This window comes from Alosa sapidissima, chromosome 20, assembly GCF_018492685.1.
Source record: "Alosa sapidissima isolate fAloSap1 chromosome 20, fAloSap1.pri, whole genome shotgun sequence".
Taxonomy (NCBI): Eukaryota; Metazoa; Chordata; class Actinopteri; order Clupeiformes; family Clupeidae; genus Alosa; species Alosa sapidissima.
The window spans coordinates 15,209,152-15,353,330 of NC_055976.1; the positions used below are offsets into that span (position 1 = coordinate 15,209,152).

A 144,179-nucleotide genomic window follows, 5' to 3' on the forward strand; every position below is an offset into this window, starting at 1 on the left:
GACATTGCTGCTGGTCCCTGACCATGCATTCAGTAGTTGCGAGGTGGAAATCAGTATTTTTCCCACGAACAATAACGGACGCAACTCTCAACTTGGCCTGTTAAAATGTGAACAGTCTAGCGACGCATTTCATGAAGGCCCTTTTGGACATGTCAGTTATTTGTACCACTGGTTAGATGTAAAACTGCATTTCGTTTTAGACTATTGGTATTTCATTTGTGCATTGACAATACAGTTGAATATCATATGAACTAAAGATGACTAAAATCGTGCATATGTAGAAGAAGAAACATTCACAAAAATCCATGGCATGACCTCTCTTCTTGATAGCTGTTGAAAACTGCATGGAAATGACAGGGATTGTTTTGTTTGTTAATAAATAAATAACTAAATAAATGTAAAACTGATACCTTCTGCTTTCCCCAAATACAATGTAGCCTACAGGTGTACATGACCTTTCATCAGTCCAGTTGCAATGGATAAACTGTGATTAACTGCCCTACTTGTGATTGTTTAGAGATTTTAAAGGTTTTATAACAATGCTACAAATTTTTTGGCTAGTGCTACAAATCTATTCACCTTCACAGCGCCAGTAGGCTACTTGCTGTGTGGTCCGCACACACACACACACAGGCATGCCAAACAAGCATACACAAAAGTTTCAAGAGTGGGGGTTGAGTAGAAGATGGATACAAATTTATTAGTGTGATTTATGTTCGCGGAACGGATGTACAGGACTGAGCGGCGGTCATATTTTGTACCGCTATGTGGTACACCTAGTTAAACTCACTCCAGACATGGGTTGTCATTCAAAGGATGAAAAGACAACGCAATGCGTGTTTGATTGTAGGGAATTAAAGGGTGGAACGAAAATTAATGTAATCTCCACCTTAAAAAAATAAACAAAACTAGACATACAACATTGCCTTAGAGAGGCACATTAAACCATTCCCAACTGTCCTCCATTCCCAACTGTGCTCTGACATGTGGCAGAAGTTATATACTACAGATATAGATAGTTTAAGACTTAACATTATGTTTAGCACTTAGTGCTTACTTGGTAATCTTGATTTGAGACTGGGCTTCTCTGCATTCATTTGGTACTTGGTACGTAACCTCATTTAAAGGATTTTAGACTGTTGTGAATACACAGTGAATGGGATATTGATAAGATACATTAAGTTGAATCCAAATTCTAGTCCTGATTAACAATTCGGATATCAGTTGACTCTGTATCTGTCTCAGTTCTGCCTGCCCAGAGAGGCTGTTCTCTCGCTACCCCCCCCCCCCCCCCCCCCCCCAACAGCTAGTTTGTTGACTAATTCTTTGTCTACATTATATGGATTTGTGTGCAAACATCATTTGACTAATGTCTTCTCAACAACTTCTGTAAAAGTCTCACACCAAAAGCACTATCAACCACAGAGAATGTACAATAACACTCAAGTTCAATGGTATACCTGAAATAAGTGTTTTACAAATTGAAGTATTCAATACCCTATTTGAATGCAATATTAGTGTATTTATGAATAGCAATGTATGTAATGTCTCAGATATATCACAGTTAAAAGACTTAAATCCGTTTATGATAAATTCAGCTTAATAAGTTCAGGAAAAGTCCAATTCTACTCTTCAGGAAGATAAGTTATATTTAAGAAAAATATTCAGTCATCACTTACCAGATGTGTTTTAGTTGACCTTTTCTTCATGTTATTGTTATTATTGTGGTTACTAATATCCAATGTTTAGTGAAAGCACACCTGTCTAAATACCCACCCAGGCGGTTGTGGTAAAAACATTTAATGCTCTGTCAATTTCCTCTGAATAAACATAGACTAAAAATTACGAATCCTTGACTTCATATTAGTGTTGTTTTTGTTTTCTTTGCCTGATCCAGTCAGTCAAGGCAGTACAGTAAAGCTCTAGCCCTTCTGCTATGAATGAGATGGAACAGCATCCATACTAATACCTTCTCTGATCTGCAAATGCTTTGGGATGGGTGTGTGCTGATTATATAATGATAATAACCATAATAATGGCCTTAATTTGTATCTATGTAACCAATGCAACGGCATAGAGCCTGCATGCTGACAGCTGTCTTGGCTGTTCAAAACGCTGCTTAACTTTGCTGACATACAAAACTGCAATGGCAAAGGCTTAAAGGCCAAAGAATGGGAGTGCTCATATTGTCTGTGAATGCCCTTAATACAACCATGAAGAGAAGCTTGACTGAGCCTGGCCCTGGACAGGGGAACCCCAAGTGTCCAGCACAAGACTGAGCAGGCAGGAAGGCAGGCAGGAGATTAAGGTGTTGGGCGGCAAGGAAAAGGATCTGTCATTTTTGTCCACAAACACGAGGGAAGGCAGCACAGTCTGGATGAGCACAGGTGGAGAAAGCCAGGTGTCAAGTTCAACACGGCCAGACGATGATGTTAAATCTGCTTTTCTTCCTCTCTGTTATATTTCTTTCTTTCTTTCTTTCTTTCTTTCTTTCTTTCTTGATGTCCTATTCATCTTGTTCTATTTACCAACCCGTATTCTTCCCTTCTCCTCATTTCAAAATGTCTCAAATGCAGTAAATAAAACAGGTAAAAAAGGAGATTTCTTTAAAAAAAAGAAAGAAAAAAAGCCTTCCACTTTATGAATATCTTGTTCCCCACTGGGAGAGCCGTGCTGAGCGTAGGTACAGCCCGAGCCGAGTCTTTCGGCCGTTGGAGTTGAGAAGTGCTAATCCTGAATTAAACGATCTGGCACTTTACAAAATACTAGACAATTACACGGATAATTATACCAAGCCTTCTCACAGCGCCTGTGGGTCACAATTAACATAATGCAGGCTTCACACAAGGATCACTTCAGTGTTTCCCAGTGTGTCTGCTACAAGGCTCAGACCTACTGGGGAAGAGAGGGAAGTGAGTGTGTGTGTGTGTGTGTTTGTGTCTGTATCTGCCTGTATGTGTGCATGTACATGTAGGTGTGTTTGTGCGTGTATGTATAGGTGTCAAAAATGTGTGTGTGTGTAAAACGTGTCGGTAAGGTCTGCTGCCTAATACAGGATCCACAAGGGAGAGAAAATTACATATCATATGTATAACACTGGTTCAGTGGGCAAGCCATTGAGATAGCTTGAAGTAGCTAATTGACATATTCATTCTGGCCTAATAGGGGGCTTAGCGTGGTGCATGGCTGTTGCCTGCGTGTTCGCGACGGTCTCCAGTGACCATAAAAACTGTCCGCAGCCACCATCTGCACAGACAGCTTGGCTTTATTCAGCAAACCTCAGTCACCTTTGGGGACAAGCAAAAGGGCTCCGAAGTGCAAAACATCTGTCTGTACTGGACTTCATACACCGCAGAAGCTTGGCTTGATCTGTGGCTAATCATCGTCTTCTTTTGCAGAGACGAGGTGATTAAAATAGTTTTAATTATGCTAATTGGCAGTAATGAGAGTATCATCAAATGCTACTCATTATCTGGTGTTCAATTAGCCCCCTTCCAATAGGGCCTCTGATCTCTTGCCAATTTATTTACACCATAAAGATCAACATCGAATCAGGATAATTCCAGGCTGAATAGAAAACACTTGGCTCATCTCACCCTGTGACAGTATTATTTTTTTCACTTTATTCTCCCATTTATCATCACTCTCATTTTTGTTCTGTTTCTTTTTTTAACCATGACAATTGTCTCGCTTACCCCTCCCAGCTTTCTAGCACTGTCTCACTGTCAGTACTTAATAAATGCGTGTCCACACTATCCTCGACCCAACCACCAGTGCCCCCCATCCCCATCCCCCACCCGAACCCTTGATTTTCTGGCCTGGGTCCAGCCCTTCAGACCTGGTGTTGAAGAGGTGGTCAAGACCTCCATAGCCTGGGGCAATTCTGAGCATCAGCCCCCTCCAACACACACACACACACAACCCCCCCCTCCCCCCTTTGAGCTCCAGGAGGCTGAGAGGTGGGGAGTGGGGGTGCAGCATCGGCCTCTCAATAGAGATTAGGCCATGTAAAGGAAAAGGACTGTGTTCCCAGAGCGACACCTATAGAGGGCGATGCCAAAGGGACAGGCGTACTTAGCGTGATCAAGACCATTAGCGAGGGCACGGCCATGAACTGCTGTTGTTTGCCGTTGTTTAACAAGTAGCCCTGAACTCAAGTGTTTTAAAGCTGTTGTTTTAATTTTAAGTTGAAGTATTTCCTCAATCTCCAAAACAGAGTTGGTCATTAAGAGAATTTACCTGTTCTAAATGGCATACTTTTGCATGTGGAAACCATTCTGTTTAGCATGGAGGCCATTCTGTTTCTCCTGTGGTCCATGACATTCAGATGCTAACGGCTATTGGCATTGGCCAAAGGAACTGCGCTGATGGGTCTGGTGTGGCCCTGGCCCTTAATGTATGCAGGACAGCGCTGGGTTCCAGGGAGACACAGGCCTTCTGCCGGATCCCCACAACAATAACACACATTCCCTCCTCCCCAGTCCCCTCCCCTCAACACGCACACACACACACACACACACACACACACACACACACACACACACACACACACACACACACATTCCCTCCCCTCCTCTCCTCTCGTCTCCTTTTCATCCTCAAACAACTGTGACTGTTTTAATTCGGCACGCTGATTAGGCTGAATCAATTAAAAGCGGCCTGCTGAGCGAGGCCCCGGCTCAGTGTGGCGCACTTAGGAACCCATTCATCAGGAGCGGCCTCTTAATCACGTTTTAATTACAGCCCGGTCTCTCCAGAGAGGAGAGAGAGAACGCAGCCGCAGACTCAGGAGCCGGGGGCCCTCTCTCTCAGCCCTCTCTCTCTCTCCCTCCCTCCCTCTCTCTCTAAGCCCTCTCTCTCTCTCTCCCTCTCTCTCTTGCTCTCCCTCTCTCTCTCTCCCGCCTTCCTTCCTTCTCCCGTCTTCTAAAGAGAGAGAGAGAGAGGGAGAGAAAGAGGCTAAGGTGAAAAGGAAGAGGAGGGATCGGTAGCAACGAGAGGCTGGATTCAGCTCCTTTCTTTCACTTTATGAGATAAAGAGAGAAAGAGAGAGAGAGGGAATAGCAATGAAAGAAAGAGAGACAGAAAAAAGAAAACAAGGAGTTTACAAAAGAAAAAAAGAGGGGGAAATGTTGGGATTTCATTGAGGAAACTGGAGAGTTGCTTCAGTCAAGGGCAGTTTGTTCTTTTGTAATGAGAAGCCATTTGTTCCTTTGTGTTCCGATGCGGCTGCTGAGCCTCTAATTATTTTTAGTTCTAAGTATTACTGGGATTCCTGCATCTCACTGAAGTGCGGTTCTTGCACAATTTGAGAAAATTGCTATACACAGAACAAATGGATTCAAAGACCTTTTGTACACGGTCAGGTCATTTGCTCACTGAAAATATATCATTTAGGCCCATTTGATCACAACTGTAAACACTATCACCTGCTACTTAACATTTACTTTAAAGCTTTTTTTAAATTATTATTTAAGAAGATGTTTACACAGGCTAACCACAAATCCTGTCCCATGTTCAACATTTCAAAGTGATTTGAAGAACAACATCAGTTTGTCAGGAAAAATCAATAATGGACGCATTCTGTCAATTAAATCTGCTTTCCAGCAAATCCCTTGGGCATTGTGGATGTTCGGAAGAAGAATGGGGGAAGAAAAGCGAATCACTTTAATGCCATCTAATGACGTTACCCTCCGAACAGCCCCATACTGCTGGGAACGAGCTAATCCCGGCGTGCTGCTTTTCTACCGGCTGTTTTCAAACCGGCTGCCTCTCGCCTCTCATGCGGCGCCGCCACAATGCAGATCGGCGGGAGTTCCTGTCTGCTGCCGCTCTCCAAATACCCGAGTCATTTGTGCCGGTGTGACTCGGCCTGGCGGCCATTATAGCCATCAATTAGTAAAGCTCACACTGGTCATTTCCTCTGACGCTCGCCACCTCTCTCTCTCACCATCTCTCTCTCTCTCTCTCTCTCTCTCTCTCTCTCTCTCTCCCCTATCCCCTGCAACCCCTATCCCCTGCAACCCCTATCCCCCTGCGTTTGTGCGATTGTTGTCGTTGACCTCATCAGAGTAAGATATTGCTGTTAAAAGCTTCAGGAGGTCAACCCCGCTCTGCATGAGAATGAAGCGGGGTCGCTGCAACACTGTTAAGGAGATTGGTGAAAAGAAGCCATGGGGGCAAGTGAACTGTTCGTGCAGGGCTGCTTTAAGTGGACACCATACCTGTCAACATTTAGCTTTCCAAAAACGGGAGATTTTTTTTCGGGGGTGGTGGGTACAGTTGTGTATCCACCAGCTGCCTGCCTGCAGCCTACTTCCAAAACTCCAAAGCTGCTTGCTGTCAGATTTGATTCCGAGGGAACAAGTTCAGTGTATCAACAAGACTCAATAACAGTTTATGTGATGTGTTAATCAATTAAATTCCCAACAATTTCACAACAGCTAGTTCTGGAGCAGGCCATTCATCTAGCCCGCTTGCTTACGACGAGCACCCGCTTCCTTATTTGGGTTTTGGGTTGCTAGGTTTTAGCCTATGACAAAACGGTTGAAATTGAAACTAAGTGATTGTGTATGTGTAGGGTGTATTTCATACACAATCTGGCAACCTGAATGCATCAATGATTTTAAAATGAAGTTTGATGGTCATGGAAATTACGGGAGTTTTCCGGGAGAAATAACAAAACAGGAGGGTGCTGGGAGATGACCTTGAAATACGGGAGAAACCCGGGAAAAACGGGAGTGTTGACAGGTATGGTGGACACCCTGAGTAGCCTTAGGTGATGTTCAGTAATGATTAGTAGATCTGATTTCTTTTTGTCTGGACTGTACTGTATCTTGGTTAGGTTTGGTTGGGAGTGTTTGTAAAAGCTGAACAAGTTTGGAAGATGAAAGCTCTCAGCAGCTGATTGTCACCGCAGAGCTTAGAGCGATGAAACTCGACGTGCCTCAAATTTATCATGAAATTTCAGCGCTGCTTTATATAATTATGTGTTTTCAATCTTAAATGGCTTGGCCCACGCCTGAATGTCAGCCTAGTGCCTGCAAACTTTGAGCCCTGTAATGAGAACCTTAAGCCCTGTAACAGAGTGGACTTCCAGCGATGGAGACGGGATCCCAGCGGTCGCACCCTCCCCGTTTTCAACTTAAGCCCCTCGACACAGAACTCCCCCCAAAACCCCCCCACCAGCCCTCTTAAGGTCTCATTCATTGAAGGGATTGAAAAGTGAAAAGATGAAAGCTTTAATTAAGTTGTCCTCTCATTTCCTCCAAAGGTCGCACTCACCCCGTCCCCCTTAGATCCATTCTCTTGTACTTCCAAATGAGGCATGCGTTGAGGATGAAAGGAAGGAGAGAAGAAAAAAAAGGTATTCACAATGAAAAACTTTGCATCACTTCACTTCGGCATTTTTTGTTCTTTTTTCTTCTTTCTCCTCTTTCCTTCTCTTTCCTTCGTTCACCTAGAACCTTCTGGAAGGGTGTCACAAGTGGAATCACATGCCCTGGAAAATATTTACTTCATGTCATATGCTGGCATTTACCACTTATGTGTAATATTCAGAGTGGGATCCGTCTCGGATCCAAGGCACACTTGACAGATTCACACCAAAAACGAGGCCCAATGCTTATATAAACTCTTTATATGGACACTTTGGGGAGTTGGAGGAACAGTTGCCACCAAGTTGCCTTGGGAGACAATCTTGTCAGAGGAAGAGGTAAGTGTCCATGTACGCGTGCCAAGAAAAGCTCTATTGCGAGGGGGAAGAACAGGAAGACAGATGGCCGCTGCGTTTAAAAAACACTGCTTGGTGCGCTTCGAGAGACTCGGGAGTGAGTTTGCGGTTTGCGAGGAGTCAGGGGAAACAGATGCCCGGGCATATGTTTTTTTCCTCAAATGATCCCACTTTGTGGATAAGACGAACATATCAAAAGTTTTTTTCTTTCTTTCCTCCTTCTCTCTCTCTCTCTCTCTCTCTCTCCCCTGTGCCTCTTCCTCAACATCTCTTTATCATCTTCTCTTCTGTAGTCGGTGGCCCGAAGCCCAAGGGGGTCAGCCATCTTTGATTCGTAGAGGCGGCAAACAGCGGGTGCAGAAATGGTCTTTAGGCGGACGGCAATCTCAGAAACAGAGAGGACATTAAACGGGCAATTAGCGGCGAGGCTGTGGGCGTCTCGCGTCTCTGAGGAGACCGCTCATTAGTTGCTCAGTCTGTGACAGATTTCACCAGGCAGCTTCTCCGCCATCCTGACTCGCAAGCCTGCATGGCAGGGCTCTGACCAGTGGCGTTGCTGCTGAGGGTTTCGCCTCCTGACCTTTCTGAAAATGGGCAAGGGCGGCTTTTTAGATCGGACTAATGAACGCATGCGTTTTGAATAAACAGGGAGATAATACAGCCTTTGTTATGTATGTCTCTGTGTTTATAAGAAATGGCTGACTTAAAAGGGCAGGGGAGCCTTCAAAGTTTGTGTTCATTAAGGGACTTAGATTCTGCAGACTTTCTGGACTTATAGCAAGTGCCCAGTCTTACACAGGTCATTCCAACAAGTGTGTGTGTGTGTGTGTGGATGTTTTTTTCTTAACCCTCTAGAAGCCAATACCTTTTAAAAACCCTAAAAAATATTACACAGATACAATACATCCATTTGATGGTACATTTCAGGTTCTATGGTCAATTTTTATTTTGTGACCTATTATTTGTTGCTCCAGAGAAGTAATGGTATTGGAATAATGGAATAATGGAAAAGAACATGTACTCATTAATGACTGAAAATATCTCATATTACTATGGTTTATTGAATAATTAAACCATACTTTCAAATAAAACAGGGAAATATATCATAGTGTTCATAATATTCACATTACATTCATTTTGTATTCAAGTTTCATCATTTGGACATCAGCCAAGAAGGCTGTTTCCATATTTACTCACTTTTAATACATCAATATTATCCTCAATTAATCAACAACCAACATATTACCAGAAAGAAAAAAAAAAGAAAGTATTGTAAATAGAGATTTGAGAAGAAACACTCTTATCCGTCTGACACATGCTTCCCTCCGGCCGGAACAAGCCATGAAACAAGCCATGAAATGTGTCCCAGTCTCCTGACAAAGAACCAAAGTGCTCCATGTAGGATTGGGAAGGAACTATATACATGTAGCTGATCTGCACTATATTGCTTTACACAACGAAACACATATTTGGGACTCATGTGTAAGAAGCCATCGTTGCTCAGGAGCCCACATCATTGCATAAAATGCATCAATTGATGTAGACCAAAAAAGTATCTATAATAATACAAATACTGTAATACAAAATAGTATCTATATACCGTACAGCTCCTCAAAACATCAAAAACAAAACATTTACAGAAAAATGAAGGCCATTCCTAATTCATTTTTCTCCACTGATAAATATATTTTGGAGCATAAGCAAACCGTATCAATAACTTGTCAAATCATGCTCATTAGTATCTGGTAAGCTGGATGTGTTCTGGGTGCAGGGGGGTAAAAATACTTTTCTCTGCCCGGCAGAGGTGCCAAACCCTGGGGCCAGGAGGAGAGAGGGGGGAGGGGTGGAGTTGCGTGGAACTCAACAGAACCACGGAAAGGCCCAGAGCAAACAATCTGTCGTGACAACTAGACGGTACCTTAATTATCAGCTGCACACACACACATACACTCAGACACACACACACGTATGCACACATTGACTCACACGCTCATTCACACACTCTCACACTCACACACCTTCTCATCAGCAAGACTGGCTGGCAGCTGAGGTGCCAAAACGGAATGGGCCGAGCCACCGCATTGCATCCTGGGAATGGGCACTCCTCCTGCTGGTCCCTCCTGCTGTCCCAGGTGCTGCTGATCACACAATCACCCTCTGCTTCTCACATGAACACACACACACACACACACACACACACAATCACAATCACACAGACACACACACACACACACACACACGCACACAAAAACTGTTTCCCTCTTATAATCCTATATATACACACACAAGTGCAAGGATGACAGTTTATCAATCACAAAAAATCACTTAGTGCACATTTACTGATAGACTTTCCCTTGCACAAAACAATAAGAAAAACCTCATATAAAAAGATGCACACTTGTAATTATATGACACACACTTACATACACATACACACACACAAACAATGACAATGACATGATAATATATACAGACAACATAATGGTCCACTCGACATCAATTCTAAAATGCAGTGTGAACTGAGTCAGCTTGAATTAATGCTATGTTTTGAAAATCCTCCACCCTCACTTCCAACCCCCCAAAAAAGGGGGGGAAGCATTTTAGCCCACTGTCAGTCACAGGCTTGGCTTCCCTTCTCCTATTATTCAGTGCAAATCCCTTTTCCCTTTTAGACAGGGTTTAGAGATATCTGCGTGGCTAGTCTAGCTGCACTGTCCCTGGCCCAGTTTATTTACTCTTCAGCGGCCATAGAAATCTCCAGGAAGGGGGGGGGGGGGGGGGGGTTGTTATGGTTGGATAATGGCGCAGGAGTTTCTGGCCATTAAATAGGCACTTCAGGTGTCAACATTCCACATATCCTTCATTTCAATAGAGAGGAGAGAGCGAGAGAGAGAGAGAGGGTGGAAGAGGGGGAGTTGAGAGAGTGAGTAAGTGAGAGAGGAAGAGGGTGTTAGAGGTGGGTGGACGATGGGCCTGCCCCAAGGCTATGCAGGTGTGTGTACGACCGAGACACTGAGTGTTGGGGGAGCCCCTAATGAAAAAAAGGGAAAAGGAAAAATAAACATTATGCACTGCAAGACTGTCACATTTCAGAAGAGAGAGAGAGAGAGAGAGAGAGAGAGAGAGAGAGACATACACAGAGAGAGAGAGACAAAGAGAGAAAGAGAGCGAAGGTGATAAGCCAGAGTAGACAGATGTAGAGCAGAAAAAGAAACATTACGAAGAAGAGAGGCAAGGACTTAGTAACAGAAACTGGATGACATTTTAAAAGGACACCAAAAAACAAGAGTGAAAATACAGAAAAAGGATATTTGGAAGTGACAGCAGGAGATAAAGAAAGGGAGAAAATCACAGAGAGAGAGAGAGACAGAGTAAGCTAGTGAGGGGAAACGGAGAGAGAGAAAAATAACGAGAGCATTGGCACCTTTCCTCATCCACACCCTGGGCCCTTAGGTTCCAGCGTTGCTGATTCAGTGTCTTCAGTGTGAGTGGCAAATGGTTGTGTGTGTCCGTGTGTGTGTGTGTGTGTGGATGGGGGGGATTGGACTAATAGGCCTGCTGTGAGATGATTGGCCAGGCCGACAGCCAGCGGTGAGACGTGCAATTCCCCCTGGAGCAGGACTTCCAGCGGGCGGCCTAGCCTGTCCTCCAAGAGCGACTGACGAATGGCGAGACCCACTTCTGCTGCTTCTGCCGAGCCCCTGCAACACCTCCAGCAACCAGCGCCTCAGCTGGCAGCTGCACCCTTCAGAGAGAGAGAGAGGAGGTGTGTGTTTGATTGTGTGTGTGTGTGTGTTTGTGTGTGTTTTTGATTGAAAGAGACAACGAGAGATTTCGGAGATATGCCTCAAAATATTCACATTTCGGGAAACATATTTCATCTTTTCAAGTCCAACCCTGACAATAATATGAAATTCTTCAAATTGCATGATCTCATATTATGTATAAACATGTATATATTCATTGTTGTCACTGAAAAAGTCACATTAAGCAGATGAAATATGTAAAATCACATCAGAACTTTACACCTCAGACTCATTTTCCTGTGACTTGCAATACAGGGAGGCACATAGCGTATCCTCACAGTAACGATGGTGCTATGAGACGACACATTGTCCATATTGGCACTAAGCATACTGTGTCATATACAGTTTGCTTTTTTTTAGGTAAAGCTTTCTGTACCCGTAGTGAGATGCTGACAACCTGTCATCAAGTTTCCAGAATATTCTCTGCACAATTCATTTTGAACTAATTAAAGGCCAGAACGTGCTACAAGATGAACAAGGAACACTTTCTCAATATTTGACTACATGAACAATAAATTACCATAAACAATGCACTAATAAAAACACACACCACAGTGACAATGTCCCCGGGTAATTACATGCTGTCAAAACCCTGGGAAGCTAACAGGCATACGAGCACGTACAAGTGACTGCAAAAAAGAGAAAAGACCAAAAAAAAAGCAAAAACAACACATGCAAAATATTATTTATATACTCCTCAAGCTGATGGCAGATGAGAAAACATCTCATCTTGTTTCACAACTGTGTTTTTTTCCTTTCCGTCGTTCAATTATGAATCAGAGTCAGCAACGCTTGACTAAGCAGCCTCACTCCTCTGTGCAAAGTACCCAATTAAGCAACGAACATCTTCACAAATGTCAAGTTTGTTAAAAAATAAAAAAGGGGAAAATGACACCAGAACACTCATAGCCATAAATAGCAGGCCCGCCTCCAAGACTGAGGGGCTCAGTTTGAAAACAGACTGATACCCTGCGTCAGAAGTTTAAAATTCAGGATGCATTTTATGACATCATGTGACTCATATATATATTTACCCTATTACCTGAAACTTGCGTTAGATTTTTATCCTAAAGCACCGCCAGTTAGTCTAAAGCATGATCTACATTCCCATATGCCCAGAAATAAATAAAACGTAACACGATGACACACAACAACAACAACACAAAAACATTTTTAGCAATCACCCTCTCATCTTTAATAAAAGTGTAACAAAAGACTCTGACACTCTGCTTGTATCTAGATTACCATCACACAAACAACAACAACCACCAAAAAAAGACATGTACTAACATCCCCCCCATTGGAAGAGTGGGACAATGATTGTGAGGGAAAAAGACTTGTCTTTGCATGCCATCTGTCCCTGATGCTGACGCTTGGTCTAATTACCACTTCTCCCTTGGCTAATGCTCCCTCATTAGGCCTAGAGAGCATGTGCAATCGACACGAGCGCCGCGAAATTTGCACTAAAAACGCTAGCTGGAGCCATAATGGGATTGGGAAATCTGTCTGGTGCGAAAGGCAATTCACACTCGCGGGCTAAACGCTCACTTTGCTCTTTCTTCTTCTTCTTGTCTTGACATTTTTGTGCATCATCCACCCTGCCGCCACAACAACATTGTTCCAGTGTCAGATAGTTTTGCTCCAAGAAAGGAGAGTTGTACATGGATGCACCCTGCAGGCATACTGTAGCTCACACTCCAGGTGAAAGGGGGGGGGGACTGCACTTAGAAATGTGAAAGAAAGACCAAAAGAAAGAAAGAAAGAAAGAAAGAGAAAAAGAAAGAGAGAGAGAAAGAAAGAAAGAACCGGGAAGCATAGTCAGGCAAATCAAAAACGGGTTGTTCTTAAAACAATTGTTAAATTAGGCTAATAAATCACTCATTTGATACAGTCCACTGATACCAAATTTGTTTTAAAGACATTTTTAAACCACAACAGTGATAGAATCCACAGTGATAGAATCCAATGATGACAGGAAATATAGGAATCTTTCTGAGAATCGCACAATGCTGTGAATGTTTCTCGTCAGAACTACTTTGAAGAGGTCAGCAATCTGTAATTAATGTGTTATTATGTGGTTATTCTGCATACAGGGTGACTGACTACCTTCTCTCTCTCTCTCTCTCTCTCTCTCTCTCTCTCTCTCTCTCACGCACACACACACACACACACACACACACACACACACACATACACACACACACAGACAAATAAAAAATCATTATAAACTCCACAAGCACAAATGTGTAGGAGTAATTAAGATTGATCTCAACAAGTTGGTGCAAACATAGTCCTGATTGCTGTTCCAGAGACAGCAATGTACACTTGGCACTTTCTGTGGCTCAGAAAGGTGAATTCTGTCCTAAAATAGGGCTAAAAGAGTGAAACTGCCTTCTGTTCAGTGTAAGGTTAGTATGAGGCACTTGTCAAAAAAAAACAAAAACAAACATATGATTGTAAACTTAAAATTCAGTCAGTTAGTTGACAAATCACCTGTTTATTTTTCTGGCGAGTTGCCAATGTCAGCAGTGGAACACTCCATGGCACCAATGTTCTTAAGTCCTTTGTGACATCAGTGAATAATCCCTCAGAAGATGAAGCATGACAGCCTTGCTGGAATGGAGCGAGGTTAGCAGGTAGGAACAGCTACACATGAAATGTAGTGACTATGTGTTATTGTTATGATCATGTCTAATCTTCTGTTTTTCTGATCCAATATGAGGTCATGATTTTATTTTTCTTACATGTCAGTTATCAAATCTGATGTGAGATGAATAAGAGATGACAACTCTACCTTATTGTGGGTGAGGCATTTGATCATATCACTGTAAGAACTGTGAGACTAACTTGTATATCAAAAATATTTCACCTTCGTTCACACTCATGCATTTCACCATGCATTCACACTCATTAATGCCAATGAATGTACGTAACCTAACCATTTGAATGGATAAATGTACCTCGATATTAAAGTGTTAGCGATGTTGAATATACATCCATAATGTCTGCCTGCTGGGCTTACTCCAGTCCCCACAGTATTCCAGTAAGAGATGGAGATAAATGGCCGGCCTCTCACCTGACCGTCACCATCCTGCAGGCTCGTCGCCTCCGACCCAAGGACCGCCGCAGCGGCAGCAACTCCTACGTGCAGGCGCAGCTGGGCAGCCTAAGGTTCACCACACAGCCCGTATGCAACACGCTCTGCCCGGAGTGGAATGACACTGTGACCTTCGCCCTGCCCATCCCACGGGATGACGCCATGACCCTGACCCTGACGGTTATGCACAGGCGATCGCTGGCCGCTCTACCAGACAGGTTTCTGGGTCGGGCCGAGGTGCGACTGGTCGATGTGTGCCGGGATCATCAGCCAGGTAACACAAAGTAAGTGACCGACAGAGGACTCCTGCTTAGACACCCTGTTAGAAGTTACTATGCCTAAAACTGTACATCTCGACATGGTTAAACATGGTATTGTGAGTACATAACGAGCATTTTTTCAATGACAGATGGCATGTTGTATTGAATAGCCAGTCCATACCCATTATTTTTTCAATGATAGATGCAGAAAACAGAAAATTAGTGAATGACAGTTCTGTCCTGTCCAGATAAATCACCACAAGATTAAACATATGAAAACAAACCGCAGTGTGGCTTTGGATAGAAGCGTCTGCTAAAACAATAAATGTAGTATTGTGTGAGTCTGACCAGTCCTGCACAAGAATGTCTTCAGTAAAGGAGGCAGCTCTGATTACCCCATCCTCATATTATCCCACTCATCCATGCTGGTATTACACATACTGGTTTGAAAGAGTTGAGGGCTCAAGGGCTCCTTTAGGGCAAGTCTTGCCACTCGGCGGCCATCTTGGTAATGCCTCCAGGCAGTTATTTCAGACTTACAAAATCACAGCTAGCTGTGAGCTAAATGACACTAAAATGAGTGGTAGCTTGCTAGCTGTTAGCCACTTAGCTAACAACTCGCTACTACATGTACCTAGTCAGAGTAAACTACCACCAAAATCATATATTTTAATTGTTTTTACATAATAGTCAAAGTCAAAGTCAAAGTCAAAGTCAGCTTTATTGTCAATTTCTTCACATGTTCCAGACATACAAGAGATCGAAATTACGTTTCTCACTATCCCACGGTGAAGACAAGACATATTTTACCAATTTAAGTCCACAGACAAACATAACATTCAAGTAAACAAAAAAGTAAGTAAATAAGAGGGCACATATAATAATGAAGAAAATAAGAGCAGCAAAATTTGGTTGAAATTGTGCATAGACAGTCAATAAAATACTAGTGCAAAGTCAGGCCAATAAAAGGCTTGTGTAGTTCTGTTTGACCTAAGTAAGAAAGAAAGTGACATAGTGGTGCAAGTTATGTAAGAGCAGCAGATGTGTTGTGTTTTCAGGACAACAACAACAAGTTGTAAGGTGTACAAGTGTGGAAGTGTGCAAGTGGAGTAGTGCACGCGGCCATTGTGGGTCCAATGTCCAGGATGTTATGTAGCTGAGGGTGGAGGGGGGAGAGGAGGGAGAGAGTTCAGCATCCTTACAGCTTGGTGTATGAAGCTGTTGGTGAGTCTGGTAGTGCGGGAGCGCAGGCTTCTTCTACCTCTTCCCAGAGGGCAGTAGATCGAACAGATTGTGAGCGGGGTGACTTGCATCACTCACAATTTTGGTCGCCTTGCGGGTGAGGTGGGTGGTGTAAATGTCCTTCAGGGAGGGGAGTGAAGCACCAATAATCCTTCCAGCTGTGTTCACTATGCGCTGCAGGGCTTTCCTGTTGTATTCAGTGCAGCTTCCGCCCCACACAGCGATACAGCTGGAGAGGATGCTCTCAATGGTGCCTCGGTAGAATGTGGTCATGATGGCTGGTGGAGCACTTGCTCGCCTGAGTTTCCGCAGGAAGTACAGGCGGCGCTGAGCTCTCTTCGCCAGTGATGCAGTGTTGGTGGTCCACTGCATTACATTTCCCATGATTAAATATAAATCCTTGGTGGCCAGGTGCCGCACTTTCACGTTTTTGACCCATCCAATCACAGCATATTGATAGGCATCAGTAGGGGAGAGCCGGGACAGTTGAAACACTTTTTAACTAAACGTAATTTACAAACCGATCGTACCACACTGAAAGCTAATATTTGGTTACTAGTAACCTACATCTGTCCTCTGTCAAATACAAATGCATTTTCAGCTTTGAACAAAACCGTTCAGGAATTATTAGGCTACAGCAAAAGTGGGACGTGCGTGTTTCATTCGTCCCTGCTGGTCGGGATAGTTGAAACAACATTAGGGGACGAATGAAACACAGTTTAAGCGATGTAAACGTCCCACAACATTTTTACTACATATCATGAATGGTAACAATGGGGGCGGTAGTAGTGTAGTGGTTAAGGAGCTGGGCTAGCGTGCAGTAGCCTGAAAGTTGTCGGTTCAATTCCCGGCTTCCACCGCTGTGCCCTTGAGCAAGGCACTTAACCCCAAGTTGCTCCGGGGACAATGTGATCCCTTGTAATATAGCTGACATATGTAAGTCACTTTGGTCAAGAAGTGTCTGCTAAATGTAATGTAATGTTAATGCAATGTAATGAATGGTAGGCTACTCCCAATAGGTGTTATTTTAGATAGATTGTTGCAGGGCTATACGTCTTCGTGCATGTCTGATAACAACTCATTGCCATCATCGTGAAGCGTGTATGAAGCGGTTTTTGAAATATCATGCCGTGTAGATGATTCTGCTATGTTTATAGCTAGAACGGTAAACTTCAAAAATCATGTTAGGCTATATTGTTGAAAATGTCATTTCACTAGGTTTTACGTGGGTTAGGCCACAGCACATCCAAATAAGAAGGCTTAACGACCCACCGGCCGTCAGTCTCCATAGGCCGGAGTGGGGCCACTTTTCAGCCCGGGAGTTTCAGGCCCAAGACCGGCCCACTTTATTAGTGGCGGTGGAAATTTGATAAATAAGGCAACGTTTCAGCTCTTACTATCCTGTATAGTTTTTATTATAGGCTACCAATATTCCACTATTCCACAAGGATAGGTTAATAAGTTAACAAAAACAGGGGCTTTTGCAAGCCTGGGGCAGATAATAAGGGACAAAAGAAATCTGGGGGTAACAAATAAGGATTGGAGCCTAAAATTGAATTTTTCTCCACATATCTCTTTCTCTCACACACATTCAAATGTGCAGTGTGGGCGGCTATACTGGGCGAAATCGGTCGTAAATATGGTGGCATTCTATTTGATAGTGACGTAGGTGGCACCTATGAATTCAAATGGATGGGGAGGTATACATAACTGCAAATAGGGAGATCATATTCACATAAAAAGCTTACCAGGCGAATCTGTGTTTAAATCTGAATTGAACGGTATGAATATCTCCTCCTAAATAGCTAAAATGACACCGCGGGGGCGGTGGTAGTGTAGTGGTTAAGGAGCTGGGCTAGCGTGCAGTAGCCTGAAAGTTGTCGGTTCAATTCCCGGCTTCCACCGTTGTGCCCTTGAGCAAGGCACTTAACCCCAAGTTGCTCCGGGGACAATGTGATCCCTTGTAATGTAGCTGACATATGTAAGTCACTTTGGTCAAGAAGTGTCTGCTAAATGTAATGTAATGTAAAATAAGACTCAAAATATGTAATTCTTTACGCACCAACATTCGTGGCATGGCTGTTACCACAGTGATGGGGAAGTAAATAGATTCTGACAAAATGTCAATCATGCTGTTGCCAATAATGCAACTGGTTACTTCCATTACGGAGCAGGATTTCCAGTTCGGCTGAGAATTTGGCGGGGGAAGGGGTGGGATATGTGTAGACAACTGCCATCTTGGCATCACTAACTGTCCTTATATATTTCTATGGCAGATTCGGTAAGTGCTTTGTCTCCTCATTAATAAAGTCTCTGGTTCAGGCTGTTTGTGAATACAAACATCTTCAAAAAGAGGAAAACAGAAGACTGAATTAAGTTTATTTCACCAAACTGTCCAATCTGTCTTTATAGGATCGGAAGGGTTTGTTGATGCGTGAATAGTCTCACTTACCTTTCTAAACGCCTTAGGCCCATTTGGTGCTGCTGTTGTGTGGCTTTGCTGCGTGTCAAAAAATCCTCATTAGCCTTGTACACCGCCACGGCCCACTCAACCACGCTGCCTGTTGACTTTACTAATTATACAAGCACACAAAGTCAGCTGTGCCTTATAGGTGCCAAACAACTCCCACACATTCCAACATGAATATCAACAGCTGAAAATATACCCACCAGACAGATGCATATCCCTGCAGTCTCACTCACTGACTGACTTCTCTCACGCGTATGTTATCAAGCTCCTGCAGTTTTATATTTGTTCAGGTTTGAGAGAGAGAGAGATAAAGCGAGAGAGAGAGAGAGAGATGCTCTAAATATACTTTTGAATGTCATCAAACTAGTTAATCACAGTGATGGATCACTTCATGAGTCACTCTGTCCAGACTGGCAAGTGAGGTGGTTCATGCTTGCAGATGTATTTTTTTAAGGGTTTGGTTGACATTTACATGTTGTCATTTTCTGAGGTTGAGCTGTTTGTTTTTCTTTGTGGTGACGCAATATGGATCACAACTCCAATATGCCTCATAAATGAAAGAGGACAGTTATCTGTCATTGGAACAGCTATGTTTTCAGATTAACTGGTAATGCACACTATTAATGACTGACCAACAGATGAAACTTAAATACAATCCACTGGCAATGCTACAGTTGACTTAGGATTCCCCACATATGGTTTGTGTGTGTGTGTGTGTGTGTGTGTGTGTGTGTGTGTGTGTGTGTGTGTGTGTGTTGGGGGGGGGGGGGGAGGTGGAATAGATCAAATCAAAGTTGAGTGGTTGGTTATTAACCTACAGTATTTCATGTTTGTTTGCACTTTTGAATAGAACATGTTCAACTTTTCTACGGAGCCCCGGAGGTGTCATTGCCATATATTTTTTGTGTATATCCAGAAAACATGCACTCATTTTTACTAAAGTGTGTGCTCATTTTACTAAATCATGCTCTCATTTTACTAGATTGTGCTCTCAATTTATTAGATTGTGCTCTCCATTTTGTAAATCGTGTGCACATTTTACTAAATAGTGCTGCTGATTTTAGTACTTATTACAGATTTTCATCTCTTGATACAATTCAACAGTTTCAAAAAATGTTCCAGACAATTTTTAAAATGTTCTTAAAAGGGGCATGGTCTCGGACCCCTAGAATCGCTGGGTACCACCACAACTCTACTTTGGGAAACACTACTACATCTGTTAGCGGTCTGAGCTTTCATATGCATTCAGAGAGCTGAGCCTGAAAGCAACTTCTCTGTAGGTGGCTGACTCTTGAATCCAAGCCCAAGAAGAAAGTGAAGGACAGAGGGGAGATGGAGGTCTCGTTCTGCCTGGGCAACCTCCACTCCTCCTCCACTAGAGTGGACACCCAGCTCCGCTCCATCTGTGCGGCCAGCCATGGCGGCTGGGGGAGCACAGAGCTCCACCCGCCATCTTCTGTTCAGGTCAGTCCCTCTCTCCCTCTCTCCCCCTTTCTGGAGCAAAAAAATAAATCTGAAAACAGAAAACATTAATTTGACTTTTCTTGTTTCTTTCTCAATTTACCAACCATGCTCATTTCATTGCAACTGTGTTTAAGATTAACTTCATTTAAAAATAAAATACTAATTAAATTTACTAAGTGACATTGATTTAGGTTCATATACCAATCAATTATCAATTATCTCTTCTAATTATCTCTCCAGGACTATTTACAATATGACAATATCAACATGTATGTAGGTCTACTGATCATTAAAAGCAACGCAGATGTAGATGGGCAGCATTGCCAGCTATAAGGGCTGCTCCTTTGTTGCTCATGTGGTCTCTCTCTCTCTCTCTCTCTCTCTCTCTCTCTCTCTGGCCATGGCGTCTGTGTGCTGTGCAGCCGGCAGAGAAACGCGAGCCAATCCAGCCATCTTGCGCTGCAGTTCCAGTACTGGACCAGGCCCCACCATCTGTGGTCCACACCCACGAGCGAGCGGCCAGCCCGCAGTGTGTCAGCAGCAGCGGCGGCAATGGTGGTACAGCGTCTCCGTGTCCTCCATGCCTCTCACACTGACATACATTCCCTTTGAACGGACGATGCTATTTGATGTTAAGACATTAGCATAGAGCTGGTCTTTTGTCTCAGGGTTCAGACTAGTCCAGGCTTTGCTTTGCTTGAGATTCATATTTTGTTCCATTTTTAGTTTCAGTTCTCGATTGATCATTCTTATCAATCTGAGACCCTAAATGTATTTAAGAACCCTCTCCGGTTCAAACGACTAACCATGTCAGAACTCTGTTGTGAGTATTAGCAAAAGTTTGAAAAGGGAATTCATTTTTAGTAATATTTTCTGAACTATGATGATAATGGCAAAAACGTATCGCTCTAGCTAATATGAATGACAATCTCCACACCTAAATTATAACAATAACAACATGAAGACTGATATTGTCAGGGTCACTTTCAGCTGTTGTTATAGATGTCGTTCTTGGTGGAACGGCCCTTTAGGCTAAAACCTCTATCAGAGGATAATTAGCAACTTTGCCCAAAGCCAACTGCAGTGTGAAGCCAGTTCATATAAACCTCCTGTGTACTCCTGTTACAGAACGCCAAATACACTCTAAGAACAAAAAAGAGATATTTTGTAGAACATGGGACACTGAAAGGACTCTGACAGTACCTTTTGTCTTTTTGATGTGACACCATTGAACGTCTCAAAATGAGCCTCTTGTGTTTAGAAATGAGCAGAGACACACAGAATGCGTATTACACTTTTACTCAACTTGTTCACTCACTCTACATCGCATGCGCACCCCATTAACCTCACGCAGCCGTTTCTATAACAACCAACACTGCTGGACTCTTAATAATACTTCATAATAGTAGTCCCCTTACTTTTCCTAGCAGTGTGTAATTAAATTGGTTTTGTTAATTATGTGTACACAACATTTCCCCCTCCCTCCCAAGAACCTAGACTTCTGCATAACTAAGTCTTTGCCAGAACAATTGAACAGTAATACAGAGTGCACGGCCTACACTGTCACTCTGTGACAAAGTCCTTTAAGTAGGCAGGGTGGGCCCTGGCCCTTATGGGTCGGCACTCCTCGACCTCTGGCTTCGGCCCCTCTAAAGCAGCTGGGGAAGTACCCATAGCTGAACTCGTGACACGGCCCAGCCCTGGATCTGCCTGGAGGCCAGGGGAAATCAGAGGAGGTTGCAGGTCAGGCGCAGGTTGCGGTTGCTGGGGCGCTGGTGATGGTGCAGCCTGAGGAGTATGGGAAGCCTGCTGTGGCCCTATACGTGTCGGCACCAGTGGAGGTGGGGCCGATGGCAGTGGAGCCACCATTTCCTCACCTGGGTTCCGCACTTTCCTCAGTCTCTTAGCATGCCATCGTGATCCGTCACTAAGCATGAATGTGGCTGGGCCCAGCTGCCTGTGCACCTGGAAGGGCTGGCTCCAGTATGAAGCCATCTTGTTGCCCGATGAGGCCTACGAGCTCGAACCCAGTCACCAGCGGTAATACTGTAGCAGTGCTCTTGACCCTGTGTTTCCGGTCAAAATACTGCCGTTCTACTAAAATACGCCATTCTTTAGGCTCTGGTTGAACCGCTCCACACCGCCGTTTGCTTGTGGATTGTAGTATGCTGTGCAGATGTGTTTGACTCCCCTATCACTAAGGAACTGAGAGAAGTCTGCAGAGATGAACTGGGGCCCATTATCTGTTGTGATGGCGCGAGGCATGCCCCAACGCACGAACAAGGCTTCTAGGATGTCTGTGATGACCTGTGTTGTGACAGTTCCAGCTGGAACCACTTCGGGCCATTTTGAATGGAGGTCGTACAGCACCACAAGGAAACGCTGATGATGGGGAATTCCATGGCCATGGATCTCCCCACAGATGTCGAGCTGGAGATGTTCCCATCGGCCATGGAACAGGCTGCAGAGGGGTTGGCACTGGAGGTCCAGTTTACCCACTGAGGAGGCATGGCACACAGTCTTTAACCAGGGCTTCAATATCGCAATCGATGCCTGGCCACTAGATGAGATCTCGGCATCGCAGTTTGAGTTTAACGATGCCTAGGTGCCCCTCATGTGCCATGGATAGCACGCGGGCCCGCTGGCTGCAGGGCACCACGGTGCACAAGCCCGTAGACACAAACATCACCCCAACATGACAGTTCATCACGCACCCTTGCGAATGGCATGAGCTCATCACAAACTTTTGCTGGCCATCCAGAGCGCATACGCGTACGTAGCAAGGCCAGTGTGGGGTCATGCTCAGACTCGCGCTGCAACTCCTCCAACGACACAGCCGACTGCAAGGGTGTGTGGAGCATGTGAATGAATTCAGTCTCTGTGTCCTCGTCCGGGGAGACCATTGGTGTGGGAGCATCGATGGAATGAGAGAGTAGGTCGGCGACTACATTGTCCCTTCCAGGGGTAAATTTCAGTTCATAGTCATATTGCCTCAGCCTTTCCCCCCATCTGTGCAGGCGCAGGGGTTTATGACCGGATCCTGATGCTGTCAGCAATGCAGTCAGGGCCTGATGGTCAGTCCTGAGGGTGAAACGACATCCGTAGAGGTAAAGGTGCCACCTCTCTGAGGCCCACACACAGGCGAGCGCCTCACGTTCACCAACAGAGTAGCGCTGTTCTGTTGGTGTTAATGCCCTGGAGGCGAAGGCTACAGGTCTCTCCACCCCGTCCTGCACCTGTGAAAGGACTGCACCAATAGCCCGATCTGAAGCATCACAGGTGACTAGATTCGGACATTCAGGGTTAAAGTGGGCTAGGACAGGGGGTGTTGTGAGCTGGGCTTTCAGAGTTTGTACGTCCTCTGAACATGCTTTAGTCCAGTGCCATGGCTCTTCTTTTTTAAGCAGTTGGCGGAGAGGTGCGGTGGTCTGTGAGTAGTCCGGCAGAAAACGGAGGCAGTACGCAGTCATGCCTAAAAACGAGGCCACTTGAGAGGCTGAGGCTCTGAAATCCTGTGTATGGCGTCGACGTTGGACTGTAGTGGGGAAATGCCTTTGGCTGTCAGGCGGAACCCCACAAAGTCGATGGCTGGGGCAGCAAAGCAGCATTTTTCTTCGTTTAGAGTCAGGTTGTTCTGAAGGAGGGCCTGAGCCACCCTCTGGAGGCGCTTGTTGTGTGTCTCAATGTCTTGAGCATGGATAACAATGTCATCCAGGAAAACCGCTACCCCAGGGATGCCAGCCAGGATTGTGCTCATCACCTTCTGGAAGCAGCTAGGGGCGGAGCTTAATCCAAAAGCTATTCAAGTGTACCAGAACACCCCAGCGTCCGTCACGAAAGCAGTGAGGTCCCTGCTGGCTGGGTGGAGTGGTACCTGCAGGTAGCCCTGACGTGAGTCAAGCTTTGTGAAGACTGTTGAGCCATGAAAGTGTGAAGTGAGCTCTTCTGAGGTAGGCAAAGGATATCTGTCTGGAATAACTGCCTTATTCACCAAACGTAGATCAACGCATATTCTTATTCCCCCAGATTTTTTTTTGCAATGACTAAGTTTGAAATCCAGGGAGCAGCGTTGACTGGTTCAATAATTCCCATGTCCAGGAGTGTCCCAAGTTCGCGGGTGACCTCATCTCTCAAGGCGAAGGGAATCCTGCGCAGGGGCTGGATGACAGGTGACACATCAGGGTTCACCAAAGGCCTGTGTTTGAAGGCTGTGAGACCGCCTAGGCCAGCAGTCCCCAACCACTCCACTTCATTCCTAACCGGACTGTAGCCTACGACATGAGTTTAAAAAAAATGCATGCAAACTAAACTCAATTTAATTCGCAATAATGTCACGTTTTTACATGACCTAGGCCTATATGCAGTTGTTTGATTGCACGCATGTTTGCATTTTGCAAGGTCTATTTTCTTACGTCTGTCTGTCCCGCCTTCAACACTTTTACATATTGCCTTCAGCGCTACACAGCCTCAGGTCAGCTCACTTCACTTGATCAGTTCTTGGCGAACGCTAAACTGCTAGAATGAGCAACAAAAAACAAGCATCTTTAGCAGGTCACTGGCCAGAGTGTTTGAGTTGCGAGAGCCGCTGCAGAGATTTCTTACAGAAAAAAAGTCACCGTTAGCTGCACATTTTAGTGATGAGGACTGGTGTCAACACTCGCTTACCTGTGTGACATATTCGGGTTGCTTAATGACCTCAACCTGTCACTCCAGGGGAGAATGACGACTGTTATTAAACTGGCAGATAAAGTCGCTGCATTTAAAGCCAAGCTGGTGTGCGATCACGTGGTTGCGCTTTCAAATGAGTTTGAGCGTTACTTGCCATCCTCCAAAGATCCACGGCAAACCAATGAGTGGGTCCGCAACCCATTTGTCAATATCCCGAATAGTCCTAACTTGTCAGCGCAGGAGGAAGAGCAATTGATCGAAATTGCAAATGACGGTGGTCTTAAGAGTGTGTATGAGGAAACCTCTCTTGCGGGTTTTTGGATCAAAACCAAAGCAGAATATCCTGAGATAGCCGTAAAAGCGCTGAAAACGTTGCTACCATTTCCCACCACGTAGGCCTATCTATGCGAGGCCGGGTTTTCGGCAATGACTGCAACTAAGACCAAATTGCGCAATCGACTGGACATTTCAAACACACTGAGGGTCACTATCTTCCATCACCCCCAGATGGAACCTTCTTGTTGCAGGGAAACAAGCACAGGGCTCCCACTGATTATATTCGTAATGCACGTTTAGGTCCCATGTTTTGTTCCCATATTTTGTTAAGCATGTTCACACTTGATAGATGTAGCTTCAAGTTGTTCAATATTCATAGTTCATATTGTTAAATTTTCACTTCTTCAAGTTCATGTTTTTCACATGTGTAAGAGTTCGTTACCTTCACTGTTCATACATAACTGGAGCTAGTTCTTTTCAAGTAATGCATGCACAACACATATGGAACATTGAACCCCCGAACGCCCAAATCCCATCAACCCCCCCCCCCCCCCCACCAGTGCCAATTCATAAGGGCAGGGTCACTTCGGCTAACTGGACAGTACAGGGTCACAGGCACCTGACCAGCAGTCACATTTCTGATCTCCGTGTAGTTGTGCCGAGCTGGTGGAGGTCCTGTGTGTTGTGGGAGAGTGGCAGAGCCTAAATGGCACATCTTGGCAAAATGGTTTTGCTTCTGACAATTTCTACACTGTTGTCCTCTGGCAGGACAATGCTGTGCCTTAGAATTGTGTGATTTAGAACCACAGTTACCACATACCTCTGCAGTTCGCCTATTGTTCTGTCTCTGAGTGAATTGCACTGGAAAACCCTGCTCTGAACACCGGCTGTCGTCGGCGAAGTGCATGCTGGTGTGATAGGCAGGCTGAAGTTGCTGTGCAGCGCTGTCCGCGAGGGGCCGCGCGCCTGCATTCCATGGCTGTCTCAACTTGCAGCGCTATCTCCACAGCTCTGTCTAAAGTCAAATCATCCGCTTCTAGTAACAGCTTTTCTCTTGTTTTCTCACACGATGTCCCTTAAATGAACTGGTCCCGAAGTATTTGATCTCGCAGAACCCCATAGTCACACAAGCGTGCCATGTCTTTTAAGTTTGTCACGTAGCTTCAAACAGACTCACCGGGTCGTTGCAGGCGCTTTCAAAGTTTGTACCGTCGGAGTAAAATCCTTTGGCGACCCAGTGAAATGGGTCGTCAAGAGGGTAACTGCATCATCATAGTTGGCAGGCGTCCCAAGATTGCGAAAAATGCGTTGCCCCTCCACTCCAAGACAATGGCGGAGGAGAGCCATTTTCCTCTTGTCGGTAATATCCTCTAAGTCTAAGGGCTTCTACATACCTGACGCACCCGACCGGTAGCGCGACAACGTGACGTCAAAATTACGTAAATCTTGCTGGCGTGCCAGGATTGAAGCCAGGTAGCGCGAGGTAGCGCGAGGTAGCGCACCACTCATTTTTTTTTTCAGACGAGCGCGACAAGGTGGAAACAGGAAGATGGACTAGTTCGAGGTTCAAGCGAGAGTTGCAGTGTTTTGTTACAGTCGTGAATTTTTAATAGTTTGCTGGATAAGTTAACAAAGTTACCAGTGAGAGTTGTAACACATGGAACTAAGATGAAAGAATAGAAACAATTTATTTTCAAACAAAGGATATCTATTAAGGCCTGAACAAAATCTCTTTCCACTTCAGGAAATTACACAAACTCAGCCAGCTGCTAGCTAGCTAGCCAGCTAACTAAACTGTTTAAATTATTAAAATTTCCCTCGGGAAAGTATCTATATATCCATCTATCTATCTATCTATCTATCTACTTGTGCACACACCTTGGAAACTAGATGATAATGATGGTGGTAGTTGTGAATAGTAGCAACCAAAGTCTGAAGTACCATCACAGAGGCTAGCTAGGTAGCTACTAGTGTTTCTTACTGTAGCTTCTTCTGCTGTGTAACGTAGTTAGCGTTAGTCTTTTCACAACAGCGACACCTTTGTTCAGGAGAATATTGCAACTAGTGTCGCGACCACCACACGCGAGTATAAATGGTTACGGTGCTTATGTGACGTCACATTGTCGCGCTACTGGTCGGGTGCGTCGAGTATGTGGGACGTTTAAAGCGTCCAGGTAAACTGTGAAACTCTCCAGCCAGTTTGCCCATGGAACCGGAGGATGGCAAGAAAGTGTGCAGGTGGGGGTAAACCAAATTCGGCCATTCTCGTCGCCAATATTGTGTTTAGAAATGAGCAGAGACACACAGCATGCGTATTACACTTTTACTCAACTTGTTCACTCACTCTACATCGCATGCGCACCCCATTAACCTCACGTAACCGTTTCTATAACAACCAACACTGCTGGACTCTTAATAATACTTTATAATAGTAGTCCGCTTACTTTTCCTAGCAGTGTGTAATTAAATTGGTTTTGTTAAATATGAGTACACAACAGAGCCCTCTTTGAGAGATTTAGAGCATGTAGAGGAGGGCATTTTGGGAAGTACAATATGCGTGTCTCCTTTCTGCCCCAGAATTCCCTGATCCCACTGTGCCGGCTTCATCCGACCACAGCGGATTGAGCAACATGGCAGCAGCCAGGAGCGAAACAACGGCAGTCAAAATCGCTGATGGCAAAGCGGGAGATGCCACTCCAATGGAGCTGAAGGAAGACGGCAACCACGCGGCTAAGTGCAGCATCTCCACCACCGCCACCCAGATGCCCCCTCCGCCACGCTCCCAGGAGAGCTCCAGTGCCACCACTGGCCAGCCCAGCAACCTTCTCCTCCGGCTGGGCTGCATGATGAGGCGCCTGCAGTACCGCTGGGGGCTTGGGGCCAACAGGGGAGAGATGCAGCCCCTGCACGTCCCTGATGCACCCCCAGAGGCCTCAGCCAGGTCTGAGGGCATCTCCGAGTCCTCGGCTGGAGGCCTGGACGCAGGGTACAGCCACCTCTTGTCCGAGAGGCTAAGAGCACTGTGTCTGTGGGTGGACCGGTGCCTGGGGAGAATTTGAGTCGGCATGGATGTGACCTTGTGTGGCCATGAAAAATAAAACTGCAATGTAGAGCGTGGCTAAGAAGTTCACTTTGTTTTGCGAGACTGAATGTTCACTCCACCCAACGAGGAATTTAAGCTGGTGTGTGTGTGTGTGTGTGTGTGTGTTAGTATGCATATTTTGTTGTTCGGCACTCTACAAAACACTTTTGTTGTTCAGTTATTAAGGTAAGGTGACACTCACGACACACTTGCACACAAACAAGCGCACACACACACACACATACACATTGAGTGACATTTTCTCCACACCTGAGGTGACAGAGCTCTCACCTTCTGAGCAATGCCAGGTGTGAAAGCTTGAACAATAGGCTGGCATTTTTCCACCTTAAACAGATCCATGTCTAAATGATGATCACAGCTTTTTGGAGTGAAAACTGGCTTCATTAGTCCCTTGAAAAAGCCCCCACTCTCTGTCTAGAGTCAAGGACCACATTATTGGTTATGCCAACATGACTCAGAAAACTTCAGGAGAAGTGAGTCAGATCTTAGATTAGATTAGATTAGATACTATACACTATACTATATAATACTATACTATATATAATATATTTTAGAATTCATCGATCTTTCAGCATTCTTTGTCTAGTAGCTTGTAACAAACATCCAAGTAGCTTGTAAGAAACGTCCATCTGCAACTTGCACACTTTGGAATTCAGTCTATATTATCATTTTGTACCATAAGCATGCCTGTCCTCGTGTATCTACATAGACACACGTACCAATATACAGTTAACAATACATGATCTGGTGGCTCTACTTTCAACAACCAAATTTGACTTTAACATCCCAAGCCACATCCCAGAAACTTGACTATGAGCAAATGCAACCCTGTTTCAAAAAAGTTGGGATGTTGAAATGTAATTAAAAAAAAAAAAAAAAAATCATATGATTTGTATCATGCAACATTAGCTAATGAATTTCTTGACTACAATTACACATCTCGACAATATGAATATATAAACAACTTATTTTATATGAGCGAAGAAGTGACAGCACGAGGCAATCACCCCAGCATCAAAGTCGAGTCTACAGGGCACAGAACCTGCAGCTTGACTGTAATGTTAAAGAGCCAACTCACAGGTATGACGGCCAGAGCGCATGGTCAACCATAGTGACAGCACTCAGTCATAATGAGAAATATGAGTAAAATAAAAGAAGAAGGACGAACCTCCACAGTGGGAAACTCTTCATTAACGTCCTTCCCACCATGGAATGGCATTTTGGACTCTGCCGTAATGTGTCACATGTGTCTTACAATGGTCTCACCATTACGCTGCTTTGGTAATCTGATGCAGCACACTACATTCCCTCACACAATGTGATGTCAATCACATGGCTTGTGCTGCCTTTCTAAACAGGCTAATGACTATGCAGAGACAATAACACTGTGGTTATCCTGTGGCTTTCTGGGTTAGTGAGTGCACCAACCCAAGGGCTCATCTCTTATTAGGAAAGGCAGGCTCTTTACAAACATTAACAGGTATTATCTGGAATTATTATTACTGTAAAACATAGGAACTTTTTACTAGCTGAATTTAGTTTCTTTGTATCTTCACTACATCTCACCTTTCTAAGCGTGCTCTGGTGCATTCCACGTTTTCTTTCATATCCACTTCACTGGGCAATGTTTTCAAGCAATGAAACGGTGTGGTATTATTATGTTTACAGACATCACACCTGTTCATTTGCTGATGATCACACCAGCTTTGAGTTTTTGGTAAATAAAGAACTGACGCAGGGACACATCTGTAATGACTTTGTATGAGAAGTGTCTCTTCGAGGGGGGAAATGAGCACCCGCCCCAAATCCCAGGGGGAGCACCGGAGAAACGAAGGGAAAAATTAGGAGAGAAACGAATGTGAGAAAACATGAGAGAGATGGAGAGAAAAGAGGGAGAAGGGGGAATAGTCTCTCTCTCTCTCTCTCTCTCTCTGTTTGGGTGTATGTGTATGTGTTTGTGTGTGTGTGTGTGTGTGTATGAGAGAGAGAGAGAGAGAGAGAGAGACACACAAACACATGACTGCCTTGCTCTGATTGCAGAGAGAGTGTGTTGTCTCATCTCACCACAGACAGGCCCTGAAACATCAGTGAGGCTTCATGGGAACGGTGGGAAGACAGGCTGGGATGGGGGGATATTTACCTTTTCACACCTCCGTCAGCGGAAGCGCTGTCTAATTCATACTGGGAGCGGAATAATTGATTTGGACGGCTGCCATGTCAGGAACATCTGTTGGTCTGACAGTCACACCACCACACCCTCCCATGACATAACACACTACGTGCAAATCAAGGGACCTCCACTCACTCAAGTGGAGTGACACACACACCACAGAGACAGACAGACACGTAAACACACACACACATAAACACACACACATATAAACACACACACACATGAATACACACACACACACACAAGCACATATGACGTTCACACCACTACCTTTTGATGGCATAACACACAACGTGACAGTCAAGGGACAATCACTCACTTAAGTGGAGTGAAAAACCGTTAACAAACACCATTCACACAGACAGACCAACACACACACACACACACAAACATACACACACACACATACAGATAGTATGTCCAGTCTATCTCTAGTAAAACACTGCAGACAGCAGACCTAATATGAGATCATGATAAAAAATAAATAAATAAATAAATAAACATATATGTCAGACACTGACGTTAACCTGGATTGTTTAATGTACATATTCAGTAATCAGTCAAGCACCAACAGCAAAAGACAAGCCAAGAGTACAGCCTATGTAAAAAATGCTAAGTAATAAATATAGCGGATAGAGGTGTTCTGTTGTCTTAAATTAGATAAATACTCAGCTGTCCCTCTTAACATAAATATTATTTATTTATTTCTCCATATAGCACATCATATTAGACATATAATTTAATATAAAATTCATAGCCCATGTCAATTCTTGATCATCTGCAGTTAAAACCTCTCCTTTTATACTATTTTTACTTCAATCGTACCTTTCTTTGCTAAGTGATAGCGATAGGCTGAGCTTTAGTCACCGAACTGGCAGACGGGTAGCATTCTCCACCCCCCCATCCACCCACCCCCACCATCCAGCTTCATGACACTCCCATTTAAAAAGTGAGAAATTATAATTATCAGAATTATGCCTTTAATGACGCGTTAATTAGACTCCTACAGTGAGATTAGCAAGTGCTTATGAATTATTAACTGCGAAGTCTTCCAGCATCTTTACAGGCAGGATGACTACATTTCATGGTGATTAGTGTCCTCTGAAATAGCACAACAGACTGTGCTGCATATGTTTAGGATTACAACTTTTAGGTGCATTTCTTTAATTCTGTCCTTGGCTCTTTGTGGTTTCTTGCCAAGATATTTTTTGTTGTTGCAAAAGAAGCAATTATAACAGATTGGCTCGTATAATGTGTATATTCTTGTCTTTAAACAGATTTTATATTTTATTTGTGCATTTACACACCCTTAGACATTTCTGCCACTTTGGTAGAAACATTTAAAGTGTATGACTCCAGGAAGTCAATCAGCTACTAACCACTCCTGTACACAAACTGTAAAAAATTAGTTTGTGTACAACTCTCAGTCTTGCTCATTAAGACTGAATCTTGTACAAGTCATCTTTTGTTGGTTTTTCCTGAGAATGGACTGACCTCAATGCCAGCAGACATTGTTGATGAAGTCATTGTCTCAGTCTTGGCAATAGGACTGGAACTGATTGTGCGTGGGATTATTTGTCTAATTAATAGAGCAGTAATGATCTCTTGTGTGTGCTTCTACATTTGTCTGTGTTAGGCTATGTGTATGTGTATGTACAGGCATCCAAGACAAAAAAAATCTTCATTGCATTCATACTTCATTGCATACCATCACAGATATGACCAGTGCAGCACAAATGTAAGAGACGTGTTTTATGATTCATGTCATGACATGGTAAAAGAGTTTGAGCCGATATGAGTCACTTATGGCTGTAAACATTTATTCAACAAATTGGAACATGCCTGTCCCATACATTGACCAACATAAAAAGGTCTGTGTACCTTGCAGAGAGTCCCTTCATTCTTTTTTTTCTTTCAACAGCCAATTAAATGACACCCCTCCCCTCCGTGCTCAAGGAGCAATGTGTTGATTGGCTGGAGTACTGAATGGCTGTCTCACTTTGTTTCCCCCTACAGTACTTAGATGGCTTTTTGAGCGCAGAGAATGGACTAATATAGGACTATGATGAGCAATTCACTATATCTGACAAAAGTGTATCAGATTAGAATATTTTGACTTTAAATATGCATGCTGAAGTGATTGGGTAATCTATTGTCTCTCAACCCTCTGCTGTGTAGTCTTCTAAATGTCCCTTGGGATTAATAAAGTATCTATCTATCTATCTATCTATCTATCTATCTATCTATCTATCCATCCATCCATCCATCCATCCATCCATCTATCTATCTATCTAAATACATCCTCCTCTTTGAGGCGGCCCCTGTTATACGCCATCTTCTGCTGTTAAAGCTCTTGGATATAAATGGGGCTGCTAATTTGCAGGCCGTGGGCCATGGCACCTGCTCCCTATGCGTGGCTGCAGACGAGACGGTCTCACACATGCTGGGTCTGGAGCCTCTCCCAGATCGATTCCTAGACAGCCACCCCTATAGGTGCCTTCTTTAATGTATGATTTTTTTCCTACTGATAATTAGGGTATTTTGAGAATGGCCAACACATAAAAGCTAACGCAAACTGTGGTTAAGTGGCATCCTCTCGCTGATCACTGAAATGTTTATAGTGCAGGGCAGTGCTTTGTTGACATAATATACCAAATTGTGCTGACAGCAATTTTCATTTTGCCTGTGCAGCCTCCTCGTGCATTAGGTGTTGATTAGTTCACAACTGCTTTTCCGAGAAGATGAGATGAGCTGAGCTGAGCGGAGTGGGAGAGGAGAATGAGTCTTCTCAATAATGTCATTTGGACTAACAAATGCTAACAGGGGACACAAGCTCACGTGAGCATATGATCATTTTATCTGCCTGAATGAGCCAACTCGAGCAAACGAAAACAACATGCTTGGAAAGCACTGACAATCCGGCAGCCCATTAAAAGCTTTCATTGCGTGTAGACCATGTCACGCTACCAGTATTTTTCCTTGTCGGCACACACACAGTGGCCACTTCAGTTCGTCACCTCATTTGAACTGTGCTGGGGTGGAGGGGGCAGTGGAGGGGCAGTCCGAACCTGAATGTCAATTAAGGACCGATCAGCCAATGACACAGTGTCTTACTGAAGTTGTTCATCTCACACCAAAGTTCATTTTTCAGTGTAGACCCTCTATCATGCTTAGCCTATACTCATCACACTCCTGCATGCATTGGTCTTTCCTGAATGGACAGCCTATCTTTCATGCCACTATGTGCACTCATCATATTCTTTGTAAAATGACACACACACACACACATATTAATGTGGAAATTAAATCATAGTGTTCACTCAATCATAACATATATTTTACATGCTATAGTTTTCTAGGTGCTCTTCTAGTTGTTTAATATTTTCCTATTGCTCTAATCATGTGTGCAGCTTTCTTTATTTAAGACTTTTCTACCCGAGTAAAGAGATCATTTTAATGTAATGTGTACACATAAAGATAGGCCATTTAATGTTCAATTTTTAATTTAGAGGGATAATCATTGTAGGTCTCCATGATGCTTAATTTACAGTATTAGAGGTTATGGGATGATTATGAGCAATTGTCTCATTCCTCTCAGTTTCCTGGGTGAAACATAATTGGCTGCTGTCTGTTCAAATTTGACATCTCCTGCTGTATGGTTTGTCACCACAGAAGACACATGCCTGTGTGGAAAAGACCCTTGAGCATACAGATATGCCTCTAAAAACACAAACATGTCTCTCTCGCTCCCTGTCGCGTTCTCATGCCACCCCAAGCACACAAATGGCGGCCTGACACACACCATGGCGCATCCTCTCTCTTCCTTTCATTTTTTAATGTGTGTGCTTTTTCTTTGCGCAAGGTATGCAAATTAACCGACGTCAACTCCCCCTCTTGCTATAACATTAATTAACACAGTGTTACCTGATTCAATATTTGGTAACAGAGGCGCATTCTGCGGATGTAAAAATTTACAGGTTTCCAATTTTAATGAGGCAGCTAAGCACAGGTGTGCTAATGAAGAGTCGGCCTCATTTGAATGAACTGTTTAGACGAAAATTAATTAGCAACGGCGGAGTAAACGAATGACACTTCCTCCGCAAGAAAGGGTGAATTTATGCCACAATGCAAATGTGGCGCGATGGCTCAATGCCACAGCTCACACCTTACACTTTCTTTCAGTCTGTGATTGAAGTTCTGGTACACCACTTATCAAGAATACCGATATTAGTATGCTTTTAGAAGGTAAAACCACTCCAGGGACATATTATCATGGCATTCAAATGGCAGCATGTCAATATTTTTGCTTAAAGCAGGTAAGATGTATCATTTCACAGAATTACGCCCTGTGCTGCAGTTAAACTTCAAATGCTTCAGACTAATAGATAATTCAGACAGGACCCGCCTTGACTACTCCGATTTAACTTCCAGGATCATGATGTTTAAACACTCATTTTCCTCAGACGACACAAAGGTAACAGCGCATCATTAAAAGGCATGATGTGAAATTTTACAAGGCAGTCTGGGCGGAGCAGAGAGAGGAGGGGAATGCCGCCGCGCTTTCTTTCCGAGCTGTGTGGAACGCCGTTTTAACCCGAGGCCCCGTGCTGAAACATTTCCCCGGCTCAAACTCAGCAATTAGGGAGCATTGTGAGACAAGTGCTAGATACTAAAAAGTGTCTCACACGATATGTCTCAGATTATCACCTTGAATACCCACTTGAGGCGAATGCTTTTGCGATTTTCCAGGGCTATCAGATGTACACTGTTGTTGCATTCACCCCTGCTCTGTGAAGATTAAAAAAGCACTACATATTTTAAATCCTTTTATCCCAACCCGCCCCTTACCACCTATTAACATGAAACTGATACATACAGTGCTCAGTTATGTATGGTGATTCTTTAGGGAAGATTAACAATATATCACCTTTACAAATCTTCAGCCTATAAAGTACCAGCTGCAGAACTTTTGGCTTAGGCCTACTCGTTTTGAGGTAAGAATGTAGCCTAGTCGAATTACTTTCACCAGAGAGAGAGAGAGAGAGATTGAGATAGCCTACTAGGTTATATATAGAGAGATGTATACTCAGATAAACATAATTAACACATAGACCTAGATGTATTGTTTGTTGAGCTGAGTTTGTTGTGAAGTTCTCTTTGGATAAAATGCACAATCCAATCTCCAGTAACCCACAGACCTGTTTGGCCTGGACGTCGGGCTAATTGCTGCATGGCAGGTCATTTGCGCAGCCCTGTGGGTCAGGCCTTAAGCACAAGCAGGGAACACATTGGTCTTCCTTTAGTTGTAGGCTATAGTTATTGGGGGAAAAAACAAACACGTGGATGCGTGATCGCATGGAAGGAAACCTGCTGTCGAGTGTTGATTGTCGCCGTCTGGAGAGCGCCAGTGGGGATGCGAGTCAGCTTTATAAACGAGCCTGGAGGAGAGGCGTTGGCAGGCATAGGAAGCCTCTCATCAATGTTTATTAATCATCGGCGTGATATGATACTGTAACGGCGTTGATAATTTTACACCCGCCAGACAGACATGTTCAAAGTGGCTTTTGGCTACAAGCGGAGTTGACTTTAATTAGTCACAGGTCTCCGTTAGAGCCGCGCAAAACTGTTGGTAAAACTGATGGTGGCATAAACAAAGAGAGGAGGATATCGGCCCGTCAACTGTCAGTCTCAGTCGAGTGCGATAGATGCTCTGTTGTGTTGTGACTGCAAACACCATAGCGACTCTCCGAAATGCTGAATGGGCACATGGCTGCCAACTTACCTGTCCAGCTATACCATGTGACAGTACAATATTTAATCAGTTTAATTTTCATAATGGCTATGGAATTCATATGGAAGGTACAAAAGGTTGTTGTCTGTAATTGATGATGGTGTTATGAGTGGGACCACTTCTATGAAACTCATTTTGTTCTGTAGGCCTAATTACCACCTACTGCAGCCCTGTTCTGTTCGTCTGCTTTTTAAACACCAGATTCAGACTTCTCAGTGCATGTGGCCGCAATGCGCACAAACATGGCTGAGGCGGAGTCAAAAGAAATCGAAATACCTGTCACCAAAGTCATAAAATATCCATTCATCCCCATCCCAGCCATTTCAACATTTCCATTACCAGCAAAAACAACACTGACCTTATATTTATGAGCAGCAACAAGAGTTGTTTATGAAAATACTGAGCGAATTAGGCGCTTTGGTCAATGAGCGAATTTCCACATGGCGTCAACACTCTTGATTGATAAGAACTATTAGATCGTAGATGTTTTATGGCGCATGAATCAGGGAAGCTTTTCTGAATCACTGAAACCAATCAATTACAAACCTAGACTCGACGGGCAGAACCCTATAATTGGGAGGCTGCTCTCCTTTCTCTCGGCTGCCCCTCCAGCCAATCCAAAGACAGCAAACAGGTGTCAGCGGAGGAAACAAGCTTTTCCAGTCCATAAAACGGACTAACTAGCTCCTGAAACCTGCCAACCTGTAATTATCATATCATTTGTGTAGTAAATCACTCGGGGTTTTGTCATGTTATCATCAGACACACAACAATTTCACGCCACATATCCACCTTGGACATTTTAACACCACTAGAATGCAGAAAAGATTGATGCAAAGTTTGTGGGGAGAGAGCATTTGTTTTGCAGAGTGAACACACAGGAAATGTATATTTTTCTATCCTCTAGAAGCAATACACAAAGAATGGTATACAGGATTGAACCACATGGTGACCACATACCATTCTTGCTTGTGCTAAGTTTTGTTTGTAGCACCATTTTGGTTCAGATAAAAAGTCTTACTCTCAATTGTAATGTAGATATATAGTTCCCTGTGAAAAGCAAGCACATTGCCTGTCTGCCTGCCTGCCTGCCATTGCGAAACAACGTCAGACGCAGCTAGTCTGGACTTTCCCTCCCTGAAGTCCTGACACCCCCCAATTCCAGGTTCCCCTCCCACATACTCTCCTGTCAACAGCTTCCCCGGGATTTTGACATCAGCAATGATATGCTTCAATTTATGATGGAAAGTCCTTACCCAAATACATAGGCCTACAAATCCAGATAGGTGGCACACTAGAAATATATGATCTCTTGCTGCATTAATGCTATGGTGAAATTAAAATAATGAAATAATAGCCTAATCGCATGTCAACATGGGTATTAAGTAAATGAGAATAGAATTTTGTCTTTAGAAATTTGTCTTTCTTTCTTTCTTTCTTTCTTTCTTTCTTTCTTTCTTTCTTTCTTTATGTTCTGCCTGTAGCCTAGGTTTTATTTTAAACTGGTTTCTGATCTTAGTTCATAGCCACATTTTAAAGAGTTTATTATATGAAGTTTCCATGTTAATGACACATAAATAGGGCCCATTTACAGTTTTTGTAGGATAAGGAACTGTGGAGACAGATCATTTATGATGTTATTAGATGCCGGGCCAATGCAGGTTTGGAATTGCACCGTGGCACAGTTGTTCTTGAGTGTGTGTGTGTTTGTGTGTGTGTGAGAGAGAATGCGAGAGAGAAGGGAGGCTGAAATAAGAAAGTGAGAAACTGGCACTTTGTCATGATTAAGTTGACTTTTGTCTTCCTATGTCAAGTCTAAACAAAAAGAAAACTTCTCTTCTACTTCAGTCTGTGTCCAGTCAAACAACAGTCTGCAGAGCAGATCCGGCCCACAGTGGAGCCAGGCTCGTTCCAGATCCAGCATCTGTCTGGGTGGCTTGACATTGCTGATCTCTGACAGTCTATAATCAGCCAGGCAAGCGAGACTACAAGTAGCAGCAAGTAGTTGCCCCGTCTGATTGGGTGCAATTATTTAGCAAATTACATCAGTAATTATTTGGCAATGATTAACACTTCAGGCATGCCTCATAACATTCAGCTGCAGGACTGAGTCTCGTTTGATTTTTTTGTTGTATAAGCAACAAAATATTGTTTTCCTTAACTGTTTCTCCATGTTTGAACAACCACTAATGGTCTTTTAAAGGAAGAGAAAGACATGAATGGTGGTATAATGTATTCTTTTTATTCTCATCCAAACAATGGGATGACACAAGCCACAAGTGAATTGAAATGTTTTGCAATGTTTTGACAATAAAATGGGTGACAATCGAAGGCTGCTTGGTGCATTACTAAACACCTGTCAACATCAGCACAGAGAAGATAAGGAGACAAGGTAATTGCTTAGAAGATTAGGCCTACTTGGCCGTGGCACTGTTGTAAGCATGAATCAGTCTCGTCACTTAACTGTCGACATATTTTTGTGGAAAGCCTAGCAAAATGAAACTCAGGCAAGCTCGGCACACACAGTTTTTAAAAAGACGGGAAATTGGGGACTGCGTGGCACGAACTAATGCTGCTAACACCACCACTTTAATTGAGATATGAGCGATACAAAACAAAATGGCTCTGACACCTCCATGTGTCCAACCATCTGCTCTTTTGTTTACACCTCCATGTTACCATGGCAACGTCTGGGAAGCAGGTAGTGAGTAGGATTTGTGTGTGTGTGTGTGTGTGTGTGAGAGAGAGAGAGAGTTTGATCATTACTACTATAGAAATAAAATACTGGTCACTGGTTGTCACATATGATCAGTGACTGGACAAGATGTAGATCCTTTCAAAAATAAATGTAGTAATCAGAGATCTTGGATAAATTGCTCAGAAACGGAATATACGGTATACATACACAGAAATGTATATATACATTTTGAAGTGATCACTTGGTTTCATGTATGACTGGGATGTTCAAGCCTAGCAGTATTTGGCATCCTTTCTCGAGTATAGCACCCCTGGTGGTCAGTGTATGATCCTGCTCTGCTGCAATAAGAAGGGGGTTATTTCTCCTTACATTACATTACATTACATTACATTACTGAAGAAAGAGCATAAACGTCTCGGCCTTATTCATCAGTTACTGTTTGTTTATCTGGAAACTATTTCCTAAAAAAAGGGCAGTAGGTTATAGTTTTGTTCACCTTCAGTACAGAAGGCTGTTTCATGTTGTATTTTTTTAATGTTTATACTCATATATTCCTAATTTATATTCATAATGAATACATACAGGTAGCAGTGCATGTTATTCACAGTTTATATGCATATAAGTTGATAATGAGGCCGACTATTGTGGAAAGGTGTGGAAAACGATGAAAGTTTAACACGTCTCTATAGCTCAAGGCTTAAGAAATTTACAGGTGCAAATCACCAAGCATAAAGGTGGCATGTATTAATTTACTTATGTATTAATCAGAGGGCCAAGGACCCTGCTGTCCCAAAACCAAAGGTGGTGTATAGTTAAGCTGAAGCACACAAATACATCCAGAGGTGACGACCGCTTTCCAGGGGGTGATAATCACAACACTTGGGAAGACAGTTCACCAGCACACCTCTGACTGAAAAATGCGTGGAAATCGCTTATTGGTGCAGTGGATGTAAGTTAAGACATGGCTGTGCTTTAATAAATCATTTCAGAGACAACTTACATTTCCAGAGGAATCCACCATGTGTAAAAAGGAATGTGATTCTCTCTCTATCTCTCTCTCTCTCTCTCTCTCTCACACACACACACACACACACATACACACACACACTCTTTCTGTGTGTGCTTGTGCAGATGTGTGTTCTTTAGAGGTTGTTATTTAATTGCTGATTTTCCTGTAAATTATGATTCCTTACCATGAATGAGTAATTATTATGACACATGACATTGAGAAACATTGTTTATTTAATTGTAATGCTTAATATTGTGTAATAAAAAATAAGAATACATTTCCTTGCTTTTCATTCAGAAAATATGTGATAATGGTATTTGTAATATTCAATTGGTTGATTTGAGTTTCAGAATGGTTTGTGAAGTAGTTGTCTTTGAAATATTTGAATGAGCAAATGATAAATTATGAAAATAATAATATAGCCCTAACATATGAACAGATACTAGACAAGATACTTACTTACTATCTGAGGTTGACTCTTTAATGGTTCGATTTGCAACTTCTTGTTTCTTTAGAACATGGTTAAATGAAGTAATCTGCTATTAGGAGTGAGTGCAATTACTGAATTTTGCTTTAGAAACATTGACATTTACTAAAAAGGAAAAACATGCACGCTAATTGTAACAATTACAAGGTTATACATCGCAAAACCCTAAAATACGAGCTGACCCCAAAAAAGGCAAGAATTATGTACGTTTTAATTCATTTTAAAATAGATGTATTTCAAGTGGCATTTCAAAAGCTTAGAAGCTTGAAATCTCTCGCATGACCTTGGGGTATAATTCACCTATCCAAACCAATGCAGAATTTAGAAAATGAGGCCATACATTTGCCCTGTATGAAATGCCTCTGTAATATGAGTGGAGAATGTTTCACCATGCAATTACATGTTTACACCCATCAAGTTTTTTATTCTACAAAATGTTGAAATAACCTAATCAAAATCAGGTCCTGAGCACATGTACTCGATCACGACACAAGTGTGTTTGTGTGATATTTCTTAAAAGTGATTGCAACAGTAACTGTGACATGCAAATATTGCAGCCTTTGATTATTGACGCAATTAGTAAGCCCTAGGAGCACAAGAACATTAATTAAGACACACAATTCAAATGTCAAAAAGCAGAGTACTGTTGTCAACGGTGTAGCTGAGCTGCGTGACTCATATCCCCTTGACAAGTGCACACAGGAGCTTCAGGGAAATGGCCCAGCCTTCAGCAAGTGTGTAAAACAGCAACATCCTCACGAACAAACATCAGAGCTTTTCTTTTGGCTGTCCGGCTGATCATGAACATGATCAATTGATTCAGACTCCCAGATTGTTTTCTTTTTGTATTCAGTGCAGTTACATGTGCATTCATCCTAGAGATTTTGACATGTTCACATTTGACATTAATGTTTGACGTGGTAGAACTTTGGATATAGCATATAGTGACCAAATTAATAGTGTCTCTCTCTCTCTTTCTCTGTCTCTCTCTTTGTACGTGTGTGCGTGTGTGTTTGTGTGAGTGGCTGTGTCGTATTTATGGGAGGATATTTTTGCACGTCAGAATTTTCCTACAAATCCGAAATGCTAAACCTAAATATATTTGAAGGTTGTTCTAGCCATTCTTAAAGTCTTGTTTTAATAACAAACTCAGAAATCACTGGATATTTAAAATAATTTAAAATAATGTTAACACTTTAATAATCTAATATTCTGAACAGAGGGGTAAAAAACAATACAAAATAAGAGTGTCTAGGCATTTGTTAAACTGCAAAGTATGAACAGTGCATTCCAACATTATAGACAGAATCTTGCTATGAAGTGCTACAAAATGATTTCAAAGTTAGCATTGTCCCAAACCACAGCCTTGCTGTCTCTGTGTGAATCCCAAGCACATTTTCAGACACATTGGTTTCACTGTCTGATAATTACATGTAGATCATCATGAATGCCCTTTCAATAAATGACAATCTAACCCAGAAAGCAGAGGATCAACTGAGGAAATATGGAAAACATTGACTACAGGTAAGGAACACAAATGCATAGAAGTTGTTGTTGTTGTTGTTGTTGTTAATATTGCATACAAACTCTAACTTGCAAAACACCAGAACTATCTAATGTGCAAACACTGGAGAGATTTGAAATATTTTTACTGATTGGTTGTGGGGGAAAAGGCTTCCTGTTTTTTGTGTATCGAATGAAAATGGCACAGCACAGGGCTATTAAAAATATAAACAAATCGATGCCGTATATCTCACCAGAAGCACAGCAATTTCCAACTTGAAACAAGTGTCTGTTATTGAACAACATACAAAGCATGTTATACAATTAAGCAAGTGGATTCAATTATACAAACAAACAAACAAACAAACAAACAACTCAAATGATGATTAGATAGTCACGCTATCTTTAGTGAAGGTTATGCTGACACAAGACAGTGAGGTGAGACAGTTGAAGACTTCAAAGGTGATTTAAAAAATGAAACTCAAGTGGAATAGTAAATGATGTGACTGTATTTCACTGTGTGAAACACGCCGGTGAGTAAATGGCCGCCACTGGCCGCCAATCCGAAGGGCTAAAGACTTCTGAGACGTTTGTTTCAGTCAAGAAGTTCTCCCACACACTGTCTCTGTGCCGCTGGCGCTACAACTGCATAGCTGGCGATCCTCTTTTTCGGATCCGTCCCACGTTCGGGGCTGCCTGCGGGGAGCGCTCCCGGCCCTTGACCACGCCACACCATCACCAGTCACTGCTGCCACTGCTATTTGAACATATTTATTTAAAAAAATAAAAATAACGCAAACCAAACCAAAACAAAAACAAAAGCAAAATCAAACATGTTGTACTCTCTCTGTCACGGATAGTGTCTCGGAGAGGTTTGAGTCTGATTCGAGCGAGTCTGGAGGTCTCAGTCCTCGGAGATGACATCGATGTCGTCCGAACCGGACTGCTGTGTGGCCACTCGCCAGCGGCTCACGTGCTGACTGCCTTTCCTCTTCTGCTGCGACTCCGGAGACTCCTCTTCCAGCTTCTGGCGCTTGTGTTTGGTCCTTCTGTTCTGGAACCACACCTTTACCTGCCCACGGGCAGAGGGAGGGAAAGAATGAATTAAACAAGACCTTCATGAGCCACTTGACTTACTACATAGATACAGTTTGGTCATATTACAGTGCCATGCAAAAATATTTCAAAGCCAATATTTAAAGACCATCATATGAATTATATAATATATAAAGTATGATCCATTTGAATCAGGCTTCTATGAAAATGTATTTTGAATTTATTATAGTGTCTAAAGCCTTAAATACGGCAACACATACATGTAGATTTATCTATTTCAATGCAGCCAGTTTTTCTCACTGACACTGTCACTGTTGTGAAATAGTGAAGGTAGATATTTATGATGGTGTGTAAGATTACATTAAATACGGTGACACATGCTACACATTAATGTCAACACCCCAGTGTTTCTCGCCAACTGTCACTTTTGTGAATGATTACTATAGGTAGGTGTGTAGGTGCTTGTTTACGTATAAGATAGCACATTAAGCGCTTGTGCACACTGCATTCCTCTGTCATTAGTCCGACGCATCCTGTAGCCACAGAGCCGCAGAGCAACAGCAAAGCTCTTCCGGCGACAGGGGGGGTGATGAAACCGTGTTTCAGTCCCAGGCATGGTGTACCAGATAGATGACTCAAGAGCCGACGGACATGCTAGGGGCCCATCTCAGGGCAGAGGAATGCAGACTTGCCGCACCCGGCAACCCTCTTCCTCTACTCCTCTCTATCCCTCTCTCTTACTATCCTTCTCTCTCACTGTGTCTCTCTGCTCGGCATTGTGGGTCATGGCATACATTTCTGGTGATGAGTGTGTGTGAGTGTGTGTGTGTGTGTGTGTGTGTGTGTGTGTGTGTCTCGGGGTGCTCCTCCTCACCTGTGTTTCGGTAAGACAGAGGCCGTTGGCGAGCTGCTTGCGCTCTGCACCCACCACATAGTGGTTCTTCTCGAAGGCCCGCTCTAGCCTCAGCAGCTGCGAGGGAGAGAAGGCCGTGCGAATGCGCTTGGGCTTGCGGGAGAATGGTCCGTGCAGAAGCAGGTTCTCTGGACTGCTGTCATCACCTACAAAAAGAAGGATGGGGGAAGGGGGGTCCATGAGTTGATAAAAATATTGACAAAATATATAAAAATGGATAGGTCTATAGATATCATGTTGACCATTATGTTAATGCACAAAGTTAATCATAGGTGAGCATTTTGTATTTCTAAAAACAATATTTTGTTTAATGAAGCACATATCATTTAATTATTATAATTTTGGCTTAATGAAATACAATATTATGTATACAGATGCTGGTTGGTAAAGTTTTTTCTTCCTTTTAGCATTTTGTAAAAGTATTTTGCACATCCAAAATATTCTTGGCCACATTTGCAGAGGATAATATTGTTTCAGTGTGCCGGCCTGTGTAGCCAGACAGCGAGTTTAAGATTGATATCGTGGCCACTGATTTATGTTCATATGTCATCACATTAACAACACTGTTCATCAAGACCGAGTGATCCTGCCCGCAACAAAAAAGTTACGTTAAAAAATATATTTTTCATAAAATATAATAATGTGAACAATTACATTTTATCCATACACTGAATATTTAGTTTTATATTCAATTACCTATTTCTCCAATGTGATTCTGCAAATTATGTGGTATACTATTACACAGCATAAGTGAAATAATGTATTTAAAATAAATATTTTATATTTGTCTGTTAATAATAACAATAAAAATATTAATTAAAACATTATGACATTTTCCAGGAACACTTGACGTAAATCAGTACACAAATGAAAAACAATTTAATTAATATAATTTCAACAATATTCATTTAATTTATAAAATATCCACTTGCATATTTTTTTTTTTCCAATCAGAAGCATTGTAACTGCAAGGTCTATGTTAGGGCCTTTAGATTTGAAAGCAAAGTCGTTCTCCTCCTGCAAACTGGCATTAGGCTCATTTGTATACAAATGCATGGCCTTTAAGTTGTTGCAATTCAAAGAGAAGTCCTAGGTAAATATATTAGTCTGGGGAATGCAAAAACATCTGTGCTGAAAAAATTGCCTGATGAATATAATGACTATATGGCAGTTAAGCAAATGAAATGCCCATGCATTTCGTCCGATTTCATTCAAGGCAACAGTGAAATGTCGTTAATTTTCAGTTTAGTTTGGTGCGTGACTTTGTGTCCCACCGCAGTGGCCATCTGGCACCCAAGGGCCTTTATCCGTTTATTAAAATCACTTATAAGAAAACAAAAATATTTTACATAAACAAATGGCCTTTGATTTTTCTCCCTGACCGCCAGTTGAGTTTGGTGTGGATATTTTTGAGAAGAATAAGGACTTTAAATACAGCCTCTCTCACGAATAGGCAAAATGGAACCCATCTGGGGCATGTGGCACGCAAAGGGGCAACAACCGATGTCCAAACCCCAAATGTCAACGCTCACCTCAGGTGCACGACAGCAGACATCTACGTCAAAAACTATGCAAACATGCCAGACCTGCACTTCACATCTTCTTGATGCACAAATACATTCCCCCTTCATTTGACTATACACTATTTTGTGTACAGATCATATCCTTGACAAGGTCATGATTTCTGATGTGATGAAGGAACATGATATGACAACTTTAACTCAGACGTCTATTTTGATAGGGGACTGGAATTGCAATCTAAATAGAGCTTATCAAGGTGCTCACTTGTCACCAATTATCCTAATGGCCTTGTGTTGTTTCCAACCTAATGGCTACAAAGGAGAAAATTACACACGGCCAGAAAAAACATTAATGTTCTGCACTTGGGCCTAACACTTACGTGGAGAATTCTAGCATTCTAGTCTACCTCAAACTGATACTCTTCAAGTGCTCTGGGACAAACTTAATTGAATTTGCTAATTAAAACAGATTTTTTTTGCACAAAGGTCCCTTGAGCATGTCGACCCTTTTTGAAACCTTAACAAAATATAAAGATGTACCGATTGAGGACACAAAAGGTATTAATGGCATCAATGCTATATGAAAGGGGGATTAGTTGTCGGCCTTGTGGACTTAACGTTTCTTTCAGTCCATGGAGACCAACCTTTCATCTCCAGACAATAGCTTTGAACTAAATCCTTTCAATAGGACTTCCAGCTAAAAGCTTGTTCAGATCAACAGCTCAATCATTTGGTTTCTTAAATAAGCAGTTTTATCACATTACTATCTTCTATAACCTAAAGAATGTGTGATGGTCAGGGAATTCTTTAGGAGAGGAAGTGAAAATTTTGCACATGTATTTCTTACTTGAATAAAGATGAATGTGTAATAATGTGCTTCTATTGGTAAACATACAAACTGCTCTGCCTGCCTACTTCGGTCAAAGGCAGGGGGAAAAAACATGATGGGTTCTAAGAGCTTCTAAAGGTTTAGCACTCCTTTCTATTAAGACATGTCTTTTACCAGGGCTGCGGAAAGGGTGCATTTTTTACTGTCACAGGACTGTCATTGACAAGCATTTTCAGCTGGCGTGCTGAAACTTCTTTTGAACATCAGAGACCGACAAGAAAAAAAGGAAAAGAAAAACAATAGAGACATCTCAGTAAAAAAAAAAAAATGTGTCTGTTTCTGAGTTTCTGAGAGTGGGAGGGGGGAAGAGTGTATGTGTGGATGGGAGGGGGGGGTAAGAATGTCAATAATGAGCTTCCTCAGCTCTGCGGGTGTTGAAAAGTAATCCTTAAACGTTCCTCAAGGAGCAGTGAGCACCAACAGGCCAAGAAGACCCGGGCGGGCGGGTGGGGGACATTAGGCCGTCCGTCACGAGCATGTGCTCAGCAGGCAAACACATCTCCTAATCCCGCCGATGACAAACTGACCCTCTAATCTCTCTCCCACAGTCACATCAGGGACGATTAGATTGAAAAATGGCCTTCGCTACGCTCATCACACCCGTCAAATCACCGCACACACGTTCAGGCTTGGCATGTTCTGCCAGTGTGTGCATGTGTGTGTGTGTGTGTGTGTGTGTGTGTGAAAGAGAGAGGGGGGGGGGTCTGTGTGAGTTTCTGTGGATGTGTGTGTGTGTGTGTGTGTGTGTGTGTGTGTGTGTGTGTGTGTGTGTGTGTGTGTGTGTGTATGTGCACGTACATGAGTGTTTCTGTGTGTGTCTGTGCATGCAGGTGCATATGTGTGTGTGCGCATGTGTATCTGACACTGTGTCTTGGGTATCACCATCTCCCCAAGTTCCCCTGAGCAAGGTGCAGGATCAAGGACCCCCCAACCAAAGCTCCACCAGGGACGTGCGCCCGGGCTGCTACCCAGGAACGGAGGACTCCCCCTTGGGGAAGATTGTCTCAAACAGACCTTGGCCATCCCGCTCAGAGAGAAAAGGAGAGAGAGAGATAGAGAGAGAGTGCCCCCCAAACTTAGCTGAAAGGGAACCAGATGGCATGTAGTTCAGGGCCGCTACCGTTCCCCTGGCACAAACAAGCTTGGTCTTGTCAGCGCTGGCCTCATTATCTTCTGAGGAAAGAGGGGGGGCAGGGAAATGAAGGCCCTGAATTGTTCACCCCTCCAGAGCCAAAACCATCATTAGCTTTCATTCACTGTACCCCGACTACTTCTCTCATTCACTCTCTCACTGTTAGGTGTCTACTACTTCTCTCTGTTTAGTTCTGTCCATAACCGTTTCAAATTTCTCCAGCAAACGCTACAACCCAAATCTGCAAATGAGTGATTGTTTCATTTTTGCAAGTACACATGCATTTCTGTTGTGTTGCTGGCCATTCTAATGTCCACATCCTGAGGATGACCGAGGAGAAGACCAGGGAGACAAATCGACACAAACACAATACATGGATCAAAAGAGATCACCCTTCCCAGTATGCCCAGTGCCCGAGTCATAACATAGGCCATGTGCCGTGGAATGTGTCCAATGACGAGACCGTATGCTTACGCGAAGCGACAAATCTGAGATCGTGTTTACTGTCGTGCTACATGGCGGAGCCCACAGGTCTTTCCCCGATCAGTCCAGAGGAAGTGAGCCCCTCAAAGACCATTAACACCATCAACCAGTAAAGACCATTAACCAGTGAGCAACACAAAAGGGGCGAGAGACATGGAAGGAGCCAAAGAGAAGGACACACACATGGGACAGGTAATCCAGTCCCTTTTAAGCCATGTTTAGCCTTGTCCGGACAGTATAGTGTTCAAGGTTACTGGACACCAGCACTGAGTGGGTGAGTGTAGGGCACAGACAAAAGAGAATCTATCTCAGTCCCGGATCTGACCAATAGTCACAACAACCTCCGACTTCCCCAATTACCTGTGGGACAGCCCGAGGGTGTGTGTGTGTGTGTGTGTGTGTGTGTGTGTGTGTGTGTGTGTGTGTGTGTGAGAGAGAGAGAGGGAGCGGAGTGAGGCCAGCTCTGTGTGTGTGTACACCTGACGCGACCTGAGTCTCATAGGGGCAGATTTCATCTGACTCGACATGACTGGCTGGCCTGGCCAGCAAAGCGTCATTGATCCACCTGGTTTAACAAATTGCTTGGTTAATGGGGCCACCCAGTATTAGTTACTTCTCAGGATGTTTTGGCCCAAAAGACCCAAACAGTAACAGTAGAAAGCATACTGTTTTGAAGAGAAGTGGTATAAAAGAGAGAGATAGAGAGAGTCTTATTCCTACTGCTGATGATAATTCAGGTTATTTCTATTTGTGTCTGTGCAAGTTTATAAATAAATAATAACGTTACTGTTGCAGTCCTGTAAATTGCCATGGTATTCATCTGATTTTGAAGGGGCCTGCTTAAATTCATGTTCAGAGCATGCTGAAAATGATTGTGGAACTACACAAAAAATACTGAATTAATAATATAATTTGCTAATAGTATTTCATCGGTTTGCTAAATGAATACATATCAATAGCAGTAAAATGTCCAAACAAGAGTGCGGTAGATCATATTACCTCCAAATTATTTATTTTCGAACAGTCAAGAGAACTAAATAAAATTGCGACAAAAATAAAATATAATGCTACGCATTGTTTAGCGTGCTCATGCAGACGACGATGGTAGGTGTCATTTATTTCTACAAAAGTCTGCAACAAAGTCTGCATAAAATATTTAACATATTTTCTCAGACTATGATGATAACAAGCCAAATATTCTTGCTATTTTATAACAAAATAGCCTTCTCATTTTATACCTATATATCTACTTACTATATAATATTTAACTATACTATAGGCCTATGTAGCCCGCTATTAAAAGGTGGGCACAAGAAAGTTACTAGTATAACCTACCGGTATTTCCCCCCAGCGTGTTTTCCTTCCTTAACTAGTCTACGTTTTCCCTTTTAATTTTGTTTAATAAATCAAATTGTATTGATTAATTAAATATGTTCCATGTTATCCATGAAGCAATTGTTTTTATTGTTTTACACAATAAAAACATGTGTACATGTACGTCGCCTACATTGCGGGATTTTTGTTATTTCAAATGAGTCCTAACTGTTCAATTCAGTAGTTTATACTACCATTTTCTTTGGAAATAACAATTTTATCTTCTATTTTTATTCGTTTCATATAATTTCATGTATGCAGCATATTTTACAAAAAAACAATTGTGCCATATAATTTTCCTTGTTGCCTACTTTAACGCTGAGGGTAGTTTGAGGATATGCATGCCTATATATAAACATTTACTCGTGTTTTAAATCTATACAATATGTTTTGTGTTGAGTAGGCTTAGTGTGCTCCACATGGCAATTAACCGCGTCATCTGAATCAAATGTCAACTGACAGTCTATAGCCAACAAATTATGTTAATGTTATTGACAGTTATAGCCGCCTTTTTGTTTCACTTGAGGACCATCTTAATACTAAAATAAACAGTTTAATTTTCATTTATAAAAACCATAGCCTATGCCTGCAGACATGCTGCAATCACAACGGGCCTAAGCTGTTCTATACCATGGCAGGGCAACGATATCCTCATGACAGGAGAAAACAATACCACTTGTAAGTCTACTCTAAACTCTATTTATGAAAGTAATTGTTACTTAACGTTATGGACAGCGTCCATCAACTTTATCGCCTTACATTCTAGTTGTGCAGAACTCTGAGAATGGGTAACATCAGAACAAGTAAGATGTCCATCAAGAGTGATACGACACGTGCACATGGAACTAACTATATTTTATTCCCGCCAAGATACCTCAACTACAGAATGCACCGTAAATAAAAAAAAAGTTTGACCAATTAAAAATCGTAAGACTACTAACCTTGGAACCTGTGTCCAAGATATCGGTTTCGCAGCACCCACGGATAGAAGTTCAGTGCGTCTCTCTGGTGAGGGTTGAAGAAATGCTGCGTGGGGATTTGGAGATGATGGAGCGACAGTGCGGGGTTGGTGGCATGGGAGCCCGGATCTGGGAACATCATTTCCGGGCCACTGTACAAGGTCCTGCCGGAGTTCTGGAAACATGTCCCAAAAGGCGCGGGATGAACAGACTCCGTCAATCTCAGCGCTGTCGGTCTAATAGGTTCGTCCCCAGATGTCGAGGAAATGGCATCTTTGCCGACGAGCGATTCGATGGTAAAACACTTTTTGTTGTGTTGAAACATCACTTTAAAGTTTCATAAAAATCAAATACCTTACGAAAAATATCACTGCCAAACCGTAAAGCAATAACAGGGTTTCGGATCGTGCCCAGCAGTTCAGCAACAGAGTCAGTAAAAATCCTCCAAAGGCAAGTTAACGTAATTTGTATGATCCTATGGAATCCATAACGTGCATAAGCTGAACGTGAGCGTTTCGATACCTCCAAAAGTCTCAATGTAGAGATTCTTCGAGCTGAATCCGAGTGTCCGTCTCCCCAAAACTATTCAATGCACATTAATAAATGATTTCAAGAAATCTGCCGGAGCTCGTCACCGATCGCCTACACATTAGAACGCACAAGTATGCTATGTTTGTTTCTCTTGATGTCAGATGGTTTGTGACAGCGCTAGTTGAGTCCTCTTCTTCTAGACAACATCTCTAAGCGCTGTTTTGACCGAAGATCAGACAGTCTTTTGAGAAAGGGCTTGTCATTCGCCAACCTCAATACCTGCCATCGACTCTGTGACAGAGGTGTGGAGAGCATGCGCAGATGAAGCCATGAGCCGCAAATTACAGCCATTTTGTTGGATGTTAAGCGGCGCTGTATGCACCCTGACAGTAACGAATCATTACACTATAGGCTACCTTTCCTCCCAATTTTTGTGCATCGCAGTGACCCTACACTTCATGTTATTGCAGACTTTGCAATGCTCATAAACAGATTAATTTCAAATTGTGGTTGTTAATTAAGCTATATAAAGTCGACTGAAGTGAATAAACGATCAAATGTACTGTATCATTACATTGAAAAACATTCTGTTTAACTTCTTGTAGTGCATAACAGCTGTTACTTCACAATTGTTTCTAGAGGTAATTCATATAGCCTATGGGACTTTGTCAGTATCATATATGTCCATTAACCTTAGGCTGTTTCAAATGATCTACAAAGGTCTCAACGTTGGGGTGCACCTTTTTGTATTTAAAGATTTGATGTATGAAAAAACTGTGACTTGTGTATGAAAGGATATGCAATTATTACTGAATTCTATGCAGACTAGAAGAAAGCAATTTATAGATAAATGTGTAAATCATTACTCACAGATGTTCATTTTAATTAAGTCTACTGCCTTTATTTCATCACAGTGATGAATTGGGTTTTGCACACTTACAAATCACACACATGCACCACAGGGAAAGAAAAAATGAAGACAACTATATAGTGTTAGTGAGAACACCTGTATAATAAATTAATTTAAAAATACTCAGCAAATTATGCATACTAACATGCAAGTCACACCACAGATGTGGTTCATTTGACTTGCTCAGTGTTGATGAAAGTTGTCTTTTTTTATAATGCATAATGCTCATTTAAAAAACATGGGGGGGGGGGGGGTCATTAACATTCAAATAAGTTTGTGCCTTGGCACTTATGACACTGATTATGTGTGAGCACGCGGACACCACTTGACCTTTGCACTGCATGAACTTGTGTGACTGAGAAAGCGCTGGGGACTGTGAGAGCGTAATGTATATGATGATGTGAATTCATTGCCCCCTGGCACGACGGGGAGGTTAACATGCCATCTTCTGTGGGATCCTAACACTCACTGTTGAACAATTAAAGGTCAACGATTCACCAATGAGCTGCTCTATCTGGCTGAAGAGTTGTTCTGATTAGAATCAGCAGGTTTAAGTGAATGGTTGGCACAGATGTGGTAGGACTTTTACTTTCTGAAGCTGGACTTCCACCTCTGCGTATGAGTGACCGTCTGTCTGTACACAGGCATAGACAGATCATAGCACTGGGAAATCTAGAACTCAATTCCCACATCCTCTGCTGCTCAACCAATACACCTTCTGATCTTCTTCGTTCCTCTCCCTCCCCTTCCTTCACTATTGTCCATTTAGAGAGAGAGAGAAAGAGAGAGAAAGAGAGAGAGAGAGAGAGAGAGAGAGAGAGATCTTGGAAGTTGTTGAGTGAGCGGCAGACCTAATGGGCTTGGGCAGAGTCTCCCCCAACCCCCGGACAGATGTCGCCCTTTTCAGATGAAACAATCCCGGCCGCCTGGTCCCGGCCAGAAAGCCCCCCTGCCTGCCTCTTTCACAAGGTGCTCTGCGGAAGTCCGTGTGAAACTTGCAGGCCATGGGCCCTTCAGAGCCTCAAAGCTATACCCCCTCGCCTCCCACTCTCCTTCCTCCACCCCCCCCCCCCCCCCACACACACACACACACACACACGTCTCCTCCCCATCCAGGGCCTGCCCACTTGCTCCCTCTGCATATAATTAATAGCTTTCACTGGCAGATTTTGCCCCCTCCCCTCTCTTTGCCTCTTCGGATCCAAATGGCCATTAGTGTCTATTAATTTTGCCTCTGGCCAGTGATTACAGATTGCACAGCATTGAAAGGAGGCATTAACAGTTGGAGTTTTTGTGAATACTTGGGGTGTGAAGTCGAGTTAAAACGTGATTATTGTTCCCCTGCCTGGAACAAGCTAACTGACGATGTGAATCTCTCTTTCATCTGTGACCAGAGGAAGGGTGTGAAATAAGTGTTGGCTATTTTACTACTTCTAAAGAGGCCGGGGCTTTAGAGGATTAGAGGAAAGAGAGTGACATTTCTTTTTAAAAAGACACAGCTGTATACCTAATCTAAGAAAGTGACACATCATGAGGACTTTCAAGTAATTATGTGATGTATTTAGCATGCGTTCTAAAGTTCTGTGCAACTTTTATACTGTTCTTGTGTAGCTGGCACAAAAGATGGACAATAATGTAATCTCCTCTCAAAACCGGTCCAATATCTTGGATGTATATAATGAACGGTTACCTACAGCAAAGGACTTTATCCCCCTATTTAGAGACAAAAAAGGGAAGCTCCTTGAGCATGTGTACATATAGGCTATATGTATGTATGTATGTATGTATGTATGTATGTATGTATGTATGCATGTATGTATGTATGTATGTATATATATAAACTCCTACTAGATAGAAGTTTAAATGAGAACATAGAGTTTTAAAATGAATGTGTTGAAAACAACACAGCTTGCATTGTTTTTAAACACACCTCTGCAGATAGGGACAACACATTTGTTTTCAGAGTGTAGACGTTCTAAGACCAGAATGCATGTATGCCTATAACAACTCAAGTCAGTTTTATACATTTTGAAAAGACAAATCTAATATATTATTGTCATGGATTGGTGTGAACCTTTAGTTTTAATCAGTTGTACTTATCACCTAATTCCTATTAGGATTATCCAAATATGGCAAATTATATTTGCGATCTTATCATGAATCTTGTTTGAGTTAACCACTGATCCTGTCCTAATGCTGTGCACTCTTTAATGCCATCTAGTGATCTAATCATGTAAAGGATAACCATGGTTACGGGTTATTCTTCAAGTGCATTTCTACAGGTGTTATATTGGGCTACCTCAAGAGGACAGAAAACCAGCAGCCAGCTTCATCATCATGATCATTATTATTATTATTATTATTATTATTATTATTATTATTATTAATATTAAGAACGTTCGACCTCCAGTAAAAATTTGGAACAGATGTGCACTCGGCCATGTAGTTCAGCTGCGTTGCCAATTCTATGTTCAGTTTTTCCATCGAACAAGGCTATAACAGAAACCATCGTTTAAAAAGACTGTATGCACGGTCTCAAGGCCTTTGTTCTGCTAATTATATTTATCCATGTGTTATCCTTAATTCCATTTGCGCTTTGATGCGTATTGATCTTTAAAAGGTGTAGGCTATATTAACCCAATTCATTATGGCGGAACTCATATCAACACGTTTCACAGGCTATTACTGTGAAACATAAGTGTCATAGGTGTGACCTTCTTGTAAAATAATCAGGCTATACCATGATTTTGGAGTCGATGATAATTAATAGGCTATCGCGTGTCCGATTCACATTAGATATTGAATGTAAATGTGGAGTTAGTCTAACTTAAACAGCGACTCAATTGTAGGGTGTTTTGAAGTTATTCGTTAGAGGGGGGTTGTTAAATCACATTACATAGCCTAGGCCATTAGATAATTTCTATATTAACATAATATGCTACTAATAATAATAATAATAACAGGCTAATAATGATATACACTTTCATTTCCATTAAAATATATAATCCTGCCTAACTATAGATTAACGAATAAGATAAGAGACAACGGTATAGGAATATTTCAGTTTCTTGGACCACACATTGACCCCATTGAGAAATTGTAGGGTGGCCTATATTTTATTTAAGAGGCATGGGATACCACACAGTAGTACCATCTTCCAAATGTGTCTTGTCTGACAAGAAATACCTTAGGTCAGTGGTTATCAAACTTTTCACAACGAGTATCACCTCAGAAAACAATTGGCTTCCCAAGTACCACCATTATGACCGTCATTAAAATACAGTAGCGCAGGATAATTTAACTACGCATTTTACATTGCACATACTATTTCTTTTCAAGAAAGACCCAACTAGTTTAAATTTAACTTCAGTAATTGTGTGATTAAGTATTTTTTTATTATATAGCCTATATATTTTATATAATTTGAATTGGTTATTTCCTCTTTATGGAAAAAAAACCCATCCCGGAGAGTCCCAGAGTATAGGCTACCACTAGAAAGAGTCTGCGTACCACCAATGGTAGGCTACCCGTACCACAGTTTGATAACCACTGCAGTTTGATAACCACTGCTTTAGGACATATATGTTTTCGTAACAGAAATAAAAATAAAGACAAAGATGTTGCGGTGTCTTAACACCAACTGTTAAAGTTCTTTTAAACTACAGGGAGTCGTCACTGTCGACCGAGATGAACTCTTCCTCCACCGAACACGGAGAATGTTGGGCTTGGTCTTCTTTGCTCTTTCTCCATTTCGTTCTCCGGTTCTGGAACCACACTTTAACCTGGATCTCTGTAAGGCGCAGGGCCGAAGCGAGTAACATTTTCTCAGTCCCGGTCATATAGCGCTGCTTGCTAAACACCTCCTCCAGTCTCGTCAGTTGTTCTGTAGTGAAAATTGTGCGGATCCGTCTGCATGTTTTACGCACGAAACATCCACGGCATGTCAAATGATTTGGGTAAACGGTGTTACCTAGTGTATGAAGAGAAACACGTTATTCGGTGAACTACCTATTGTATATGTTACGCAGCTTTGCTTGCCGCACACATTGTAATGCATTGTGAAAATAAAAACCGGTCTTACCATCATATATGTCTGTTTCATAGCTGTGGTGATGGAATGGCTGGAGATGTGGCTGAAGGAGTTGTTGCTGGTACGGCGCTCTGGCAGATATGTAGGCATACGGCGAGGACAGCGGGACATGCGAGGCGATTATTTGTTGGGGGTGAGCGCACCGATGGTCTGTGGATAGGATGGCATCAATGCTGAACGAATATTTCGGCTGTGCCCACGGTCCCGAGGATTTGGTCTGCAATGACCCCTCCAAGAGAGGGAGGTGTCCCTCTCTGCGTCCGCCGAGTTTCTCTGGCAGCGTCCACGTCATGCTTGCCTGGAGTAATGAGTGCTTAGGAACCCGTCAAGCATTTATAGCGCCGTGGTCTGGTCACAGAAGACAAGGCGGCAATTCCGGCAGTGAGCGACGCCTTTGAGGGAATTAGACTAAATCCGATGAGGACAGAGACTCGGGAGTTCCGTGTTAATGAGCAGATTACGATCAACGAAGTCCTGACTTGTTCTCTGTCCCCTAACGCCCAATCAAAGTTAGTTTCTCGTGTTGACAATGTTTGTTATTTAACAGTAAAGAAACCAACCTGCCGAAACAAAGGCTCTCCATCCACCTACTAGATAACAAGTATTGTTCATAAATATTATAGGATTAAACCTGACAATACGTTTCAACAAGGCGCAGTTAAAACTAAATTAACTACACAAATGAATTAATATGTCACTGAATCATGAGTGGTCTTCTTTTGTAGCAGGTGCAGATTTTAAAATATGGAAATCAGTCTACTCCAGTCCTCACGATATGGTAGGCTGACAGGAATTTCATTGAAATAATGTTGTCACTTAATACAAGCAGCAATGTGGGGGGCTTAGTTAAGCCATCCTTACACCAGAAGACTTTGACAAGATTTGGGAAAGATTCTTTAAAAGATTGTAGTATTTTCAGTAAAGCATGAGTAAAGCATTTTTGAGTAAAGTAATTTTGAGTAAGGCATGGGAAACATTAGTTAAAAGACTCCAATCTTTCAAGAATATTTCCCAAATCTTGTCAAAGTCTTCTAATATAGCATTAGCTGGACGGCATTGCCATGGGGAAATCGTGATAATATGTCAAGGCCAAGGTGGCGACAACTTGGCATTATTTCCTGCTTGGCTGCTTTTCAGTCAATTTTGATTGACTATATTGGCTGAATCCTCAAAATGTTCATGTTCATCATAGGTAGATAGATAGATAGATAGATAGATAGATAGATGGATACTTTATTGATCCCCAAGGGGAAATTCAAGTAGCATACAGACATCACACGGAACATGCACTTACAGCAGAAAAAGTAATATCCAAATAAAAAACTCCACTGTACAATAGAGACAGTAGATAAACATGATACTAAAATACTAAATATACTATAGAAACGAAATCAAATATCAACATAGTGTGCTTAAGGATGATCAAGCATGACAGGGCAGGGACTGAGCCTGGGGGGGGGGGGGGGGGGGGGGGGGGGGTAGTGCAAGGCAGTTCAGTGCAATGATCATGTATTAATAATACTATTGTAACTGTAAGGTTGAAGTACACATGAGGTACATGAGCAGAACAGTGTTGATTGACTTGTTCAGTGTGAGGGCGACTTGCATACCTGTCAACACTCCCGTTTTTCCCGGGTTTCTCCCGTATTTCAAGGTCATCTCCCAGCACCCTCCCGTTTTGTTATTTCTCCCGGAAAACTGCCGTAATTTGCATGGCCATCAAACTTCATTTTAAAATCATTGATGCATTTAGGTTGCCAGATTGTGTATGAAATACACCCTACACATACACGATCATTTTTGTTTTAGTTTCAATTTCAACCCTTTTGTCATAGGCTAAAACCTGGCAACCCAAAACCCAAATAAGGAAGCGGGTGCCAACTGCGCAGCCTGAGTCTCGTCGTAAGCAAGCGGGCTAGATGAATGGCCTACTCCAGAACTAGCTGTTGTGAAATTGTTGGGAATTTAATTGATTAACACATCACATAAACTGTTATTGAGTGTTGTTGATAGTGATACACTGAACTTGTTCCCTCGGAACCAAATCTGACAGCAAGCAGCTTTGGAGTTTTGGAAGTAGGCTGCAGGCAGGCAGCTGGTGGATACATAACTGGCATGCGTAAGGTAATGGTAAGGTAAAAGCAACGACCGAAATGCAGTGTTGAAACACGTGTATGAAACGTATTAAATATGCAAACACAGATCCGGTATAAACACTGACACCCCCCCCCCCCCCCCCGAAAAAAAACCTCCCGTTTTTGGAAAGCTAAATGTTGAGGTATGGCGACTAGTGGACAGTACGTACACAAACATGGAGAAGGTGAAGAGGCAGACAGACTATGTAGAGAAGTCTATCTCTCCCCTACCCTTAAGTGAAGCATTGAACAGTTCAATGGCCCTGGGGACAAATGACTTCCATTCATTTCCAAATAATTTCCATTGCCACCATGTTCAACCTTGAGTTGATGAGATGACAGTTTTTAAAAATCATGTTGTGTAGTAGATGCAATAAATATCTAAATATTAGATGCACCAAATCTTGTTATTTTTATGTGTATAGGCCTACTTAGCATAACATGTCAATGTTAATGACTGAAGGAGACTCAGTAAGCTATGGTAGCTAAGGTTAAAGTTCTCCTGGCACAGATGATTTATTGCAGGAGAGCAATTACACAGTGTTACACACACACACACACACACACACACACAAATGACACAAAAAAAACCAACAGCTTCAGGGTCTGGCATTTTATGTTAAAATATGGTAACATGAATTAACTCTTTCCCTCCTAGATATTGTTAAATAAATGTGGTTTTCTAAACAAAGTTTGGGAGAAGCCCATACTGTTGATTGACAGCAATTAACCCTCCTATACACCTCCTAGGAGATTTAAACATGCCTCTGTATCCATACACCATGTGCCTCGGGCGCTGCAAATCATTGCATTCCAAGTCATTGCATAGGCAAGACTTCTTGCTGATGGAGAAAGAACTATTCGCATCTATATGGAGGACAACTTTGTACCTCCAACTCCTGATCCCCAGGCTCCTCTGATGGATAACCACCATCAACCACCAGATCTGGTAGACCTTCTCACCTCCTAATTCAGGCACTTAGAGGCCGGGCCCGCAGGCGCTCCTCACTCGCTCCTGTCTGCGGCCCTCCTCCCTTTACTAGATCATCCCGCGCCAGCACAAGAAGCCGTCGCTGTAATATTGATAGGCCCGTTCACTGGACAGTTGTCCGCATTTGAGCACTTCCAACTCACGCAGCATTCCATTCCATAGATCCAACAGAAAATTCCATCTTCTCCGTCTTCTGGCTCTGTCAGACCCGGAGATAGGCAGCGTAGGGATCCTTCCAGGTCATCAGATCAGAAATCAGTCATTAATCGATCAGAATGTCAATGCTCAGTCTGCATACTCTCCTTCCCTATCTCTCTCTCTGTATGCTACCCCAGGCTTAGACAAGGAAGCAGCCTGCTCTCAACAATGCCTGGATGCATATCCATCCGGCCCGCCCGGCAAAGCACAAAGACTCGTAGTCAATCGGCACTCTTCATGCAGTGTAGAAAAGAAAAAAAAGGGTCGCTGCCCCTTTAGCCTCCCTGGCTGCAGGTGCTGAAGATGCAGCCTACACAAGAATGCGCGCACAGCATTTTCAGCCCTCAGCCCAAGGTCGGGCACTTCAAAGGCAGCCCCCGTAGCGACCACTTCGCTACTCCCGCCACATCTTTGTTTTCCCTTTCCTCTTCCCTAGGCCGGGAGATGGTCTCAGGCTGCCTCCCTCCCTTCCCCCTCACCATTTAATTTTTGGAGCTGCACTGCCGTTGTGGCCCTTCTAGCTAGAATCAGGTTTTATGATCTGATCCTTCGATAAACCTCCTTCCTTCCTTCAGGGTTAATCCCATTGGCATAGCAACTCGGAAATACTCAGGAAGAAAAGAGAATAATCATTGATCTATCAGCTCCACACAAATGCAATATTTCCAGCATCAACAGTTAAATTCCCCGCGAGGAATTCTTCCTACAGTACCTGTCTCTCTCGACAACACAATCATCATCATCAAAAAAGCAGGGAAGAACTGCTGGCTAGCCAAGACAGACATCACTTCAGCCTGTGATGCCTATCCACCCCAAATGTTGGCACCTGTTGGGAGTGAAGTGGAAGAACACTGCTCGTAAGATATTCAATACGCTATCGGAGGATTTATGCTGGATACTCCAGAACAGTTACAATTTTAATTTGCTCATTCATCTTCTGGACGATTTCTCCCAAAGCAGTCCAACTGCCACAGGCATTTTCACCTTGACAAGGGTCTTCAAAAAATAGGGAGTTCCCCTCTCTCTAGAGAAAACTTGCGGGCCTTCATCATGGCTTGAATTCCTCATAATTTTAGTTCTCCCATAAATACTCAGAGTAGGAATAAGATTCAAATATTTAACTAGCATAGAATTTTACAAGGTTCATAAGATTAACAAGAGAGTAAAGTCTTTGGCATAGGCCTAGGTCTCGGAGTGGCTTGACCCAGCAGATCCTGCCTGATATTAGCTGGCAGGGGCAGAGACTACCCAATGTGTTATGACCAGGGACTGGTCTGGTGTTGGTGGGGAGGATGGAGGTGACTTTGAAATCATGGCACCTAAGGCAGTGGAGCATGAAGTCCTTTTAAGACAGGTGAATGCAGATGATTGGACAAGAGTAATGAATGAACGGCTGACGTACACCGTATAGTGCCAACAACGTTGTTCATGATGCAGTGATTCTCTGCCACAGCTTATGTCTGTGTCGATATTTTTCTAATTTATATTTTTCTTTTTTGTCACATACAGCTAACATCACCTCACCATCCGCTAGCTGCCCCGAATACACGCGGTCTCCGTGGACAGCCTATAGGCTCCAAAAATGGTCACAAAGATGCATGTTTGGGAGAGTTTGAATTGCAGGGGAAGGAGGGGGAGGGAGTAGCGAGCTAGCTCTCTGTTTTGTTTGAACGTCAACAGAAATGATGTTACCCGGCATCGCTTATAGCACCTTGTTTACCATCACCATCATCGTTTATGTAACTGCATGTGGGGATTAGAGGTGGGAAACTGGGGGAATATTTTTCCAAAGTTGCCCAATTGAGGGCTCGCTGACACGTAGTTCATTTACAGTCCACATGTAATGTCCAACAATTTTAATGTGAATTTAGGAATTTGCCGTTTTTGTCACATGAAAGCTGCCTTCTTTCACAAGCGTCTTACACCATGTTTTTAAGTAAATACAGTTGTGTATTTAGTCATAGGTTTACACATTAAAAAATGCTTCAAATTTTATTGGCACATTACAGGTTTTTTTTTTGTATTTACTAGCCACTGGTATGAAGTGTTTTTAAATGGCAAAGTGCCAAGTCAGTGCAAAATGACTATGGGTTTCGTGAAAACAAGACCCTCGGTTTTTTACAGAGATTCAGAGCTTAATTCTTGATTATAGAGGCATGTATACCATTAGTACAGTCAGAGACATAGAGATGTATGGCTCTGATAATAGTGCTCTTGTATGTCTTTATAATCCCTGTGATATGAATGATCAGTAGTGTTCTGATAGTGTTCTTTGTTTAACACCATGTTCTTCCTGGGTGCACATTCTAAATTGACATTTGACCTCTGTGAGTTGAAGAGCAAAATGATGTGTTTCATTGGGGGAGGAAAATCTCAAAGGGCAAAACTGGTAATTTTTCATTTGGCCATAGGGGGGAGTAGTTATATTGTGTTGTGGATAACTTGGGAGAGTCTCCCTCTACTGGCCATTTTGTGTAAAATAGTCTGTTTAGTCACATTTCTTGGTTATTTCTGTCCAATTATTGCACAGACCTTATTGTGAAACAAATATTAAATGTTTTTACTTCTTTTTTGAGTCTTAACTCGATATAAAAAAAGAACAAACAGTGCAACACTGCTCAATGAATGGTAACCAGTTTACAATGTCAGTTTATCAATAATCAAGTTGCCATTCGTTAAGTCAGTTTATCAATAAACTGGTTGCCATTCATTAAATGCTGCACTATTTGTTCTTTTTCACATTAAGTTGCACTTCCTGAAATAGCTCTAAGTGCAGTAAACCATATCAAGGTGATGACTAGTCTCTATTCTTAGGAGCCTTTCCAAGATGTTGGAATGACACTATTAATTCTGTGTCATTTTGTTTTCAGCCTGGTTTACATTTTGTGTACCTGTACATTTCCTGGACTGCCCTGTGTTCAGTAGATGCTGTTCATCTGTATGCATTCAGTCTTGAAATAATTCACAATGCTGTTTTTTTGCACCCATTGATGTTACATTTTTTAAATATTGAATAACCTGATGACCTTGTTACTCGAATGCATGAAATGGAGAGAAAATAAACCCACACCCCCTCAATCATCCAAGATGAATGAGTTAGAGAGAAATAGTGAAGGAGGGACAGAGAGAGTGATAGAGTAGGTGAGCAGAAAGAGTAGGTTACAGTAACATGAGGTGAACATGCTGATGTGACCTCTTAAGTTTTGATCTCAAAATAGTTTGAGGTCATCTTCACAAAGGAACTCTGGATCTCATTCGCGGTGACCATTGGGTCCTTGGTTATTTACCTTTCATCCCCAATTTCTCAGTTTGTCACTGTTGACACCATGGCTACAGCCTTGTTGTGTCCCAATGCAGCGAAACTGGAATGGAGGGGATTTTTAGCTTCTTTCTGAAATAGAGGCTGCAGATGAATATTCACTAGGCTACACATGATAGCCTTCAAAGATTCCACCAATGTATAAGTAAGTATACTCTTTTGATCCCCTGAGGGATCCCAATCCGTGAATTAGTGAAACACACACAGCACACAGTGAACACACAGTGAGGTGAAGCACACACTAATCCTGGCGCAGTGAGCTGCCTGCTACAGCGGTGCTCGGGGAGCAGTGAGGGGTTAGGTGCCTTGTTCAAGGGCACTTCAGCCGTGGATGTGGGCTTCCCCCGCCCACATTTTTCCTACTGGTTGGGGATCAAACCGGCAACCCTTCGGTTACAAGCCCGAAGCCCTGACCAGTAGGCCTCGGGTGCCCTAATGTGATGTGGTAGGCCTAGTAATACGGATATTATCCTCTTTAGAGTTGATATTTAGCTGATAATATCTTCATACATTTTTGTCTTTGACTATTCAACTCACAGTATATTTCTTATAAGTATATCTACTTTAGTGCACACATAATTTGATAACTCATGCTTAAAGAATATGAACTATAAAGTGGATCTTAAAGAAAACCTTACTGTCAACTTCATCTCTCATGTTATGGAAATCGATTTGAATGAAATGGTGACTGGGTTTAGGAAACAAGCCTGAGAGAAGGTAACAATGTTTTACGCCTCCATTCTCACCACCACAGTGGCTAGTGTCAGCCCACAGAGCACTGTGACCAGTGCATGAAAATGTGAACAAAAGGCTGGGTGTTACTTTCACAGTCCTTGCTATGCAGGAAGTCTTACCAGAACTGGTCTGTCTGCTGGCAGTCACTCTTTCTCCAGGTCTATCATTCAGACTATTTGATCAGACACATTTAGACAAATTATAGACCTATTTAGGCATGAGGCTACAAACTGTACTAGCGTTGGTTGTGGTGCTTACAGGGACAGCATATGGTAAGTAACCTACCATATCAATTATTATTGATATCAAGATCCTCTTTTGAAATGTTGTGACATGTTGCCAAAGCAAAGACCCTTTAAAATGTCTTGGTTTATTGGCCACAATATACTGAGATCATAATCCAATGTCATGACCCATGCTTATAGTGCCTTCAATGATCTTCATAACCTGTGAAAATAAACCAGAGCGAGAATTCACCAAGTATTAGTGCTAAAGAATAACAGCTACCCTTTCTTATTGTAAAATAACGGCCATGACAAACTGACAAACATTTACCATTTACATATGCAGTTATAAACTAGTTGGTGCATTTAGTAAATATAGTTTTAGCTGTGTTTTAACTTGTAGGATCAGAGTTCAAACTCAATTATCATGGAGCATGGCTAAATTCAGAAGTGGTGTGAAGTGCCACTTTATAGGGAGTTTTGTTCATCTTTACAGTCTGATTGATTTTTTATTTTTGTTGAACTTTCCCTGCACAGCTCACTGTGTCAGCGTCACCATTAGCAAAGAACCGTGCAAAAAAAAAAAAACAATAAATGAAATAAATAAATAAAAAATATTAACTATTAACTTCATATTTACTCTCTTTATTTACTTTCTTTATTATTCAGTTAATCATTATATTAGTGAATTAGGTCATAATGCTGGGAAACATGTATGTTTATGTGAGCAAAGCCTTTTAACAATATTTTATCACATTTCTTTGACAGGAATGGAGTTCACTTGTGATGCTACACTCAGTGTTTCATGTTATGGGACTCACGGACAGCCTCTGTTTCTACTGCTGGTCACAGACAAAACCAGACAATTTGACTTGCGCTTGTATAGAACAAAAGATAACAGTAAGTCCTTAATTTTTGGATTAAAAAGAAACAAGACTATCTATCATAATCAACAGCAGAGATGGAAGTTTTCTCCTGACAATGGATTCTTGATTATAAATCCTGTGAAGTTTACTGATTCAGGAACGTATAGTGTAGAGATATACCACACAACTGGCACCTTGAAGGCAACTAACTATGTGCACCTTATAATAAACAGTAAGTACCTTTTTGAGAGCAACAATCATACTTGCTAGCCATATATTTATGAATCTTTGTTGTAAATCAGTGTACAGCATTTGTTGTAGTCTTGGCGTCCATATTTGAAAAATGTTAATGTCGCCACTGTTTATATGTGTGTATATGTTTGTAGAAACAAACCCCAAGACATTGATTGTCTCAAACATGACATACCCTCCTCAACATAAAGACACAGTGTCAAAGGAACAGGGTGAGACATTTGTTACATTACTGTGGTACAGTATATTGGTTCTACTGTTGTTGCAATTCATGTGTATATAATATATCTCTAAAGTCTGAGTATGTGCTTTTATTTTTCTCTCTCTTTTAGCCATGATGTTAATATCAGGATCTTTCGTAGTCTTGTTTTTATGTGTGGCTGGGTCAGGAGGAGTTTACCACATCTGCAAAAGAAGAAAGATCACCCATAGAACAGGCAAGACATTAAAATACAACTCCGAACAAAACGCTGTTACTTTTTCACTTATGTAATCAAGTAACAACTGAGGAGAGTAGAGTAACTATAGAAGCTATGCTTTGAAAAAACTTTGTAGCTTTAACTTGGCATAACAGGTTACTTTCCGCTCTGTCTTGAGTGCTGCAGGATTCAGTTACATTCATGAAATATGAAATATGTTCACACAAAATATGCAGCTCATCTTTTTCCGTGTGACACGGCATCTCTCTTAATACAGTATCCTTCTTTAACTTTAGCTTAATGAATCAGATAAGATTAGTATTTATTTATTATAACCAGGGCTTTGAACCAGATTTTTTTGCCAATTGGTTCGTTCTGAACAGAAACAGTATTTTAACGTTTCCGGTTTTGGTTCCCACCCTAAAATTGATGTTCCCGAACCGGTTAGAACAAAAAAATATTGTTCCAGAACCGGTTAATAACGTTCCATGTCAGCTGTCGGAAAAAAATATACATATGCTTTCAAAACGACTATTAATAGTCACAATATTGTCTTTTAGACTCTATCCTACAGCAAACAAACACTAGGCCTCTGTTTTATACAAGCTGCACCAGTGTCTTCCTATAGCCTTTAGCCTGAATAGTTTTCTGGTCAAACAAAAAAAGTATATTTTTGGTGGGTACTGTAATATTGGATTCTTGGATGCCTTCCCATTGTCTAAATGCCAAAATAAGGACTAATATGTTTATCCAAATAAATTAAAGCTGTAGCCTTAATGTTAATGCTAGGTTTTTCCAACAATGTTCGTCACGGCCAAGTAAAAAGAGAAAACAGGTGAAATGAAATCATTGATATTTGGAGACTTAATAGGCCTTTTGATTGCCTGCTAGTGGCAAGCTCTGTCTGTCTGCACTCTCCATACATTCATTGAATGACAGGTGGTGACCCTCACCATTTCACTGAAGATACAAAACTTTCCCAGGAACAAAAATAGAACCGGTATTAAGCTTGTATTTCTGTACAATCGAACAGTGGTGTCAAATTGTTGGTTTCTGATCCATTATTTTCAGTGCCTGTTTGTATAAAAAACAGTAAAGCTGCCTTGACAGGTATGTGATGTCTTATCATTCTGAAACAGTTCAGGTTTGTCCGGACTGTCTTGCAGAGTTTGTTAATGTTTATTAAATTTTAGTTGGGAGTCTAGAATAATACCTAAGAATTTAAATTCCTCAACTTCCTGTATGGCCTCTTGGTCTATTTTGATAGCACACTTGGCTTTCCCTCTTATGGAGAGGCACATAGATACAGTCTTTTTGATGTTGAGCGTCAGATGGTTGTCTTTGAGCCACTGGGATACACCCTCCTTTTCCTTGGTCAGGGTCTCTGCTGCTGCACTTGGTGTCCTAGCTGATGCATGAATTACTGTATTGTCAGCGTACATTTGACAGTTGGCTGACTAACAGCATGTTGGAAAATCGTTTATATATAAACTAAAGAGCAGCGGCCCCAGAATAGAGCCCTGTGGGATATCCATTTTGGACTGTAGCGGCGTTGAGAGTTCAGTATTTATTTTAACACGTTGTTATCTATGCTCTAGATATGGTGCAAACCAACCAGTGGCGTGTTCAGAGAAGTTGAAGGTGGTGAGTTTGTTCAAGAGTATATTGTGGTTTACGGTGTCAAAGGCCTTTTTGAGGTCTATACACAGCTCCCACAACCCTTGTCCAACTTACTCTTAATGTTCTCGGTAAGGTAGCAGTTAGCCATTTCTGTAGAGATCTGTGTTCTGTGATGATCTTTTCTAAAATTTTGGAATTTGTACATTTGTCTACGCACATACACACACACGCACAGACACACATGCATGCACACACACACAGACACGCACACACATTCTTACTGTTCTTTCTATTCTATGCAACAAAATGAATTACTGTATATGAAGAGCCTTTCATTAGGAAACTTGATAGTTAGCAGGGCTTGAAAACAAAATTATTTTTCAATCGTTTCGCTCCGAACGGAACCGGTATATTTACCATTTTCGTTCTTGCGTTCTGCCACCAACATATCGTTCCTGAACCGGTTCGGAACGTAAAATAACGTTAGTTCTTAACGTTCCGGCAGTGTTATTGGGCCTATCAAGTCTATTTTTGTGGTTGAAACCTTACAATAGACCTTATTGGTATTTGGCCTTAATTTATACAGTAGTCTAAATGCCAAAAATCATAAATCACAGGCAGCATCCCAAAATATTCGCGATATCCATCTCACATACCAGGCAGACTGCTGCTGACTGTAGCCTATATTCTATGATAAAATAATTTCGTATCAAAATAATTTCTGTATAAGTGGGCTAGAAACTCCTTAACTGGTTGTAAGTTTTATCAATATTCCATGGAGATCTTCAGATATAGAGGCTCGCTCAATCATTTCTAACCCGAATATGTTGTATTGTCTATGTTGCTGACAAATCTGACAGTCTCGCCAACTTCCAATTTAACTCTACATTTCATTGTGCAAACATTTAAAATCCCAACTTTGAAACAACATAAGGCCTGGGCAGGCACAATATATCTTCACAGGCCTACATTACAAACATAATTTCCAAATCAATTTCACTGTGCGAGCAGGCCTAGGCCTATTTAAGATCCCAACTGAAATGACATACGGCCTAGGCTACATTACAACAACAAGACAAGGCTATGCTTTTGTGAAATTTTATAGGCTTTACAGAGAACGAAAAAAAAACATTATTAACCAGTTTTGGGGATTTGGGGATTTCAGAATAACGTTTCTGTTCCGGAACAGTTGAAGACCATTTGGTTTTTTTTCCATTCCCGTTCCTCGTAAAAATTCCGTTTATTTTCGGTTTTCGTTCCTTGAACCGGTTCGGAGCCCTGATAGTTAGGCCTATTCAAATACATAATGCCCCACCTTGTAATGGGAGAACATGTTTACATTCTGTTTGTTAAAAATGACTATTTGCCGATATATCGGTTATCAGTTTTTGAAAAACTCAAACATCGAAATCGGTATCGGCCCTCAAAATCCCATATCGATCAGGCTCTATAAGGAGATGGAGACATATTTGACATACACACACACATGCACGCAAACACACACATCCACATGCACACACACACAAACACGCACACACACATACACAGGCATGCACATACAAGCAAGTTTCAAGAGGGGGATGGAGTAGGAGATGGAGACAAATTGATAAGTGTGATTTATTTTTCGCGGAACGAATGTCATATTTTGTACCACTATGCGGTACTTCTAGTTATGACTGCCACACTAGTGAAGCGTTGGTTTAGTCCAATTTTTTTTTTTATTCAAACCTGGTTGGCATGTAGGATGACGATATTGATTTTTGTTTTGATCTGTCACCTACCCGCCACACCAGACTCCCCAAAAGGAGGATATTGGTCTCAACCATTCCATAACCACTCATTTGTGGTTAAAAATTACAAAGCAAAAATGAGGTGTAAAAACACACACATAGAGACACACTGGCTTGGCTGACATGTTCAATATTGCACAACATTTGAAGTGTATGTTCACTATGACATCCTCTGAATGCATGCCAAGTTTCATGGAATTCCACTTTTGGGGGGCCATACAATAAATTAATTTATGTGTACACCAATCAGCTTGTAAATGTTGAGCGAAGGGGTGCCGGTAGAGGATGACTGAAATGTACTTACTACATTTCTACAAGCACCCAAAAACACACATGCCCGCATGCACGTTCACACACACATACACACTCAATTCACACACACACACACACAGACACGCAAATATAGCCTATGGCTAGTCGTCCACAAACTCTAACATTGTTTGTGCCACATTTAGGCCTAGCACAATATTAACAATGATAAGTATATTAAGTTGGTATAAACAACCTTCATTCCTGTGGAAATAGAAGCATGTAATGATGCTAGCTTGATATTTTCTGTTTGCAATTAATAGTGAATTATGAACCCATACCCACCTAGCTATCTGAGTGGAAAGTGTTTCAAATGGCATAGCCTAATAATGTAAATGCTTAGTTTAAGGGAAACGGATTATTGAAGACTTCAAGACTCACCAATTCAATTCCATTACACAAAGGCAAAGACCACTCTTCATATTCATGCACAGTCCAAATCACAGTGCCTGCAGCCTACAGTATGTCAAAGTGCCCTAGTAGCCTAGTGTGAACCGGACAACTCCGCAATCTCCTTGCGTTGTTTTTGTTGTTCTCATGATTTCCTTTTAAAAGTTTCTTATATTAAAAAGGTGAATCAATTACCAACAATGACAAGCCAGCTGGAAACTTCCACCCTCTCTCCCTCTAGTTCCCATTTACTGTAAAACGAGTAGCATAACGTTCAAGTTAGATCTGGTGCATAGGCAAATGGAGACTGAGAGGACCCAAAAAGTATCATCGTTATGTAAGATGCTGTTACTGCATTTTGACATTGTAATCATTCTCTAAGAAGAGTGAAAAGCAGTTTGCAGTAAAGCTTCTCTGGCTAAATTGTGGTGCCCCTTCTGTCCCTTGGTGTCGTGCACACAGTGCGAGATGCGCGTGGTTGCGGCGGCACTGGACACTTTGTTCCAGGTGCGTTTACAGTAGCCTACTATTGACAAGGCCGATGAGCTGTGATTGAAAATCGGGACAAATCAAAATCACTTAAAATACGGGATGTCCCGCACAATTCGGGACAGTTGGCAACCTTACACATACATACATAAACACATGCACACACGCATAAAGACACACACACGCACATGCACACACACACACACACACACACACACACACACACACAAAAACACACATGCACACACACAGGCATACACACACACACACACACACATAAAAACACACATGCACACACAAAGGCATACACACATTAACACACATGTACGCATTCACACACACACATGCACGTACACACACACACACACAAACACATAAAGACACACACACAGAACACATGCACGCAAACACACACACAGGCATGCACACACTCAGGCACACATGCAAACAAAGACACACACACACACACACACACACACACACACACACCATTACCCCCACACACACTCACAAGCGAACACACACACACACTCCTTTACATACAAAAGTTGCAAGAGCAGAGGATGCAGTAGGGATGGAGACAAATTGACAACCATGATTTATTTTTGCGGAGAGAATGTGCAAGACTAAGAGGGGGGTCATATTTTGTACCGCTATGCAGTACATCTACGTTTTTTTTTTTTTTGTACTTTTCTGATATCCAGGAATTGTGCCCGATATTGGGTCGATACAAATCCTGAGTATCAAATGGTAACACCCCTATTAAATTTGAAAGTGACTACAAATGGAAAAAATAAATAAATAAAAAAAATCAAAATTGTGAGATCAGACTACTGCTGTCTTTGGAACATGGTAATAAGTGAATGACTTTCTCCTTCCTGCTGCTCTTTTTCTCTCTCCCCTCACATCTGTCTCCTCTTAGCTGAGTCTGAAGAGCCCACACACAGCAAGAGCCAACCAGAGCAGATGCAGTGGTGGGAGGAAATGGTGGAGTACAGGTGTGTGGACACACAGGCCTACCACACACCTGTGGAACAGGAGGAGTGTGTGAGCTTGGTTGTGTATGTTGAATCTGGACACTAGAGAGGCCAGTGTGAAGTGCACTTCAGTGTGAAGTGTCTCACCAGTTCCGTGCTCTTTGTCATCGTACAGCACAATTTAAACCATCTGACAACCAGGGGAGCTTTTCAGTTTTTTTCTCATCTGGTTACTTCTCTGCTCTTGACTCTGAGCTGCTGCTTTGCATGTGTTGCATTTGTGAACATACTGAAGTTCATTTTCTGAGAAACTGTAATGATGGCTGCTGTTGAGTTGATGTGCTGTACTGTAAATAATTTCAGAATCTCCTGTCTCTCTGAAACCTGTAAAGATATTTGTTTATCTACATTCACTCTGCTTTAGGTCAGTGAACCTACTTCAAATGTGTCAGTGTTCTCAGAGCAGTGTATTGCTCAAGGGCCCTCATTCACCTACTGTATAAAGAGACCACTTTAACACAGGACTCTCCATTCTTGTACAGAATGCCTCAGATGCCAGTTTATATCATAACTCCAACTCAAGAACTTGTGCTTACAAGAAGACTGTAGCATCATATAAGTGAGGAAATGGTTCAGGTACAGACTGTACCTGAAATCTTACAATATGTTTGAAATGAAAGCTAAACATATATGAGGAGACACACAATTAAAACAAACATTCTGCAGTTTACTGTTGCATTCCTTACATGTGGTGATGTTAACAAAGGAATATTGCATGTAAAAAGATATGGGCTAACTGTGGTGGTTATAGAGTCCATGCCACATTTAGATCTATATGCTGTGAGGACCCTGTTTTCTGGCCATACCCGTAGACATATCCTGATCCCATCCCATCTCTTTCTGCCACTCACTTTCTGTCACTGTTCACTGTCCCAACTGAATAAAGGCACAACCCCAAACATGTACTTTTAAAACGGTAAAAAGCTACAAGGGAAATGTATTAAAACACTACATCTTTTCACGTACATTTAGAACTGAATTATTATTCATTACCGGTATTTTTCATTATTCATTCTCAAATGCTTAGTTTGTCCTTTCTCTGAGTGTTGGTGTTTATGTTGCGTAGGAAACAATAGGAAAGCTATGTGATATTCTTTGCTGCTTTACCATAAATACATTAATATTCTGTCTAATGTAAACAATTTAGGACAGAATTTCCTTCCTCTGCCTTAAAATCCAAGTGCCTTGTTTGTCTATAGTATGTGTTTGAAAATGGGATCTTCTTTATAACATATGCTGAAAGTACTATTTGTAAAAAAAAAACTGTGATTTAAAGAGTTCAATAGATAATCTCAAATAGAATCTCACTGTCAAGTTATGGACTGTTAACACCCAGCACACACTGAGAAAATCAAGGCAAAGACTGTACTTCCTACGTCAGCTGAGGAAGTTCAAAGTATCAGCACCCATCTTGAAGGCCTTTTACTCCTCAGCTGTGGAGAGTGTCCTGACAAGCATCATCACTTGGTATGGGAACTGTACAGCCCGTGACTGCAGTGCCTTACAGAGAGTGGTGCGATCTGCCGAACGTATCAGAACACCTCTTCCTACCCTGCAGGAGATCTACAAGAAAAGACTATGTACCAGGGCTCAAAGTATTGTAAAGGACTCCTCACATCCTGATCATGGACTTTTTAAAAGACTGAGGTCAGGCAGACGTCTCTGCTGCTACAAGACCAGAACAGAGAGACTGAAGAGGAGCTTCTCCTCAAGCAATCTGTATCCTGAACAAGACTGTATAAACTACTTTTCTTTCCTTTTTTTACACACTTACACATGGACTGTACATACACTACATTTCTCTTCAAACTATTTTTCCATCTCTCTTTTTCCAAGTTTAAAATAAATACATGTACATGTTTTTTTAAACTAATAGCCAGTCTGTATGTGTCAACGTATAATGAAAACTGACAACTAGTCTGAACTGAGATATATACGTGGTAAACTGCAAAGCACCATGTGATGAAAACCGTGCCCTGGTTTAGGAAACAGGCCTGAGAGGAAGTAGCAATAAACCAAATACAAGATACATTCAATACACAAAGAGTACAGGACGGATCATTTTACACTTTTATAGCATCTGATACCTCTTGCTGTCTAAATGTGAGAAACACCAGAAACTTGTGATACATAAACAAAACTCTTCAGTCACTTACACCTCCAGTAAGTCTCACCACAGGGACCTGTTAAACTCAGGCCCCAAAAAACTGTGACTACTGTTCAGACAGGTGCATGGCAACGTGAACAAAACGGTTAGGTGTTGCTTTCACAGTCCTTACAACATGCTATAACAGAAAGTCTTCTACCAGAACTTGTCTGTCTGCTGACAGATGCTCAGGAGATAGTCACTCTTTCTCCAGGTCTTTCATTCAGACATTTTGAACAGACGTTTTGACAAATTTCAGAGACCTATTGAGGCATGAGGATACAAACCGCACTAGCATTGGCTGTGGTGCTTGTAGGGACAACTTATGGTAAGTAACCTACAATGACCATCATTATTGGTGATAACAACATCATTATAATTTTTTGAAATATTGTAAAATGTTGGCAAAGCAAAGACCCTTTCAAATGTCTCGGTTCATTGGCCATAATATACTGAGATCATAATCTAATGTCATGACCCATGCCTATGGGGCCTTCAACGATCTTCATAAACTGCTAAAATAAATTGTGAGAATTCACCAAGTATTGTAGTATAGTGTACCAGCGACCTTTTCTTAATGTAAAATGGCGAACTAGTTGACAAACATTTACCAATAACATATGCAGTTTACAATACACTTTTAGCTATGTTTTAACTTGTTGCATCAGAGTTCAAACTCATGGACCGTGCCTAAATTCAGAAGTGGTGTGAAGTGTCACTTGATAGGGAGTTTTGTTCATTTTTATAGTCTGATTGATTTTTTTATTTCTGTTAAACTTTCCCTGCACAGCTCACTGTGTCAGTGGCACCATCAGCAAAGAACTGTGCAAAAAACAATAAATTAAATAATAAACAAATAAAAACTATTAACTATTAACTTCATGTTTGCTCTCTTAATTTACTTAATTTCCTTTCTTTATTAGTATCTTAGTGAATTAGGTCATAATGCCGTGAAACATGTATGTGAGCAAAGCCTTTTAACAATATTTTATCACATTTCTTTGACAGGAATGGAGTTCACTTGTGATGCTACACTCAATGTTTCATGTTATGGGACTCACGGACAGCCTCTGTTTCTACTGCTGGTCAGAGACAAAACCGGACAATTTGACTTGCGCTTGCATAGAACAAAAGATAACAATAAGTCCTTAATTCTTGTATTAAAAAGAAACAAGACTACCTATCATAATCTACAGCAGAGATGGACGTTTTCTCCTGACAATAGGACCTTGATTATAAATCCTGTGAAGTTGACTGATTCAGGAATGTATTGTGTAGAGATCTACTTCACAGCTGGCAGTTTGAAGGCAATTAACTATGTGCACCTTTTAATAAACAGTAAGTACCTTTTTGAGAGCAACAGTCATACTTGCTAGTCATATATTTATGAATCTCTTTGTTATAAATCAGTGTATAACATTTGTTGTACAGTAGTCTTGAACATGGTTCGAATTACGGGGGGTATTGGGGGGGACCGACCCCCCTAGATGAGACTTGGACCCTCCCAAAAGGGATGAAACTAATAGTTTGGGGGGTACTGAAAAAATGTATAAAATGTAATGTTATCCGATATTGCATGTAATTAAATGCAGCATTGCCATTACATACCAACAATTCAGGATATAATCTAATGAAATACGATTTTCAAACCCTCACCCCCATTGGGCTGTACTATTTCTCTGGTACGTTCAGACTGTGTTCTTTGCTATGATATAATACTGACGAATTAAAACAAATGCACAGTGTAGGCTGCAAAACCTTGATATGCGTATGGGTTAACAAGCGGTGGCCAACTGGCCATACATTTGTCTAATATTTCACTGCCTTTGTAACATAGTGATAGCCAACCTTAGAAAAACATTGAGTAGCAAGATCCTTATGGTTTAACCGTAGGTCTCCCTTCCACTCAGCGGCCACGACCATCGCTGCTGCTTAGCTTAAAAATCAGGCCTACAATCACAGGCCTGATTTTTAAGCTAAGCAGCAGCGATGGTCGTGGCCGCTGAGTGGAATTAATGTTTTTAATGTCAATATGTGTGTGTATGCTTTTAGAGACAACCCCCACGACATTGACGGTCTCAAACATGACATACCCTCCTCAACATAATGACACAGTGTCAAAGGAACAGGGTGAGACATTTGTGACATTATTGTGGTATATTGGTTCACTGTTGTTGTTGCCCTCAGTTACAATTTGTGTGTATAAAATATATTATTAAAACCTAAGTATGTGTTTTTTTTCTCTCTCTTTTAGCCATAACGTTAATATCAGGATCTCTTGGAGTCTTGTTTTTATGTGTGGCTGGGACAGGAGGAGTTTACTACATCTGCAAAAGAAGAAAGAGCACCCATAGGACAGGCAAGTCAATTAGAGATTAAAATAAGAAAATTATGTTGTTTCCATTTCCATCAATTGTTAATCATTAAATAAAAACTGAGAAGTGAGAAGAAACTGAAGCTATGTTTTATAAAAGCACTGTAGGTGTTGGCATAACAGATTACTTAATTTCCTCTCGGCCTCTCCCTCTTTACCTGCCTTTACAGCTGAGCCTGAGGAGCCGGAGGTGGAGTATGCTGACGTGTCCATACTGAAACGACAGAAGAAGCAGCTGCACCAGAAGAAGAGGCGAGAGGAGGCGGTGGAGTACGGGGAGTTGAACGTCCAGAGAGGTCTCACACTGGTAGAGTAGGAGGAGTCTATTCACCAGACTGTTAAAGCTGAGGTGCAGACCAGAGACAATAGGGAGCAATCTGAAATGCACTTAGTGTAATCATCCCTGTGCTATTTACCATCTACATACAGATCCTTTTTTGTCAGATGAAGTATACTTGGCTTATACTGACAGAAAAGTCTAGGTATATTTACTTGTAGGGACTGATCTTTGAGATGCTGCATCACAGATTCTAATATGAACCTACTCTTCCGTAAAGACTGGCTTAGGTTAAAACTGGGTTGGGTTGACTACTTAAGTTTGGCAATACAATATTTGGTTGAACATTTTCATTTATAAAGAAAACATGTTCTTTATTCAGATTATGTGTTGTGAATTTTTGTATGTGTAGTCCAAGTAGTGTTTATATTAGTGAACTTTACAACAACTTAAGGTACAGTAAAAAGTATGCTTCAAGTAAGGGATAATGGACGACACGGCATTCGGTTGACAGAAATAAATGCATGGTCAATGTGGTAAAACGGCCCAGACGCGCAGCAGACACCTCATAAGTGCATTTATTTCTGTGAACCGAACACCGTGGAGCAGTGGTTGAAGAGCACTGCTCTCCCATGCCCACAACCACGGTTGAAGTGCCCTTGAGCAAGGCACCTTACCCTTCACTGCTCCCGAGCGCCACTGTAGCAAGTCAACTCACTGCTCAGGGTTAGTGTGCTCATGTGTGCTCGTTGTGTGCTTCATCTCACTGTGTGTTCACTAATTCACGGATGGGATAAATGCAGAGACCAAATTCCTTGTGCAAGTATAGACCCTTTCAAGAGAGTTCCATTATCATTTGTTTTTATTGTTGAAAGGGTCTATACTTGGGCTATAAACCTGATTTACATTTGTTGTATTTCCAAATGATTCGTGTCATTCCTTGCAATACTGGAAGAAATAATTGTCCTGATTCTGTCCTCTCCTCCTGTAATCAACTTTGCAGTTTTCTCTGTAATTAAGGGGGCAAATTAAAGGACTATTATAGTTAATGTGCTGACTAACTGGCAAGTACCTCATAACTCAGACTAGTTTGTATCAATCCTGGATTGTGTTGTCAATTTTTAAAGCATTAAAAAAAATGTTAGGATGAAACATATTGGTGTCTGTAATTCTGGGGGGGAATCCAAGGACAGTTATAATTAATGTGCTAACTACCTGGGAAGTACCTCACAACATTGCTGTCTGAAATTCAGCGACTGATTCAAGGGAAATGAAAGCTAACATGCTAGCTAACCCGCAAGTTGGTGAACTAGGGTACATCAGACTTGCTATAATTCATATTAAAATGAATTACTATTGAATGATTGTATTCCTGTATGTATGAGGCTACATGGCAGTTCCATAATTTATTTAATGTAATACCAAACATGACACGATTTAGAGGTATAAGCTATTATGCAGCAAAAAGAAACCAAATTTGACCTTAAAGGTCACTTTGCAAAAGGTATTTTGTTCTCTGGAGGGACCTAAACTATTTTTAACTATTTTTAACTATTTTTACACAAAGCTGATTTCTGTATGAAAAGAGCTTTAATTTGATACCATACATGATGGGTTTAAAGGTTAATGTCTATTTAGATGATTTTCTATGATCAAAAAAGGGATGTGGCAGGTGATGCCATTTTAAAGAAAATGCTCAAGGGTGCCAAAGCGGCACCCGTCAAATTCTGAAAGGACACCCCCTTACCTATCAATTTATGCAAAAAAATGCATTAGTACCTTATGTCACACTTATGCCCAAATCCCAAAAGTTCTACCAGACTAACTGTATTTGCTTAAAATATAGTGTAAGACGCTTGTGAAAGAAAGATAAGCAAAGAACTGCAAAAAAAAACAAAAAAAAAACTATTAACTATTACAGTTTTTCTCAGATGCTTTTCTCTGTTTTTCACTGTCTTGAGCATTTTGAGGTAGTGCCACTGAGTTCTGACCTTTTTTTGCATGGGAAAACATTGAAAGCATAAACTGTCGTAATGAAAACATGACAAAGCCATTTGACTATCTTGTTCATAAACGATGGTGTCAAGACTTCTCATTTTGATGACACTGGCAGTTTCATTGACATAAATACTTGCTTTTGAGGAATGGACTATCTATTTTGAGCAAGTGAGGTGCTTTTGCAGGTTATCCACTAAGTTTTGCAGTTTGCACTAATTGTTTTGAGAAATGCACTAACTGCTGTGCAAATGTTAATAGTGAAGTGAGAAAAGCACCAAAGCGATTGAGAAAAACTGTAACTTCATATTTACTCTCTTTATTTACTTTCTTTATTATTCAGTTAATCATTATATTAGTGAATTAGGTCATAATGCCGTGAAACATGTATGTTTATGTGCGCAAAGCCTTTTAGTAACAATATTTTGTCACATTTCTTTGACAGGAATGGAGTTCACTTGTGATTCTACACTCAATGTTTCATGTTACAGAGGCTTCAGTAATGTTTCAGCCTCTGTTTCAGATAGATATATAGATAGATATAAACTAAATCAAATATCAACATAGTGTGCTTAAGGATGATCAAGCATGACAGGGCAGGGACTGAGCCTGTAATTCAGTGTGCAGCTGAGGGTGATCGCTTCCTTGTTGTCCCTGTCAAGGGTGCCATGGCCGTGGACCCCTCAACAGACACAAACAAGATGCAATATACAGTTGAAAGGGTGGGGATAGTAATATGGACATATAAGAGAATAATGTATAATGTAGACAAGATAATATAACAAAACTATGTCAGTGCAAGAATAGGTTGAGGTAAAAGGGTTACAGCCATTGGTCAAGTATTGAGTATAAGGTATTAAGCATTAAGTACGGCCACAGTCCAGGAGGGAGGGAGGGGTTGTGCAAATGTGCTAATATAGCATGTAAACAGACTATGCAGAGAAGTCTATCTCTCCTCTACCCTTAAGTGAAGCGTTGAACAGTTCAATGGCCCTGAGGACAAATGACTTCCTCAGTCTGTCAGTTGTGCATGACAGTGAGCAAAGTCTCCAGTGAGCATCCTTCTTCTTTGTGCTTCCTCTCCAGCATACCACAGCATAGAAGAGGTTGCTGGCAACAACAGACTGGTAAAACATCCTGAAGAGCTTTGCCCTTTCTTATAGAGTGCTTCAGTATTGGCTGACCAGTCCAGTTTGTTGTCCAGTTGTAAGCCCAGATACTTGTAGGTGTTTACGACCTCCACATTGACCCCATCAATGGAGACTGGTAGCAGAGCGGGCTGTGACCTGCGGAAATCCACCACCATCTCCTTGGTCTTTGAAGTGTTCAGTTGAAGGTGGTTGAGTTTGCACCATTGCACAAAGTCCTCCACCAGGCTCCTGTACTCCTCTTGCTCATCCCTGTTACACCCCACAATTGTAGTATCATCAGAGAACTTCTGCATGTGGCATGACTCTGTGTTGTAACAGAAATGAGATTTGTACAAAGTAAACAGGACTGGCGAGAGCACAGTCCCCTGTGGAGCTCCGGTGCTGCTGATCACAGTGTTAGAGAGACAGTTCTTCAGTCTCACAAACTGTGGCCGCTCATTCAAGTAATCTGTAATCCATGATACCAGGTGAGCGTCCACAACCATCTGCAAGAGCTTGTCTCTCAGTCTGAGGGGTTGGATGGTGTTAACAGCACTTGAGAAATCAAAGAACATGATTCTCACAGCACTTTTCCAGGTGAGAATGTGTCCTGTGTAGGAGATCAGTGATGGCATCGTCCACGCCTACTTTCTCCTGGTATGCAAACTGTAGCGGGTCTAGTGCATGGCGTACCTGGAGTCTGAGTATGCGCAGGACCAGTCGCTCCATTGTCTTCATCACATGTGATGTTAGAGCGACAGGCCTGTAATCAATAAGTTCACTTGGGTGTGGCTTCTTAGGGACAGGGGTGAGACATGATGTCTTCCACAGTGTTGGTACTCGTCCGAGACAGAGACTCAGGTTAAAAATGTGTTTCAATGGCTCCCCCAGTTCAGCAGCACAGACCTTGAGCAGCCTTGGACACAGTCTGTCGGCTGCCTTCCTAGGTCGGAGTTTCTTCAGCTGTCCGTTGACTTGATATGTCCACGCTGTCCCCTCTGTGATGCGTTGCCCCCCAGTTTCAGAGCTATTCTAAATGCAAAATTGCACAGTGGGCCGTGACTGTGGTAGTTAACAAACCTGATATAAAACTGTTAGCTTTCCTGGCTAAATGGTATAAATTAGGCCTATTACACAACCCAAATAAAATCTCCTGCGACCCACCCCTGTGTTGCGACCCAGTCTTAGGGAACCAATGGTCTATAGAAAATGGGATCTTCTTTATAACAAATGCTGAAAGAACTATTTGTAAAAAAAACTGTGAATTAAAGAGTTCAATTGATAATCTCAAAGAGAATCTCACTGTCAAAGTACATATTTCGTTTTATTTCTCTTCAAACAATTTTTCCATCTCACTTTTTCCAAATGTAAAATAAATAAGTGTTTTTTGCAAACTAATGGCCAGCCTGTATGTGTAAAAGTAATGAAAGCTGACAATTGAAAACTATTGAGAAAGCTAGTCTGCTAGTCTGAACTGAGGCAATTAACAGCAAAGCTGTTGGTGTAGAAAACAGGCTTGAGAGGAAGTAGCAATAAACCAAATACAAGATACATTGAATGCACAAAGAGTACAGGACGGATCATTTTACACTTTTACATCATCTGATAACTCTTGCTGTCTAAATGTGAGAAACACCAGAAACTTGTGATACATAAACACAACTCTTAAGTCACTTACACCTCCAGTAAGTCTCACCACAGGGACCTGTTAAAGTCAGGCCCCAGAAAACTGTGACTACTGTTCAGACAGGTGCATGGCAACGTGAACAAAACGGTTAGGTGTTGCTTTCACAGTCCTTACAACATGCTATAACAGAAAGTCTTCTACCAGAACTTGTCTGTCTGCTGACAAATGTTTAGGAGATACTGTAGTTACTCTTTCTCCAGGTCTATCATTCAGGCTGTCAGACACGTTTTGACAAATTTCAGAGATCTACTGAGGCATGAGGATACAAACCGTACTAGCATTGGTTGTGGTGCTTGCAGGGACAGGGATATCATGGAAAGGTTTTTCAATGTAATTTCAGAAAACTTTCTAAATTCATTACACATAAAAAAAAAAATTGTTTTAATCTTGATTATTTGAATCTTAATGATTACGGTTTACCAATCATGGAAATCCAGAAATCCAGTATCTCAAAATGTTATAGTAAAGAAGTTAAAAATTTCAGTTAAAATGTTGTGAGATGCACCTGTATTTATGCTAAAGTGTAACAGCGATCTTTTCTTATTGTAAAATGATGGTCATGACGAAGTAGTTGACGAGCCATAACCATATACAGTAAGCAGTTATACACTAGTTAGTGTATTTTGTCAATCCAGTTTTAGCTGTGTTTTAACTTGTTGCATTATCATGACCTAAATACAGAAGTGATGACAAGTTCAACTATAGGGAGTTTTGTTCATCTTTACAGTCTGATTGATTTTTTTCCCACTGAACTTTCCCTGCACAGCTCACTGTGTTAGCGTCACCATCAGTAAAGAACTAAAAAAAAAAAAAATGTTTAGCCCTTCAGATTTAGAGACTATTAACTTCATGTTTAGTCTACTTTTCTTTATTATTCAGTCAATCAGTACCTTAGTGATTTAGGCATAATTCAATGAAACGTGCTTGTTGATGTGAGCAAAACCTTTTAACAATATTTTGTTAAATATTTTGACAGGAATGGAGTCTACTTGTGAAGCTACAAGCAAGTCTTTGTTTCTAGTGTGGTTCAAAGACAAAAGCAGACATTTTGATGTGCGTTTGTATAACAAAAACAACACAAATGTTCTTAGATTAAAAAGAAACATGACTTCCTCTTACAATCGACTGACTCTGATGGGATGGATGGAGCAGAAATGGAAGTTGTCTCCTGACAATGACACCTTGATTATAAATCCTGTGACCTGGACTGATTCCGGAATGTATAAAGTAAAGATCTACCACACAGATGGCAAAGTGAAGGCAACTAACTATGCGCAGCTTATAATAAACACTAAGTAACTTTGAGAGTAACAATCATAATTGTTAGTCATATATTTATTAATCTATTTGTTATAGATAAATATACAACATTTGTTCTAGTGTTGACGTTCATATTTGAAAGTCTTAATGTCCGCACTATGTGTGTGTACAGTATGTTTTAGAGACAACTGCCATGACAACGACAGTCAAACATTACATACACTCCTCAACATAACGACACTGTGTCAAAGGAACAGGGTGAGGCATTTGTGACATTATTGTGGTATATTGGTTCAACTTTTGTTGTTGCCCTCAGTTACAATTTCTCTGTATATAATATTTCTCTGAAGACTGAGAATGTGTTTTTCATTTTTTTCTCTCTTTTAGCCATAACGTTAATATCAGGATCTCTTGGAGTCTTGTTTTTATGTGTGGCTGGGTCAGGAGGAGTTTACTACATCTGCAAAAGAAGAAAGAGCACCCATAGGACAGGCAAGGCAATTAAAGATTAAAATACAACTCGGAAAAAAACTGTTTCCATTTCCGTCAGGTGTCATTAAGTGAAAATTGAGAAAATGGAGCTAAACTAGAAAAGCTATTCTTTGTAAAATCTTTGTAGGTGTTGTAACTTGGCATAACAGGTTACTTAATATCCTCTCGACCTTAAGTGCTGCAGGTCTCAGTCACATCGTAGCTACTGTTCACTTGAAATATGCAGCTCATGTTTTTTTTGTGTGACACGGCATCTCTCTTAATGGAGTATCCTTCCTTAGCTTTAGCTTAATGGATCAGTAGATAAGATCAGTATTTATTTATTTTTACTTTTCGATATCCGATCTGGGAATTTGGGCTGATCTAGGACCGATACAGATCCTGAGTATCGGATGGGAACAGCCCTACTGAAGTCGAAAGTGACCGCAATCAAAATTGTGAGATCAGACTACTGCTGTCTTTGGAACATGGTAATAAGTGAATGACTTTCTCCTTCCTGCTGCTCTTTTTCTCTCTCCCCTCACATCTGTCTCCTCTTAGCTGAGTCTGAAGAGTCCACACACAGCAAGAGCCAACCAGAGCAGATGCAGTGGTGGGAGGAAATGGTGGAGTACAGGTGTGTGGACACACAGGCCTACCACACACCTGTGGAACAGGAGGAGTGTGTGAGCTTGGTTGTGTATGTTGAATCTGGACACTAGAGAGGCCAGTGTGAAATACACTCAGTCTCACCAGTTCCGTGCTCTTTGTCATCGTACACCACAATTAAAACCATCTGACAACCAGGGGAGCTTTTCACAGTTTTTTTCTCATGTGGTTACTTCTCTGCTCTTGACTCTGAGCTGCTGCTTTGCATGTGTTGCATTTGTGAACATACTGAAGTTCATTTTCTGAGAAACTGTAATGATGGCTGCTGTTGAGTTGATGTGCTGTACTGTAAATAATTTCAGAATCTCCTGTCTCTCTGAAACCTGTAAAGATATTTGTTTATCTACATTCACTCTGCTTTAGGTCAGTGAACCTACTTCAAATGTGTCAGTGTTCTCAGAGCAGTGTATTGCTCAAGGGCCCTCATTCACCTACTGTATAAAGAGACCACTTTAACACAGGACTCTCCATTCTTGTACAGAATGCCTCAGATGCCAGTTTATATCATAACTCCAACTCAAGAACTTGTGCTTACAAGAAGACTGTAGCATCATATAAGTGAGGAAATGGTTCAGGTACAGACTGTACCTGAAATCTTACAATATGTTTGAAATGAAAGCTAAACATATATGAGGAGACACACAATTAAAACAAACATTCTGCAGTTTACTGTTGCATTCCTCACATGTGGTGATGTTAACAAAGGAATATTGCATGTAAAAAGATATGGGCTAACTGTGGTGGTTATAGAGTCCATGCCACATTTAGATCTAGATGCTGTGAGGACCCTGTTTTCTGGCCATACCCGTAGACATATCCTGATCCCATCCCATCTCTTTCTGCCACTCACTTTCTGTCACTGTTCACTGTCCCAACTGAATAAAGGCACAACCCCAAACATATACTTTTAAAACGGTAAAAAGCTACAAGGGAAATGTATTAAAACACTACATCTTTTCACGTACATTTAGAACTGAATTATTATTCATTACCGGTATTTTTCATTATTCATTCTCAAATGCTTAGTTTGTCCTTTCTCTGAGTGTTGGTGTTTATGTTGCGTAGGAAACAATAGGAAAGCTATGTGATATTCTTTGCTGCTTTACCATAAATACATTAATATTCTGTCTAATGTAACAATTTAGGACAGAATTTCCTTCCTCTGCCTTAAAATCCAAGTGCCTTGTTTGTCTATAGTATGTGTTTGAAAATGGGATCTTCTTTACAACATATGCTGAAAGAACTATTTGTAAAAAAGAAACTGTGATTTAAAGAGTTCAATAGATAATCTCAAATAGAATTTCACTGTCAAGTTATGGACTGTTAACACCCAGCACACACTGAGAAAATCAAGGCAAAGACTGTACTTCCTACGTCAGCTGAGGAAGTTCAAAGTATCAGCACCCATCTTGAAGGCCTTTTACTCCTCAGCTGTGGAGAGTGTCCTGACAAGCATCATCACTTGGTATGGGAACTGTACAGCCCGTGACTGCAGTGCCTTACAGAGAGTGGTGCGATCTGCCGAACGTATCAGAACACCTCTTCCTACCCAGCAGGAGATCTACAAGAAAAGACTATGTACCAGGGCTCAAAGTATTGTAAAGGACTCCTCACATCCTGATCATGGACTTTTTAAAAGACTGAGGTCAGGCAGACGTCTCTGCTGCTACAAGACCAGAACAGAGAGACTGAAGAGGAGCTTCTCCTCAAGCAATCTGTATCCTGAACAAGACTGTATAAACTACTTTTTTTTTCCTTTTTTTTACACACTTACACATGGACTGTACATACACTTCACTTTTTATTTCTCTTCAAACAATTTTTCCATCTCTCTTTTTCCAAGTTTAAAATAAATACGTGTTTTTTTAAACTAATACCCAGTCTGTATGTGTCAACGTATAATGAAAACTGACAACTAGTCTGAACTGAGATATATACGTGGTAAACTGCAAAGCACCATGTGATGAAAACCGTGCCCTGGTTTAGGAAACAGGCCTGAGAGGAAGTAGCAATAAACCAAATACAAGATACATTCAATACACAAAGAGTACAGGACGGATCATTTTACACTTTTATAGCATCTGATACCTCTTGCTGTCTAAATGTGAGAAACACCAGAAACTTGTGATACATAAACAAAACTCTTCAGTCACTTACACCTCCAGTAAGTCTCACCACAGGGACCTGTTAAACTCAGGCCCCAAAAAACTGTGACTACTGTTCAGACAGGTGCATGGCAACGTGAACAAAACGGTTAGGTGTTGCTTTCACAGTCCTTACAACATGCTATAACAGAAAGTCTTCTACCAGAACTTGCCTGTCTGCTGACAGATGCTCAGGAGATAGTCACTCTTTCTCCAGGTCTTTCATTCAGACATTTTGAACAGACGTTTTGACAAATTTCAGAGACCTATTGAGGCATGAGGATACAAACCGCACTAGCATTGGCTGTGGTGCTTGTAGGGACAACTTATGGTAAGTAACCTACAATGACCATCATTATTGGTGATAACAACATCATTATAATTTTTTGAAATATTGTAAAATGTTGGCAAAGCAAAGACCCTTTCAAATGTCTCGGTTCATTGGCCATAATATACTGAGATCATAATCTAATGTCATGACCCATGCCTATGGGGCCTTCAACGATCTTCATAAACTGCTAAAATAAATTGTGAGAATTCACCAAGTATTGTAGTATAGTGTACCAGCGACCTTTTCTTAATGTAAAATGGCGAACTAGTTGACAAACATTTACCAATAACATATGCAGTTTACAATACACTTTTAGCTATGTTTTAACTTGTTGCATCAGAGTTCAAACTCATGGACCGTGCCTAAATTCAGAAGTGGTGTGAAGTGTCACTTGATAGGGAGTTTTGTTCATTTTTATAGTCTGATTGATTTTTTTATTTCTGTTAAACTTTCCCTGCACAGCTCACTGTGTCAGTGGCACCATCAGCAAAGAACTGTGCAAAAAACAATAAATTAAATAATAAACAAATAAAAACTATTAACTATTAACTTCATGTTTGCTCTCTTAATTTACTTAATTTCCTTTCTTTATTAGTATCTTAGTGAATTAGGTCATAATGCCGTGAAACATGTATGTGAGCAAAGCCTTTTAACAATATTTTATCACATTTCTTTGACAGGAATGGAGTTCACTTGTGATGCTACACTCAATGTTTCATGTTATGGGACTCACGGACAGCCTCTGTTTCTACTGCTGGTCAGAGACAAAACCGGACAATTTGACTTGCGCTTGTTTAGAATAAAAGATAACAATAAGTCCTTAATTCTTGTATTAAAAAGAAGCAAGACTACCTATCATAGTCTACAGCAGAGATGGACGTTTTCTCCTGACAATAGGACCTTGATTATAAATCCTGTGAAGTTGGCTGATTCAGGAATGTATTGTGTAGAGATCTACTGCACAGCTGGCAGTTTGAAGGCAATTAACTATGTGCACCTTTTAATAAACAGTAAGTACCTTTTTGAGAGCAACAGTCATACTTGCTAGTCATATATTTATGAATCTCTTTGTTATAAATCAGTGTATAACATTTGTTGTACAGTAGTCTTGAACATGGTTCGAATTACGGGGGGTATTGGGGGGGACCGACCCCCCTAGATGAGACTTGGACCCTCCCAAAAGGGATGAAACTAATAGTTTGGGGGGTACTGAAAAAATGTATAAAATGTAATGTTATCCGATATTGCATGTAATTAAATGCAGCATTGAAATCACATACCAACAATTCAGGATATAATCTAATGAAATACGATTTTCAAACCCTCACCCCCATTGGGCTGTACTATTTCTCTGGTACGTTCAGACTGTGTTCTTTGCTATGATATAATACTGACGAATTAAAACAAATGCACAGTGTAGGCTGCAAAACCTTGATATGCGTATGGGTTAACAAGCGGTGGCCAACTGGCCATACATTTGTCTAATATTTCACTGCCTTTGTAACATAGTGATAGCCAACCTTAGAAAAACATTGAGTAGCAAGATCCTTATGGTTTAACCGTAGGTCTCCCTTCCACTCAGCGGCCACGACCATCGCTGCTGCTTAGCTTAAAAATCAGGCCTACAATCACAGGCCTGATTTTTAAGCTAAGCAGCAGCGATGGTCGTGGCCGCTGAGTGGAATTAATGTTTTTAATGTCAATATGTGTGTGTATGCTTTTAGAGACAACCCCCACGACACTGACGGTCTCAAACATGACATACCCTCCTCAACATAATGACACAGTGTCAAAGGAACAGGGTGAGACATTTGTGACATTATTGTGGTATATTGGTTCACTGTTGTTGTTGCCCTCAGTTACAATTTGTGTGTATAAAATATATTATTAAAACCTAAGTATGTGTTTTTTTTCTCTCTCTTTTAGCCATAATGTTAATATCAAGATCTCTTGGAGTCTTGTTTTTATGTGTGGCTGGGACAGGAGGAGTTTACTACGTCTGCAAAAGAAGAAAGAGCACCCATAGGACAGGCAAGGCAATTAGAGATTAAAATAAGAAAATTATGTTGTTTCCATTTCCATCAATTGTTAATCATTAAATAAAAACTGAGAAGTGAGAAGAAACTGAAGCTATGTTTTATAAAAGCACTGTAGGTGTTGGCATAACAGATTACTTAATTTCCTCTCGGCCTCTCCCTCTTTACCTGCCTTTACAGCTGAGCCTGAGGAGACGGAGGTGGAGTATGCTGACGTGTCCATACTGAAATGACAGAAGAAGCAGCTGCACCAGAAGAAGAGGCGAGAGGAGGCGGTGGAGTACGGGGAGTTGAACGTCCAGAGAGGTCTCACACTGGTAGAGTAGGAGGAGTCTATTCACCAGACTGTTAAAGCTGAGGTGCAGACCAGAGACAATAGGGAGCAATCTGAAATGCACTTAGTGTAATCATCCCTGTGCTATTTACCATCTACATACAGATCCTTTTTTGTCAGATGAAGTATACTTGGCTTATACTGACAGAAAAGTCTAGGTATATTTACTTGTAGGGACTGATCTTTGAGATGCTGCATCACAGATTCTAATATGAACCTACTCTTCCGTAAAGACTGGCTTAGGTTAAAACTGGGTTGGGTTGACTACTTAAGTTTGGCAATACAATATTTGGTTGAACATTTTCATTTATAAAGAAAACATGTTCTTTATTCAGATTATGTGTTGTGAATTTTTGTATGTGTAGTCCAAGTAGTGTTTATATTAGTGAACTTTACAACAACTTAAGGTACAGTAAAAAGTATGCTTCAAGTAAGGGATAATGGATGACACGGCATTCGGTTGACAGAAATAAATGCATGGTCAATGTGGTAAAACGGCCCAGACGCGCAGCAGACACCTCATAAGTGCATTTATTTCTGTGAACCGAACACCGTGGAGTCCATGATCCCCCTTATTCCACTGTTGCCATATTTCCTGTTATAATTTAAACGTTTTAATTGCTAAAACTGTCTTGTTTATAGAACTACTTATTTTTGCCACATATCAACTAATTTCTCAACTTGCAGGACAAACTGCCAATACAAGTTCTAAATGGATGGTTGCTATGGCCAATGGCCAGTCATTAGTTCCATCTCTCACGTTGTCAAGCCGGCATAGTATCACAGAAACGTAGTAGTAAACTTTAAAAGTGGTGTGTGTGAGTGAAGTCCATGTAAAGAACACTTAAAGGCAGGGATGGATTACTGAAGGCCCAGGGGCCCAGAAGCTCAAGCCTCTGTTTTGAGGTCACTACTATCCATCCCTGGTATCTGAATAGGGCCCCACTGGTCATACTATGTGTGATAATCATGCTTTGTATTCAGCATCTTTAAGTCTCAATCTGTCTATTTCTTTCCACAAAACTTGCCAGAAATCTTCATTTAAGGGGTTATTTATTTTTATTTTTTTTAAATCTTCTGGGGGCATGGCCACCCCCCCACAACCCCCTGGCATTGCTGAGTTAGGGAGTTGGTAACATAGAGGTTAAGTAGCTGGGCTAGCATGCCTGAAAAGTTGTGGGTTCAGTTTCCACCGTTGTGACCTTGAGCAAGACACTTAACCAAAAGTTGCTCTGGAGTCATTGTAGTCCCTTGTAATATAATTGACATATGTAAGTCACTTTGGATGAATAGTGTCTGCTAAATGAATAAATGTAAATGTTCTAACTTTCTGAGGTGGGCAGGGGGGCCTTTTTCATGTCTGTGCCCAGGGGCCCAGTGGCTCATAATCTGTCCATGCTTACAAGTATACTTGCAGTATAAAATCTGTGAATTGAATAGTTTACTGAGGATATATTTTAAGTATACTATTATGAACTAAAAGTGAGCTAGAAGTATATAACTAGTATGTTCACTAGTTTATTTACAGTATAGTTCCCAGTACAGTTGCAGCACAAAATAAAGTATAAAATACTTTAGTTTACTATTATAAACTGAAAAGTGGGCCAATTTAGTCTGAAGAAGTATTCAAATAGTACACAGTCATACTGATGAGCTGGTGTGTTCAGTAGTAACATAAATTACAGATGAGAATTTCAGCTATCATTATTATTATGCAATTACAGTCAGAGACATAGAGATCCACATAGAGATCCTACGTCTATTGCTCTGATAATAGTGCTCCTGTGTGTCTTTGTAATCCCTGTCATATGAATGATCATGTTCTGCTAGTGTTCTTTGTTAAACATCATGTTCTTCCTGGGTGCATTCTCAATTGACATTTGACCTCTGTTAGTTGAAGAGCAAAATCATTTTTCATTTGGCCACCAGGGGAGTAGTTATATTGCTTATTATGGATAACTTGGGAGAGTCTCCCTCTACTGGCCATTTTGAGTAAAACAATCTGTTTAGTTACATTTCTTGGTGCAGACCTTATTGTGAAATAAGTATTGAATGTTTTTATTGGAGTCTTAGCTCGATATGAAAAAGAACAAACAGCGCAGCACTGCTCAAGAAACGGCAACCTGTTTAAAATGTCAGTTTATCCATAAACCAGTTTCCATTCATTAAATCAGTTTATCAATAACCTGGTTCCCATTCATTAAGTGAGCAGTGCTGCTCTATTTGTTCTTTTGTATATCAAATTACACCTCCTGAAATATACCTGAAGTATACCTTACCAAGGTGATATGTAGTCTCTATTCTTAGGAGTCTTAACTCACCCTGGCCTTTTCAAGATGTTGGAAGTTTTGTTTTCAGGAACACCCCCTCAATCATCCAAGATGAATCAGTGAGAGAGAAATAGTGAAGGAGGGAGAGAGAGAGTGATAGAGTAGGTGAGCAGAAAGAGGTCAAAGTAACATGAGATGGACATGCTAATGTGACCTTTTAAGTTTTGATCTCAAAATAGTTTGTCTGGGGGGGACGTTGTGGCTCCAAAACCGAGTGACCACGGGGACCCAGGTTTGAATTCCGACCCACAGTCATGTCCCGATCCCACCCCATCTCTCTCTCTCCCACTCACTTCCTGTCTATCTTCACTGTCCTGTCGGAATACAGGCAAAAAGCCCCAAAAATATACTTAATAAAAAAAGTGGTGTTTAAAGGTAAACTTGGCAGGATTCGCTATATTTTCCCCTCTGCTGGAGAAATTGTGCATTGGAATGGAGGGGATTTTGAGCTTTCTGAAATAGAGGCTGCAGATGAATATTCCTTCACTACGCTACACATGATAGCCTTACAAGATGCCACCAATGTGATGAGGTAGGCCTAGTTATACAGATATTATCCTCTTTAGAGTTTATATTTATCTGATCATATCTTCATACATTTTTGTTGACTATTCAACTCACAGTGTATTTATTTGCTTTAGTGCACACATACTGTTAGATAACTCATGCTTAAAGAATGTGAATTAGAAAGTGGATCTTAAAGAGAAACTCACTGTCAACTTCATCTCTCATGTTATGGACCATGTTTTACGCCTCCATTCTCACCACAGTGGCCCACAGAGCACTGTGACCAGTGTTCAGACAAGTGCATGAAAATGTGAACAAAAGGCTGGGTGTTACTTTCACTACATGCAACAGGAAGTCTTACCACAGAACGGTGGAGGGGCAGCAACCGAAGCGGTTATGAGCTACATACAGACGCATTTGATATGGTGCATTCATGGCACTTGGGAATGACAAGGACCGTCCCCGTGGCTTTGTTTTTCCCACAGCAAGTATTCATGTGCTTTGCCGTCGGAATGTGTGACAAACACGGATGCCACAACAAAGGTTAAAACATACACTCACTAATCCTAAATAAACAACTTAGTCAGGTAGAACCCCAGGATAGGTGTGACATAAGGTACTAATGCATTTTTTTTGCATAAATTGATAGTTTAGGGGGTGTAGACTCAGAATCTGAGCATTTTTTTTTAAATGACATAATTTGCCACGCCCCCTTTTTTTGACCATAAAAAATAACTAGATGCACATTACTGTATAAACCCATCATGTATGGTATCAAATGAAAGCTCTTCTCAAACAGAAATCAATAATGTCAATAAAAACATGCTAAAAATGATTTCAAGTCCCTCCAGAGAACATAATAACTGTAAAGCCTGGTAAGGTCACACCGCTGAAATGGTAGGCTGAGCAACAACCACAAGAGACATATGAATTGTATCAACCCTCAACAATTAATCAAATAGACAAAGTTATAAGGAACAAAGTAGAACTTTCTCACAGATTCTGAAAGCAACTATATACAGAACATGTTGCCAGGCTGGCCTTGTACACATCACAAACATCAAATGTCTCCTCCAAAAAACATTCATTCAATCAGACATTTCTCCCTCGCTGTCATCAGTATCCTCCACTGAAAGTGTAGCCATCTTCGAATTTTTATTTGCACACTGTTCACCACCTTTGCAATGGCAGTAGGTGGTGCATGGTAGTCCATCTGACTGCATCTGACTGCTAGAGGCCCTGGAGCATGCTGGTACTGCCTTGCATCCACAAGCAACAAGCTGTAGACGCAAGCTGTTTTGGGTGCAATGTCAGTGTTGCCATGAACAGGCACAGGAATTCCATCCTCTATTTTCACACTGGAGGTGTTTTTTTTGTCAGCAGTTCTCCACAGAAGGACTTGCAGCCGTGCACGCTTGATGTGTTCCGCTGCATATTCTCTTTTTGGAGGAAGACTTTATTTTAGCAGGGTCTCTTTTCTTGGTGAATAGCATGTATCTCAAGTTACTGAGGCTTTCAACAGTCTTTCCATAGTAGAGGCAAGAAAGGAAATCCATTCCTGCCTTCATGCTCATCAGCTTCTACAGTACATATGTATAATTCTTCAAATCAAGATTCCTCTAGAGCATCAAATTGATTGCTGAGGTTTTCCCTTTGCCATATGGATATGACACACTGTCACAACCAAACAATGCATGAACAGCCAACAAATCATAACATTTGTCTAATTTTGCAGCCATAGCATTAATGTCAATTACTTTGGGCATCCATGGCCTACTGGTTAGGGAGTCGGACTTGTGACTAAAGGGTGGCCAGTTTGATCCCCGACTGGTAGGAAAAATGTGAGTGGGGGGAGTGACTTAACAGCACTCTCCCACATCCATGTGAGGTACCCACATCCGGATGAGGTGCCCTTGAGCCCTGCTCCCCGAGCGCTGGATCAAGGGCTGCCCACTGCTCCGGGTGTGTATGTATAGGCCCTCCTAGTATGCTCACTGCTCTAGGGTGTGTGTGTGTGTTTGAATGGGTGTACAGTACACTGTTTGTGTGGGTGTGTTGTACACTACCCCCGAATGGTAAAATGCAGAGCACAAATTCCTTGTATCGGTGGGGTCAGCCCTATGTTCCCACATTTCTAGGGTTAGGGTTAGGCCTGAGGTGTGGGTTACGGTTAGGGGACATAGGGCTGTGGGAACATAGGCATGCTCCCGTACTGGTATACTGGTATATATCCCCTCCATAAGTTGGGCAGCCGTGGCCTACTGGTTAGGGCTTCAGGCTGCCGGTGAAGAGCACTGCTCTCCCATGCCCACAACCACGGTTGAAGTGCCCTTGAGCAAGGCACCTCACCCTTCACTGCTCCCGAGCGCCACTGTAGCAAGTCAACTCACTGCTCAGGGTTAGTGTGCGCTTCACCTCATGTGTGCTCGTTGTGTGCTTCATCTCACTGTGTGTTCACTAATTCACGGATGGGATAAATGCAGATCGTATCAATCCTGGATTGTGTTGTCTGTTTTTAAAGCATTAAAAAAAATGTTAGGATGAAAGATATTGGTGTCTGTAATTCTGGGGGGAAATCCAAGGACAGTTATAATTAATGTGCTAACTACCTGGGAAGTACCTCACAACATTGCTGTCTGAAATTCAGCGACTGATTCAAGGGAAATGAAAGCTAACGTGCTAGCTAAGTTGGTGAACTAGGGTACATCAGACTTGCTATAATTCATATTAAAATGAATTACTATTGAATGATTGTATTCCTGTATGTATGAGGCTACATGGCAGTTCCATAATTTATTTAATTTAATACCAAACATGACACGATTTAGAGGTATAAGCTATCATGCAGCAAGAAGAAACCAAATTTGACCTTAAAGGTCACTTTGCAAAAGGTATTTTGTTCTCTGGAGGGACCTAAACTATCTTTATCTACTTTATTATGGTCAAAGCTGATTTCTGTATGAAAAGAGCTTTAATTTGATACCATACATGATGGGTTTATATGTTAATGTCTATTTAGATGATTTTCTATGATCAAAAAAGGGGTGTGGCAGGTGATGCCATTTTAAAGAAAATGCTCAAGGAACCCGTAAAAATTCTGAAAGGACACCCCCTTACCTATCAATTTATGCAAAAAAATGCATTAGTACCGCATGTCACACTTATGCCCAAATTCCACAAAGTTTTACCTGACTAACTGTATTTGCGTAAAATATAGTGTAAGACGCTTGTGAAAGAAAGATATGCAGCTTTCAAGTGACAAAAACGGCAAATTTCTCAAGTTCACATTAAAACTGTTGGACATGAAAGGCCACATGGACTACAAACGAACTACAGATGACGAGCCCCTAACTGGGCAACTTTGTTAGCAAAATCTAGCCCCAGTTTCCGACCTCTGACTCACACATTACGTGACATGAATGATGATGTTTTCACTGGGAAAAAGGTTTTTCCGAAGCCCATGAACGCTAGACATTCGTAGCGCCGGCTCTGGGCATTCGTAAACCACGTTTCAAATACGAGAAAATATAGGCTATATGCCAGGCTAGACCTATTCAGGCATGAGGCTACAAACTGTAGGCTACTAGCATTGGTTGTGGTGCTTACAGGGACATCATATGGTAAGTAACCTACAATGACTATTATTTTTGATGATATCAAGATATACTTTTTTGAAATATTAATATGATCTTCATAACCTGCTAAAATAAACCAGAGTGGGAATTCACCAAGTATTAGTGCTAAAGAATAACAACGACCCTTGCTTATTGTAAAATATCAGCCATGACAAACTCTTTGACAAACATTTACTATTAACATATGCAGTTATACACCAGCTGGTGCATTTAGTAAATACAGTTTTAGCTGTGTTTTAACTTGTTACATCAGAGTTCAAAGTGGTGTGAAGTGCCACTAGGGAGTTTTGTTCATCTTTACTGTCTGATTGGTTTTTATTTCTGTTGAACTTTCCCTGCACAACTCACTGTGTCAGCGGCACCATCAGCAAAGAACTGCAAAAAAAATGGTAGTGCCACTGAGTTCTGACCTTTTTTTGCATGGGAAAACACTGAAAGCATAAACTGTCGTAATGAAAACATGACAAAGCCATTTGACTATCTTGTTCATAAACGATGGTGTCAAGACTTCTCATTTTGATGACACTGGCAGTTTCATTGACATAAATACTTGCTTTTGAGGAATGGACTATCTATTTTGAGCAAGTGAGGTGCTTTTGCAGGTTATCCACTAAGTTTTGCAGTTTGCACTAATTGTTTTGAGAAATGCATTAACTGCTGTGCAAATGTTAATAGTGATGTGAGAAAAGCACCAAAGCGATTGAGAAAAACTGTAACTTCATATTTACTCTCTTTATTTACTTTCTTTATTATTCAGTTAATCAGTATCTTAGTGAATTAGGTCATAATGCCGTGAAACATGTATGTTTATGTGAGCAAAGCCTTTTAGTAACAATATTTTGTCACATTTCTTTGACAGGAATGGAGTTCACTTGTGATGCTACACTCAATGTTTCATGTTACAGAGGCTTCAGTAATGTTTCAGCCTCTGTTTCAGATAGATAGATAGATAGATATAAACTAAATCAAATATCAACATAGTGTGCTTAAGGATGATCAAGCATGACAGGGCAGGGACTGAGCCTGTAATTCAGTGTGCAGCTGAGGGTGATCGCTTCCTTGTTGTCCCTGTCAAGGGTGCCATGGTCGTGGACCCCTCAACAGACACAAACAAGATGCAATATACAGTTGAAAGGGTGGGGATAGTAATATGGACATATAAGAGAATAATGTATAATGTAGACAAGATAATATAACAAAACTATGTCAGTGCAAGAATAGGTTGAGGTAAAAGGGTTACAGCCATTGGTCAAGTATTGAGTATAAGGTATTAAGCATTAAGTACGGCCACAGTCCAGGAGGGAGGGAGGAGTTGTGCAAATGTGCTAATATAGCATGTAAACAGACGATGCAGAGAAGTCTATCTCTCCTCTACCCTTAAGTGAAGCGTTGAACAGTTCAATGGCCCTGAGGACAAATTACTTCCTCAGTCTGTCAGTTGTGCATGACAGTGAGCGAAGTCTCCAGTGAGCATCCTTCTTCTTTGTGCTTCCTCTCCAGCATACCACAGCATAGAAGAGGTTGCTGGCAACAACAGACTGGTAAAACATCCTGAAGAGCTTTGCCCTTTCTTATAGAGTGCTTCAGTATTGGCTGACCAGTCCAGTTTGTTGTCCAGTTGTAAGCCCAGATACTTGTAGGTGTTTACGACCTCCACATTGACCCCATCAATGGAGACTGGTAGCAGAGCGGGCTGTGACCTGCGGAAATCCACCACCATCTCCTTGGTCTTTGAAGTGTTCAGTTGAAGGTGGTTGAGTTTGCACCATTGCACAAAGTCCTCCACCAGGCTCCTGTACTCCTCTTGCTCATCCCTGTTACACCCCACAATTGTAGTATCATCAGAGAACTTCTGCATGTGGCATGACTCTGTGTTGTAACAGAAATGAGATTTGTACAAAGTAAACAGGACTGGCGAGAGCACAGTCCCCTGTGGAGCTCCGGTGCTGCTGATCACAGTGTTAGAGAGACAGTTCTTCAGTCTCACAAACTGTGGCCGCTCATTCAGGTAATCTGTAATCCAGGATACCAGGTGAGCGTCCACAACCATCTGCAAGAGCTTGTCTCTCAGTCTGAGGGGTTGGATGGTGTTAACAGCACTTGAGAAATCAAAGAACATGATTCTCACAGCACTTTTCCAGGTGAGAATGTGTCCTGTGTAGGAGATCAGTGATGGCATCGTCCACGCCTACTTTCTCCTGGTATGCAAACTGTAGCGGGTCTAGTGCATGGCGTACCTGGGGTCTGAGTATGCGCAGGACCAGTCGCTCCATTGTCTTCATTACATGTGATGTTAGAGCGACCGGCCTGTAATCAATAAGCTCACTTGGGTGTGGCTTCTTAGGGACAGGGGTGAGACATGATGTCTTCCACAGTGTTGGTACTCGTCCGAGACAGAGACTCAGGTTAAAAATGTGTTTCAATGGCTCCCCCAGTTCAGCAGCACAGACCTTGAGCAGCCTTGGACACAGTCTGTCCGGCCCGGCTGCCTTCCTAGGTCGGAGTTTCTTCAGCTGTCCGTTGACTTGATATGTCCACGCTGTCCCCTCTGTGACGCGTTACCCCCCAGTTTCAGAGCTATTCTAAATGCAAAATTGCACAGTGGGCCGTGACTGTGGTAGTTAACAAACCTGATATAAAACTGTTAGATCTTCTTTATAACAAATGCTGAAAGAACTATTTGTAAAAAAACTGTGAATTAAAGAGTTCAATTGATAATCTCAAAGAGAATCTCACTGTCAAGAGTACAGGACGGATCATTTTACACTTTTATAGCATCTGATAACTCTTGCTGTCTAAATGTGAGAAACACCAGAAACTTGTGATACATAAACACAACTCTTCAGTCACTTACACCTCCAGTAAGTCTCACCACAGGGACCTGTTAAAGTCAGGCCCCAGAAAACTGTGACTACTGTTCAGACAGGTGCATGGCAACGTGAACAAAACGGTTAGGTGTTGCTTTCACAGTCCTTACAACATGCTATAACAGAAAGTCTTCTACCAGAACTTGTCTGTCTGCTGACAAATGTTTAGGAGATACTGTAGTTACTCTTTCTCCAGGTCTTTCATTCAGGCTGTCAGACACGTTTTGACAAATTTCAGAGATCTACTGAAGCATGAGGATACAAACCGTACTAGCATTGGTTGTGGTGCTTGCAGGGACAGGGATATCATGGAAAGGTTTTTCAATGTAATTTCAGAAAACTTTCTAAATTCATAACACATAAAAAAAAATGTTGTTTTAATCTTGATTATTTGAATCTTAATGATTACGGTTTACCAATCATGGAAATCCAGAAATCCAGTATCTCAAAATGTTATAGTAAAGAAGTTAAAAATTTCAGTTAAAATGTTGTGAGATGCACCTGTATTTATGCTAAAGTGTAACAGCGACCTTTTCTTATTGTAAAATGATGGTCATGACGAAGTAGTTGACAAGCCATAACCATATACAGTATGCAGTTATACACTAGTTAGTGTATTTTGTCAATCCAGTTTTAGCTGTGTTTTAACTTGTTGCATTATCATGACCTAAATACAGAAGTGATGACAAGTTCAACTATAGGGAGTTTTGTTCATCTTTACAGTCTGATTGATTTTTTTCCCACTGAACTTTCCCTGCACAGCTCACTGTGTTAGCGTCACCATCAGTAAAGAACTAAAAAAAAAAAAAAAATTGTTTAGCCCTTCAGATTTAGAGACTATTAACTTCATGTTTAGTCTACTTTTCTTTATTATTCAGTCAATCAGTACCTTAGTGATTTAGGCATAATTCAATGAAACGTGCTTGTTGATGTGAGCAAAACCTTTTAACAATATTTTGTTAAATATTTTGACAGGAATGGAGTCTACTTGTGAAGCTAAGCAATGTTTCATGTTATGGGACTCATGGACAGTCTTTGTTTCTAGTGTGGTTCAAAGACAAAAGCAGACATTTTGATGTGCGTTTGTATAACAAAAACAACACAAATGTTCTTAGATTAAAAAGAAACATGTCTACCTCTTACAATCGACTGACCCTGATGGGATGGATGGAGCAGAAATGGAAGTTGTCTCCTGACAATGACACCTTGATTATAAATCCTGTGACCTGGACTGATTCCGGAATGTATAAAGTAAAGATCTACCACACAGATGGCAAAGTGAAGGCAACTAACTATGTGCAGCTTATAATAAACACTAAGTAACTTTGAGAGTAACAATCATACTTGGTAGTCATATATTTATTAATCTCTTTGTTATAGATAAATGTACAACATTTGTTGTAGTGTTGACATTCATATTTGAAAGTCTTAATGTCCGCACTATGTGTGTGTACAGTATGTTTTAGAGACAACTGCCATGACAACGACAGTCAAACATTACATACTCTCCTCAACATAACGACACTGTGTCAAAGGAACAGGGTGAGGCATTTGTGACATTATTGTGGTATATTGGTTCAACTTTTGTTGTTGCCCTCAGTTACAATTTCTCTGTATATAATATTTCTCTGAAGACTGAGAATGTGTTTTTCATTTTTTTCTCTCTTTTAGCCATAACGTTAATATCAGGATCTCTTGGAGTCTTGTTTTTATGTGTGGCTGGGTCAGGAGGAGTTTACTACATCTGCAAAAGAAGAAAGAGCACCCATAGGACAGGCAAGGCAATTAAAGATTAAAATACAACTCGGAAAAAAACTGTTTCCATTTCCGTCAGGTGTCATTAAGTGAAAATTGAGAAAATGGAGCTAAACTAGAAAAGCTATTCTTTGTAAAATCTTTGTAGGTGTTGTAACTTGGCATAACAGGTTACTTAATATCCTCTCGACCTTAAGTGCTGCAGGTCTCAGTCACATCGTAGCTACTGTTCACTTGAAATATGCAGCTCATGTTTTTTTTGTGTGACACGGCATCTCTCTTAATGGAGTATCCTTCCTTAGCTTTAGCTTAATGGATCAGTAGATAAGATCAGTATTTATTTATTTTTACTTTTCGATATCCGATCTGGGAATTTGGGCTGATCTAGGACCGATACAGATCCTGAGTATCGGATGGGAACAGCCCTACTGAAGTCGAAAGTGACCGCAATCAAAATTGTGAGATCAGACTACTGCTGTCTTTGGAACATGGTAATAAGTGAATGACTTTCTCCTTCCTGCTGCTCTTTTTCTCTCTCCCCTCACATCTGTCTCCTCTTAGCTGAGTCTGAAGAGTCCACACACAGCAAGAGCCAACCAGAGCAGATGCAGTGGTGGGAGGAAATGGTGGAGTACAGGTGTGTGGACACACAGGCCTACCACACACCTGTGGAGCAGGAGGAGTGTGTGAGCTTGGTTGTGTATGTTGAATCTGGACACTAGAGAGGCCAGTGTGAAATACACTCAGTCTCACCAGTTCCGTGCTCTTTGTCATCGTACACCACAATTAAAACCATCTGACAACCAGGGGAGCTTTTCACAGTTTTTTTCTCATGTGGTTACTTCTCTGCTCTTGACTCTGAGCTGCTGCTTTGCATGTGTTGCATTTGTGAACATACTGAAGTTCATTTTCTGAGAAACTGTAATGATGGCTGCTGTTGAGTTGATGTGCTGTACTGTAAATAATTTCAGAATCTCCTGTCTCTCTGAAACCTGTAAAGATATTTGTTTATCTACATTCACTCTGCTTTAGGTCAGTGAACCTACTTCAAATGTGTCAGTGTTCTCAGAGCAGTGTATTGCTCAAGGGCCCTCATTCACCTACTGTATAAAGAGACCACTTTAACACAGGACTCTCCATTCTTGTACAGAATGCCTCAGATGCCAGTTTATATCATAACTCCAACTCAAGAACTTGTGCTTACAAGAAGACTGTAGCATCATATAAGTGAGGAAATGGTTCAGGTACAGACTGTACCTGAAATCTTACAATATGTTTGAAATGAAAGCTAAACATATATGAGGAGACACACAATTAAAACAAACATTCTGCAGTTTACTGTTGCATTCCTCACATGTGGTGATGTTAACAAAGGAATATTGCATGTAAAAAGATATGGGCTAACTGTGGTGGTTATAGAGTCCATGCCACATTTAGATCTAGATGCTGTGAGGACCCTGTTTTCTGGCCATACCCGTAGACATATCCTGATCCCATCCCATCTCTTTCTGCCACTCACTTTCTGTCACTGTTCACTGTCCCAACTGAATAAAGGCACAACCCCAAACATATACTTTTAAAACGGTAAAAAGCTACAAGGGAAATGTATTAAAACACTACATCTTTTCACATACATTTAGAACTGAATTATTATTCATTACCGGTATTTTTCATTATTCATTCTCAAATGCTTAGTTTGTCCTTTCTCTGAGTGTTGGTGTTTATGTTGCGTAGGAAACAATAGGAAAGCTATGTGATATTCTTTGCTGCTTTACCATAAATACATTAATATTCTGTCTAATGTAAACAATTTAGGACAGAATTTCCTTCCTCTGCCTTAAAATCCAAGTGCCTTGTTTGTCTATAGTATGTGTTTGAAAATGGGATCTTCTTTACAACATATGCTGAAAGAACTATTTGTAAAAAAGAAACTGTGATTTAAAGAGTTCAATAGATAATCTCAAATAGAATCTCACTGTCAAGTTATGGACTGTTAACACCCAGCACACACTGAGAAAATCAAGGCAAAGACTGTACTTCCTACGTCAGCTGAGGAAGTTCAAAGTATCAGCACCCATCTTGAAGGCCTTTTACTCCTCAGCTGTGGAGAGTGTCCTGACAAGCATCATCACTTGGTATGGGAACTGTACAGCCCGTGACTGCAGTGCCTTACAGAGAGTGGTGCGATCTGCCGAACGTATCAGAACACCTCTCCCTACCCTGCAGGAGATCTACAAGAAAAGACTATGTACCAGGGCTCAAAGTATTGTAAAGGACTCCTCACATCCTGATCATGGACTTTTTAAAAGACTGAGGTCAGGCAGACGTCTCTGCTGCTACAAGACCAGAACAGAGAGACTGAAGAGGAGCTTCTCCTCAAGCAATCTGTATCCTGAACAAGACTGTATAAACTACTTTTTTTTTTCTTTTTTTTACACACTTACACATGGACTGTACATACACTTCACTTTTTATTTCTCTTCAAACAATTTTTCCATCTCTCTTTTTTCAAGTTTAAAATAAATACGTGTTTTTTTAAACTAATACCCAGTCTGTATGTGTCAACGTATAATGAAAACTGACAACTAGTCTGAACTGAGATATATACGTGGTAAACTGCAAAGCACCATGTGATGAAAACGGTCCCCTGGTTTAGGAAACAGGCCTGAGAGGAAGTAGCAATAAACCAAATACATGATAGGTTCAATGCACAAAGAGTACAGGACGGATTTACACTTTTATAACATCGTATAACTCTTGCTGTCTAAATGTGAGAAACACCAGAAACTTGTGATACATAAACACAACTCTTCAGTCACTTACACCTCCAGTAAGTCTCACCACAGTGACCTGTTAAACTCAGGCCCCAGAAAACTGTGACTACTGTTCAGACAGGTGCATGGCAACGTGAACAAAACGGTTAGGTGTTGCTTTCACAGTCCTTACAACATGCTATAACAGAAAGTCTTCTACCAGAACTTGTCTGTCTGCTGACAGATGCTCAGGAGATAGTCACTCTTTCTCCAGGTCTTTCATTCAGACATTTTGAACAGACGTTTTGACAAATTTCAGAGACCTATTGAGGCATGAGGCTACAAACCGCACTAGCATTGGCTGTGGTGCTTGTAGGGACAACTTATGGTAAGTAACCTACAATGACCATCATTATTGGTGATAACAACATCATTATAATTTTTTGAAATATTGTAAAATGTTGGCAAAGCAAAGACCCTTTCAAATGTCTCGGTTCATTGGCCATAATATACTGAGATCATAATCTAATGTCATGACCCATGCCTATGGGGCCTTCAACGATCTTCATAAACTGCTAAAATAAATTGTGAGAATTCACCAAGTATTGTAGTATAGTGTACCAGCGACCTTTTCTTAATGTAAAATGGCGAACTAGTTGACAAACATTTACCAATAACATATGCAGTTTACAATACACTTTTAGCTATGTTTTAACTTGTTGCATCAGAGTTCAAACTCATGGACCGTGCCTAAATTCAGAAGTGGTGTGAAGTGTCACTTGATAGGGAGTTTTGTTCATTTTTATAGTCTGATTGATTTTTTTATTTCTGTTAAACTTTCCCTGCACAGCTCACTGTGTCAGTGGCACCATCAGCAAAGAACTGTGCAAAAAACAATAAATTAAATAATAAACAAATAAAAACTATTAACTATTAACTTCATGCTTGCTCTCTTAATTTACTTAATTTCCTTTCTTTATTAGTATCTTAGTGAATTAGGTCATAATGCCGTGAAACATGTATGTTTATGTGAGCAAAGCCTTTTAACAATATTTTATCACATTTCTTTGACAGGAATGGAGTTCACTTGTGATGCTACACTCAATGTTTCATGTTATGGGACTCACGGACAGCCTCTGTTTCTACTGCTGGTCAGAGACAAAACCGGACAATTTGACTTGCGCTTCTTTAGAACAAAAGATAACAATAAGTCCTTAATTCTTGTATTAAAAAGAAGCAAGACTACCTATCATAGTCTACAGCAGAGATGGACGTTTTCTCCTGACAATAGGACCTTGATTATAAATCCTGTGAAGTTGGCTGATTCAGGAATGTATTGTGTAGAGATCTACTGCACAGCTGGCAGTTTGAAGGCAATTAACTATGTGCACCTTTTAATAAACAGTAAGTACCTTTTTGAGAGCAACAGTCATACTTGCTAGTCATATATTTATGAATCTCTTTGTTATAAATCAGTGTATAACATTTGTTGTACAGTAGTCTTGAACATGGTTCGAATTACGGGGGGTATTGGGGGGGACCGACCCCCCTAGATGAGACTTGGACCCTCCCAAAAGGGATGAAACTAATAGTTTGGGGGGTACTGAAAAAATTTATAAAATGTAATGTTATCCGATATTGCATGTAATTAAATGCAGCATTGCCATCACATACCAACAATTCAGGATATAATCTAATGAAATACGATTTTCAAACCCTCACCCCCATTGGGCTGTACTATTTCTCTGGTACTTTCAGACTGTGTTCTTTGCTATGATATAATACTGACGAATTAAAACAAATGCACAGTGTAGGCTGCAAAACCTTGATATGCGTATGGGTTAACAAGCGGTGGCCAACTGGCCATACATTTGTCTAATATTTCACTGCCTTTGTAACATAGTGATAGCCAACCTTAGAAAAACATTGAGTAGCAAGATCCTTATGGTTTAACCGTAGGTCTCCCTTCCACTCAGCGGCCACGACCATCGCTGCTGCTTAGCTTAAAAATCAGGCCTACAATCACAGGCCTGATTTTTAAGCTAAGCAGCAGCGATGGTCGTGGCCGCTGAGTGGAATTAATGTTTTTAATGTCAATATGTGTGTGTATGCTTTTAGAGACAACCCCCACGACATTGACGGTCTCAAACATGACATACCCTCCTCAACATAATGACACAGTGTCAAAGGAACAGGGTGAGACATTTGTGACATTATTGTGGTATATTGGTTCACTGTTGTTGTTGCCCTCAGTTACAATTTGTGTGTATAAAATATATTATTAAAACCTAAGTATGTGTTTTTTTTCTCTCTCTTTTAGCTATAACGTTAATATCAGGATCTCTTGGAGTCTTGTTTTTATGTGTGGCTGGGACAGGAGGAGTTTACTACGTCTGCAAAAGAAGAAAGAGCACCCATAGGACAGGCAAGTCAATTAGAGATTAAAATAAGAAAATTATGTTGTTTCCATTTCCATCAATTGTTAATCATTAAATAAAAACTGAGAAGTGAGAAGAAACTGAAGCTATGTTTTATAAAAGCACTGTAGGTGTTGGCATAACAGATTACTTAATTTCCTCTCGGCCTCTCCCTCTTTACCTGCCTTTACAGCTGAGCCTGAGGAGCTGGAGGTGGAGTATGCTGACGTGTCCATACTGAAACGACAGAAGAAGCAGCTGCACCAGAAGAAGAGGCGTGAGGAGGCGGTGGAGTACGGGGAGTTGAACGTCCAGAGAGGTCTCACACTGGTAGAGTAGGAGGAGTCTATTCACCAGACTGTTAAAACTGAGGTGCAGACCAGAGACAATAGGGAGCAATCTGAAATGCACTTAGTGTAATCATCCCTGTGCTATTTACCATCTACATACAGATCCTTTTTTGTCAGATGAAGTATACTTGGCTTATACTGACAGAAAAGTCTAGGTATATTTACTTGTAGGGACTGATCTTTGAGATGCTGCATCACAGATTCTAATATGAACCTACTCTTCCGTAAAGACTGGCTTAGGTTAAAACTGGGTTGGGTTGACTACTTAAGTTTGGCAATACAATATTTGGTTGAACATTTTCATTTATAAAGAAAACATGTTCTTTATTCAGATTATGTGTTGTGAATTTTTGTATGTGTAGTCCAAGTAGTGTTTATATTAGTGAACTTTACAACAACTTAAGGTACAGTAAAAAGTATGCTTCAAGTAAGGGATAATGGACGACACGGCATTCGGTTGACAGAAATAAATGCATGGTCAATGTGGTAAAACGGCCCAGACGCGCAGCAGACACCTCATAAGTGCATTTATTTCTGTGAACCGAACACCGTGGAGCAGTGGTTGAAGAGCACTGCTCTCCCATGCCCACAACCATGGCTGAAGTGCCCTTGAGCAAGGCACCTTACCCTTCACTGCTCCCGAGCGCCACTGTAGCAAGTCAACTCACTGCTCAGGGTTAGTGTGCTCATGTGTGCTCGTTGTGTGCTTCATCTCACTGTGTGTTCACTAATAAACGGATGGGATAAATGCAGAGACCAAATTCCTTGTGCAAGTATAGACCCTTTCAAGAGAGTTCCATTATCATTTGTTTTTATTGTTGAAAGGGTCTATACTTGGGCTATAAACCTGATTTACATTTGTTGTATTTCCAAATGATTCGTGTCATTCCTTGCAATACTGGAAGAAATAATTGTCCTGATTCTGTCCTCTCCTCCTGTAATCAACTTTGCAGTTTTCTCTGTAATTAAGGGGGCAAATTAAAGGACTATTATAGTTAATGTGCTGACTAACTGGCAAGTACCTCATAACTCAGACTAGTTTGTATCAATCCTGGATTGTGTTGTCAGTTTTTAAAGCATTAAAAAAAATGTTAGGATGAAACATATTGGTGTCTGTAATTCTGGGGGGGAATCCAAGGACAGTTATAATTAATGTGCTAACTACCTGGGAAGTACCTCACAACATTGCTGTCTGAAATTCAGCGACTGATTCAAGGGAAATGAAAGCTAACATGCTAGCTAACCCGCAAGTTGGTGAACTAGGGTACATCAGACTTGCTATAATTCATATTAAAATGAATTACTATTGAATGATTGTATTCCTGTATGTATGAGGCTACATGGCAGTTCCATAATTTATTTAATTTAATACCAAACATGACACGATTTAGAGGTATAAGCTATTATGCAGCAAAAAGAAACCAAATTTGACCTTAAAGGTCACTTTGCAAAAGGTATTTTGTTCTCTGGAGGGACCTAAACTATTTTTATCTACTTTATTATGGTCAAAGCTGATTTCTGTATGAAAAGAGCTTTAATTTGATACCATACATGATGGGTTTAAAGGTTAATGTCTATTTAGATGATTTTCTATGATCAAAAAAGGGGTGTGGCAGGTGATGCCATTTTAAAGAAAATGCTCAAGGGTGCCAAAGCGGCACTCGTCAAATTCTGAAAGGACACCCCCTTACCTATCAATTTATGCAAAAAAATGCATTAGTACACATGTATGCATGTCACACTTATGCCCAAATTCCACAAAGTTCTACCAGACTAACTGTATTTGCTTAAAATATAGTGTAAGACGCTTGTGAAAGAAAGATATGCAGCTTTCAAGTGACAAAAACGGCAAATTCTCAAGTTCACATTAAAACTGTTGGACATGAAAGGCCACATGGACTACAAACGAACTACAGTGACAACAAAAGTGATGACGAGCCCCTAACTGAGCAACTTTGTTAGCAAAATCTAGCCCCAGTTTCCGACCTCTGACTCACACATTACGTGACGTGAATGATGTTTTCACTGGGAAAAAGGTTTTTCCGAAGCCCATGAACGCTAGACATTCGTAGCGCCGGCTCTGGGCATTCGTAAACCACGTTTCAAATACGAGAAAATATAGGCTACATGTAGTTCCCAGACCCCATCTCAATGAGATGAGGTTTGGCGTTAGCCAGGCTAGACCTATTGAGGCATGAGGCTACAAACTGTAGGCTACTAGCATTGGTTGTGGTGCTTACAGGGACATCATATGGTAAGTAACCTACAATGACTATTATTTTTGATGATATCAAGATATACTTTTTTGAAATATTAATATGATCTTCATAACCTGCTAAAATAAACCAGAGTGGGAATTCACCAAGTATTAGTGCTAAAGAATAACAACGACCCTTGCTTATTGTAAAATATCAGCCATGACAAACTCTTTGACAAACATTTACTATTAACATATGCAGTTATACAACAGCTGTTGCATTTAGTAAATACAGTTTTAGCTGTGTTTTAACTTGTTACATCAGAGTTCAAAGTGGTGTGAAGTGCCACTAGGGAGTTTTGTTCATTTGGGCTGCTTTACTGTCTGATTGTTTTTTATTTCTGTTGAACTTTCCCTGCACAACTCACTGTGTCAGCGGCACCATCAGCAAAGAACTGCAAAAAAAAAAAAAAAAAAAAAAAATATTAACTATTACAGTTTTTCTCAGATGCTTTTCTCTGTTTTTCACTGTCTTGAGCATTTTGAGGTAGTGCCACTGAGTTCTGACCTTTTTTTACATGGGAAAACACTGAAAGCATAAACTGTCGTAATGAAAACATGACAAAGCCATTTGACTATCTTGTTCATAAACGATGGTGTCAAGACTTCTCATTTTGATGACACTGGCAGTTTCATTGACATAAATACTTGCTTTTGAGGAATGGACTATCTATTTTGAGCAAGTGAGGTGCTTTTGCAGGTTATCCACTAAGTTTTGCAGTTTGCACTAATTGTTTTGAGAAATGCACTAACTGCTGTGCAAATGTTAATAGTGATGTGAGAAAAGCACCAAAGCGATTGAGAAAAACTGTAACTTCATATTTACTCTCTTTATTTACTTTCTTTATTATTCAGTTAATCAGTATCTTAGTGAATTAGGTCATAATGCCGTGAAACATGTATGTTTATGTGCGCAAAGCCTTTTAGTAACAATATTTTGTCACATTTCTTTGACAGGAATGGAGTTCACTTGTGATTCTACACTCAATGTTTCATGTTACAGAGGCTTCAGTAATGTTTCAGCCTCTGTTTCAGATAGATAGATAGATAGATAGATAGATATAAACTAAATCAAATATCAACATAGTGTGCTTAAGGATGATCAAGCATGACAGGGCAGGGACTGAGCCTGTAATTCAGTGTGCAGCTGAGGGTGATCGCTTCCTTGTTGTCCCTGTCAAGGGTGCCATGGTCGTGGACCCCTCAACAGACACAAACAAGATGCAATATACAGTTGAAAGGGTGGGGATAGTAATATGGACATATAAGAGAATAATGTATAATGTAGACAAGATAATATAACAAAACTATGTCAGTGCAAGAATAGGTTGAGGTAAAAGGGTTACAGCCATTGGTCAAGTATTGAGTATAAGGTATTAAGCATTAAGTACGGCCACAGTCCAGGAGGGAGGGAGGGGTTGTGCAAATGTGCTAATATAGCATGTAAACAGACTATGCAGAGAAGTCTATCTCTCCTCTACCCTTAAGTGAAGCGTTGAACAGTTCAATGGCCCTGAGGACAAATGACTTCCTCAGTCTGTCAGTTGTGCATGACAGTGAGCAAAGTCTCCAGTGAGCATCCTTCTTCTTTGTGCTTCCTCTCCAGCATACCACAGCATAGAAGAGGTTGCTGGCAACAACAGACTGGTAAAACATCCTGAAGAGCTTTGCCCTTTCTTGTAGAGTGCTTCAGTATTGGCTGACCAGTCCAGTTTGTTGTCCAGTTGTAAGCCCAGATACTTGTAGGTGTTTACGACCTCCACATTGACCCCATCAATGGAGACTGGTAGCAGAGCGGGCTGTGACCTGCGGAAATCCACCACCATCTCCTTGGTCTTTGAAGTGTTCAGTTGAAGGTGGTTGAGTTTGCACCATTGCACAAAGTCCTCCACCAGGCTCCTGTACTCCTCTTGCTCATCCCTGTTACACCCCACAATTGTAGTATCATCAGAGAACTTCTGCATGTGGCATGACTCTGTGTTGTAACAGAAATGAGATTTGTACAAAGTAAACAGGACTGGCGAGAGCACAGTCCCCTGTGGAGCTCCGGTGCTGCTGATCACAGTGTTAGAGAGACAGTTCTTCAGTCTCACAAACTGTGGCCGCTCATTCAGGTAATCTGTAATCCAGGATACCAGGTGAGCGTCCACAACCATCTGCAAGAGCTTGTCTCTCAGTCTGAGGGGTTGGATGGTGTTAACAGCACTTGAGAAATCAAAGAACATGATTCTCACAGCACTTTTCCAGGTGAGAATGTGTCCTGTGTAGGAGATCAGTGATGGCATCGTCCACGCCTACTTTCTCCTGGTATGCAAACTGTAGCGGGTCTAGTGCATGGCGTACCTGGAGTCTGAGTATGCGCAGGACCAGTCGCTCCATTGTCTTTATCACATGTGATGTTAGAGCGACCGGCCTGTAATCAATAAGCTCACTTGGGTGTGGCTTCTTAGGGACAGGGGTGAGACATGATGTCTTCCACAGTGTTGGTACTCGTCCGAGACAGAGACTCAGGTTAAAAATGTGTTTCAATGGCTCCCCCAGTTCAGCAGCACAGACCTTGAGCAGCCTTGGACACAGTCTGTCCGGCCCGGCTGCCTTCCTAGGTCGGAGTTTCTTCAGCTGTCCGTTGACTTGATATGTCCACGCTGTCCCCTCTGTGAAGCGTTGCCCCCCAGTTTCAGAGCTATTCTAAATGCAAAATTGCACAGTGGGCCGTGACTGTGGTAGTTAACAAACCTGATATAAAACTGTTAGCTTTCCTGGCTAAATGGTATAAATTAGGCCTATTACACAACCCAAACTAGATGTACCGCATAGCGGTACAAAATATGACCGCCGCTCAGTCCTGTACATCCGTTCCGCGAAAATAAATCACACTTCAATTTGTCTCCATATTTTACTCCATCCCCCACTCTTGAAACTTTTGTGTATGCTTGTTTGGCATGCCTGAGTGTGTGTGTGCGGCTGCACAGAAAGTAGCCTACTGGTGCTGAAAAGGTGAATAGATTGTAGAATAGCCAAAGAAGATGTAGCATTGTTATAAAACCTTTAAAATCTCTAAACAATCACAAGTAGGGCAGTTCATCACAGTTCATCCATTGCAACTGGATTGATGAAAGGTCACTTACACTGTAGGCTACATTGTATTTGGGAAAAGCAAAAGGTATCAGCATAATGTTATTAATTAATTTATTTATTTTTTATGTATTTATAAACAAAAACATCTCTGTCAGTTCCATGCCGTTTTCAACAGCTATCAAAAACAAAGGTCATTTTTGGATGGATGGATTTTTTGTGAATGTTTCTTCTTCTACATAAGATTTTAGTCATCTTTAGTTCATGTAATACTTTATTGTCAATGCACAAATTAAGTAACAGTAGTCTGAAACGTTATTGTTAATGCACAAATTAAGTAACAGTAGTCTGAAACGAAATGCTGTTTTACATCTAACCAGTGGTGCAAATAACTGACATGTCCAAATGGGCCTTGATGAAATGCGTCGCTAGACTGTTCATAGGCTACACATTTTAACGGGCCAAAGTTGAAGAGCTTTTGTCCGTTATTGTTCGTGCAAATATAGGCTGATTCATGTTCCATTGCATTGTGTAACTGAGGTCCATGGCTAGTCTGGCTTTCATCAGACCAAGCTCAATCTTTTAAGAAATCAAAAAATAAATAGCGGGCAGATCAGGCTGGGTTCACCCAGCCTAGTCCATAGGCACCCGATATTGTTTAATTTTCAGATTGAGATATACACGCTCTGGCTATTCTAAATGCAAAAATGCATCAGGGAGTTATGACAAAACGGTAACTAACAAACTAGATCCTAATAGAAAGCTGTTAGCTTCCCTAAGCTACAGGTAGGATTATGAGGTAGGCCTATTTACAACATAAATTGTCAATAGGCTATGCTGGCGACACAAATAAAATCTCCTTTGGAAACCAATGGCTTACGCCTTACAGTATAAAGCGGACTTAAACTGCCATATCGTGGCGAAAAGTTGTAATAACATCCACGCAGCTCCATGAGTCAAGGAAAGCGCGAATGAAGTAGACACTTCTAAATGGGACCCACTACACAGTAGCTTAAGGTGTGTTGCTAAAGCAGCCATAATGAAATGAAGGTGTCATTGTTTGGATACTTCACACACACATGCTTTTTAATTTCACAGACTACAACTACCAAGCTGGAATCAAAGCACATCGATTCTCCTCTCACACCCTGCACGCACTTAAAACAAAATAAACAGGCGTCTCAGTCTCACGCATGTATAGGCAAAACTGTATCAGACCGGTGTAACGTTGGTAAATCTTCCATTGCACAGAATGATTTTGTAGCACGTGCAATAAATGACAGTCGAAAGATACAAACAGTGCTGCTATCAATTTGCTTGGTATAACCGCATTTATAGTTTTCTACAAATGCAATAAATCAAATGGACCTCCATCACTCAACCAACGCTAACGGTAACATTACCTAGGTCCTTATTGATATTACAAGATTAACGTACCTGCAGTAAAAACCAAGCATGTCCGATAAACATCCTCAGATTTATTTCGGCTTCAAGAAGAAATGGGAATTACACTTCATGTGAACATCGTCCCATCCTTATTAGATGTTCGCTGCGGTAAATTACAGTCCTTGTAGGAAGCGTCCATTGTTTTTCCAACCCACTTTTAACTTCCAACAAAATTACGTCTCACTGCAACGATGCGCCATCTAGTGGACAAACGACTACTTATCGCCAATACTGAAAATGCAGCCATGATGATGATGATGAATATTTATTTTGGCTTTCTTTTAATCCTACTGAATTTGTAATTATGTATCGGCCGTTCTAATACCGATAGTATGTGGGTGCCTGTGTGTGTGCATGTGTATATGTGTGCACCGCCATTTACAGGCCAATGAGTGTACAGTCACTAAATGTACATATAACCTAATTTTTTTAAACCCCCCCATGGATGAAATTCTTCGAAACTTGGCATACCCCCAGAGAATGCCAGGTCAATCATACACATACAATTTGGTGCAGTTCTGAACATCTTAACTGAAGATAGGGGCGATTAAAGCAGAATAATATTGCATTTTAATTTTTTACCGGGCGGGTGGGGGTGCAAATCACAAATGAGTGATTATGAGCCAGGTTGATGTGGGCCCTTGAGACCAACATACCATAAAAGATTCTTCATCCTTAGTGCCACGGTTCAGGTAGTTATTTAGGAAAAACTGTTTTTTTTGCGGTTCGGGGGGCCCAACACGGGGGGTGTTGGTCCCCGGGGACGAAATTAAATTTTTCCCTACAGTTCTCAAGATATTCACAGAGAACTGTGTCTGCCCTACCCTCCTTTCGGGGGGTCCAGTCCAGCGGGGGTCTACAGATCAAAACGAAAAATGACGGTTCCATGCTATCCATGTGGGGGTACATGCCCACCAAGTTTTGTGTACCCCGGTCTTTCAGTGTCCCGGGAATCCTTGTTGGTGTACGTCACTAAATGTACACATAAATTATTTTATTGTAAGGCCCCCCATGAACGAAAGTACACAAAACTTGGCATGCATTCGGAGGGTGTCATAATGATCCTACACTTTTAATTTCGTGCAGTTTTGACCTTGTCAGCCAGAGATATTGTGATGAAAACACCTAATTTTTTGCTTTTTAATTTTTAACTAGGTGGCGCTATACATGAAATAAGTGGTAATGGGATGGGTTGACATGCCCCCTTAAGACCAACATACATAAAAAAGGTGGACCTCCTAGGCCCTACGGTTCTCGAGATATTCACAGAAAACTGTCTCCGGCCACCTACAGGCCAGTTGGTGTATAGTAACATAAATGAATTTATTGTGTGGCCCCCCATGAACGGAATTCCACAAAACTTGGCGTGCATACAGAGGGTGTCATAATGATCCTACACTTCCAATTTCGTGCAGTTTTGACTATGTTAGGTCACAGATACCTTCAATTACACCACCTCATTTTTACTTTTTTGTGTTTAACTAGGTGGCGCTATACGTGAAATGAGTGGTTATGAAATGGGTTGACATGGCCCCTTGAGATCAACATACAAAAAAAAATGGTCCTCCTAAACCCTACGGTTTTCGAGATATTCACAGAAAACTGTGTCTGCCCTACCCTCCTTTCGGGGGGTCCAGTCCAGCGGGGGGGCTACAGATCAAAACGAAAAACGATGGTTCCATGCTATCCATGTGGGGTTACATGCCCACCAAGTTTCGTGTACCCCGGTCTTTCAGTGTCCCGGGAATCATTGACGGAAATTTGGGCATGCGAAAAAGAAAAAAAAAAAAAAAAAAATCTGACTAAACCTATATGACCGCCGCTTCGCTGCGCGGCGGTCATAATAAAATCTCCTGCGACCCACCCCTGTGGGTGTAAGACCCAGTCTTAGGGAACCAATGGTCTATAGAAAATGGGATCTTCTTTATAACAAATGCTGAAAGAACTATTTGTAAAAAAACTGTGAATTAAAGAGTTCAATTGATAATCTCAAAGAGAATCTCACTGTCAAAGTACATATTTCGTTTTATTTCTCTTCAAACAATTTTTCCATCTCACTTTTTCCAAATGTAAAATAAATAAGTGTTTTTTGCAAACTAATGGCCAGCCTGTATGTGTAAAAGTAATGAAAGCTGACAATTGAAAACTATTGAGAAAGCTAGTCTGCTAGTCTGAACTGAGGCAATTAACAGCAAAGCTGTTGGTGTAGAAAACAGGCTTGAGAGGAAGTAGCAATAAACCAAATACAAGATACATTCAATGCACAAAGAGTACAGAACGGATCATTTTACACTTTTACATCATCTGATAACTCTTGCTGTCTAAATGTGAGAAACACCAGAAACTTGTGATACATAAACACAACTCTTCAGTCACTTACACCTCCAGTAAGTCTCACCACAGGGACCTGTTAAAGTCAGGCCCCAGAAAACTGTGACTACTGTTCAGACAGGTGCATGGCAACGTGAACAAAACGGTTAGGTGTTGCTTTCACAGTCCTTACAACATGCTATAACAGAAAGTCTTCTACCAGAACTTGTCTGTCTGCTGACAAATGTTTAGGAGATACTGTAGTTACTCTTTCTCCAGGTCTATCATTCAGGCTGTCAGACACGTTTTGACAAATTTCAGAGATCTACTGAGGCATGAGGATACAAACCGTACTAGCATTGGTTGTGGTGCTTGCAGGGACAGGGATATCATGGAAAGGTTTTTCAATGTAATTTCAGAAAACTTTCTAAATTCATTACACATAAAAAAAAAAATTGTTTTAATCTTGATTATTTGAATCTTAATGATTACGGTTTACCAATCATGGAAATCCAGAAATCCAGTATCTCAAAATGTTATAGTAAAGAAGTTAAAAATTTCAGTTAAAATGTTGTGAGATGCACCTGTATTTATGCTAAAGTGTAACAGCAATCTTTTCTTATTGTAAAATGATGGTCATGACGAAGTAGTTGACGAGCCATAACCATATACAGTATGCAGTTATACACTAGTTAGTGTATTTTGTCAATCCAGTTTTAGCTGTGTTTTAACTTGTTGCATTATCATGACCTAAATACAGAAGTGATGACAAGTTCAACTATAGGGAGTTTTGTTCATCTTTACAGTCTGATTGATTTTTTTCCCACTGAACTTTCCCTGCACAGCTCACTGTGTTAGCGTCACCATCAGTAAAGAACTAAAAAAAAAAAAAAAATGTTTAGCCCTTCAGATTTAGAGACTATTAACTTCATGTTTAGTCTACTTTTCTTTATTATTCAGTCAATCAGTACCTTAGTGATTTAGGCATAATTCAATGAAACGTGCTTGTTGATGTGAGCAAAACCTTTTAACAATATTTTGTCAAATATTTTGACAGGAATGGAGTCTACTTGTGAAGCTAAGCAATGTTTCATGTTATGGGACTCATGGACAGTCTTTGTTTCTAGTGTGGTTCAAAGACAAAAGCAGACATTTTGATGTGCGTTTGTATAACAAAAACAACACAAATGTTCTTAGATTAAAAAGAAACATGACTACCTCTTACAATCGACTGACCCTGATGGGATGGATGGAGCAGAGCAGTTGGAGATGTTACACTTTACATTTCACTGCTATTGTACATTTCACTGCTATTGTACGAATAAAACTTGAAGTCGGGGAGTTCTTTGCCCCGTCGCCCTTGTCCATTAATTCCGTATAACAGGACACCTCGGCGGCCGTTATCCCTTACAGTATGTAACGCTTTTGCTTTTAACTGTATTTTAGTTCATAATGACTCTTCTCTATTTATTTTGTTCTTCCAAGTCCATTAGTAGATAGATAGATAGATAGATAGATAGATAGATAGATAGATACTTTATTGATCCCCAGGGTCAATTACCTTACATTTTAAATTAATCCACAAAGAAAGCTATGCTATGCTTTGACGTAGTCATGCTTGTTTAAAGTGTCAAATGTGTTTGTTGTGTCCCACAAAAAGGGAAGCATCTTCTCACTGGCACAGAGATACTGAGGAATCCCAAACCCAAAACCCTGGATAGAGAGGCTCAGTGAATGTGGAATGGAATGTGTACAGAGGTGTGAGGCTGCCTGTGTTAGGGGAGACACTGTAGAAGGACAGAGTTCCTGCTGGCCAGTCCAAATACACCCCTACTCTTCTGGAGAATGTGGAGGGGGCCGGTATGTAGTCACTCTGATTATTGTGCCTAACAGAGAATGTGTTATGAGCACAGTACAGACTCCAGGACTTGTCATTGTATCCCAGCCAGGACTTATCTTTGGCTCCAGTCCAGGACTGGTCACTCAAAGCCCTCCTATTGATGCCTTTATAAGCCACGCCTGTAGCAGCGCCATTCCCATTCCACTCAGCCTCCCAGTAACAGCGTCCACGCAGACCCTCTGTACACAGGACCTGATAACAAAACCCACTAAATCTCTCTGGATGATTGGGATGAGGCTGCTTCTCACTTTTCCATGTTGCCTTTCTGTTTGCTTCAGATAAACAGAGATGTGTGTTTGCTGTGTTTGGATCCATTGAAAGTTTACAGACATCTACAGAAATTAGATGACATAATACTATTTAGTATGAAGAAGCATAATGTAAATTTAGTATGAAGCATAATGCAATATTGAGAGTGCACAGTGGCAAGCTCTGTCCTGAGAGCGCTAAGCTCTTATATAAGAAGTTCCCGTTAATAATATAGAATTTAATAATGGTGCTGCCACTAGCTAATGTTGATTTGAATGAGTTAGATAATAACTTTGTGTGTGTGTGTGTGTGTGTGTGTGTGTGTGTGTGTGTGTGTGTGTGTGGGCCTTTACAACTACTTACATTTTTTGGGCCCTGGCCTCAGCCTGAACTCTTCTCCATTGTCGACACAGAGAACAAACAGAATTCTCTCTCAAGATAATTCACAAAGACACCCAAATAAGCACACTCTAAGGTTGCATTGAAATGTTTCTACAGCTCAGAGCATCTTTTTAAAGTTGAAAAGATGTTCTACATACTTCAGTTTAATTTAATAGTGTGAAACTTCTCGTTTAGCAGAGAGCAGCTTTATTCCCGACTCGGTTGGGTGATTGTAGCATATACATAACGCAGCAGTTTCTGGAAAAGAATCACCACTGACCTCAATATCTGCAGATGACACACTGGATCCTTCAATCCAACACTGAGAAACTTCACTCCTGAATCCTGAAGGTCATTGTGACTCATGTCCAGTTCTTTCAGTGGACAATTCACTGATTGAAGAACTGAGGCTACAGCTTCACATGACTGTGCAGTTAGTTCACAACCAACAAGTCTAGACAGAGAGAGAACAATATGTTAATTCTGCACATGAAAATTCTATATGCTAAAAACAGCCCCGCATTCCATGGTAAGAAATCTTCAGCATATTGGCTGTGCTTGTGAAGGCCAAAATTATTAACTCCAAATTATTAAACTGTACAAAATTGGGAACTGAACTTTGTGAACAGGGAGTTTGAAGTTATCATGTCTGGTGGCTATACACTCACACACATGCTGACTCTTACATGCACCATGCACACAAGAACACAGAGAGAAAGAGAGAGAGAGAGAGAGAGAGAGAGAGAGAGAGAGAGAGAGAGACAGACACACACACACACACACACACACACACACACACACACACACACATACCATAATAATACATACTTAAGTGTATTTAGTTGACAGTGTGGATTCCCTTGAATAGCTGAGAACACATTCTCTGCTGAATCTCCGAGGGCATTGTAACTCAGATCAAGCTCTTTCAGATAAGAGTTGTTGGAACTCAGAGCTGAAGCCAAAGAAGAACACCCTTCCTCTGTCACTGAACAGCCAGAGTCTGAAATCAGATTGATAAAGAGATAAAGAGAACTGGGGCAAATGCTGGGTACAATGAGTGGACCATTTTCCTTGTTTTAATATGAGTATTCTTTCAGTATCAAGTAGGCTTTGATTTGGGAACCCAAAATCATTGTCTCCCCCACAAATTTCTCCAGCAGTGGGGGGTTTTCGTCACAGAAGGTAACAAAATTATTATTTTTATTATTTTATAATTTTTCATTATTTTTTCTTCTGCCAGATTTTTATTTATTTTCAGTATTTTGTGTCAACGATTCCCTGGACACTGAAAGACCAGGCTGCATGAAAATGGCATTGCAAGATCATGCAATATGGCCCTTCTGAAACTTCACAACATCCACAGCAATGCTTCACACAGAGGCTACACTTATTCCCACTAACCTCCAGTTTACAGTTTGGATCCTCCAGCCCAGCAGAGAGCAGTGTTAAACCTGAATCCTGAAGATTATTGTGACTCAGGTCCAGTTCTCTCAAAGCTGAGTTTGCTGACTGTAGAACCGAGACTACAGATGAGCAGGACACATTAGTGAGATTACAGCCAGCCAGTCTGCAAAGTAGGAGAGAGAGACTCATAAGTCAATATATGGACTTCAAATAAATCTGCTTTAAATGCACCACTTTCTCAATGCAGACATTCAGCATCAAAATACAAAGCTTACGTTTACAGACCTCAGTATCTGCAGTTTACAGTGTTGATTCTTCAGCTCATTTGAGAGCAGCTTTACTCCTGAATCCTGAATGTCATTGATACTGGTTAGCTTACAGCCAGCAAATCTACAGTAAGAGACAGATATAGGATACAGTTTATTTTTTAGAAGCACACTCTCTGTCTCATATGATCTCTGTATCATTTTACAACAAATACTGTATTTGTCAATCAAATGCCAATGCAACTCTCCCTTTCAATTAGAAAACAATCATGATAGTTTTTTTCTTATGAAGCAATGAACTGAACAACTCACAGTGCTTTTCTGCAGCACCTCACAGCTGGGAGCAATCTCCTCCGTCCCTCATCTGATGTGTTGTACTTCCTCAGGTCAATCTCATCCAGCTCTTCTTCTGACATTAGAAGCATATAGACCAGAGCTGTGCAGTGTGAAAGTGTGAACCTGGTTTTGTACATCTTTGACTGGAGAAAGTCTTTGAATGTCATCATGAACTGAGCTATCATGCATTTCAGTCAAGTAGTGGAGAATGTTGATCCATCTTTCTGGTTGAACATTATTCTGCTGCATGACCTTGAGATTCTTGACTGTTTTCATCCTACTCCCTGGGTTGCTCTCTGTGCACACCATGACGTAGTTTCTGGTTGGATTCCAGCGATATGCCATTAAGGAAGCGAATGAAGAGATCTAGGTAACCGTTGTTACTCTCCAAGGCTTTGTCCACTGCTTTCTTTAGAAGAATATCCAAAGGAATCACTTCTGGCACAGAATCATATTTCTCCCCAAGGAAATACCCAAGCACCTTCATGTTCTTGTTTAGATAGCAGTAAAACACATAGAGAGCAGCAAAGAACTCTTGCACACTTCTATGCACAAAAAAAAAACCTTCTGATGCAGGACATGTTCCTCCTTGAGAAAGATTTCAGTGCAAATCCCAGAGTATACTGTGGCATCATTGACCTCAATGGCACATTCTTTCAGATCCTCATCATAAAATATGATATTACCCCTCAGCAACTGATTTAAAGCCAGCTCAGCAAGTTTCAGTAAAATATCCTTGTTTGACTCCAGAAGATTCTTTGAGTCGTTTTCAGTGTCTTCCTGAAATTTCTTGTTCTTTATTTTTGTCTGGATGATCAAGAAGTGAATGTACATTTCGGTCAGAGTTTTAGGGATCTCCTTGCATTTGTCTTGAGCTTGGATTTTGCTGAAACACAAATGCTGCAATCCAACAGAAAACTGGGATGTGACACATGATGTGGAGGCTCTTTAAAGCCTTTATGTGAGCGATGATTCTGTTGGCTTGATCCTGATCACTGACTCTTCTTCTGATGTATTCCTCTTTCTTTGGATCATCAAATCCTTGTATTTCTGTCACACGTCTGATAAACTCAGGGGGGATTTGATTAGTGGCTGCTGGTCTGGAAGTTATCCAGATCTTTGCAGATGGAAAAATATTTCCTTTGATCAGATTTGTTACCAAGACATCCACTGATGATATCGTAGTGACATCATGCAATCTCTTGGAGAAATCCAGCTGAAGTTGACTCTCATCTAAACCATCAAAGATGAAGACCATTTTGTATTCCTCATACATCATTGGATCCAGCTCTTTCATTTCTGGGTGAAACTCTAGCAGGAGTCCATGAAGACTGTACTGGTTATCTTTAACCAAATTCAGTGCCCGAAAAGGAAAAACAATCAGAAAATGGATATCTTCATTGGCGTTTCCCTTTGCCCAGTCCACAATAAACTTCAGCACAGAGATAGTTTTTCCAATACCAGCAATGCCCTTGGTTAGCACTGTCTTGATTTGTTGCTCTTTTCTGAGGTCTTTGGATGCATGAGTTGGCAATGGTCTGAAGATGTCATTGCAATGGATTTTAACATCCTGTGAAATTTGTTTCCAGGGTGCCAGTTCAATCTGTAGAACCTCATGTTCTGCGTTGACTCGTTCACTATCTCCCTCTATGATAAGGAGCTCTGTGTACAGCCTACTGAGTGGACTTTGGGTTTCTTGAACAGTGATGGTTTCAATCAAATGTCCATTCTTGTCTTTCAAAGTGGCTTTATGGTTCTGAATAATTCCCTGTAGGAGATCACTCATTGGCAACATATTTTTTGCACTTTGGTCAGGTTGGTCACATGTGGCCATACTGCAGGAACACAATAAAATGTAAAAGAAACAAAAAAAGAGAGTTACTGTACACACACCGAGAGACAGAGAGAGAGAGAAGTTATAGATAATATTGTAGCCAAAACTAAGACAACAATCTCAGGTAATACATATCCAATATACGACTCTATATTGAGATTAAATGAAATACAAAAGTCATCACAATTCATACTTAAATGATCAAAGATGGCAAACTAATCACTTGAAACATTTAATATACTTGTAATTACTCTGACAAAATCAGGAGAGAAGTATTTAAATTATAACTAAGCAGCTTCACATTTGGTAAAGGAACACGTCATCATTTTCTTATTTGCCATCTACACCAGATTTAGATAAGAGGATAGTCAGGATACATACCTGTCTCTTCTTTGTGTGTGCAATAACACGGTCTGATATTGTTAGCCTAGCTTAGCATAATTCATTGGAGGTGGATTAAAACCTTTTCATTACTGCAGCAGAAATCAACTGAAGTTTACAGGTGGAACACATTCTGGGGTGCATTTCTAGAAAGGGTTGTTGTTGGCTAACCTCCATAACAATCTATTTAGTTAGAACCATTGTTTTAGAAACTCTCAATCGCAATCATGAGTGGAAGGTTTGGTGGTTGGAACGACAGGTCGACAGTAGTGGTTGAAGCGAATATTTTGTGGTTCATTTTAATTGCATTAGTTTAACTAGGTCGGCCATATTCATACCTGAAGTCATTTTGCTCATTGAGCTCAATGCAAATCAAACCAGCTAATAGGCTAACTGAAATAACACCCATGCCAATCTCTAGGTATGGTGAAGGGTATGTGATTATGTGGGGCTATTTTAATTCCAAAGACCAAGGTAACTTTATCAGGATGCACAGTATTCTGGATCCATGAAATAACTGGCCTTTACAAATAAAAATCTGCCTGTCTCTATGGGAATTTAACATAGGGGTGCCAATACTTATGACCCCTGTATTTTAAGGAAGAACATTTATTTATTTATGATACATTATTCATTCACTAAGAAAATTGGTGTCCTTAAAGGTTAGATATTTCCTAATTTTTCACTTAAGGCATTAAGATCAATTTCCAAAAGATGATTTTATATTCCTCTTTTCAGTCAACTTTAGCATGGGTGCCAATACTTTTGGCCAGCACTGTACTTTTGGTGGATTCACTTTGGGCAAAGGATAGACTGTCCATTGTTTTTCACAGTTATTAATGAAACCTGTCGTCTTTTGGCTTAGAACCCACGCTAGAAACCCACCTTAAGTTAAAGGGGACCGTCTCTCCAAGGCAACCTGGTTGATGTATCATAGAAATGTTACTCTGTAGACATGTAGACACACAGCTGGGTACAGGCGAGACTGCTCTCTGCATGTCAGTGCTGGGAAACGAGAACAAATAGTTTAAACAATTAACATGAAATAGAAAATGAAACTGCAACGAAATGAAAGAATAAATGAATGAGGCTATACATGTTTTATCAGAAAATAAATAATCTTGAATAAAATCAAGAAATGAAAGGCCATCTGTAGCATTTCTGTATCTGCACTGCACACCAATAAAGACAGTCTGACCTGGTATCAGAGGCATCTTCACTTATATTCGGGGGTTTCTGCAAGGAGGCATCACTCTTAACAGACATGCAGCCAGGAACTGGAAATCCTGCTCTCTGTGTCTCAACTCTGGGGATTTAAATTAAAAGATTGATTGGATGAATGGATTTATAAATTAATAAATCAGCAAATAAATGAATCAAAAATAAGTATTCCCTTAGTTTTGTTTCCCTTCCCAATGTTCCACTTACTTTGGGTTAAAGGGGATTTTCTCTCCACTGAAACATGGATCTTTCTTTGAAGCGTCACTCTTCATAGACACACAGCTGGGTACTGGAGATGGCACTCTCTGTGCTTTGTCCCTGGAATACCAGCATGGGCAATGTCACCAAACCAAAGAATTTACAGATACCAACCAACTCTGTTCACATGAGAAGATTTAAATGAATAATATACAGTACCCCACCTATGAAAAATAGTGTCATCTGATGTTGGTGCAACAGTAAAAAAAATAATTAAAAAGGTCATCAGGTACGACTTCCTCCATGTCACTAAACTAAATTTCATCTGAGCTGATACAAGCATGTTTGGCTTGGTAGCTGGCCTTGGTCCTGGAATGCCAACAGCAGAGATTGCAAGCATGCAATTGGCAACCCCTGTGGATAAGGGCTAATGTGATTGTAAAGCTACTAGTGAAAGGAGGAGTAAGGGGAGGAGAAGTGGATAATTTGCTATGCTGGGGCAGTTGATAAATGGATGTGGCAGGTTTAACTCTCCTCGAGGGCAGAACAGGGGTGAATTAATTTGATTAATTACTATTATTGGGGGCCAAGCAGCGAAGCGAAGCGATTGGAGTCTATGGCAGCCCATAGAACGCCTGGCTAAAAAGTGCAGATTTTTTGACAGAAAGTTTCGGGACACTCCACTGACCATTCACACTCATTTACGGACCTCTAAACCCAGCCATCTAGCGCCACCAACAGGTCAAAATCTGGCCGAAAATTGAACCGCTGGGTCTAAAGTTATGAAATTTGGCACACTGATTCAGCACTGTCCCATGATCACTCTCACCAATTTCCAGAACTCTATGCCCAACACTCTAGCGCCACCAATGGGTCGAACCTGGATTGCATTCACGCATGTGACCATTGAATGGTGCGTCCGATTTTCACATATAAGGCACCGTTGGAATCCCTGGACCGACCTAAGTTCAATGACCCCTATTACGTCACTTTCTGCCATATTGGACCTCATATTGGATTTAGTCCAAACTCTACAAAAAGTTTCAGCGGTCAGAAATTTCATCAATTTCGATTCTTTTCTCTCATCGATTTTTCAATTTCATTTTTGTTTGCCCGTGACAGCCAATCAAATATGGTGATGAAGCCGCCAAACAGGAAGTGGACAAACATCTAGGTGATGCTTTGAGTTAACATAACAAGACTTGATACCATTAGTCAGGACACTGTCCCAATCACTCACAGCAATTTTCATGCATATACATTGAACACTCTAGCGCCACCACCAGTTCAAAGCTGGACATGCGTTCATGCGCGTGATCCTTGACTCTTTTGTCTGATTTTCACAATTGAGGTAGCGTCTGAATCCTTGAACAATCTCGAGTTCATCGACCCCTATCCCGTCACTTTCCGCCATATTGGACCTCCGCCATATTGGATTTAGTCCAAACTCTACGAAAAGTTTCAGCGGTTACAAATTTCATCCGATTTTCACAGAACTTGGCGGAGATGATCTTCAGACCGAGCCGCACAAACGATACTTGTCAGATTTTTTATTTTCAAGTTTGTTTGCCCGTGACAGCCAATTACACATGGCGACGATGCTGCCTAACAGGAAGTGGGCTAACATCTCGGCTACGCTTTAATGTATGAAGTCCAAACTTGGTACAGGGACTTGGTATCTGATTGTGAGGACGCCCTAGGAAATTGGCATCATTTGGCCTCTATAGGGGGCGCTGCAATACAGGAAGTGAGCTTGTATCTCAGCAACGCTTTGATGTAAGACGTCCAAACTTGGTATAGAGACTTGGTACCTGATTGTGGGGATGCACTAGGAAACTGGCGTCATTTGGCTTCTACAGGGGGCGCTGCAATACAGGAAGTGAGCTTGTATCTCAGCAACGCTTTGATGTATGAAGTCCAAACTTGGTACAGGGACTTGGTATCTGATTGTGAGGACACAGTAGGAAATTGGCATCATTTGGCCTCTATAGGGGGCGCTGTAATACAGGAAGTGGGCTCAAATCTCAGCAACGCTTCGTTGTATGAAGTCCAAACTTGATACATGGGCATATTAGCTGATTGGGAGGACATGCAAGGAAAGTGGTCTCATTTGGCCTCTAGGGGTGTTGCAATAAAGAAAATGAGCTCACATCTCAGCAACACTTTGGTGTATGAAGTCCAAACTTGGTAGACGGAAATGGGAGCTGATTGTAAGAACGCACAAGGACATTGGTGTAATTTGGCCTCTAGGGGCGCTGTAACAAAGTAAATGAGCTTATTTCTCAGCCGTTCTTTATCCAATTGCCATCAAACTTGCTGTGAGTGGTTGCTCATGCCATGGCAACGCCATTCCTGCTATAGCGCACTGCTTGGCCCCCGCATTGCTGCTTGCAGCTATATTTATTACTGTCATTCTTTTTCTTTTATATTTAAGCACATTGAGTGACATTCTATGTATGATAATGTGCTATATAAACAAACTTGAACTTTATTGCTGTCAGTCATTCCTTTGGGCCAGTACCGGTCTTCAAGTAGACATTTCTTTTTAAAACCAGTCGTCTCCACATCATAGTCCTCGGGATGCTGCCTTTAAGAAGCAGTGGTTCCCTGGCCTCCATCTCCACAGTGACTCATTACTAAAGTGGTGTATCCCCCCTCACAGTCTCCACAAGTATTCTCCTGCTGAAACACAACAAAAATGTAATGTTTGAAATGTAATCCATTACTGAGTACAGACTATATGTACTATTTTTTTAAATCCTTCTTTACACTTCTCTCATCCAGTTCTGGATCTCATTCATAGTGACCATTGGGCCCTTGGTTACCTGTCTGACCAAGGCCCTGCGTCCCGGATTACTCAGTTTGGCTGGGCGGCCAGATCTAGGAAGACTGTTGGTTGTTCCAAACTTTTCCATTTGAGAATGATGGAGGCTATCGGAGGTTGTGTTTTCACACAACCCTGTCTCACAGGTCTACGGACAATTCTCTCGACCCTTGTGGCTTGGTTTTCACTCTGACATACACCAACAACTGTGAGACATTATATAAAGAGATGTGTCCTCTCCTACTAATGTTCATTTAGGCACAGGTGGACTGCAATCAAGTTGTAGAAGCATCTCAAGTCCCAGCCGGCACACGACCGACCTTCAACGTTGAAATATAGGGGAAATAACGTCAGTTGTTGTGTCAATGTTGAAACAATGTTGAAACAATGTTTAATGCTGAATGGTTGTAAAAGGGTATGTAGACAAACATTGAAACAACGTTGGTTGTAAAAAGGTCAAGAAAATCAATGTTGAATTATAGGTGAAATAATGTCAGTTGTTGTGTCAATGTTGAAACACTGTTTTAATGCTAATTGTAAAATGTTGACAAATGGTTGTAAAATAACAAATCAAGGAAATCAGCACCAATGTTGAAATGGCGGATGTTGAAATAATGTTGCGATATCAACGTTGATTCAATTTGCAAATCCAACACATAATTCAACGTTGATTCACCCGTTATAACGTTTTTTTTTAAACGTTTATAACGTTTATTGCACCAGAGCTCAATTGCAAGCGTCATAACGAAGGGTCTGAATTATGTAATGTATTTCAGTCTTTTATTTTTTTATAAATTTATGACACACTCCATGCTTTTATGAAATTTATGACACACTCCTGCTTTTTTGTGGAGTGTTGGAGTACTGTGTGTAGATTGATGAGAAAAAAATGAGTTTAATCCATTTTAAGATCAATCTGAAAAACAAAATGTGGGAAACTTGAAAGGGTCTGAAAACTTCCCGGTTGTTATACAGTATATATTCCCATATATTTTTGGGAACAATTTACACAATTAAATCTTGTTTTAACAATAAAAACATTTGTATATGTCTTAGAAGCCTACTGTACGCCAAAACTTGACACTGTCTCTAAATCTTTGGTCATATTATAGGAGACAAGTATAGAAACTCTATATGAGTTTTTTAATGCTATATTCTGAGAACCACATGTTTGATGGTGTTGACTTTTAAGGTAAAAAAAAAGTTATGTTCATTTTCTGTAGGCTAACTCCGTTACCGAGCACTTTCTGGCTTTAAAATCATATAAAGATTTAATTTCACCAGACCATTTTGTGTACATGTATTGTAGGCACATAACAACTGACATATTGGTCTTAAATTTTGGTTCATTGCTTATTGGCACCAAAAAGCTGGAGTGTAACTCCATTACCGTGTGATCTTCCCCCAACAAGTTCTGACTTTACAAGTAGCCTATCATAAGGCTTAGCCTGGTTACCACCAGACCGCTTCTCAAATTCAAATTGTTAACAAATTGTCGAATTGTTAAAAAATTGTCAAGTTGTTTACTCAGGCTTGAAGCTATTGACAGAATTTTCATAATTCAAAATTGGCAACAAATGCCAATGGCCATGAGCTGCTACTCATAGTCATGAAATGGGAGGTTACTGCGAAAGACCAGGCTAAAGTTTACCTTTACCTACATAGCGCCAGTTCACAGGGTTGTAGGCCTAATAAAAAAATGTTTCAACTGCAACAGTTTTTAACAACAATTAATTTAAAATGATGGAGGGAAGATATTGTATCTTACGCTATGCGTAAAATGTAAAATAACCTGTTACAACTTTAAACGATTCGTGCATTTAAATGGTAGACCGAATTCTAAACAGGTGAATTGAACTGATAACTGTAACATGGAGCCCAATGGGTTGCCATAGATAGCTCTCTCCTGGATTTCAGATTATGACGAGTAGTTGTCGATGAACTCCTAATAACACCCTGTCAGTCGATAATAAAAACCGATGGGTCAACAGTCAAACTAGTTAGCCTACGTCTTGGGTTCGTTTAAAAAAATTCGATCAACCCACATGACACTGACTGACACACGTTCAGCCTAGCCCAGTCTCGACAGGCACAGATCAGATCACCAAGATGTTACCTCACACATTCGAGCTTCTCACCACACCCCAGTATGACGCAGTCATTCTGTTATCCTGTTCATGATAACCACCTCGTATCCATATTGATCCAAAAGCTGATCTAATGGCAGGCCAGGCCAGCCTGTTTGGTCAAAGTTTACTTTACATTCGGAGAAACATTCGGATTAGTCCTTGGCAGTATGCTGGGCGAGGCATTTAAACTTGAATGAAAAAAAAAAAACCTGACGCAGATTTAAAAGGTGGCCTATCACTTCGAAGGCAACTGACGCTGATATTATATAAAGTAACCAGGATTATTGGAGTTATACGCACACTCAAACCCTCACGAATATTAGGCTACTCAATTTAAAAAAAATAAAAAAAATAATAATAATAAAAAAATAAATAAAACAAATATATATTAGGCTACTCAAGTATTATGACATGGGGTCTAGTCTGAAGTGCCCCAGATTCCAAGTAGCCAGTTTTATCACAGTCATCTGTATCAACAACTGCACAGTATCTTGTCCTTTCAAAAATAGCCTACAATGTATGCAAAATTAGTTTCGAAACTTGACAGGTACCTGTTATTGTGAACGAATTTGTATTTCACCCATAGGGGGCAGTGTTATATAGATAAATTATGAAATGAAGCATTGGTTTACAACTGTGAAGTTATTGGTCAACCCCTAAAAACCAATCTTAGTTCCTGAAAGATACATATTCATACACTCTGTTTCATGAAAAAATCCCTTCATGGCCTTAAAATGGATACTAGGTTAGGGTTTGAAAGCAACTATTTAATTGTCATTAATAAACACTTTTATTTCAAACATTTCTTACAATATAGTGACAATGTGATTTATATTTTCAAAAGGCTAATTAAACATCTGTGTATTTCTTAACTCATCCACTCAGAAGTCCATTCATTCTCCTATCCACAAATGCAACATTTACCAAATAATAATGAACAGTTTATTCTATAATAAAAACTATATCATAACAGTCGTGTGGACAGCAGGTAGACTAAGATTTTAGAAATGGCCTGTAAGTAAAGGCCTGGGACTAATTAAATCCACAGATGAAGTGAAATGTTCACTAGTCTCTGGTTGAAGTCAATTTATTGCTGGTTCTGTGTGTAACATAACTCCTCCTACCCAACAGATGTGCACACATTAACACACACACACACACACACACATACACACATACACACACACACACACTCCTACTTTGCACAAGCACTGACAGACAGACCAGTTCAATCTCATACACACACACATTTCCACACATCGACACAAACACTGCTTTCTGTTTTCCTTACAAAGACAATAGTCTTTCCCATGTGACCCGTGCAAACATGTTACATGCACCCGTGTCTAGATCCTGTTGGACATGATGCCGGCGTTGAGCTTCTTGAAGAAGGCCTTCATGCTGCACTGTTTGCACTTCCCCTTCCTCTCCTTACTCCTGAGCTGGGACAACTTCCCCCAGTCCTGCTCCTCCTCGTCATCCGCAGCCCAGGGCCCCCAGGCTCCCCCGTTGTTCTGCGGCTGGGCGCGGGGGTCCTGCGGCGGGTACCTCACGGGCACGGAGGTCCGGTTGTAGAGGGCCAGGCGTGCCAGGAGCAGCCTGACCACGTCGGGCCGCTGCCCGGACAGGTCTCGCCGCTCGTACGGGTCGGCGGTCACGTTGAAGAGCCAGAGCGAGCGGCGTGGCGCAGTGTGGCGCTCCAGGCTCCACCAGCCGCCCGGGAAGCTGGACAGCATCTGCGGGGGTGTCCAGTCGCCGTAGCCCGGGTCTCCCGTCAGCAGCTTCCAGTCACCCACGCGAACCGCTGCTTGCACGGACGTATCCCACAATCCCCAGCCTTCCTCCAGGGAGCCGTGCGGGGCGGGGCTGTGGAGGGGGTCGATGTTGTGGAGGATCTCTTGCCGTGGCGACGCCACGCCCTCGCTGATGGATGCCCAGGCATCATAGCCGTCCAATCCTGTGGTGAGGCCGCTCATGTTGCCCCCAGCGATGCTGAGTAGGGTGGGGTACCAGTCTGTGATGTGTAAGAGGTCGTGGCTGACGCGACGAGGGCGCCTCAGGAGGGGGCTGTGCACAAACCCCAACCCTCGCACGCCCCCTTCCCAGTAGGTTCCTTTGCGCCCCCGCAGCGGCCAGTTGTTCCCGCCAAACAGCGGCTGGCCTCCGTTGTCCGTGGAGAAGACTATCACGCTGTTGTCGTAGTAGCCGTACTTGCGGAGCGCAGCGGTCACGTTCCGCACCGCATCATCCACTGCCGTAACCATGGCGGCGTACTTGCGGCGCTCCACGTTGCCCATGCGATGGTACGGGTAGATGTAGGAGCGGGGCGACTGCAGCGGAGTGTGCACGGCCTGGAACGAGAGGTAGATGAAGAGCGGCGCCGCGGCGGGGTCGTGCGCCGCCAGGATCTTCCGCACGCGCCGAGCGTAGAGCTGCGTGGAGTACATCCCACCTCTGCCCCACGCCACACGCTCCCCCTCGTGGAGGTCGAAGCCGCACACGGCCTGGCCGTCGCACGCCCAGTAGGTGTAGTAGTCCACGCTCCCCGTGAGCGAGCCGAAGTAGGAGTGGAAGCCGCGGCGCGTGGGCAGACAGGCGCGCTTGTAAAAACCGAGGTGCCACTTGCCCACCATGTGCGTGGAGTAGCCCAGCTGCTGCAGCCGCTCGGGCAGCGTCGCCTGATCCAGAGGCAGGCAGTTGGGCTGCTGGGGCCGGATAATCCCATGTTGGAGCCCTGTGTGGATCTGGTACCTGCAAGGAGTGGCACACAGTTGGTATTTAGACACTCTCTCTCACACACACACACACACACACACACACAAGCAAAAAGATATACAAAAACACACACACCCACGTGTTTTTGCCACGGAAACAGGTAACAGGAACTCTTAACCAGGTGTGCATGCAAAACTTATTTCGTTTAATGTTCAATGGCTTGTTAAACAAATACCATTTTATAGGTTTTGACATTGTATTGCTTTAAGTCACAAGACGATTTGGCACTGTACCAAGGTCTCTCACCTGCCTGTCATGAACTGACTACGCGAGGGTGTGCAGGTAGGTTGGATGTAGTAGTTCTCGAGCTTCACGCCCTGCGCCGCGAGCTTGTCCAGCACTGGTGTTCGAATGTCTTTGCTATGATACCCGATATCGTTGTAGCCCTGATCATCAGTCATGATGAAGATGATATGCGGGGGTCGATATGACGGACTCCCCGGCTCTCCCGGCTCTGGCACGACTTCGCTCTCCACTTGGTTAGGCTTTGTCCAGTCCCAGGAGAGGTAGCCCAGACTGAGCAAACTAACTACGGACAGCCCCGTTAGCGCAGACACTCCCATGGCAACGGAGCGCAGCTCTAAGAGGACGGTATGAAAATATGAAACAAGCCTACCCTACCTTTTTTCAATCAACCTACAAACAACGTTGACATTGTTGGGATGAGATGTAATAAGGTAGTTTACTAACTTGAACTTGAATTTAAAAAACAAATGTCGGGCGTCTCCAGACCTTGGAGGTCTGTTTCCTCGGGAGGTATTCAGCTCGAGTCTCACGCGAATCTTCAGTCTTATTCAGTTTAACACAGACCAACCTTAAGAGTACATTTGTACTGTGTAATAGCATAATCTTAGTCGTTGTAACCCCGCCCGTTTTTTGCCGGTCCATTGAAATCGGATGCACCAACCTCCCTGGGTTTTTGGCAGCCACCCCTGCCTAAGAAAACAACATGACTCTACAGAAAATTCGAGGCAGTGGGCATTCTTCGAGACAAGTAGCCTTCAATACTACCAGCCTGCTGTTACAACTACTTGCCTATGACAAATGTGTGTCTAAAAAAATAATATTCTCTTCTGTTTGAACTGGATGAGCATCTCACCCGAAAAAAAAAATCTGAAATAGGCATCAAAACTAACGTCTCCATGCCCGTCTGCCTTGTTGATGCCTGTCTGTCCGTCCTACTTGATGTCTATGTAATTTTAGTCCTTGATGTGATTTTTTTATGAACTCTTTAAACTGAACTTATCAACTTGGAAATGTGCAGCTCTAAGTGCTGTTATTCTTCTGTTCACAACATGGTCTTTATGGGGAGGGGGCCAGGGGCCCTGCATAGTCTGCACAGGCTGACTCTGTTCCAGGGGGCTGGGACCTTGAGCTCAGGGGCCCAGTGTGGGGCTGTGACAGGGATACTGTTCAGGACTCTACCTCCTCATAAGACCTCCTTTTACAGGACAACTGCTGTTGTTGGTTAGTGAGGGGTGTGGGTGCTGAGAGAGAGAGTGGCAAGGCAGGAGGCAACAACTGTTGATGTTCGTTACACGCACACACACACACAGAGAGAGAGAGAGAGAGAGAGAGAGAGACAGGAATAAAGAATAAAGAGTCTTTGTGCAAAATGTTTCTATCTTGGAGGCTACAACCTCTACTTATCCTGTTTATGGCAATGGCACAATGATTTATCATATCTCCTATGAGTATATGAAACCAATCATTAGCATCTCCAACTACTCACTATTACCAATGATTCTGCTGTAGAATTATAAGGTTCTATCTGACATTTTGGTCAAAATTGAGTTACTGACATATTCCTATTCTGTGACACATTAAGAAGGTGAGGTGAGGTGTTTCTTGTAGTTGTATGCATTTTTGGACATTATATCTATAGAGGTTTGTTCTGCTTATCAGTATAACTTCTAAGACTTTGAAGCTCAATATCTCAGATCTCAAAACAGAGGTTTATAATTCGAAGGGGACAGGTTGTAGATGTTGCTACACTCTTAAAACTAATGTGTTGGAAACAATACAAACTGTGTTGTCCCAATCTGGACACAGAGATGTGTTTAAAAAAAAAACAACGCAAGTTGTGTTGTTTTCAATGCAAGTTTTGTTATTTTCAACGCATATTGCGTAACAAATAACAAACTCAATGTGTTGGAAGCAACACAAACTGTGTTGTCCCTATCTGGACACTGAAATGTGACAACATGAGTTACAGTAATTTGTTTTAAGACTGTATGACTGACGTTTTAGCTTGCAGCATAATCAAATGTTTAGCTGAATAAGAATTAGATATAACATCAGCGCACAAGTATCATTTTTCATATTATGTTGCTATTCCAAACAAGCTCTGCCTTCATATTGAGAAATTATACCTGGATATGTTGTTACACACACCCTTAACTGTGTGAATGTAACACCAATGTCAGATTATTAACTTTTTACAACTTGGTTTTGAATCATTTGCATGTTAAAGAGAGGTGCTTGCAGGTGCTGGTTTGCCTGAGGACAAGGCGCCTACTTAAAAAGGACTTGGACGGAGAGCAGAGGAAGTTGACCAGAGGCAGCAGCGAGCACTGGGCCAGTGAGACGGGCAGCACCATGCTGAACCCCTCCTCAGGTGAGAGTATCAAAGGTCATTTGTGGGAGAGTGGAGGATAGAGAGAGGGAAAGAGGGAAGGAATTAAAGAGAGAGAATGAGTGATGGGAAGAGGGAGCAGAGAGAGAGAGATTGAGGAGAGGAGGAATGAGCGGAATGAGAAAGTGAGAGGAGGTAAGGGAAAGGCAGTTGAGCTGGATCAAGGGGAAAAGGCCTCTGAGGTTGATGTTTACCTGTGTGTTTTTCCGAGAGGAGGCGGTCAGCAGTCTGCATAGATGTGGATCACAGGATGACAGTTGTGTGTTTGTCTATGTGTGTGTGTATTTCATTAGAGGCAGGAATCTTTCAGTCATCCGAGGAAAGGGACAACAGCATACAGAGGTTCTTAACGTCCAGACTTCAAGTAAGAGTGAGTGTGTGTCTGTGTGTGTGTGTGTGTGTTTGTGTATGTGTCTGTGTCAGAGTGTTCGTATTAGTGTATGTGCAGATGTGTGTAGGTAATAAAAACACCAAGGGAGGGATAAGAGTCATTTATTTACTCTTTAGGTGTGAAGTGTGTCTTTCTGTATGTGTGTGTGTGTGTGTCCACACTGACATGTGTGGGCAATCATAACACCCGGGAGGGAAAAAAGCAACAAGTCTACTCTTTTGGTGTGTGCACATTCAACTATCAGTGTATTCAGGTCAGACGATGTTCCCTCGGCCCATTACCCCAGACGGATGAGTCAGACTTTGCATGAGGTGAAGTGATGTCGCCAGAGGAATTTACAAAAAAGGTACAGTAGGTTTGACTTGATTCTGTACAATTAGGCTTTTGAGTGGGCTATTAATGCGCCCAACAAGAACTTAAACTAAACTATCTAACACTTAAGCTACACTATAGCTTGTACACGAAAGCTGCTGGGCTTTTGGGTAATGTCAGTAGACAGACATATAGAGTATGTGCCCTCAGGCACGCACGCACACACACATGGCCACACACACACACACACACACACACACACACACACACAATTTGTTTATTTGTGTTTTTGTCTTTTTTGCAAGCGTGTGTGTTTGTGACCGTGTGTGTGTATTGACCGTAAATTATGCCAAATGCCGGGCGAGCACCTGATCTTGCCCGATGTGTCAGGGCCGCGATGCGTTATTATTTCTCTCTGGCAGGGCAGCAGTAGTGGGCAGTGCAAACACAGGTCCTCCAGAGTCAACACCAGCTTTGAAGCGGCTGTATCTGAGCTGCTTGGCAGCTGAAAAGCCAAATACCACACATGCCACAGTGTCACAAATAATACTTTTAATTTTGTGTTAAAACCAATAACATGTTTACAAGAGGTATTAATGGAGAAGGTTTCTGACGCAGTTTACTTGAAATAGAAGCAGTTAGGGGTGTAAAAATGCCAGGTGAGATATTTTGACCAGAAATTGTTTGCTTCTTTATTCACACATCCAGTAATAATATGTCCAAAAGTGAACCTTTGTTTCAGCATCTGATGGTGTATCCGCAATAACGTTTAAGGCCAATACAAATGTTTCCTTCCAGATCTCACATATATTCTCCATTTCATCCATTATTATCAAACTTTCATTAGATATTTATAATATACATTTTGCCTTGCCTCTTTTGCAGTTGTTGCCACTGTGTCAGTCAAATGTCATATAATACATTTCAAATACCATAAACAAACTTCAGGCAATTCATTCCTCAAGTCAGTAAGAGACAAATAACTTGGGGCTGTGTTAAAACATCTGAATATTTTACTTGGCAGACCACTTAAGAAGCGGTAAAAGCACATATCCTGTTAGGACTTAAAAAAGCTTAACACAATCAGCAAACCTTTCCATTTACTGCGGGAAGATTGAACATGTGTGATTCCACATATAATAAAATACTTAATTTGCCACTTTGAAGGTCTGCTCTTTTTCTTGTTAAAAACTATTTGTCTGCCTTGGGTTTTTTTTTTACAGACATTCAGCTGAAAAATAAATCTGCGTTGCGTTAGGCCATCCTTAAAAATATTTTTGTTTGCAGTAACAGCCAAAAAAAAATAAAAATGGGTCGGTAGGTAGGTCAATATTTTTTTTTTTCAAGATTCAAAGTAAAAAAAAAAAGTACAATTTTGGTCATGGTGATTACGTAGGAATGAATTTACACAAATGTGCATATCGTGACGTAACTGACTGGGTCTTCAACCCGTGCCTTCAGACCTCATTCTGATGCAGGTTATATAGACCAGCCTTTCTCAAACTTCTTTGACCTGAGGCCCGGTCATGGCAGACTTTTGGGTCATAGGGCTCATCTACATGTACCCAGAAAGAAGGCTACAATAGCTCTTGGCCACGTTATATTGAAATTTGACTATACAATACTCAATGTTATACAGTGTATTATACAGTCTCTGCTCTGTTTCTAAGGAAGTTCCAAAAAACAACGTCGTTCTATTAAGTTTCGTTAAATAAATAAATAGCCTTCCAACAGGTTGAAGCGGAGCTTTGATACCAACGTTATCGATTAGTTTCAGTTTCTCTCGCGCAGACGCGCACTGAATGAATGCTCATACCACCACTTAATTGTAGGGCTCCATGTTTAATGACATCGATAGCAGAAACGTTTGTTTTCTTTTTTCGTCGATCCGCGGTTTCTTGATCAACTGTGCAGCAAATTATCAGATGAAGCACCGGTCCTAATTTCACTCCACGACTCCGCGGACCAGCAGTCTCCATGTTGCGGACCCATATTTTGAGAAATGCTGAATAGACCACAACCAATTTCAATACTCCGACACGGTCACCGTTAGACTAGGGGGAGGAGGGATGAGAAAAGATCTTTTTAAAGAAGTAAAAGCGTTATCAGTTTGTGTGAATGAAACGAAGCGTAGGCCATAGTGTGACATGCGTAAAACCAATGGTGTAGAGATGACGCCACAGGTTTTTTTTTAAGTGAGCCACGTTTGCATGTAGGCAATTTATATTCACAATACTTGGGCCTACTAAAAGAAATATTATTTTATTGCATTTGTATTGGTTGTTTAGAGTAAAAAAAAAAACAATCGGTCGGTATTAACGCAAGTTTACAACCGGCAAGTCGGTCGGACTAAAAGGGGAAAAAAATAAATATTTGGGTCGGTTCTAAATTGACAGGGTCGGTCGGGTTACGGCAAACGAAAATATTTTTAAGGATGGCCTTAGCTTGGACACACTCAGCTTACATACAGTAGCTGTGTCTGACTGTCCCTATGGTGTTCATCAGTGACCTCCATGAACTGTCCTTATGAGACCTGAGAGAGACTAGGCTGGCTCTGCAGCTAACATGAGGTTGTGTTACACCTAATCCCCATTCAAAGACTTTGGCTCAGTGGCATGAACACTTGGCTCTGTGACTGTTTGTCTTTTGCAGTCATATGTGTTGCAACTCCAAACTGAGGAAGCTATTTAGTGGCATCACACAAGTGCTCCGTTAGGTGCAGTAAAGCCACAAAAAATACAATAAACCCTGATGAACCTGTTAGCAAATCTGAATTTGCTCTGCAGGTCCCACTGACAAGGATCCCACTGACACCTGTATCCGAATAAGCAAAAACCCAGGATCCAATCAATTCATGTGCATTCGACACAACCAATGGTTTCGCTGATGGCGACAGAGTTAAACAGATATGGATATGTACTTTCTTCAGAATCAAGTTCTCAGAGTTATCTCAGAGTTGAGAATTCTAATTTGCTAACAGGTTCGCCTGGGTTCACCCAGGCTACCAAAATTAGGCTTAAAACTTGAAATGTGTGTGACACGAATGTGCTGCTTGTCATAAAAAAAGGCTCATCTTAAATGTGATATTGGGGTAATACTTTGCAAGCAATGCTGTCAGGATGTTTTTGTCAAGCTTTTAGTCTGGCATTGGTGAAACGTCTTAGGAAAAGACAAAATTTCTCATATGAACATGACAGACCATTTTATGGTCACCCTGTGTGTCTGAATACTGTTAGTATGAGTTGTTGGATTTCCTAACGTAGGGTACTTACATTTTTGCATTCCATGTGGTAGAGGAACATACCCCAACATGTGTGTGCGCGCACACACACGCACACACACACACACACACACACACACACACACACACACACACACCAGTGGTGGACATTACTTGAGTACATTTACTCAATTACTGTACTTACTGTAAGTCGCTTTTTCATGTATCTGTACACACACACTAAATTACACTGCTCAGATGTCAGACATGAGTAGAAACAGCAGTCACCTACTGGCCTTTTCCTCTGCTTTCTTTACCCTCTTCCTTCTATCCCCCCTTACTCTCCCTCTTCTCTCATCCTGTCCATTCCCCATCACTCCATCTTCCACTCTTTCTCCCTATTCCTTCTATCCCCTCTCTTTTTCTACTCTCCTCCCACTCGTCTCCCAGCAGAGTGAATAATCACGGGCGGAAATAATTAGATGAAGCTCGTTTGAGAGCTGAGCGGCAGGCAGCTTGCCCTAGATGTTGGCTTTGGCTGAGCAGAGGGAGCTAGACGGGCAGAAAGGCTGCCATGTGAACACCTGCCTGGGTTTTTATGCTTCCAGTAAACCGGCTCACCTCACCTCTCACAATAGCCCTCTATCTGTTCTTTTTCTCTCTCTCTCTATCCCTTTCTCTTTCCTTCTTTCTCTCTTTTTTCTAAGTAAAAAGTGTACCCCCCCCCCCCCCCCCACACACACACACTTTCCAAAACTTGTCTGCCTGTGTTTATGTGTGTGTGTGTGTGTGATATGTACCCTGAGTTAATTAGTGGACTATCTTGCTCATGTGATCATCTGACTCGAATGGAATCATGCTGCCAGTCCACGTGACTTTTTCAGACTCAAGTTTAGCCAGTGGAGGGGCCAGGGGGAAGTACAAGGTTTTCAAAGGTTATGAGCCCAGTGATACAGACGCAGAGACTATAGGACCTGGCATTGCTAGAGAAAAAGCACCCTCTTTTCCTTCTGTGTGTGTAAGTGTGTGTTTGTGTGTGTGTGTTTGTGTGTGTGTGGTACCTGAAGGTTGGCCTCTCTCACACTTTGAGGCCCAGGCTTATCTGAGGCTGTGTCTCCACTCTCAGGTATCAGAGACCACACTGCACAGGGATGGAGTCACTTTCAAGGGGCCTCCCAATAATAAAACAGTGCCTGTCCATAATCACCCACACAAAAGTAAAAGAGGAACATACACACACACACACATACACACACAGACTCAGACTGTCCCTCAATGCAATATAAATTCATATTTAAATTACAAGTACCTCAAACACAAAGCACACACACACATCCATGTGGCTGGATCTGAGGAATGTGAGGTGGGTTTTTGTTTCCTGAAAGAACAGACCACCCTTCATGAATTTAGCCTGAATAAACACTCTGAATCACACACACAGAAACACACACATTCACACAGAGAGATACATAACTCAAACACACACACATTACACCACACCCACACACTCAAACCAACAGGATAGGGAAACCCTGAGAACCTTGATTCCACTGCTTTTGAGTTAGGGGTAGACCTTAGTATAAAGTGTGTGTGTGTGCGTGTGTGAGAGATGTTAGTGCTTAGACTAGACTGCTCGGATGGCATTTCACCCAAACTCATCTCTCTTTTGGCTCTGTGCTGCTGGGAACCATGAGGCTCCTCATGCTCCTACTGGTTTCACTGATAATGAATGAACCTCTTTCAGCCTCGAGTAATATCTGACCACCCTTTAAATTTCTTCATACAAACAGACAGACGCAGCAGTGATATATCCCATTACAAACTTCATCTCTCAGTGTAATAAGGACCAATATAACTACAATGTGCACACATGAGACAGGACACTTACAAGCAGGTTATGTAGATGCACACACAAAATGCTATCTTGCATAATGGATGAATGTTTCATTTCACTTATCCCTCATCCGGCCAGTCATATATATACACACATGTTTCCCATGTCTCTCTCTGCCCATTCTCTGCTCTCTCGTACAAACACACTTGTGCCCCTTCTATCTGATGGGGCCAGAACCAAGAGTGAAGAGCTTTCAACTTGTGTATTTTATTTGTCTGAGGAGTGGGTGGCCACCACTGTGGTCCTGTATCATTGTAAAAGTGAGAGGAATTCTAGAACAGAAAAAAGGTATCTACTGTAGTGTCGCCATACGTTTGTGTGTGTGTGTGTGTGTGTGTGTGTGTATGATTGGTAGACTGAGGAGCGCTACTGTTTTTTTTTTGTTTTGTTTTTTTAACCTCAAAACTCAAACCAAGAATTGGAGATACAGATTGATGAGAAGGGACCAGACCTCAACTTGTGGCTCAAGTGAGAAGAGCAGTGTGATTTAGCTGCTCCCCTAAATGTTGGATCACACCTTCCTAGTTTCCCCCTCATCCTCATCAACATTATAGTGACGTGTAAAACTGCGGACATGAATAGTCCACCATGAAGACCACCATGAAGCAGTAAGTCTCAAGCATTCAGCAGAAATGTGGCTCAAAGTGAAAATATACTGTGGTTAAACAAGGATAATTGGAGAGAGGAAAAAATGTTTACGCTTCAAATTACTTTGCTGGACCAGAGCTGTCTCAATTTTGTCATGAAACTAGGTGACTGAACAAGCATGGTTTAATTTAAAAGGTAGTGAGGAGATAATACACAAATATATACTCAGTTTAGGAAAGTTATTTCTGGAGTAGTTACTACAATGAATGCTACAAAAATACATCAGATCCCTTACAATGGGGTACTTCATGAAGCATGTTTTATTAAAAAGTTTTTCTCAAATGAAAAGTTCAAAGCTCAAAACGCTCAAAGCTTAATCAGATGAAAACAAATTAAACTCAATTTAAAGGGATAGCAATTTCCCTTCACATTATGATGAAAATGATATACATCTTTAATTTTTAAAGGAAATTGGCCTACAACGTGCAGGAAGTTGGCAATAACACAGTGGTTTTGAGGTGAAGTTATTTGTTGCAAAATAATCTGCAAATGTATCTCCATATGAGAAACGCTGTGGCAGAAGTGGCTACAGCTCCCGTTTCACACGAGTCCAAGTGCCCACGGGTACCGGTGTTGGAGTCCGGCCCGGGTCATTTCCCAATCCTACCCCATCTCTATCTCCCCCTCGCTTCCTGCCCATCTTCTATCCTATCTGAATGAAGGCAAAAAGCCCCAAAACTATACTTAAAAATACAAAAACATGTCTTCCAAACCTGACTGCTTTGACAACACTGTTTGAGAGAGACACAATGCACTGATGTGCTGTTGATTAAATGTTTGATGCTCATCGGATGCAGAGCTCAGTCGACCTACCTATGAATTAGTCCTTGGAAATGTCTGTCAAGGTCACCGGGTGGTAGTTATTATGCTGGTACAGCCTTAGAAACCAAACTGCTATGGCATACATCACATGTAAGCTGCCTCATGCCATGAGTGTTCTTGGTTAAACACCCAAAGCTAGTTTGTAAATAGCTATGGTCTAACTCAACACCAGCGACTTTCTCAAAAGGAGAGGATGCAATGTCATAGTCCTCAGATGGTACCACAGATGACATGTCAACAGCTGACAGACACATGGGGCCATCCTGTGCTTGGGCGTAGCCTGCGTTTCCTGGAGCAATGCCACAGCGGACCACAACACTCTTGAAGTGCTTGGACTGTTGTTCCATCCATCTGGAGTTCATAAAAGAGAGAGCTTAGTCATGTGTTGCGCTTTTCAAACACAATTAAATGTCATATCAGGTAAATGTGTACTAATTTTGTTTTCACAACTACATCCGATAGGTATGGAAGGTACTGTTTTTCAAAGAGCCACTATCATGTTAATATTACAAGTAAGTTGTACTGATATTATTTACACAGTTATTTCAGGTAAGCATTTCAAATTAACTTAAAGACTGTGTACGTCCGTTAACATGTGCTCCTACTTTAGGCACTGATGGAATTAAAAAGAGAGCTCCTAGTGGCCCTGACTGAAGCGGTATGTGCACATATACCACTGTGACAAAGGGCGTACTCACACCATGCCATCCATACTGACCCCTAGTACAGTATGTTTGACCCCCAAAGTCCGGTTTGTTTGACCAGTGTGTTCGCTCAGTACTGTACCCGGCACGATACGCTTATCCTTGCCCGGGTCTGCTTTAGGAGGTGGCACGATACGGTTGGACTCATGATCGCACCTATGCAAAGATTGATTCTAGAGCACAGCGGCTCAACCGAGCCTGGATACAGTTTGACAGTACCCAGTGTGAGTGCGGGCCAAGAACGAGAAAGAACCATACTCCGGCACGGTAAAAATGAACTGTGCCCAGTGTACACCCTAAAGCAGCTCTGGTATCATCATGGTGTAATTGTGCTAAACTGAAGTCTTATTTTTAAATTTTAAATATGGCATTTACTCAGGGGTACCAGGCAGTAATTGCTGCCAAATTTTAGCCACAGCTAGCTAGATTATCCAATTAAACAAACAACACAAATGTTTTATAAATCTCAAATCATATATTGGGATAATTTAAATCAAACCAAACATATTCATTCAACAACTTAAATAGTCAATAATTCATTCAATAGACAACCTCAACAAGTTCTTTGTTCAAGTAATAATCAAAATTAAATTATCCTAGACAGATACCTACTACATGAAAACCGACGCTTGGTCTAGCCATAGCGCTGGTGTATTGGAGAAGTACTGGGCAGGGAGTGCCAGCACACTGCAGTTGAAGCTCCTGTCAAGCTGACATGCGCATACACACACACACACACACACACACACACCACAGTTAGGACCTACTTCCAAGTTTGTGCACCACAGGTAGGGCTAGTGTGTAGGGTTAGCAGATAGGGTCTTTCTGTGTTTGTTTTGGTCATGTTGTGAGGTGCGGAAGGCTTTAGTTTTAGTTCACAACAACCCCTAGGCAAAGAGCGAGCATTGGTCTTTCCCGCATCAGAACAGTACCATGCAATGCACGAGTGTGCATTCTCCACTCATTTATCCAGGTTTTCTCTCTAATTTGTCACCTATCTGTACAATGTAATGTAAAATTGACAAAATTGAACCTTGTTGCAAACAATATTTGTAATAAGTAGCAAGAACAGTACATGCAAAAAACTCAGCCAGAGATATAATAATATCGTAGGCCTAATGATGTAGCTTTTTTTAAAAAACATCAATACATTACCTAAACTTATCTCTGATATGAAGTCCTCAAGTTTTTCAGCAGTTCCTTTGTTAATATATTTTTGCCTTTTAAAACCTTTAACAAGGAGTTCACAGTCTTCTTATGTCTTCTTTCCCTGTCCCTGGCATTTCTTAATTGCCGTCGTAATTTTTCCACCTCCTTCTGATACTCAGCTAGCTTCTGTTTTGCTTTAGCTGGGTCCAAGGCATAATCATGATCCTGAAAAATATTTACATTTTTAATAACTTAAACCAAGTCTCCTGACTTTTATAAACGCTGTAACAGCCCAGCACCAATAAATATGTTTAAAACATAAATGATTTCACTCACTGAGATGGACTCCTCACTGAGGTCGATTGGTCTAAGTCCTCGGACAGGTGTACAGGACTGTGGAGGTAGAAATTCTGCCTTTGATGTCCTGCTTGACCTGGATGTACTATATAGCTAGAAAAAAGGGAGATTTTAAATTCTTAAGTCTTGTCGTACTTCTTCCACCTTCTGCTGATATTCAACTAACTTCAGTTTTGCTTTAGCTCGGTCCAAGGCATAGGCTACCCATGATCCTTAAAAGTATTTCAATTGTCAATAACTTAAACCAAGTCTCCTGACTTTTATACACTTCACTGTAACATCAACCGAGCATCCAACAAATACGTTTAAAACAAAAATGATTTCACTCACTGAGATTGACACCTCACTGAGTCCTCGGACAGGTGTACAGGACTGTGGAGGTGGGAATTCTGTAGCCTTTGATGTCCTGTGTGACCTGGATGTACTAGGTAGCTAGAAAAAAAGTAAAGTTTAAATTCTAGTCCCGTCGTAATTTTTTCAACTTCTCCTGAGATTCAACTAACTTCAGTTTTGCTTTAACTGAGTCAAAGGCATATAGGCCTATGATGATCCTGAAAAAATGTTTACATTTTTTTCAAAAATGTTTAAATTTTTTCAACTTCAAACGAGTCATCACTTTTCTAAACTTCACTTTAACATCAGTCCAGCATCCAACAAATGTGTATAAAGAAATATTTCACTCACTGAGATTGATCTCTCACTGAGGTCGAGTTCTCCAAGTCCTCTGTCAGTAGGCCTACCTGACCCTGGACCTGGACATTCTGTAGCTGCCTTGTTTGATGTCCTGCTTGATGATGTAGACCTAGGTAGCTAAAGAAAAAGTGGTCATTACACACATGGGTAGTAAAAATGAAAATTAAATTTGATTAAATAAGAAATTGTCGTGGCACTAACTTTGGAAAGACGATCAGGAAACTTAAAAATAGATGGGATCACTCCTTCCTTTATACGGACTGTCTGTCCAGTCCTGTCAAAATCCTCAGATTTAAAATGAAAGCTGCAAAGCACTGTACGGTGTGTTGGCTCAAACTCCTTCCTCCTCACTGCTGCTTTCCATGCATTTCGCCTCAATTTATCGTTTGGGAATCTACAAACAAAACATATTTTGTAACGACAGTGCAATTCGGGGACATAGCATACTACCTACCTATAAATCAGCATCTAAAACAACTACTCACCTGTGAAATGTTATTCCTTGTTTTTTTGTTTTCTCATTCCTTTCATTGGAACATCCAAAGGCAGCACAAAAGTCTGGCATCTTTAGAACTGGTCAACGGGCGGGCCGGAGGTTAGTTTAGCACAGAAAGGAGAGATTTATACCGTCTAAGATCGGAACCCTGTACTAACATGGCGGCGTCAGCGAAGCATGCTGGGAAGCGTAAGACCATAGATAGGCCTATGAACCGTATTCATCCGTTCTGATTCTTATCATATAGACATAAGAATGTATAATACAGTCTATGATTGATATCTACGCGCAAGGCGACATCTACAGGATATCTCGGATATCTTCCAATTTTGTAGTTCGGCAGTATCGGATTACGATTAGTGTTCTTGTATTGTATACAAACGACTACATTAACCAGCATGCATAGCGTTGCAGGGGCGTAATGGCGCCTTCAGTTCAAAGGTTAAAGTTTAACAACGTGGGATTTAGAGCAACATGATCGTACCAATGTAGTTTCGGTTTTCACAGAATAGATCTGACATTTCGGCCACAATTTCTTATTATTTGAAATATGGCTTCTCTGGATAAACCTGATGTTAGTGACGCATTGATGAACTTAATCTACCGGCATCTGAAGGACAACGGTTACAAGAAAGCAGCCAACGTGCTCAAAAAGCATATTCCTAAGGTTTCCACACTCTTTCTTTTCTTGCCGAAACATTGACACATTGTTTTTGTTTCAGGTCCAAAAACGGTAACATTGTTTCAAATGCTGATTAGGCTACAGCGCTTCATGTTTATTTGTCTGATCAAGTGGGACATGTTGCAGGGGGAAGAAGGTGTGGCAAGCACTTCCTTACGTGATATTTATAACAAATGGACCGCGTGAGTAATAGACATTGTAAACAACTAATTGTTTATTCCATACATTATTTGTCGTGCTTTAACGCTTATGTTTTGGACTCAGGGGGTCGCAGAGCGGAAGTAAGGCTGCTGAAGTTTCCAGCAGTATATCAAGTTCCAGTGACGATGAGGAGACCCAGGTAAGCAGTTGCTCAGCTGCATCTAAAGATCAGACAGGGAAATGCCTGAACTAGAGTGTAGACAGGTGTTATAACATATGCAACACCTGTCAACACGACAGCTCAGATATAAGGCTTGTGTTATAAATTATGGCTATGCATCACTCCTGGCATTTGTGTGTATGCATTTGTAGGCTATGTATGGTTGTGTAGCTTACTTTATCCGGTCTTATTATGGCTACGTCATGTAACTGTCATATTCAGTCTTCCAGCAGGATCTAAGCTTAGTCCAACTACAGCACAACAGCCTGTTGTTATCAACATTGAGTGTGTCTTTAAAACAACAAAAATCAGTAATTGAACCCCCATAGATGAAATTGTAAGGAAGATGCAGTCTCATTATGTTACATGCAACATTAACTCACCCCCTACAGTTTCATATAAGGGTCATTCCACGTCAATTCAACCAGGGCCCACGCACTTGGGTCTCCAAAAATTCTGAAAAAATTACCAGGTGTACCTATGTTACCCAGGAGACACACTGTAAAGTTACTCTTATGTAAGATCAATACTTTCCAAGATACAACCAGTTTTACAGGGGGAGGGGGGGTGTCGATTTTGTTCGGGCTCTTTTTTTTGTCAAAGTTCACAAGCCCACAGCGCAAGAACTAAACCATGTAGGAGGCTCAAATTTTGCATGCTGGTACATAAATAGGAATAGTATGTAGCAAAATCGTCACGTTTGGTCTGGATAATCCTGCATGGTCATAGCTGTCCCTCAAAGTTGATACAAATTTTATTGGAGTTTTTGGCTGGGCTCTGTTTAAGCCTTCAGAAGACATATTTGTACTCAACATAGGCTCTTGATTTATTTACCTTACTGAGATAAGTAGAAACACTCTCACAAAAAACAATGAACAGAAAATAAATTCCTTCAGGGTCTGAACAGCAGACCTTACAAGTCTGAAAAATCATTTTGGTTATCATTTTCAGAGC

The 144,179-nt window shown here is 41.4% G+C and overlaps 7 protein-coding genes, 1 long non-coding RNA gene and 1 pseudogene across 14 annotated transcripts in view; 3 read left to right on the forward strand and 6 right to left on the reverse strand.

Moving 5' to 3' along the window:
- The first annotated feature begins 14,125 nt into the window (after nucleotides 1-14,125).
- LOC121694858 (rab11 family-interacting protein 1-like) lies at nucleotides 14,126-28,124 on the forward strand. Of its 4 annotated transcripts, none has more exons than XM_042075231.1 (6): nucleotides 14,126-14,171; nucleotides 14,258-14,339; nucleotides 14,563-14,916; nucleotides 19,885-20,068; nucleotides 20,491-20,626; nucleotides 27,590-28,124. In XM_042075231.1, the coding sequence occupies exons 2-6, from the start codon at nucleotides 14,317-14,319 to the stop codon at nucleotides 28,069-28,071; spliced, it is 1,179 nt and encodes a 392-aa protein (XP_041931165.1). In that variant the 5' UTR covers nucleotides 14,126-14,171; nucleotides 14,258-14,316; the 3' UTR covers nucleotides 28,072-28,124. The 4 variants fall into 4 exon arrangements, with proteins under 4 accessions (XP_041931165.1, XP_041931164.1, XP_041931163.1 ...); XM_042075230.1 differs by having other exon boundaries at nucleotides 14,128-14,171; nucleotides 14,287-14,339; XM_042075229.1 differs by lacking the exon at nucleotides 14,126-14,171 and having other exon boundaries at nucleotides 14,189-14,339.
- Nucleotides 28,125-41,559: 13,435 nt separating this feature from the next.
- On the reverse strand, nucleotides 41,560-50,774 carry emx3 (empty spiracles homeobox 3). Its single transcript, XM_042074620.1, has 3 exons — nucleotides 50,085-50,774; nucleotides 43,707-43,891; nucleotides 41,560-42,848 (listed from the first exon to the last, which is right to left on the reverse strand). The coding sequence occupies exons 1-3, from the start codon at nucleotides 50,425-50,427 to the stop codon at nucleotides 42,681-42,683; spliced, it is 696 nt and encodes a 231-aa protein (XP_041930554.1). The 5' UTR covers nucleotides 50,428-50,774; the 3' UTR covers nucleotides 41,560-42,680.
- Nucleotides 50,775-54,663: 3,889 nt separating this feature from the next.
- LOC121694943 (homeobox protein not2-like) lies at nucleotides 54,664-55,925 on the reverse strand. The gene is made up of 2 exons (XM_042075343.1): nucleotides 55,625-55,925; nucleotides 54,664-55,513 (listed from the first exon to the last, which is right to left on the reverse strand). Exons 1-2 carry the CDS (start codon nucleotides 55,923-55,925, stop codon nucleotides 55,203-55,205), a joined length of 612 nt encoding a protein of 203 aa, XP_041931277.1. The 3' UTR covers nucleotides 54,664-55,202.
- Nucleotides 55,926-63,165: 7,240 nt separating this feature from the next.
- Nucleotides 63,166-87,380, forward strand: LOC121694465. The gene is made up of 6 exons (XM_042074640.1): nucleotides 63,166-63,283; nucleotides 64,004-64,333; nucleotides 74,606-74,683; nucleotides 74,808-74,912; nucleotides 75,098-75,223; nucleotides 87,108-87,380. The coding sequence occupies exons 1-6, from the start codon at nucleotides 63,229-63,231 to the stop codon at nucleotides 87,158-87,160; spliced, it is 747 nt and encodes a 248-aa protein (XP_041930574.1). The 5' UTR covers nucleotides 63,166-63,228; the 3' UTR covers nucleotides 87,161-87,380.
- Nucleotides 87,381-114,520: 27,140 nt separating this feature from the next.
- On the reverse strand, nucleotides 114,521-115,508 carry LOC121694466 (stonustoxin subunit beta-like). Its single transcript, XM_042074641.1, has 2 exons — nucleotides 115,476-115,508; nucleotides 114,521-115,195 (listed from the first exon to the last, which is right to left on the reverse strand). Exon 2 carries the CDS (start codon nucleotides 115,176-115,178, stop codon nucleotides 114,636-114,638), a length of 543 nt encoding a protein of 180 aa, XP_041930575.1. The 5' UTR covers nucleotides 115,179-115,195; nucleotides 115,476-115,508; the 3' UTR covers nucleotides 114,521-114,635.
- Nucleotides 115,476-123,934, reverse strand: LOC121694988 (annotated as a pseudogene).
- A 3,135-nt stretch (nucleotides 123,935-127,069) lies between these two features.
- On the reverse strand, nucleotides 127,070-129,725 carry LOC121694463 (arylsulfatase I-like). The gene is made up of 2 exons (XM_042074639.1): nucleotides 129,108-129,725; nucleotides 127,070-128,837 (listed from the first exon to the last, which is right to left on the reverse strand). Exons 1-2 carry the CDS (start codon nucleotides 129,422-129,424, stop codon nucleotides 127,433-127,435), a joined length of 1,722 nt encoding a protein of 573 aa, XP_041930573.1. The 5' UTR covers nucleotides 129,425-129,725; the 3' UTR covers nucleotides 127,070-127,432.
- Nucleotides 129,726-138,094: 8,369 nt separating this feature from the next.
- Nucleotides 138,095-142,435, reverse strand: LOC121694916. Of its 3 annotated transcripts, none has more exons than XR_006025951.1 (8): nucleotides 142,172-142,435; nucleotides 141,888-142,080; nucleotides 141,678-141,803; nucleotides 141,324-141,425; nucleotides 140,973-141,086; nucleotides 140,643-140,861; nucleotides 140,096-140,197; nucleotides 138,095-139,134 (listed from the first exon to the last, which is right to left on the reverse strand). It is a non-coding gene; the product is annotated as an uncharacterized LOC121694916 (long non-coding RNA). The 3 variants fall into 3 exon arrangements; XR_006025949.1 differs by having other exon boundaries at nucleotides 138,096-139,134; nucleotides 140,100-140,197; nucleotides 142,172-142,434; XR_006025950.1 differs by lacking the exon at nucleotides 140,096-140,197 and having other exon boundaries at nucleotides 138,097-139,134; nucleotides 142,172-142,428.
- Nucleotides 142,436-142,645: 210 nt separating this feature from the next.
- tcof1 (treacle ribosome biogenesis factor 1) overlaps nucleotides 142,646-144,179 on the forward strand; it is a 6,799-nt gene continuing 5,265 nt past the window's right edge. The window contains exons 1-3 of one of the 2 annotated variants that reach the window (XM_042075001.1): nucleotides 142,646-142,849; nucleotides 142,991-143,046; nucleotides 143,129-143,204. In XM_042075001.1, coding sequence (XP_041930935.1) covers nucleotides 142,733-142,849; nucleotides 142,991-143,046; nucleotides 143,129-143,204 — 249 coding nt within the window. In that variant the 5' untranslated portion in view covers nucleotides 142,646-142,732. Of the gene's footprint in view, nucleotides 142,850-142,988; nucleotides 143,047-143,128; nucleotides 143,205-144,179 lie in introns of both variants that reach the window. The other variant, XM_042075002.1, reaches the window with a different exon arrangement.

Bases quoted from the DNA above. Each gene is read 5' to 3' on its own strand.
- LOC121694858 (XM_042075231.1), top strand. From the start codon at position 14,317: ATGACAACTCTACCTTATTGTGG. The intron at 20,069-20,490 runs GTCAGTCCCTCT...TGTGCTGTGCAG, and splicing joins ACCCGCCATCTTCTGTTCAG to CCGGCAGAGAAACGCGAGCC. The intron at 20,627-27,589 runs GTACAGCGTCTC...TTTCTGCCCCAG, and splicing joins CAGCAGCGGCGGCAATGGTG to AATTCCCTGATCCCACTGTG.
- emx3 (XM_042074620.1), bottom strand. From the start codon at position 50,427: ATGTTTCAACACAACAAAAAGTGTTTTACCATCGAATCGCTCGTCGGC. The intron at 43,892-50,084 runs GTTAGTAGTCTT...TTCTTTTTGTAG, and splicing joins TCTTGGACACAGGTTCCAAG to GTGATGACAGCAGTCCAGAG. The intron at 42,849-43,706 runs GTGAGGAGGAGC...GCCCGTGGGCAG, and splicing joins TCTGTCTTACCGAAACACAG to GTAAAGGTGTGGTTCCAGAA.
- LOC121694943 (XM_042075343.1), bottom strand. From the start codon at position 55,925: ATGACGTGGACGCTGCCAGAGAAACTCGGCGGACGCAGAGAGGGACAC. The intron at 55,514-55,624 runs GTAAGACCGGTT...TTCATACACTAG, and splicing joins TGAAACAGACATATATGATG to GTAACACCGTTTACCCAAAT.
- LOC121694465 (XM_042074640.1), top strand. From the start codon at position 63,229: ATGAGGCTACAAACTGTACTAGCGTTGGTTGTGGTGCTTACAGGGACA. The intron at 74,684-74,807 runs GTGAGACATTTG...TCTCTCTTTTAG, and splicing joins CACAGTGTCAAAGGAACAGG to CCATAACGTTAATATCAGGA. The intron at 75,224-87,107 runs GTCTCACACTGG...CTGCCTTTACAG, and splicing joins GGAGTTGAACGTCCAGAGAG to CTGAGCCTGAGGAGACGGAG.
- LOC121694466 (XM_042074641.1), bottom strand. From the start codon at position 115,178: ATGGATCCAAACACAGCAAACACACATCTCTGTTTATCTGAAGCAAAC.
- LOC121694463 (XM_042074639.1), bottom strand. From the start codon at position 129,424: ATGGGAGTGTCTGCGCTAACGGGGCTGTCCGTAGTTAGTTTGCTCAGT. The intron at 128,838-129,107 runs GTGAGAGACCTT...CACTCCTTGCAG, and splicing joins AGTCAGTTCATGACAGGCAG to GTACCAGATCCACACAGGGC.